The sequence below is a fragment of the Neovison vison genome, chromosome 12 (genome assembly GCF_020171115.1).
Source record: "Neovison vison isolate M4711 chromosome 12, ASM_NN_V1, whole genome shotgun sequence".
Taxonomy (NCBI): Eukaryota; Metazoa; Chordata; class Mammalia; order Carnivora; family Mustelidae; genus Neogale; species Neogale vison.
The window spans coordinates 21,037,757-21,163,927 of NC_058102.1; the positions used below are offsets into that span (position 1 = coordinate 21,037,757).

Genomic DNA, 126,171 nt, shown 5'->3' on the forward strand with positions numbered 1-126,171 from the left:
TGTGGTAAAGGAACTTGATGTGTAGCCAAAGGTGCCCCAGACAAAAAGTCTCCAAAGAGGGCTTAATTTCATTCACAATTTCAAAGAGAAATGGACTGGTAACTCAATTTTTTTCGCCTCTTCCATAAATATTCCTCCAAAATGAGATTTTAAATGTTGGGCAGGGGTTAGATATTGTTCTCTGACAAGTACTGGGGGCCCAGGCAGCGTATAATCACTGGTGCTGGAAGAGAAAGATGATATCCCTTCTTAAAGTAGAGCAGCCTAACAAGGATATTGCTCTAGGGGGAGGCCTTCCCCCTTTCCACAAAAGTGATCTTCAGAGTACCTACTGTTAGAAACAAGATTTTCTTAAAAACATGTTTGGATCTGTTTCAACACTTGAACAAATGTATAATCATGCCACCTCCATACAGCAGGAATGCTATTGATTTAGCTTGAAAAATTTTTTAAAAGCATATACCAAAAAACCCCAACTTTATCTGGGTTTAAAGTCCTACACACTCTGTATGCTTCTAGTGTGGCCCTGAAAATGCCCTGTATTGGACTTTTGTTTCATTATTGCATTTAGAAAAACTGGCAAACTTCAGGACAGAGACTTAGAAGAGACCCATATGAATGTTGATTCCTACCTTCAAACTTTAGACATTAAAGTCTCAGTCTCAACTTACTTATATGGAAGTCCAAACACTGACTTTCCTAGCAACCAAGGCCACCTACAAAGGAACACAAGAAGATGGAAAATGCAAAAATTTGGAACTGCATCAAATATGTATAAAGTAGCTAAACCGTATCTCTACTATGAGCACATTTCAAAGAACTTTTAGGAAATCAAGTTTTAATATAGGCTAGGTATATATAATCAACCCCATTATCCCTTTTGTTAGTAGCATAAATATATATCGTATGACCCCATTTTAAAATGGCCTAGTAACAACATAGTTGTCAAATCACCAAATTGTATACATTAAACTAATGTAACATTGTGTCAACTTTATAGTTCAATAAAAAATTAATAATATTTTAAAATTATAAAATAAAATGGCATAGTAGATTCAGGAGTTTATCAGTGAGGTTGAGGCCAGGTAACTCAATGGGGAAATTCAAATAAAGTAATTATTATCTAGAAGGTGGTAAACTAATTAAAGGGATAAAAGAGAACTCTAACCTTAGAGTACAGAAGTAGCAATTGCAGAAATAAGCAGGTACTTCTAGGCTGAGAGAAAGTGAAAAAAAATTAAGGAACTGAATCCAGCTGCCTGATGGAATGGCTGAGTTGTCAGGGAAGCAGCCCACTGGAGCTGCTCCAAAGGAACAGTAAGGTTGGGAGAGCCTCACCAGCTGGAACTCACCAGCTGTCTGGGGCTGCTGAGCTCCTATGGTTAATTAAAATAGAGAACTGGAACCCAGAAGAGACATTCTTCTTGCTGCTCCTGCTTTTCAGAGCCACTTTAGGACCCTCTATAATGAAGCCTAACGTTCTGCCAAGCTGTCCAAAGAGACAAGTTTATAGGGTCCAGCTGCAGCATCACAAAGCTGGGCAGAAAAGGATGCGTTCGGAGCTGGGAAAGAGTTAAGTTGGTAAGTGCCATGGTTCACTCTCATGGCTACTCAGCTTCTTTCTGTATACACCTACACTATGTAATAGATTGCTACTAGCAACATGTGGCTACTGAGTACCTGAGTTCAGTGTAAAATATACACCATAAAATAAACACCAGGGCTCAAAGACTAGGTACAAAACAAAATGTAAAGTATCTCATTAAATTTTATATCAATTCTATGTTGAAATACTTTGGCTTTATTTACTTAAAACATGTTATTACAATTAATTTCACCTACTTTTGCTTTTTAATGAGATTACTACAATATTTTAAGTTATGTACATGGCTTGCACCGCAGATAGTTAAATACTTTCTTGAGTGGCTGGAGAAACTTGGCTGCTTTGGACAGAAAAAGTTTCTAATATCCACCAAGCTCCATTTTGATGAAATGTTTTTTCTCACTGTACCCCCACCTCCGCCAAGGTTATGTGTTTTAATTCTGCTACATGTCTGGGTACTGCAAGGAGCACTAACCTGGCTCCCCCAGACCTCCTCACCCACAATTCAGAGAAGCAGAGAAGCTGATTTTGACCACAAACTTTGTTTTGTTGTCCCCCTCTCCTTCCTCAATGCCAATTTTTTCCACATAAATATAGAGAGAATCAAATGAGTACTGAACACATCATTGCGACACAGAATAGTCTCAACAAAAGCAATTCCAGAAGAATTCGTAAAATAAGGGATATAAAGCATGCAACATGGTAGACTATCAGATTGCAAATTAGGAAAAAAAAATCTAGCTTCTATTCCTGGCTCTAATCTCCTTGCGTGAGGCCATATAAGTATGGTCCTCTATTTCTACATCTCCTTGGAAAAAGGGCTGAATCATACCAACTTTATTCAAATTACATCATGAAATTCTTTTAGAGATTATAAAGATGTGTGTGTGTGTGTGTGTGTGTGTGTGTGTGTGTTTTAATGAACAGGATAGAATAAAAAAATCAGAATATACCACATGTATTAAAGACATTTTCTTAAACTTTTACTGGTTTGCAACATAAGATATATGACTTACTGAGTGTCAGTTACAGCTTGAAAGCCACCAACGTAGATGATTTCTTCAAATCCTCTATAGTTTAAATTCTTACCGATTCAACTTGCTCAAAAATTATTTCAAGACCAGTAAATCACGAAGCATAAAATCACAACTTAATATGGAGATTTTTATCAAAGCTAAAATTTATTTGGTGCATACTCTGTTCTATCAGATATTTTCACATATACCTTTTCTTTTAATCTTGTAAAAGCAACCATATGAGGTATTTTACAGGCCAAAAAAATAACAAAAAACTACTTCCTCAACTTGTTCTTGAAAAGAAGAGTTATAAGCATTCCAAAATAAAAACAAAAACAAACAAAAAACAGCCAAGTACACAGTCCATTTCCATCTCCTTTTATACATCTTCTCACACATTTTAGCATTAGGAGACTAAGAAACCAACTCAAATAAAGGGAATCCTTCTGGTCATTTTTGTCTACAGGTACTTTTTAAGCCACCAACTTTCTACTCTAAGTACCTTAAGGGCTTAAATGCTGTCAATATCTGAAATAATTTTAAAGTGATCTAATATTTTGAAAAAATTGTTCCCATAGAAATACAAGCCTAAAAAGGGCACTATATTTTTTCAGATGTTATTTATTTATTTATTTACTTACTTACTTACTTACTTACTTACTTATTTCAAGTAAGCTGTATGCCCACTGTGGGGTTCGAACTCACGACCCTGAGATCAAGAGTCGCATACTCTACTGAGTCAGCCTGGCACCCCTCAGATGTAATTTCTCAACAGGCAATGGTACCAGTTCAACTGATGGAAAAGATTTAAACATCTTCAAGAAAACAGAAGAAGTGTAGGGAAAAATTTCTAAAAACGTAGCACCATTACTTCAATGAATTAGCAAATTTCAAGACATGAAAATTACCTAAGAATTATGTATTTTTTCAAATAATCTATCTTTATATTGAGAAGTTCAACTTGTATGTTGTTATATTCAGCTTTCCTTCTAATTAGGAGCTCAACACTGACATCAAGTTATTTTACAAAATAAAAAGCAATTTCCTAACAGTGACTACTAATGTGTTACTAAGGAAATTCTTCAACATTTGGCATTTATTCCAAATGCAAACTTTTCTCAAGAGAAATACTAATAATTGTGTTACAAACAAGACAGATAACCTGGTCAAGGTGTGAATGTATTTCACAAAAAACATGTGCTCTAGTGCTCGCTTCGGCAGCACATATACTAAAAAAAAAAAACATGTGCTCTTCCTAATGCCTTTCATTTCTTGTATAAATTTCTTCAACATTCTTCTGAATCTTTTTTCTAAAACCATATAATAACAAAGTACAGGTCATACAGAAACCAGATGTAAAGCTGACCTTTTATTTTTTTTTAAAGTATCCCCTTACTGAATAATGCCAGCAATATTATCACAAAATTACATTTTATAATCAAGTAATGTATACTCAATGTATATTTTTAGTGTGTGTGTGTGTGTGTGTATCAATATATATATGTATCAATGACACACTAAAGCTCCTATGATTTATTTTAAAGGATTGCTGGTTTTGGAGAATTAAAAGCCACAAACTCTATGGCAGCAACTATAATGCATATATAGTTCTCTGAAAGATCATTTTTAAATTATTACATAATGGTGAAATATAATTTAAACAAAATACAAATAACATTTACAGCATAAGGCTTTGTGGTTGAACAATCAGCACATCAAAGAAAAGTATCAGAGAAAGGCTTTAAAAAATAAAGCATGTTTCCTGTTAGAGAAGAATTTTGTCTTTCTTTCCTAAAAATGGCTAACTGTGCACATAAAAACGCAAACAAAAGGTTCCTAAAATTTCTAGAAAACAATTAAACTTCAGTTGCAGTAATTGATGAGGTCAGACTTTACCATGATGACTTGAAAATTAATCTGTTGGTAGCGAGAAGATACAACTGCTCATTTTTAGAGAAGTAAAGTTTATTACATTTGAAACAATACAGCAGAAATCTCAAAAGTTTACTCATTAAATATAGTTTCTTACAAATATCCTTTTGAAAATGCAATTCATATATGCTGCAACCTCAGAAGTTTGAATTCAAAATGAAATATGAAGGCAAGAGTCAGGGAAATCACGTCAGAGGGCTTTGTCAAGTATCTGTACAAATCAGTACATATTCTTCTGTCTGTGATATAGTAGGAAAGAAAGTGATTCTAAATATATCCAAGTAAATGCAGAAAAATACATTACTATTTGAGGCAGACCATGCTAAAACATAATTTACAATGATTAGTTTGCATTTAAGATGGTTAATAATGCCTTCAGTTTGAACCAATGAAATCAACATTAAGTAAAATTTTGCGATATTCGCTCAGTGTTTTGTATTGAACATTAGTTAATCTGAGAAGTAAATAAGATTGGAAAGAGCAAGCCACCAGATCCTTTTCGTTAGGTTCATCATTATCTCACTCAGTCATACTAAATGCAAACAAATCAATAGAGCATCAAGATTTTTCATTAAAATGAAGACAAATGACTTGTGAAGGCAGACTGTGTACCATGTAGTATTTAACATATGGATCTTGCATTAACCATCAACTCAATTTTTTAAATAAAACAAGATTTACAAGCTAAAATAAACATTTGATTAAAAAATTCTGCTATTCAAGATACTCAGGTGTCTTTTTTCTCTTTGAGATTGGTAAGGATTGGGTCTTTTAAAAACTTGAAGAGGAGGTGGTAAGAGGAAAAAAAAATCCTCAATGCTTTTAAAAACTCAGCTGTTAAGAAGTCCATACAACTACTATGCTGGCGTGGAAACAAGGTGTTTTCTGTCACAGAACCATCCACTTCCCCATAGAAGTAGTTCCTCCAAGCCAACTATATAAAGATGTAAATCAGCTCACCCATGATTAAAATTGAAGTAATTCTTCAAAAATAGAGCAAGACACCTCACCCAAAAAGATCTTTTAAGTCATTGCTAGCTGAACTGCTATTAGTCATAGTAGTTGGCGGCTGTGCAAAGTTCTGCGGGTTAAAGAAAGGATTAGCCTGCACACCAAAGGCAGATTGTCCTATCATATTCATCTGTGTTCCTATTACTGAACTGCCCATACCTGGAGACCCCTGTGGTGGTACAAATTGATTAAGCCACTGATTTGGTTTCTGTTGTGACAACTGGTTCATGCTAACTTTGGGTTTTTGAGGGCCAAAGAGATTATTAAGAGCAGACATATCTGTGGGTCTTTGTTGAGTCGGCTTTGCACCAGCAGGAGGAACACTCACAGCACTGAAGTTTGGCAAAGTGGCAGGTGTTCCCAGTGTCATCTTGGTGACTCCAGGTGTGCTTGGACTACCGAATAAGTTCTGGTTTGTATTAACCGGCATGCTGAATCCTGAAGTCTGAAAGCCCATGTTAGCATTTAAGCCGTTGGTCAAATTTCTCTTGGTATTATCGATTGGTGTAGAAAACATCATGCCAAGGCCCATGGAAGGAACAGAAGTGAAGGTACTTGAAGCAGAAATTTTAGGGGTACTAACAGAAAGGCTGGTCAAAGATGACATGTTATCCATCAATGTATCTGTCAAGTCCTTAGTCTGAAAAATACGAGGGAATTACTTTATCTCCAAGATTTCTAAATTAATTAGAGTCAATAAATGACAAGTTAAAATTAAGCTCAACAGTCTATACCAAGTTAGCAAACCACAGCCTACAGGCCAAGTCCAGCCAGCCACATATTTTTATACGGTTTTTACAGATGAACACTGAATTGAACATGAACACTGAACAAGAAACCAAACTATAATCAACTTGATGACAGGGAACACTACATTTAAATTCCAATTAAATAATATGCTGGCCTCTCCCACTGCTCCCCAAAATAGAAATATGTTCTTCTCTCATTGGTATATCTATATTGCAATAAGGATACTCTATTACTTTTATATTTTGAATTATATCACAATTTTGTGGAAATTTGTTTTCTCTATTCTCATAAAAGTACCTAGAAAATAGTTTTTATTTTGCCTCTTGCCCCACAAATATTTTCCTCAGAAGAATCATCTTAGTGATCAGGAGATAACAAAAAATAATTTAAAGATCACTTTTAAGATAAAGTTATTTCTGCAGCCAGTAAGAGTATAAACTCTCTACAGGCAGGAACTTAGATAGAACAGTGCCTGAAACATAACAGGAAATAAATACTGGTTAGGACATATAGGCAAGTATTCCTAAATCAAGTTACAGACAGACCTGACTATAACTGAAAAGCCAAAAATTAAAAATTACTTTTTTGCTCAAAAATACATAAATGCATAAAATAATATTCCTGACCATTTCAAGGTGAACAGAGTTACTTAATACTATTAAATCTAGTATTTTTTAAGAAACCCTCTTATTCATGTAACTTTCTCTTTATTGGTAACAATCACTATCATAAAACATTGTATCTTAGGCCATTGAGGAATTGTTGGAAAATCCTTTCTGTCCATACTTCTTAGAAACTCCATTATTGAAGTATTCTTTGAAATATATTTTTATACAGACACTAGTAGGTAGAATAAGTTATATACTTACTTCTTCAGTACAGTATGCTTGAAGTCATGCAAAAGTATAACCTGAAATTAAGTATGCTTGAAATTGTGCAAAAGGAATGAATTCTGACCTGTTTGACTGGAGCAACAGGTGTGTGTACTTGGGGTTTCAGAGGCTGCTGGCTTTTCAACTTCTGTGCCTGCTCCTGTTCTTTTGCTAATTTTTGTTTTTCTTCAAGAGTAAGAGACGCCTCAAAATGAAACAAAATAATGTATCAACTGGCAACTTGGTAATTTCACTTGTAAAACAGAAAATGTCTTTTTTTGTAAAGTATGTCTTGATATGTTTGACAATACCAAGTAGTTTGCAAGCTACTCTTGCACTGATGATTGCCACAGGTAAATTATATTTTGAATTATTATAAGATTCAACTTTAGGTAGGAACAAATCTCTGTTAAAATACTTCTTTCCAGTGTAAAAACAGTTATTATTATTATTTTTTTAATTTTTTATGTTTTATAAACATATATTTTTATCCCCAGGGGTACAGGTCTGTGAATTGCCAGGTTTACACACTTCACAGCACTCACCAAAGCACATACCCTCCCCGATGTCCATAATCCCATCCCCCTTCTCCGAACTCCCCTCCCCCCAGCAACCCTCAGTTTGTTTTGTGAGATTGAGTCACTTATGGTTTGTCTCCCTCCCAATCCCATCTAAAACAGTTATTATTTTAATACCATTCATCAGTTTGACCTTTTTCCAGACAAGAGGAATATCATTTAGTGGTTTTATTTTATAAAATTGGGAGACTCTTGTTCAACTCTAATCTTTCTTCAAAAATATTTTAGGAACTAAACAAAAAGCTAAGGAAAACATAAAGAGCTTCTTTCACTGCTAATTTCTGAATCAAATTTGACATTTATCTTTTTCTTTTATCAACCTTGCTAAACTATAAGCTCACAGTGTGTTCTTACAATTTTGTAAAACCAATGCCCAGTAGCTTTGCACATATAGGTTCTAGTATTTGTCAAATGAACAGAAGAAAAGTTGCCCCCCTGCAGAAATTCAAACTCGACATATTTATTATAATGAATACTAACCAGTACTTCAACTACAACGTATCATTTTATAATTCATCACTGAAAATCAGAAGCAGAGAAGAAACACACTTCTTTATCAAGAAGCGTGACTGGCAAAGTGCAGTAGAAAGGACAAAGAAGGCAGGCAATCTAGAAATATTACCACATGGGAGGCTGTATAATAAAGGAAGTTAAAATTCTCAAGCCTGTTTATTCTCAATGTGAGTCAGGTCATGTTTCCATGATAATTTTTAAACTTCTTAAGGATTATTAAAGCATGCTTCCTGTTAAAATGCTAAACAGTAGTTTTTCCCAACAAAAATCTGTAGTTTACAAGAAGTCCTATAATATAAATCAGTGCATTATAAGAACAAGTAAAGAAACTTACTCTTTTATGCTTATTCTGTAACCCATCCTCTTTACTTTCTGATTCACTGCCAGTCAGAAAGTCTGCTCCAATGTTGTTAAAGACTTTGTCAATCTGCTGAAAAAGAAAAATGTCAACCATTGAATGACATCAAAAAACTGTGATTTTACTACTTAAAAAGCAAAAGCCCCTCAGATGAAGCACACTGTCAAACTCTTTTTACAAAAATTAAAGTGATCTAAATAAACTACCTTGTGACCCAGCAATTGCATTACTAGGTATTTATCCAAGGAATATAAAAATACTGATTCAAAGGGGCATATGCACCTCAATGTTTATAGCAGCACTATCAACAGTAGCCAAATTATGGAAAGAGCCCAGATGTCCATCAACTGATGAATGGATAAACAGGTGGTATATTTGTACAATGGAATATTGCTCAGCCATCAAAAAAAAAAAGAAATCTTGCCATTTGTGATGACGTGGATGCATAAACATCATATCTCTGATCATTTCAATGTGAACAGAGTTACTTAGTATTATTAAACCTAGTATTTTTTAAGAAACCCTCCTGTTCATATAACTTCCTCTTTATTGGTAACAGTCACTATCATAAAACATTATACCTTAGTCAGGCTATTGAGGAGTTGTTGGAAAATTCTTTCTGCCTATACTTCTTGGAAACTGCATTACTGAAGTATTAGAAACATAATGCTAAGTGAAATAAGTCAGAGAAAGACAAATACCGTATGTTTTCACGCGTATGTGGAACTTACAAAACAAAACAAATGAATATAGGGGAAGGGAAAGAAAAACAAAATAAGTAAAAACAGAGGGAGACAAACCAAAAGAGGCTCTTAACTACAGAGAATAAACAGGGTTGCTGGAGGGGAGTGGGGAGAGGTTAAATGGGTGATGGGAACTAAGGAGTGCACTTGATCTCATACGAACTGGGTGTTGATATACAACTGATGAATCACTAAAATTTACTCCAGAAACCAGTGTCATACTATACGTTAACTTGAATTTTTTTTTTCATTAACTTGAATTTAAATAAAATCTTAGAAGTAAATAGATAAATAAATAATCTAAATATCTTACCTGAGACCCAACATTTGTAACCTTGGTCTCCTCAGAAGCATTCATTTGATTTCCTATATCCAAAGATCTGCAGGAAAGTTGAATTATGACAAAGCAATAAAAAGAAATGCTTATTTTTGAAATACTCATACTAAAAACAGTTCATCCCTATGGGGGATAACTGTTTACCTTATATATATATATATATATATATATATATATATATATAGTAAAATTATTTACTATAATTAATGTCTGCTTGCTCCAATAAAGTAACATTGCATATACCAGTCTTTTTTTTTTTAATTCCATATTTGGTATTTACTGGAGAATTCACTTAGTGTGTCATAAAACTAAGAAAGCATGATTCTTACTGTCAGAGAGCTTATAGCTCACTGAGAGACAAGGTATGAAATGAGGAACTTGATGTGATTAAATTCAGAATCTGATTTTCACAATAAAGGCTATAATCACTATGATGAACTAGATCTAGGCCTTGAAAAATAGGTAAGATTTAGATGGGAAAAAGAAAAAAAAAGTTCACTTATGCCTCAAGTATAAATATTAGATATTAAATTTTTCTTATAAATTTTTAAACATTATTTATCCGGTTCTTATGTTAATAATCCATCAAACAACATAAATATATACATCACAGAATATTAGAACATACAAAGGGCTATTTCATGTCATTCTACACCTGGTATATTTATTTCCATTAGCCTTTATCTTACACTGGGGCAGAAGCTAAAAAATTTCTATCTGGGAATCTTGCTCATAATTGGTATCAACTTGACTGATGTTCTGGTATCTTTTTTTTTTTTTTTTTTAAGAGGGAGAGGGAGAGAGGGAGAGAGGGAGTGAGAGAAAGAAAGAGGAGAGGCAGAGGGAGGAGGAGAATCTTAAGCAGGCTCCACACCCAGCACAGGCCAGATGTGTGGCTCAATTTCACAACCTTGAGATCATGACCTAAGCCTAAATCAAGAATCAGACGCTTAACCAACTAAGCCACCCACATGCCCCTGATGTCTCTTTTCACTGATATCTTTTGGCTCAGGATTAAACAGACATCCTAAAATCATGTGTTTTTCTTTGGCAAACAAATACAGTGGAGATTTCATTTTAGTAAACTGGAGTTTACTAAACTGGAGTAAACTAACTTTAGTAAACAAGTTTACTAAACTGGAGTTTAATAAACTCCAGTAATTTTCACCTTTCCCTTCTTCCTTTGAATATTAGTATTTTGCAATTAACTTAGATAATTCTCCCTAAAAAAAAAAAAATTAGATGATGTGGTATTAAAATATGAAATGAATGCCCTATAAATGTTTCTAGAATCAGGAAAAACAAAAAGGGAGAAATCAAAACACCAGGTTTCACAGATTTGAAAAATATTTGTAAGTGGTGCTCTTAGTGATCACCCTGAATTTACACCTCTAGTAGCTAATGCTACCATAACAAGAGACTCTCAGAAACAGAATTTTCCTTATGTATAGAAAATGCTAAGATTGTATCATATTACACTTTTATACTCAGAAATGACATTTGATTCTCCATAAGAGTCTATTTTACACAGTTCAAGTTAACATAAAGGAAAATTTTTAAATGCTTTACATGTAAACAAATTGAAATCTATCAGTTTTTCACTACGCAGAACAAACTGATGGTCACCAGAGGGAAGATGGGTGGAGGGATAGGTGGAAATAGGTCAAGGGGCTCAATGATGAACACAGAGTCATGATGTATAAAATTGTTAAATCTCTATATTGTACACCTGAAACTATCTGTTAATGATACTGGAATTAAAATAATAAACTTAAAGTAAAAAAAAAAATCCATTTTTCTAGTCCTTATTCCAGAAAATCAGTCATGAAGTAACCTTAATCTCACTCTGGGGCCATGTACAATCCATATGCAACCTACTTACTTCTGCTGCTCTTGCATTATATGAAGTTGTTCCAGTTTAGTCTTATGTTCAGACTCCAATCTGTTAAGCATCTCTTTTATGACGGAAATGAAAGAATTGAACTGGTACAATAAGAAATTGATACAGTTATAATGTTTCAAATTAGCAACAAATGTAATCTAATAAAATAATTCAACAAGTTAACCATAATACTCTCTATTTTTACCAGAATATGACCCACTCACAGCAGTGATGCCACAAGAATAGTATATTTAAACTCAGCATATCACAGCAAACTTTTATAGTATTTCTGTATGATGGTGATAAAGTTGATGAGGATTTCAAGTTCCAGAAATTGTGTCTCAATTAGTTTTATAGCCCAAGTTCTCTAAGAGCTATTATTCAGCAGTCTTACAAATTTTCCCCCAGCAGTCATTACATATTGATTTTCCTATAATAGTCTAAAATTGACCATCTGAATTTGTACATATCTGGAAACAACCCATTTAATTATGCATAACAAAGTCAGTTTATTCAGACTGTTATAAAAATGACATATTTGGCTAAAATAAATCTGTTTTCTAAAGTTAGTAGAAATAGTAAATGTATATGTTTTAACTTTCAAATAATTATAGTTCCTAAAGTGTATCTAATACTATGTCATAATGTAGTTTAAGCTTTGGTTAAATGATGATTCTTAGGTACCTCAGATCACCATAAACTATTTAACAATACCATATATTACAGGAAGAATCTAGAAACTGCTTTCTTTCCCTCCTAAATCTTTTTGTACTGGGTGCTTATATAACTCTTCATAGTAGGTTTATTAGTATTTCTATTCCTTGGGGTACGTGGGTGGCTCAGTTGGTTAAGGGTCTGCCTTTGGCTCAGGTCATGATCCCAGGATCCTGGTATCAAGCCCCGCGTCAGGCTCCCTGCTTGGTGGGAACCTGCCTCTCCTTCTCCCTCTGCTGCTCCCCCTGCTTGTGTTCTCTGTCAAATAAATAAGTAAAATCTTCAAAAAAAAAAAAAAATTCTATTCCTTAAATGAGGAAACTGTGGTTCTGGGAAAGAGAAAGCAACTTAGTAAGAGATACTAAATAACATATGGGAGCATGAGAATTCACTTAAGTCTGTCTCCAGAGCTTGTGCTCATTTGTACTTGACACTGCTTCTCACCATGATGCTCAGTCAGCCCTTGTCTTACCACGAGAGTAACAAAACACATTATTTCCTTAGCAGTTTACCAGGATGGACACTCTGATTAGTTTTTTGGTGTTTTGTTTTGTTTTTTAACTTTGTAATGAAGTGTAACAAACTAACAGAAAAGTATACAAAGATAAGCACATGATAAAAAAAACAAATGAGTTTTGGTCAGATGTAGAAAAAGAACACTGGCAGCACCCCATAAGCTTCCTTGTGACCCCTTCTAGTTACTTCCCACCCTCTTATCCTACAAGTAAACACGAGCCTGACTTCTGGCAGTGTCGTTTTGACTATTTTTATACTTTATATAAATGGAATCATTTGGTAGATCTTCTTTGTCTGCTTTCACTTGCTCAGCATTCTGTTTGGGAGATTCATCCATATGAATGTAGTTGGTTACATATAGTTGAATGTAGTTGGTTCAGAAGAATTAACACAGTGGGCCTGGACTGCTATCTTTGAAAAGGCCTGATTGCGAGGTTGACTGTTGGCTGGTGTCCAGGAACTCAGATTTTAGGAGTTCCCACCATTAACTAATGAAAGTGACTCACTAAGTTGTACAAAGACCATTTTATGCTAGCTTTCCTTCTGGAAGTCTGGAATTTGGGTACATGTCAGGCAGATAGAGCTACAACACTTCACATATACTATCACAACGCATTACCAGGGAGAGTAAATATAGATAGATAGATAGATAGATAGATATAGATAAATATTTTTTTGGGGGGGGGGGAGTAAATATATTGAGATGACTCTGGAAACCTGCAGTTGGTTTCCTCCAGAGTGCTCCAGCCTTCTTCCTTTGCTGATTTTGTTTTATACCCTTTCACCATAAAAAATCATAGCCATGAATACAACTATAGGCTGAGGCCTGTGACTCCTACTGAATCACTGAATCTGGAGGTGGTCTTTGGAACATTGACCAACACAAGCTGTATTATGTTTTGATTGCTACTTAGTATTTCCTGTTTTATAGTCAAATGCAAAAAAAATGTACTTTCTTAAATCAAGTTACCTTTTTCCATAATGCAAAATATCCTTAGATTATAATCAGAACTGACAGAAGAGGCAGTCTTAAATTAGGAACCCTCTCCATGAAGTGAATAGCAGACCACACCCATGTTAACTATTGGAAAATACCAAAATATAAGAATCAAAATATTTCTGTTGATAAAAACAGACCCTTAAAAAAATCAACCATAAAGCTGAAGAAAACTAACACCACATTCCAAATGAAATTATATAGTATGAAATAAGCATTTGGGAATATTTAAAAACATTCTAAATGACCAAAAGTTGGACTTAGGCCTATTATCATCATATTTTTCCCCAATATTCACTGTTTCCCTTTTTGCCAATTGTAACCTCAATCCTGCCACCCAAGATATGAAGAAATTTATCAAGCCAATTATCAAGCCAAAAATTGAAATTTAGGGACACAAACTCTCAGAGGTTTACCCCATTACTTCATTTTGTTTTGTTTTTTTAAGATTTTATTTATTTATTTGACAGAGAGAGATCACAAGTAGACAGAGAGGCAGGCAGAGAGAGAGGAAAGCAGGCTTCTTGCTGAGCAGAGAGCCGGATGTGGGACTTGATCCCAGGACCCTGAGATCATGACCTGAGCCGAAGGCAGCGGCTTAACCCACTGAGCCACCCAGGCGCCCTACCCTACTACTTCAAATGAAATTTGGGTCTGATTAATTTTATAAATTTCTCTAACTCCAAAACTCCATTCACTCAGCACTCTCCGCTAAGGCCGAAAGCTTTCCTGCTTAACTCCCAGCTTCCTGCTTCCTTAATTCCTCTAATTTATTTTCAGTATTTAATTCCCAATCTTGCCTGCCTATCCATTTCTGACACTCTCTGGTAAATAGTAACCAATTCTCGGTCTTTTTTCCATTTTACTCCATTAAACACCAGTTCTACAGTGAACAAATGATTTGTCATTACTCTAACTCAAATTTTCTCTCAGTTCAATAAATATTTTTGACTTTTAGCACTGCACTAAGTGCTGGGGCTATAATAAAGTATAAGATAAAATAACCAGCCTTCTGGGAAAGGCAGACATGCAAGTACATACCTGTGATAACTACAGTGGCAGAGCTATACAGAGAGGTAACTGTATAATAATCTTTGACCACATTACCTCTTTGAGCAAATGTTACCACATCTTAAAATCTCAAATACCTAAACCAGTACACCAGAAACTAACACTGTATGTTAACTATACTGGCATTAAAATAAAAAACACATCATCAACAACAAAAAAACAAATACCTAAATCAGAGAGCAATTTGAAGTCTACCTATACTAGTCTCAATTTATCTCTCTCCCATTACTTCCCTACTGTATTATAGGTATCTCTCAGTCAAACTGGATTATTCATTTCCTATGGCAGATAGACTCTAAACTCGTTCCCAATTATCTCCTCATTCTGCCGCTCAGGGCTTTGTGTAACTCCCTGTTTTTGAGAGTAAGTAGGAGCTGGGACTTGCTGGTAACCAACAGAATTCAGCAAAGGTAATGGATGTCATTTCCTTGATCACACTATAGGATGTTGTAACTTCCATCTTTTTAGCAGATTCTCTTTCCCACTTTGATGAAACAAGCTGCCATGCTGGAAGGCCCATGAAGCAAAGAACTGACAGGGCATCTAGCTAATAGCTAGGAACTGAGGCCCTCAGTCCAACAGCTTAAAAGGAACTGAATCCTGCCAAAAACTATGTAATATATTTATATATTTAATGCCAAGAAAACAGTAAGCTGGATAAACTGAATAAAGCACAAAACTATTCTTACCTGATTAAGATTAAGATTATTTTCAATACTCAGGGGAATCAGATGAGGCAATACTTTTCCAGCCAACTGCTCTTTGGTGATTCCCAGCTTCTTATGAGTGAAAGTACATTTGTAAATACCTGATAGAAAAGAATGAGACAAATTTCACAGTTCAATACCACAAGTTAAGAGACATTAGGAAAATACTGTATCTACATGAACTATCTCAATAATTAATATAATTACACATTTCTCCTTGTCAGTGCCTCGAAGGATGTTCTTACATATGGATCAGAATGATTTCAGCTTTATCACCAGTTTAGATTTAAATACCATGACATATTTATCCTGAATTCTTTTGCCTTAAGAGCACATTTAATATCAGAATAACATTAAAAGCCTATCATACCACAGGAGTAAGGTTACAGAATGACCCTCTATCCTGAAATTACCTGAATATATAGTTCAGACTTCTCACTCAAGCTTGAGACATCTATTTCACAAGTGAGTAAGGATAGGTCTTATACCTTTATTCACTTCTTCAACTAATCAGACTTAACATGCTTGAAATTTTATAATTTAATTCAACTCCACACAATCCTTCCCTACAGTCTCACCTATTTACTCAAAAACTTTAAGACCCTGCTTATTACACTTATTCTACAAAGCCTTCATTTGGTAAACTGAGCACATTTGTTTCTCATTCTCTAAATGCTTTTGTTGTTGTGTTTTGTATATAATCCATACCCTCAGAACAAACCATATCCTATAATTTTGCTGTTAATGTATACTTCACTTATATACTCAAAGAGTGACTTTATCGAACACCTACTAAATGTTTATTCACTAGGTACTTATTTGCTATGCTCATTACTTCTGCCTTCCCATTTTATCACTGATTTCTCATAAGACTCCCATAATGATGCATTTTATCCTCATTTGGTAGATGAAGTAACTTTTCAAAGTCACTGCAGGAACTGACACAACCAGGACTGGAGCTAGAGATCTTTCCACTGCGCCAAAGTCCTTCTCAAGAAAACAAATTTCTTTGAGCGGAGAAGTTTCATACCATATCCCATGCCTACACAGGTCCACAATAAATTATTTGCTAACCATTCCTACAAATATTTACTGAGGACTTTCTGTAGACCAGGCACAACAGTAGTTGTTAAAAATACACAGCTGAATAATTTGATTTTTCTTCAAAATTAACAAACTTTAAATTTAGTAAAATGTAAACTCGTTCATGTTTTTGTGATTCTACAATTATGTCTGTTTCCATGAGTATAGTAGCACCTCAGAATTTCCAGACTATAACTAATAGTAAATAATTTCTACTGTCAAAGCTATAACTATAGTGAACAATTTCAGAGTTTCTTGACAGAGTAATTTGTCATTATGCTAATGGAATAGAATGTGCCGTAAGGCTAATATGCTTCATAAACCCATCACTTAATAGTGAAACATACTGGCTAAGATTTGAACATATATAAATCAAAAACCAGCTCTACCATTTATCAGTTGTGTTATCTTGGATAACTTATTTAAACTCTGGGCCTCAATTTCCTTACCATAAAACAGAAATAACAGTACCTATCTGACTGGAATTTGGAGAGGACAAAATGAGATAATGCAGAAAAAATATTCAGCATAGCACCTAATACAAACTGGGTCCCAAGTAACCATCAAGTATTACTATTAAGACTGGTTATTGGCATTTTAAGCAGCTTTGTTTGCCTTTCTTATTTGGTATCATTTCACAGAGGAAACTACATATGATCATGGTATTTGTGAAGCTAGGATTTCCAAATGTCTAATTCTTTTGTAAATGTCAAGGAAGACCACAGTTTTTGCTAAAATTAACAAAAAGGAAAGTGATATCATGATATTTATCCCACCATTCCTCAATTACTGAATGCAATATACCTAAAAAAGGATACAAAGGTTTTGGAAGATTCATTTGCATGACTATAAAACAATAAAGTACCATCAAATAACATTAAGTTTTCAGCTACCTAAAATTCCCATGAGGACTGCGGGTTCCTTGGATGGAATTTGTTGTAAGAAGGGCAGGATATCATCAAGTACAAACCACTTATCCAAGTATTCCAAAATCTTTCCTAAGCACACTAATGAATTTACACGAACCTATTAAAAGAGGTAAATTGCATTAGTCATTTAAAGTCTTTGCAATCTAGAACAAAACGTTTAACTCTAAATTTAATCTTCATATAGATATGTTAAAATCTCAAGAATAAAAGTAGGTTTAAAAGCTCTCCTCCTTTAATAATATAGGAAATCCACATATTTACTAACTCCCCTGGACTTGTTTCAGTAAGAATTTATGATTGCTTTACCAGGACACTAGTTAGCTAAAAGCAAGAAATGACTTCAATTTTTGTATCCTTCTAAATAAAGTGATTAGGATTTGACGAGATCGGGCGCGTTCAGGGTGGTATGGCCGTAGACAAGTGATTAGGATTTGAGAAGCTTTACTATATATGTGTTTACTAACAATAATTCTTTGGGGACATCTGAATTATGAAAAGGACTACATTCTCCTAGCTTCTAGTACTTTCCTCTAACTCAAGGTTAATTCATTCTTAAATCAAATATTTCAACATCATGTAAAAACTATTTATATTTTACCCTACATAAAGTTTTCTATTTCTAAATATATCTTTAACACCAATAACTAGAACCTGATACTTAGTACTTTTATCAAAATTCTATCTATATTTGCTTGACAACTTTGATAAGCATGTCACACCCTATTTTTTTAGCTTGAGTATGTTAAGATAGAATACCTTCAGAAAAAAGGCAAAGCAAAAAAATACAGCATACTGTTACATACAAAAAACTGATGGTTGCCAAATGGAAGGTGGGTAGAGGGCTGGGTGAAATAAAGGGGATTAAGAGTATACTTATCATGATAAGCCCTGAGGAAGGTATAGAATTGTTCAATTATTATATTATACACCTGATACTAATATAACATGATAAGTTAATTATATTTCAATTTTTAAAAAAAGAATATTTTGGTCAGGATCCTATCAATAGAACTGCAGAAAATTTAAAAAATTTTTTTAAAAACACACTAAGAGGGGCGCCTGAGTGGCTCAGTTGGTTGGACGACTGCCTTCGGCTCAGGGCGTGATCCTGGAGTCCCGGGATCGAGTCCCGCATCAGGCTCCCAGCTCCATGGGGAGTCTGCTTCGCTCTCTGACCTTCTCCTCGCTCGTGCTCTCTCTCACTGTCTCTCTCTCTCAAATAAATAAATAAAATCTTTAAAGAAAAAAAAAACACACTAAGAAAAGCAGAAAATAATTTAGTTGGTTAAAAAAAAGCACCATATTTCTCTAAGATAGAAAATTTTTTCTGAAAAAAAGGTATAATTTTTTTTCTGAAATTCAAACATAAATTATAGTACAAATTTAAAAAAGATACCTAATTAATTTGCTTTTAGAATCAGTGTAATAAAAGGAATTGCTACATTTTTTATATGTGTATATATGTGTGTCAAGAGAAGCTAGAAATACTAGTTTAATTTTATTTTTATTTTTAATATAAAATATTAGTCATGTAAGTCATGAAGAAATAGAACTCTTGGAGCATCTTACCTACCTCTGTGTAGAATTTATTTCTCTTTATTTTCAGGAAACAGTATTAAATACAATTCTAACTCAAAACTCATGTTTCACTAATTTCCCAGTTAGAATTCTTTAACCTTAGAGGTCTACGAATATGAACGAAATTCAGAATTCAGATTTGCTCCTCTGAAGACACGAGCACTGTACATGTATAAAATGCAAATCCATTCCAGAGTTACTGTTCTAAATATTCATTATAACTCTTTGTAATCATGTCTTTAACGGCTCAGTTGGCTTCTTAAAAAGAGATATAAACATTCCCAGGCATTAATACAGACCATTTAAGTATCAATGCTTCCCATCTCACCTTGCATACTTAGAACTAAACCAGAACATGTACTTTTACAAAATGTATGCTAAAATAAATCCACGCTGCCATAAAATACAGTGTGCCTTATATGATTTTTATTTTCTTTTTTTTTCTAAAGATTTTATTTTTTATTTTACTTTGAGTAATCTCTACACCCAATGTGGGGCTTAAACTTACAAGTCCCAAGATCAAGAGTCACATGCTCTACAACCAAGCCAACCAGGAGCCTGCAGATTTTTAAAGGACATGTTGAAAATGAAATTTTTAGCTGAATATTACTACCATCTATTTTTAAAATTCAATCATAAAATTTAGAAAACTTCAGAGAAAAGAAGTGAATTTCAAATCTTTTTAATATTTATGAAGAAAAAGACTCAAAGGGGTAAGTTAACTTGCCCAATGGCACAAGATAGTTAGTAGTAGAGTCAATAAAAACTTGGGTTTTTTTACTTCATTTCATACTGTTCATCTTGGTAAACAATGATTTTTTTTCCATTTTGATGTTGCTTTCCATCTCAGTGCTTTTATACCAAATATATAAATAAATATATAAATAAAACCCATGACCTAAAATGGATTGGATCACTATAAGGCAAAATCATGTCATTTAAATCAGCTTAAGCTACAAATGCTTGTATTTATTTAAATTTACATTTTACCTAATAAAGGTGGAAGAGGTCTTCAAAGAACTATACTTACAAATTTAATAACATGACCATTAGCAAACATTAATATAAAGAACTTATCAGATGAACGAAGGACATCTCTCCATCTTTTCTAAAGCTGCTATTTGAAGAGAATATTCAATGTTACTTCCATAAAGAACTATCTGTGGGATCAATTCTTATGATCTACTGTTAGAGAAAAGGTTGGGAATAAATATTTCTCCCAATACAAGATAATGAGAACTGTTATTTACTGCTATTTACTACATCCTTGACTACCAACAGTGTTATAATTCTGAATTCAAAGGCTTCAGCTGACTTTGGCCTAGATTCTTGAGTACAACTACCCCCTCCCACCTTGTGTTCTTATTAATGTATTTTACTGTACCCTAATTTTTTTTTGAAAGTAGGCAAGTAAGTGGTAGGTACAAAAATACAGATAACTAAAAGTAAAGGCAGTTTATGAAAGGAAGTTGTTCAAAAGTTTTTAGACTTTAACAACAAGTTAAACTCATGATTATTTTAAAACTACCAACAAAATTGTGAATTAAAGCATAAAAGTCTTAAGAAAGAAAAATTACTCAAATTTTCTCTTGAAGCACTAAAATTAAAGGACAGGAATAAGGCCAGGGATATAATACTACAAAATTATGTATGAGGGAAAACTACAACTATTGATCACTTTTATAGCACTGTATGCAGGCCACCTATAGCCAAGATGAAATATATAAACAAACTATAAAAGGGTTATTTAACAATAAGAAAATAATTTAAAACAATGAGAAGTTAAAGAAAAGCAAAAATTAATATGTAATTACTTACAGCAAGGGAAGATGTTTGTAGACATGCATTTTTAATTCTTGGTATCAAAGCATTTTTCATGGATGGATAGTCTATAAGATTTGCAAAGGTTGGAATGATGTTTAAACAGAGTTCCTATTAAGAAAATACATGGATTCAATCAAGATTCTCTTGACTTTTCTCCCACATATTAAAGAATGTTTTACATTTGCATGGCTAATTTGTCACACAGTTTGAAAAAAACTTTTATGTATATTGTATCATTTGCTCCTTTCAACAATTATTTGAAAGCAGAATATTTATCACTAGTTTTCAATTTCACAGATGAAAAAACAGACTCAAAAGACCTTCCTCAAAATCATACAAGGTCATATGACCTAGCATATGGTAACAACATTCCTCGGTCTCATACCTAAATTTCTTTCCCTCACAACACAATTCATCATTTATTATTTAAGAATAGGAACACCTAAGTTTTGCTTTCTTTCACAATGAGGGAAAATCAAGTACAAAGTGACATCAAACTATTCGTCTTAAATAAGGAATTTCTTAGCTGTTACATAAACCCTTAAGACAGAATATGAACATTTTATTTAATATATTTTAAAAGATTGTTTAGTAATACTAGGGAGAAAATGCAGTAAGATACTATCACATAATCCCAACTTTTAAAATGTGTAGGTACACGTGTCTGTCTATAAGCTCAAGGGAAAAAACATAAGGACAGATCTGGAAATGTTAAGTCTGGGCATCTCTGAGAGAGGATTTTAATTTTCTTTATATTTTTAAGTACTTCCAAATTCTGAAACTTCCAAATTCTGAAGTATAACTCATAGAAACAGGAAAAAGTTATTTAAAACATTGTTAACTAATGCTGGCCATAATGTAAATGATTTTAACTGGGAACTCTGAATGAGGCTAACAGAGGAAAAAGGGCAATGACTAAGGAAAAGGGAACTAAATGAGTTAAAGAAAAGAAAAAGAAATGGCTTGAAAACTAACTGGCTGAAGAACATACATCTCAGATACCTTTAAAGGGCAGAATGATCCTTGTAGCAAAGCACAGAAGGGATTACTAAAGAAAATGGAGGCATAAATGTGTATCAGGGAAGAAGTTAAACAAATCTGGTATACTTAAAGACATTCATTTGTAGCTAGAAAATAGAAATGAATTAACCAGTAAGAATCTGTTATCAGAATAATGGCCACATATTTTATTTGCTTTATTCCCAGATTTCTAAAAGACATATATGAGTTATATGTTTATATCCACTCAGAACTATAATAAATAAGTGGGTGACGTGCCTCGAGGATAAGAAGTACAAGCTACATTCAAGGGGCCATTTTCTACAGATGGGAGAGAACAGGCAAGGGTGAATAGCTCGTGGGATACTGTACTCCCGTTACCAGAGGGTGCCTTCATAGGGAAGGTCAGCCTTTAATTCAAGAGAGTGAGCATGCATACACATTGTACTGTGTAACCTAGCAGTGAGTTACAAAGAGGCAAATCTTAAATTATGTCTAAATCATATAGGTGAAGGAGGGGAGGAAGAGCTTTTCCTGAAAAGGAAATACAGTGAAGAACATAAAAACAGGAGATTGAAACAACCCAAAACTCAAGGAAATACAGTGAAGAACCTAAGAACAGGAGACTGAAACAACCCAAAACTCAAGGAAATCATTAACTCATTCTCAGGAACTTCTGCCTCTTAGTTATACTTTATAACTGGTAGCAGAGAGGGAAGAATAAGCATAGCTTCTATGTTTAATTTTAAAGCTAAAAATTTTTTAAGTTGGTTTACATACATATTTCTGTTCATGCCTCTAAGCATCCTAACTTTTGTAAACCATCTTCTACTTTTCCAGGTATTTTTCTAAATTCTTTAGCCTCTTAAATATTTCTAATCCAACTTCACTTTAAAATATCACTCCAAAAATGAATTTCGGAAGTTACCTTCCAGTGTTCTACCTGCATGAAACTTCAAAAGATTTTTGTTTCTTGCTCTTGCTCTAATACTCTCCCAAAGCTTAAACAGTCTTTTAACTTTATCAGACTCTACCAAGCAAAGCACATACTAATTAACTGGACTGGTGACTAAAGACTTATATAGAATGATACAAGAAATGCTGGTTTGTAAAATTCAGCAAAGTTGCACAGGTCAATCTGAATTAAATGTTAACTACTTCAATAAATATTCATTGACTGATAATTACTGGCTAAATGAAGTCCCTTAGGAAGAAAAATGGGCTTTCATGTCACTCAACTTTTCTTCTCCTTCCTAATCTCAGTGACTATAAAACCAGGCTGGTACACAGGGCCTGTGGGAATGTTTTAAGAAGCTATAATTCACAACTCCTTTGGAAAGGGCTAAAAAGTAGAAGTAAGTACACCCTCCCCAATTGTCCTCTGTCATTTGGACGAAGGCAGCAAATGCTCACCTTTAAGAAGTTATGACCTTATAAGGACAAAATTTAACATCAACTTCACAACTTTGAATAAACAAATGAACTTAGACAAAGACTGAAATGAGCCAAAAACGTAACCTCATACATGTGGGATTAGGTTCACATCACTTATTTTTAAGTAATCTCTACACCCAATGAGACTCAAACTCAACCCTGTTATCAAAAGTCACATGCTCTACTGACTGAGCCAGCCAGGCACCCCCAATATTAGGTTCACATAAGGAAAAAGAAGGTTTTGGTCAGTAACTTCTAAATATTAAAATTTTAGGGATGCCTGGGTGGTTCAGTTAGTTAAGCTTCTGCCTTGGGCTCAGGTCATGATCCCGGGATCCTGGGATTGAGTCACACACTGGGCTCCTTGTGGAGCGCCTGCTTCTCCCTCTGCCTGCGTCTCCCTCTGCCTGCCACTCCCCCAGCTTGTGCTCTCTCTCTCCCTCTGACATATAAATAAATAAAATCTTTTAAAAAAATTAAAATTCTGTTTTTCTTTACTAGAATTTCTATACTGGTAAATAAACTTTAAATATAAAACCATTAAGCAGTGTAATGATCTTAATATAAGTACTTATTTTTTCCAAAGTAAAAAAAAAAATCAAAAAAATAAATTACACTTTTAACAGTGATCCAAAAATTTTTTCCAGACAGTTCTGTAGAACCAAACTTTTTTTTTTTTGTAAAGATTTTATTTATTTATTTGACAGAGAGAAATCACAAGTAGATGGAGAGGCAGGCAGAGAGAGAGGAAGGGAAGCAGGCTCCCTGCTGAGCAGAGAGCCCGATGCGGGACTCGATCCCAGGACCCTAAGATCATGACCTGAGCCGAAGGCAGTGGCTTAACCCACTGAGCCACCCAGGCACCCCTAGAACCAAACTTTTAATAGCAAAGCTAAAGAACTAGAAGTTTGGCATAATACACGATACTTTAACATCATCTTTGTGACAAACAAGCAGGACTACAAATGTTAGGAATGGTCACACTAAATTACTGCCTGGTTTTCTATCTACTTGCTCCACAAATTAACTTCAATGTAGAAGGAACACTTAGAAGACTGAGTTATCAACCATGAAAGAAAATTATGAGTATGGGAGTACCTATTTAATATTTTCATAAGAAAAAGGCACATGTATCTTTGACATTTTTATTCCTATGTTAGTTACTCATTCAGGAAGAAGATATACTGACCCAAACGACAATAAATCAAATTTTCCAGAATAGAACATCTTTCATTGTATTTCATTAATACAGGCATTTGTCAATTGATTCTTTAAACTAGTTGGGAGCAGATACATTTTAGTAACAGTACACAATCCAATTCAATGGATTAATATATATCACTACTGAGTTTTACAGAAAAGATTTTACAACTCAACCCCAAAATTGTACTTCTTTCTTTTGCTTTAAAAACAAAACAAAAAATAAATCAAAATCATTATTAAAGAAAAAAAATCAAATATTATACCTGGATCTGAATGGAAGGAGCCTCTAGTGCTCTGTAAACCATTGGTAGGACACTATTCTTTATCTCATCAGGAGGAGTTTTGGTTAGTAGCAAATCCATTTTTTGTAAAAAAATTAACAAAATCTATGTAAGAAAAGAGGAACAATGTATTAAAGTCTAGAATCTTTAAAAGATTTCACTTATGACAAAATTTAAAATATCTTCAAAAAAGTAAGTTCTACATTTTGACACTCACCATGTTGCTAGCCTGAAGGCATGGAAGACAAAAACATACAAATCAAGTTTCTTACATTTCCACAAGCACACTATTTAATATCTGCTCTCAGTATAAATATTTAAATGAAGACTAATTTCCTAACTCTCACACATCTTCAATAATACATCACTCACCCATAACTACCACTATCTGGAATCTACTTAATTGGAAAAAAAAAAAAAAGCCTGAAAACAGCAAAGTCAAATATCCCAAAGCAGTAAATTCACTTGGCTTCTAAGTTTAAGAGTAGAAGAAAAGGTACAAAAATGAAAGAGACTCCATTCCCCTATGATCCTTTGTTGTGTTTCTTAAATTCCACATATGAGTGAAACCATACAATAACTTCATTTAAATGACTTATTTTGCTCAGCACAATACCCTCCAGTTCCATCCATGTCACTGCAAATGGTAAAATTTCGTCTCTTTGATAGCCAAGTAGTTCTCCACTACACACACACACAGACACACACACACACACACACACACACACCCCCATTCATCTGTTGATGGATATCTGCGCTCTTTCCATAGTTCGGCTATTGTGGACATTGCTGCTATAAACACTGGAGTGCAGGTGCCCCTTCGGATCATGTTTGTATCCTTCAGGTAAATACCTCGTAGTGCAACTGTTGGGTCGTAGGGTAGTTCTATTTTTAACTTTTTGAGGACCTCCATACTGTTTTCCAGAGTGGCTGTACTACCCTGCATTCCCACCAACAGTGTAGGAGGGTTCTCAGAGAGGGAGACAAACTCTAAGACTATTAACTCTAGGACACAAACTGAGGGTTGCTGGAGGGGAGGTGGGTAGGGGAATGGGGTAACTGGGTGATGTGCATTGAAGAGGGAATTTGATGGAAGGAGCACTAGGTGTTATGTGCAACTGATGAATAACTGAACTAATGATATACTATAGGTTAATTAATAGAACTTAAATAAGATTTTTTTTTAAGAATTGAAAGGAACTGTCATGAAAATTTCTAGAAAGAACATTTTCAATTGTCCCAGATCATTTTCTCACCTAGCTACAACACATACCTACAATTATAAGGAACAAACTGTCCCTTCTATTCATGCAGAATACTGAGTGAACATGTGGCTCCATCACTTTGCCTCCTAACATCTTGACCATGTTTGGGAAACTCTGTTTCAAAGCCTATAGTTCCCTTACCTGCCCTTTCCTAGCCACAGGAATTCTTGCCTTATCACCACAGACTTCCTTTTGTTCCTCTCCTTTCAAAGAAAGAACCACGAATAGCCTGTCATAAAACCATTATAACAAGTAGTTGATGGTTTACTAATACGCTACTGCCATGTAGTGGCTGAAACATGTAATATTTACTATGTACCTAGAAATTTCATTTAATCTCAACAACCCTTCTTGTTTTAGAAATGAGCAAACAGAGGCTTTAAGAGAGTAATGACTTGTCCAAATCGTGCTCCTAGTAAAGATGAAGATCAGGTTCAAATCCAGTCTTAAACCTAAGACTACCTTGATTCTCAAATAAATATTACACTAGAGTCTACATAAGAAACTAATTACATTTTCGCTTACAATACACACACATATTATTTCTCTGGTGCTATAATCACTTCCCCTCTTTTGGTGAAACTATTTATTACCAGGAAAATAAAAGAGAAACAACTGGCATAAACTACCTACAAATTAAAGACCCTAAATAACAAAACAAACAAAAAAAGCAAATAGACGAAAGTGCAGGAGAAAAAGAAATAGTCTTCCCAAACCTGTAACTTTTAGTAAGGCCAATAAGAATGGTATACCACATGCCAAATCTCATTACAATTTATTTTCTGAGATGGTAAATTATGGAGAGCCATACACATTTACTTGCAAAGTTTAATTACAATTTTAGGAATGGTTCACTTCAAATATATGCAAAATAGTTTCTGACTAATGGAAAAGAAGTCTCCAGCACTTACCTTAATTTTTAAAAAGCCAAATATCCATTCCTTTCATTTTCAATGATAGTCATCATTGACTAACATCATTAAATAACAGCAGATAAATAGAAAAGAGTATCTATAGACATACCTGGATTGGCTCCTGCTGTTTAAAGACAGGGCCAAGTTCAGGTAGAATTAATTTGACATATTCTTCTTTGGTGCATTCTTCGGCAATCAGTAGAACATTAGGCAAAACAAAAGGTACCATGTCAGGGTTTACAAATTCTGAAGTCAAACAAGGCAAAATTCTCTGCACAATGACACGCTGAAAGGCAAAAATGTTTTCATAGAACTAAATTTAACTTCACATCTTTAGTATTATATTGAAGTTACAGTCTTAAACCTCCAGTCCCTTTGGGGAAGATGACCATATAATTTATGGTTGAAACTGGACATTGTTGAGAGTAAAATGGGGTGCTCCGACTAACTATGTCAGCACAAAAGAAATAACTTGGGAATGTTACAGATAAAAGGGGACATATGGTCACCACTCCTTTAGGAAACCTTCTCTCATTAGTCTTCACTAGTATGTCTCTCCTCTTCATTACTTATGATTCATACCAAACAACTTAAACACTGTTCTGTATTGTTAACTCTATCTGCACATACTCTGAGTCTTGGAGAGCAAGAATATTTTGATTCCTTTTTTTTATCTACATAGCATCTAAGTAAAGGGCTAGACAAACAGTGCATAATCAATGAGTATCTGACAGATTAAACACTGGAGATATTTTTGTAACCAGGAATCACCAGTTTTCCAACCACAGACTTCTAAGGCATTCACCACCATTTTTTATACTAGAATATGCTCATGATATAATAAGTCAGAAAAGGTAACTTAAAGGCATAGGAGAGGCTACCGACAATACAGATGCACTGCTTAATTGCTGGTGAGGCAATGATCTCCACAATGACAGCTTATGGACTTCTCTTCTGACATTTAATGTCCAGGTACTATCTTTGCATAGGTAGTACTCTTCTAATTTTCTTATCTATCTAATTTATTAAATTATTTTTGGGCCCTGAGAAAAAGGTCCACTAAACTTTCAGGTTCAGTCTGCAGCCTTCCATAGACATTTATGCACCTAAAGCAAAAATTACATTTATTTCTCTGGAAGAGTTACTATAGTAAATCCTGATTATAATAAAAAGTGATCAACAACAAACCTTGGGCAGTTTTGGGAGGACTTTTGGCAGTCCTTTGAAAAACTGTGATTTCTGAAGATTATCTCTTTGGAATAAGGTATCAAAATACTGCAGCGTTACTGCACCAACATCATCAAAGAAGGGAATCTAAAAACAGGAAATAAAATTATTTTGATAACTATTAAAGTACTTCTCATACCTGAAACTGCTATAATATAGTAAAACAAATATTCAAAAACATTTAGCAAAATGCTAAAGATCACTTAATAATTCTAATTATAAAAATAAAAATAAGGAAGTAATAACCAAATTGCTTCTCAAGTTTAAATTTTCAGTCACTACTTGTAAGTTAGCTGGACAGTAACATTTTCTTTACCTAACTAGTAAATACTGAAAGATTAAGTAAAATATCTTGAAGGCCTAAAGAGTACTATTCATCTATTAAAATCCATAGTTACATGAGTAAATTAGAGGCTCATAAATTCTTGTGTCCAAAATTTCTATACCTACATGACTATTAAGACTCTGATTATTTAAAATCTTAATTTTATTTATATCAGAGCAGTTATATACCTAAATTATTTAACTGCTTAAAATTAAAAGAAGTTGAATATTTAACATTCTTAAAGATAAAGATGCTATCTGGGGACTCTATCTGGCTAAATCTTGCTTCAGAAGCACTTAATTTACTTTAACTCATTGTCCCTCTACCTGAGGCAGGAATTCATGTGTACTCACCTTTGTCATTTGATCTGCATCTGGTCTTACAGTTGGAGTGACATTTAAGAGTAGTTTTACATGTTCACGGACTTCCTCAGGTATATTTGAAAGTGAACTAGATCCTAAACGACTCAACTATTTAAAAGAGTGATAATATTAAATATGAATATAAAATATGGAAGAACATAATACATTTATAGTCAATAGTCTATTTTTAATAACTTTTTGAAATTCACTCAAAAATATGTTACAGTGAACAAACTGCTAATTCTGTGGCAAGATAACCAAAACACTTATCCTCAATACCTGAATTGTTTATTTTACTGAAACAAATGCCCAGCATTTTAGATCATATTTTAGTAGTAAATAAAAGCCACAATTAAAGCTGTGGTAACAAACATTAATTACATTATTTACAAAATTACTTTTGTTAAGCTGATTTTATGTAAACTTAAAATATGAGACATCATCTTATTTTAGAGAATTTTCTGAACTTGTTTTTTTAAATCAAAGAAACATTTAATACTTTCAATGCAAGCAATTTTATATATATATACATATATATATATATATATGTATATATATAATGGCAAATTACCTGATCCAACTGCCTACTAAAACTCTTGTAAATATCTTGCTTGTTAACTTCAAATATGGGTTTCCCTTTATTAAATACAGCATACATGACAGTTCCTAGTGAGTACATATCACTGGCTGCTTCACAGCTCACAGAAAGTATGTATTCAGGAGCCAAATATTCAGGATTTGGAAGACACAATGATGGTAAATTCGGGTCCCATTCTTTACAAGGAAACTTAGGCTATAAAAGACAGAAAAAAGATTATATAGATTAAATACGTCAAATTAAACCAAAAAACACTATCAAGCAGTAGCAACCTAGTTTTAAATTCATACTCAGTCATGGAAGTAAAAATATCATCACCACCTTCAATCTTAAAATTTTCAAATTCTCAAATCTGGAAAGGGCACTAAACAAACAGAGATATGAATAAGAACTCTTGCAACCTGGGTGTCTGGGTGGATCAGTAAATTGAGCATCTGACTCTTGATTTCGGCGCAGGTCGTGATCTCAGGGTCCTGAGATCAAGCCCTGCAATGGGCTCTGTGCTGACTATGGAGCCTCTTGGGACTGATTCTCTTCCTCTGCCTGTGCCCCTCTGCTCACTCACTCACTCTCAAAATAAATAATTTTTTTTTTATAAAAAGAACTTTTGAAACCTTTGGATTATTGGAGTTCTCTCCCAGAAGACAAATTATCACCATTAAGATTCAGTATGAATATGAAAAGGTATAGCCTATGTTCTATGATACATAGGCTTCAAGTTTTATGGATCCAGATTATTATTTGAAACCTTGTTCTTTCACTAACTAGCTGTGTGATTTAGTTAACAGGTTCAAAAGGTTGTTATAAAATTAAACAAATGTACAGAAAAAAATGGATCTAACACAGTATCTGACCCATTCTATACCAAACCAATACTAATTCTTTCTCCTTCCTTTAAAAGTTATTTACTTAAATTACAAATCTATTTTAAGGTCAAATCATGGTGCCTTTAACAACTACATACATATATTAAAACTAGAAATATTGCATTATTTTCCCAAGTATAAATAGCCAGAGATATCATAATCACTATGTAATAGGTGCTTTAGAACCAGAGAGAACAGGTTCAAATTCTAGCTCTACCACTTAACCACCTGCCTATACTTAGGTACATTATTTTATTCTATGAGCCTAACTTACCCATCTATATTACTCCCATATCTCATGGATTGTGGTGAGGATTAAATAAGTAAATACATTAAAAAGTGCTTTGTTAGAAAAGTACTTCAGTAAATGTTAGTTCTTATTATCACTGCTACTGTAGTTATCATGCTCCCTAAAGATTTTGTGGTCCAATGTTGGGAAAACACTGCTAGAGATTCACATTGTTAGTGTATTTGATATCAGGAGGGAAAAAGCCTACTTAACCCAATAGTTCTCAAATTTGTTTAACTCTAGCATCCTTTAATCAAGTAATACTACTGTGGAATTAACTAGCTAAAGAATACTGTTAGGTAAAATGAACATTAGAAATTTTCTGTAAGGGGGGCCTGGGTGGCTCAGTGGGTTAAGCCGCTGCCTTAGGCTCGGGTAATGATCTCAGGGTCCTGGGATCGAGTCCCATATCGGGTTCTCTGCTCAGCAGGGAGCCTGCTTTCCTCTCTCTCTCTCTGCCTGCCTCTCTACCAACTTGTAATCTCTCTCTGTGTCAAATAAATAAATAAAATCTTTAAAAAAAAAAAAAAAAGAAAGAAATTTTCTGTAAGGCTGCACATTTAAACATACATTGTACCAGGTGGCCTATTTTGACACATTTATGAGACTTGCAAATTCTCTAGTCCATTCCGGATGCATCACAAATTTCCACAGCCTTAAAAATATTAGAAGACTAAGGCCCCTGGGTGGCTCAATCAGTAGAGCATGCAACTCTTGATCTCAGTGTTGTGAGTCTGATCCCCACCTTGACTGTAGAGATTACTTAAAATCTTAAAAAAAAAAACAAAAAACGAAAGACTTAAAACCTTCATTACCTCTTGCTCAGAAGGATTGGTTGATGATAAACAAAAATCAAAGCCCATTATCTTCCAGGCTCCACTTTTATTCAAAATTATATTTTCAGGTGTAATATTTCCATGGACCATTTTCACACTGCTATGTAAAAATGACAATCCTTCAGAAACCTGTAATTGGGGGGAAAAAAGACTTTTACATTAAATAAAACTCCTTTCAATTACAATAATAAAATGTCTCTAAAATCATAATCGCTACTTCTTACAACAAAAGATTTTTTTTTCCAATTTATTTATTTTCAGAAAAACAGTATTCATTATTTTTTCACCACACCCAGTGCTCCATGCAAGCTGTGCCCTCTATAATACCCACCACCTGGTACCCCAAAAGATTTTTTTATATGTCAGGGAAAAATTAAATTTCATCATAAATGCAAAAGAGTAGATATTTTCAGTTGCTACAAGGATCTAAGCTTTAGTGGGAAAAACCCAGTTATAAAACCAAAATACAATTCTTTATTAAAGTTTCTTTCCAAAGGCAGATAAGCAAAATCAAAGATACTTTATTTATTTTTTTTTTTTTTAAAGATTTTTATTTATTCATTTGACAGAGAGAGATCACAAGTAGACGGAGAGGCAGGCAGAGAGAGAGAGAGGGAAGCAGGCTCCCTGCCGAGCAGAGAGCCCGATGCGGGACTCGATCCCAGGACCCTGAGATCATGACCTGAGCTGAAGGCAGCGGCTTAACCCACTGAGCCACCCAGGCGCCCAAAGATACTTTAAAACCATTTTTCTATCCAAATTTATTTAGTCTCTGTGTTTGAAATGTGAAGGCATCTTCAGTTCCCAAGTTACAGATAGTAAGTATCAAGGGACTCCTTGTCACACTCTTGCCACTATTGTTCAACATAGTACTAGAAGGCCAGCGTCAGCAATCAGACAAAAAAAAGAGAAAGAAATAAAAGGTATTCAAACTGGCAAAGAAGTCAAATTCTCTATTTGCAGATGACATGATACTTTATGTGGAAAACCCAAAAGACTCTGCCCCCAAATTACTAGAACTCATAAATCATAAAGCAATTCAGTAATGTGGCAGGATACAAAATCAATGCACAGAAATCAGTTGCTTCCTTATACACTAACAATGAAAATGGAGAAAGGGAAATTAAAGAATCGATTCCATTTACAATAGCATCAAAAACCAAAAGATAGCTTGGAATAAACCTAATCAAAGATGTAAAGGATCTATATTCTAGAATTTAGAGAACACTTACGAAAGAAACTGAAGATGACACAAAAAGATGGAAAAACATTCCACACTCATGAATTAGAATACGCATTATTAAAATGTCTATGCTACCCAGAGCAATCTATATTTTCAACACCATGCTGATCAAAATACCAATGATATTTTTCAAAAAGCTGGAACAAACAATCCTAAAATTTGTATGGAACCTAAAAGACCCCAAGTCGCCAAGGAAATGTTGAAAAAGAAAGAGCTGGGGGCAACACACTGCCTGATTTCAAGCTCTATTACAAAACCATAATCACCAAGACAGCATATATTGGCACAAAACAGACACACAGATCAGTTAAACAGAATAGAGAACCCAAAAGTGGATCCTCAACTCTGTGGTCAACTAATCTTTGACAAAGCAGGAAAGAATATCCAATGGAGAAAAGACAATCTCTTCAACAAATGATGCTGGGAAAATTGGACAGTCATATGCAGAAGAATGAAACTGAACCATTTCCTTACACCACACACAAAAATAGACTCTGAATGAACAGAAGACCTAAATGTGTGATAGGGATCCATCAAAATCCTAGAGGACAAAACCTTGCTGACCTCGGCCACAGCAATTTCCTGCTAGACACGTCTCCAAAGGCAACAGAAACAAAGGCAAAAATGAACTTTTGGGACTTCATCAAGATAAAAAGCTTCTGGGGACGCCTGGGTGGCTCAGTTGGTTGGACGAATGCCTTCGGCTCAGGTCGTGATCCTGGAGTCCCAGGATCGAGTCCCACATCAGGCTCCCAGCTCCATGGGGAGTCTTCTTCGCTCTCTGACCTTCTCCTCGCTCATGCTCTCTCTCACTGTCTCTCTCTCTCAAATAAATAAATAAAATCTTTAAAAAAAAAAAAAAAAGATAAAAAGCTTCTGTACCGCAAAGGAAACCATCAACAAAACAAAGAGGCAACCCACAGAATGAGAGAAGATATTTGCGAATGACACTATAGATAAAGGGCTGGTATCCAAGTTCTATAAAGACCTTCTCAAACTTAACAACAAAAAAAAACAAATAATCAAGCCAAAGTTTATTGTATGTGAATTAACAGCTTAACAAAGCTGTTGAAAAACAATAGATAAAATTATCTCTGTCCGCAATGGAACTAAGAATCTACTGTATAAATTTACTCTATAGAGCTGAAGATATTTTGGTAGGCAGGGAAAGGAAAATCAGAAAAAGTGGACATAGGGCGCTGGGTGGCTCAGTGAGTTAAAGCCTCTGCCTTCAGCTCAGGTCGTGATCTCAAGGTCCTGGGATGGAGGCTGCACTGGGCTCTCTGCTCAGTGAGGAGGCTGCTCCACCCCTCTCCCTGCCCTCTCTCCCTTCCTCTCTGCCTACTTGTGATCTCTGTCTGTCAAATAAATTTAAAAAAAAAAAATCTTAAAGAAAAATCTTAAAGAAAAAAAAGAGAAAAATTGGACATATATGAAAAAGTCTAACAAGATCTCTTGATACCTATTAAATAATTTCCTTAAAGATGTAATTTTTATTTTTTATTAAATACATTAGTATTTCAACTTAATATTTTATTTATGAAATGCATTCACTCAAAGAACTCGAAAGGGAACCAACCCATCAACCAGTAAGTACCCTTCTACAAAGGTTATCAATGTTATGTTTCATAAATTTAAAATATAATTTAAACCTAACAATAAACTGTAGAAAAACTGCAGAGCATAGAAATAATTTTTAAATTATTGAGAGGATCCAAAGGTTTACATAAAACAGTTGATATTGCTAATAAGTTTTAAACAGCCAAAAACAATTTTGAAGGATAAAACTCTTTTCACATGGTAAATAAAAATACATACCTGTAGCAAACCATATTTAGTTTCTACATCATAAAGGTTATAATCCTTAATGTCTGGAGGTACAGGGGAAGGTAGATTTTCCCAGTTACCTAAAACATTGGCTAAGCTGGCAAAAACTGGCTCTGTACAAAACGCTAAGCAATCCCTGTTTTAAAAAAGAAAGAGTTATTTACCATCATTTTTTTTCCACATTATCAAAATCAAATATACATAAAATATTCATAGTCAACAAAAAGGTAGACTTAGATTTGTTTTCAGCATCAATGTAACATTTAAACCACCATTTTCAGAATGTACTCAAAGGAACCTACAGATTTCCCAGACCCCTCTAGAGCAAGAGGAGTCAGAAAGAGGCACAGAGCACAGCACTAGGTAACTAACTACTTCAATCAGAGCAGTTTTGCTTTACCCTTTTTTAAATATAATTTTAAAAGGTGTCACAGCTTTTATATTTTTAAATTACTGCTCTTTGATGTATAAGAATATTGAGAAATTCAGAAAATGTTAGATACCAACATTGAGTAGGCTTTACTCATAAAGAGCTCAGGCTTTGAAGACAAATTCCCAACTTCAAGTCCCAGCATCCCTATTCCCTGACTAGGTGAGTCGGACACCTTGGCTCTGAGCCTCACTTTGCCCATTTGTAAAATGGTGATAAAAAACCACCCTGAAGGGTAACTGTGAACATCAAAGGAGATAATGAATGTAAGGTACACAGCAGAGTCACTAGCATGGAAACTTAATAAATATTTACTGCTGCTATTATTATTACCAAGTGTTTGAGATTCAAGTCCTAACATTTTATGCTTTGGGCTTATTTAGGCTCTGGCAATGAACGACATACAAGGTACTATGGTAACAAAGCTAGGCCAACACTCTGCACCTGGACTGTAACTGTTTAATGGCAGGTACACCTTTTGCTGTTTCATCTGTCCACCACCTTGAACCCAGTTTTCAAATGAAAGCATATGCAGAAGCTTAATATACATGAAAGATTAAGACAGAGCTGCTTAGGCTGAGGGAGAGTTATTACACCTGCTCAGTCATCAACAAAGTTGCTACCTTGTTCTTTACTCCCTCACCAAGCTCATAAACACAGTGGACAACCAGGTTTCCATTTGCTGAACTGTACTGGAGGAAAACTGATCAAATACTCTGAAGTCTTTTCTACAGTACTCTGTAATTCCCAAGACTCATGTATTTGAGCTACTCCTATATTTTTCCTCTCTGTACTAATCCCAGCATCATCCTTGGCCACATCACTATCCATATTATTACTCCTCCAGCTGGAAGCCCTCTTATCTTTCATGAATATTCACTCCCATCACCATTACAGTCACATACCAGAAGGGCTATATCCTCTTCTCAAGAACCACTTCCTCAACCACAGCTACTTACTAGCCATTATCTCCCACCCCTTTACTACCTCCACCAAATCTAGCTCCCCAACACCTTATTAACAAAATTGCAAGTATTCAGTCCTGACCATATGTATTTAATTCCTTTTTCTCCCAACTATCACAATAAACATCACCCTAATTATCCTTTGCCAAGCAAACCCCTACTAACCCTGTAATAACCACTATAAGTTTTTTTACTCTCTTGCTTATGTCATAAGCACAAGGAAAGAATAGAAAGTCCATGCCTTTTTAAATTCACAGTGTTAAGTCACATAGTATATTTTAACCTTGCTCTTTTTTTTCAACATTCAAGAGCATTCTTTTATAGTCCTCTTCCTAGCTCCTCATTCCATGGCCCCCCTTTACCCACTACTCACCTATTATCCACTTTCTACTTAAAAAAAGCATAAAGTTCGGGCGCCTGGGTGGCTCAGTGGGTTAAGCCGCTGCCTTCGGCTCAGGTCATGATCTCGGGGTCCTGGGATCGAGTCCCGCATTGGGCTCTCTGCTCAGCAGGGAGCCTGCTTCCTCCTCCTTCTCTCTCTACCTGCCTCTCTGCCTACTTGTAATCTTTCTCTGTCAAATAAATAAATAAAATCTTTAAAAAAAAAAAAAAGCATAAAGTTCATCTAACATGAATGACCTCATTTATGAGGTCACCTCAGCATATTAGTGATTAAACTATCATCCTCTAATTTCCTTTGAGTTCCTCCTCTGGGACTTTATTCACATAATGAAGTTTTCTCTGCTAGTCTTCTTTGTATCTATTTTCTAGCCTCCAAACCACCATCCAACTACTGATATTATTAAGATCAGTAACAACAAGCTCTCACTAGTCAAATGTAATGAACTCTTCTCAGTCCTTATTTTCTTTTTCCTCAGTGGTCCTCAGTGTTAGTGGGTCCCTTCTCCTCCTTTAGCTTCCATGCCATTCAGCTGCCTATTCTTCGTCTGCCACATAACAGTGATTGCTGGTTTCTTTCCGACTCTTCTTTTCCCTCTACATTCAAGTTCTTCTGCAGTACTCTGTTCTTTCGACTCATGCTCTTGCAAAACTCTTATTTTCATGGTTTTGATTACTGCCTTCATGTTACCCTCAATACGCATCACCAACTCTGACCTTTCAGAGTAGGTGGATGACTTTACTACAGCACATATCTTTTGGAGAATTCCAGTGTTATTTCTACCTTATTAACTCATTAAAAACTGGAAGTCATTTTTTCCTTCCCTATAGTTGTCCTACTTCTATTAATTTTATAAGTTTACAACTTAATAATGAAAATGCCTTAAAGTAATATTTGAATTGTCTCTCTTAATGATTGCCAATAAATCCCTAGTTCTATAATATTTAAATTACTATAAAAGAAGTTGTAGGGACAGCTTCTCCCCTCAAGAGACTTGAAAAGTAATAAGGAAATATAAGACACATTGATACAAGTTAAAATAACAAAGATGGGTAGGATTCTGATAGGTGACATTGTAGACACTGAAAGAAAACACTGCAGAGGAAACAGCATTGTTTGAAAAGCTCAGAACAAGTGTAGCAAACAAAACGTATCCACTTTGGGGCAGAGTTCACAATAATGAATGTTACAGAAGAGTCAACAACTATACTCTTCTTTTGGGTTTATTCATGAAAAGAAGAACAATAAAAATATTAACATCATAAAAGATTTATGGTCATATTTCTGAGTAGGAACACCATGATATACTAGAATAAAAAAAAATGGGCTCAGAAATCAAGGTGCCATAACTATGTGACTTAAGTAATGTCTCTGACCCTTAGTTCTCCCATGTAATTGTGAGAACTGAGTTAATGAAATGAGTTAAGCAAATGTAAAGTATTTAATACAGTTTTCACAGTAATTTTTTTTTTCTTTTAGGTTGAAAGAAAGTAACTTGTGCTCTTGAGGGAGAAGGTAAGTGACAGTGGGTTACTGAAGATTTCAAAATAAGAATTATACAGAAATCCGATATATAAGAAGAATAAAAGCATACTGGCTGAAGGAAAATTCTAAGAATTTTTCACTGCCAGTATGCTCCACAGACAGAACTTAAACATACAATTATAAAATATTTGTTCAACAAGTCTTTTATGTAAGTCTTTATAAAAACTTACCTGGATTCTTCTAAAGGATGCTGGACAGTAAGAAGTCGAGGGTGTCGTAGTCGAGTTAACTGCTGGACTCCTCGTTTTAGAGAATCAATGATTTGATCCTTTTCAAATTTTTGATATTTGTCAATCAGCTTTTTATCAAAGACAAAAACAGCCACTTCCTAATGAAAGAATTGTGCATCTAATTTTAATCAAAATATACAAGAGTAAGAAAATTTTATTCAAGTGTCACAACAATCTACCACTAAAATCTAATGTTATGGAAATTATAGCACCATTGTAATACTTTTCTGATATCAAAAAGTTGGTTTCTTCATGATTAGTAAATCTAAATATTTTTAAAAGTATGAGACCTGGAGCCCTATCTAAGAAGAACATAGGAAAATCTCCGTCTTTGAACTCTGATACACACAAGGTGTATATAATGTGCCATACCCTGTGTAGCAATCTATTTAACCAGAATTCAAATAAAAGTTAAAATGTTTAAAAATTCAAAATGTGGGCGCCTGGGTGGCTCAGTGGGTTAAGCCGCTGCCTTCGGCTCAGGTCATGGTCTCAGGGTCCTGGGATCGAGTCCTGCATCGGGCTCTCTGCTCAGCATGGAGCCTGCTTCCCTCTCTCTCTCTCTGCCTGCCTCTCCGACTACTTGTGATTTCTCTCTGTCAAATAAATAAATAAAATCTTTAAAAAATAAAATAAAATAAAATAAAAATTCAAAATGTTATTCATAATGATAATGCTGGATAACCTGATAACCCTACCCTACAAAATCTTGAATCATTTTTTGAACGAAAAGTTAACACATATCACTTGTGTCAAGGAGTGCCTATTTATACAAAAGCCCATGTTGTAAGCAACTTCTAGATATGAATAACCTATACTCACTCTTTCCTTCCAGCCTATCCCTCTCTTATTATGGGCAGTAACTGGTAATGAATGGTACCAGTAACAGAAGCTGCTCTCCCACTGTTCTTTTTTAAGAATCATTCACACTTACTTATCAAAGCACACATCCTCCTTACTATCTACTTCCTTACATTTTCTCAGTTACCCAAGGAAAAATAGTTCCTGTCCAGTTACCCAATCTTAATAAATCAATCAAAAAACAGCTGCACAGATAGTTGATGTATGTGGAACACATCAGTGATGCTAGATTTCCATCATAAATGGAAAGAAAAATGATAAAGCTGGAAGCAAAATTTACAAAGAATCAATGCTAGCCTTTCAAACTTCCTTGAAAGATTTTGAATGACTTTTTATGAAAGTATGAATTTTATAAAAGTATGTTTCAAAGGCCTCTAATTCAAACCTACTACTACTCAACTATCAATATCCAAGACAGTATTTTTCCACTTTCTCGTTCTCTTATTATTTCTGTGCTACATTAGGATTGTTTTTCACAAGTTAGTCTGGCTACCTAATTACCTAACAGAGATTCACTGCAGAATCCCAAACCAATACATTTCTCAAACACAACCTGTTTGAAGTTGGAGCTCCTTATATGTATATAAGTAAGTTAAGGATTTTAGAGGATTAAGTCTCTGAAAAGTGAAAGATAACAAAGGGACTAGTTAATAACTCAACTTGAACATCCCATTTCCAAATCATTTGTAAAATTTTAAGGAATCATTTCATTCCTCATAGCAATCCTACAAGATAAATTATGACCTTAATACAGAGATGAGGATACTGTGGAAAAGGTATATGTATTATCTAAAATCCCACAACTGGTGAGATCAAGATTCAAATACAATCATTTTAACTCTGAGGACCACAGGCTTAGCCAATACCCATGCTGTCTCCCCAGAAATAATACAGGGACAATAAATACAGAGGACACCAGTAAAACATAATATATGTCTTCAGGAAAATAATCATTGAGAGATTTAAATAACATCCATGTATAAATATATCATCTTAGCTGCTTTTTTTTTTTCATAATCTTAGCTCTTTTGATCATCTATGTGACACAGGACTATCAAGAGCTAAGAGTGTTATGTAATATTATTTTGAACTATAAAACAAAGACCTAGAAGTTCAAGTTCCTATCGCACTATTAAAGCTCACAATCTTATTTTAGTAAGCATTCTGCTACAACACATTTTATATATGCATCTAATTTAAATGTGTTTATTTTTTCAAGATGTTTTGAGTCCTTAAAAAAAAAAATCACATGAAATGGTTTTTGAGCTCTTGCAATTTCACCACTCTTAAGGAAAAACACTATAGCTCATAAAGAAAAAGAAACAATATAAAATTCTCTCTCTCAGATATTTATTTATTATTTTAAGTCACAGATAAAAGATTTCTACATAGATCAGATTATCAACCATCTTAAAAAGACTTTTCTTTGTTGCAGTTTAATTAAAATTAACCAATTTCAACAAAGTTGTGACTAACCTCAGACCTCATAATGACTTCCTAAAAACTCTTAGCCTGTGCCTCAAAACAGACTATCATCTCTTATTTTTTTTTTTTAGATTTTATTTATTTATTGGACAGAGATCACAAGTAGGCAGAGAGGCAGGCAGAGAGAGAGAGAGAGAGGAGAGAAAGCAGGCTCCCTGCTGAGCAGAGAGCCCAACTCGGGGCTCGATCCCAGGATCCTGGGATCATGACCTGAGCCGAAGGCAGAGGCTTTAACCCACTGAGCCGCCCAGGCGCCCCAGACTATCATGTTTTTTTTGTTTTTTTTTTTTTTCTCAACATTCCCCAGCACTCTGAAGCTTGGGCTTTTGTTCAGACTTCTATTTCTTTTTTTTTTTTTTTTTAAGATTTTATTTTATTTATTTGAGAGAGATTTATTGAGAGAGATCACAAGCAGGCAGAGAGGCAGGCAGAGAGGCAGGCAGAGAGAGAGGAGGAAGCAGGCTCCCCGCTGAGCAGAGAGCCTGATGCGGGGCTCGATCTCAGGACTCGGAGTTCATGACCTGAGCCGAAGGCAGCGGCTTAACCCGCTGAGCCACCCAGGCGCCCCCCAGACTATCATCTTTTAATTTATGTTTTCCTTCTACTACTTCACTACCCACTGTTAACACATATCACTTGTGTAAAAGTCCTGACCCCATATATATTATAAGCTTTTTAAAAAAAAGAAACCATAACCCCTACTAACCACTGCCAAAAAAAAAAAAAAGAAAGAAAGAAAGAAACCATGACTTAAGTGTCTCTGTATCCATTATAGGATCTATACCTAGACAACATTCAGATGTTTATTGCCTAGTGGTCAATTTAAAAAAAAGCAGTTACTGGAAGCTTTCCATTATCATCCTGAATTAAAACCTTTTTTGATTCTTTTTATGAAGATTTTCAAATATACAGAAAAGCTGAGGTAGTGCAATTACCCAAAATATCTTGCACTTAAGAGTCAACTGTGAATTCTAATTAAATTTGAAGCCTCTTATTTACACAAAAATTACTAAAACAAAATGCAAGAGTATTTGGCACCCTATTTTTCTTTTATTCACTTCATAGTCTTTAAAACACATTGGCAAAAAAAAAGTTATCTAATAAAAAGTATGTTTTCTCAATAACCTATCTTTAAATAAAAATAGCTATAAAATAAATTCTTCTAAAAACTAATACTTGTCAAAATGGAGACTACCTTTTGATACAAGTCTAATTTATAACTTTTTAAAGCTACTTTGCTTACTACAAAGTTGAACTCTCGCTGAAAACAAAACAGTCTAAGTAATAAAAATCTAAGTAGATATATACCAATATGTCTGGGATTCCCTAATAGTAATCATAACCTTCACTAACCTATCACTAACCTAACCACCAGGAATGGTTTCTGAGATACAAATATTCTCCAGAAACTCTATTTTATAGACTTTTCATGACTGATAATGATGAATGCAAACCATCACACTCTTCATTTTTCAGGTGATTTCCGGGCGAAGTTCCTTTTTTAAAACAATAAAAACAAAATCTAAATTTTTATTTAGATTAAGTTTAGAAGACTGAAAGGTAATAAGATATACCCCTTAAAATTATTAAAGATAATCTATGATCATTATTGACCTAAAAAACTTGACTAACACATTCAGCTTTGCATAATGGTTTCTTTTATTTAAAACTGTTATTATACTTTTCATAATAATTTAATCATGCCTTTGCCTACACAGTATCAGTAAGCCTCACCCATGAATACTGGCATTTGGATAACATAATGTAGCTTTTGCAGTAAGGAAGGGACATGTCCAAGACTACATCTGGTAGAGTGGCTATAATAATGAATATCAGTTATTTATTATATAAATTTAAAAATCAATCTTCATTATCCTCATAGGAACAGCCATTTAACTAGGGGTGTTTTAAAGCTTATGCAGTAGTTAGGGTAAAAGAAACAGGCCAACATATGTGACTTTTAAGCCAAAATAACTAAAGCTGCCCTATTTATGGGGGGTGGGGAGTCTATTCTAAATCTAGATTAAAAAAATAATCATAAATATGGGACACTAACTAGAAGACTACTAATAAATGTTAAGTTAAATTCATTTTGGGGGCGCCTGGGTGGCTCAGTGGGTTAAGCCTCTGCCTTCGGCTCCAGTCATGATCCCAGGAAGCCTCTGCCTTTGGCTCCGGTCATGATTCCAGGGTCCTGGGATTGAGCCCCACATCAGGCTCTCTGCTCAATGGAGAGCCTGCTTCCCTCTCTCTCTCTGCCTGCCTCTCTGCCTACTTGTGATCTCTCTCCCTCTGTCAAATAAATAAATAAAATCTTTTTTCAAAAAATTCATTTTGAAGAGTAGTCACCTGGCAACAGAATCTTCTGTCAAGATAAACAGAAATACTTAATATAATAAATAAATGTTCAAATAGTAAACAAACCCACACATACACTCTTTGTTTTTTTAAATCTTCCCCCAAAATAAATCTATTAACTTGACATAATAGAGTTGAAAGACATTTCAAAATGTAGAATTATTCTTCTACTCTAAAGGAAATAAAAGGTAGGTATACAGGTGGGACAGAAACTCTATTTATGTACTGCTTTTCTTACAAATTATTTAAACACATTAGCAGTCTTGATAGTTACAATATTCCTATCTAACAGATAAGGTGATCATACTTCAATTTTTAAAGGATATATACACAAAGCAACCATTTCTCACTTATGATTAATATAGATAGATAGATAGTTTGGCCAAAAATTTCCATTTCATGGCTTGTTTAAATTAAGTATAATTTAAAAATTAGAAAAGCTAATGAAATCCAATTAAGGACGTTTATCTCAGAAATCTCTCTAAAGTAAATATTTTACAATGGAAATAAGAATATGCTGAAAAGAATACCTATGTTTAGATACCTTTTAATCCTAAACATACTACTCTGTAGAAAGACTAAGTCAGTTATAAAGCTCTAACAGAAACACAGCAGTATAAATTCTATGTCCAGCAATTAATTACCTACCAGACATTATAAAAGCTTAGGAGGTAGAGGAGTAAGGAATAATTCACTGAATTTTCAAAAATTAAACAGACCCTGAGATCGTGCCATTTGCAACAACATGGATGGACCTAGCAAGTACCACGGCAAGGGAAGTAAGTCAGACAGGGAAAGACAAATACCATACGATTTTACTTATAGGCGGAATCTAAAAAAAAAACAAAACAAATGAATAAACAAACATAAAACAGAAACAGACCCAAAAATACAGAACAAACTGACTGGTTGGAGAGATGGGCAAATTGGGTAAAGGGGAGTGGGAGATATAGTCTTCCAGTTATGGAATGAATAAATCAAGGGATAAAAGGTACAGCACAGGGAATATAGTCAATGGCGTAACAGCATTGTGTGGTGACAAAAGATTAAAATAACAACATTTGTGGTGACCATAGCAAGATGTAGGAGACTTGTCAAACCACTATGTAGCAAACCTGAAACTAATCTAACATTGTGCGTGTCAACTAGAGTTCAATAAAAAATTAAAAATAAGTAAAAGGAGACCCTCTGCTCAGAATGCCTAAAAAAAAAAAAAAAAAAAAAAGACTATAAAAAGGGTTGGCATAAATGTGAAAAACTGTAACTGCTGATGGAAGTATACATTCATACAACCACTCTGGAAAAACTGGCACTGAACAAATATAAACACTATTACCTAAGCAACTCCATGTCTAGATAATGTGTCATATATGCCAATATATGTGCCATATATGCCAATGGCACGTACAGTAATATTCATACCAGTACCCCATATTTCAATGAAAAGAAAAACTATGTTCAGCAACACAGATGTATCCCATGAACATACATTTAAGGAAAAGGAACCAAACACAGCAACACATACTATGATTTCATTTAAACGAAGTTCAAAAACAAACAGGGAACACATACACAAAAAAACAAACAAACATACAAACAAACTAAGGTTCAAAAGCAGGAAAAATTACTCTAAAGTGTCAAAGGACGGGATAGTAGTTACCACCGGAGAGAAAGTTGGGAGAGGTAATGACTATGAAAAAGCATGATGACTATTAGCAATGTTTCCTTAATCTGGATGTTGGTCACTGGTGTACTCAGGGTGAACATTCCTCAACCTATGCACTATTCTACACATTCTTAAAAATATGTTTATATTTAAAAAACTAAATAGACAATTTTTATTCCCTAAATGTCATCCCGAAATGTCTTATAACATCTCTACTGAAATTCTAAAAAGAGTAATAGTTAGGAACCAAGAGCTGCTTCTAAATGAACACTCAAAAGGGAAACTAAATAATACATAAGCCTAAATAGTAGCTTCAAATGCTTATAGGCTATAATTAATGATCTATCCATTTCAACATGTTTATATGTTTTAAGTTTACCCAAATAATAACTTTTGAAAATCTTCATTTTGTATACAAAACTGGCCTAAACACCCTATTTAACTATTAAAAAAAAATCAACTTTAAACTTCTCTTGAAGGCTTGGAAATTCTTAATTGTACTTTCATAAATTACTCATTAGGAGATGTTTCTTTAAAGAATGTCTTTCAAAAAAAAAACAACAGAAATTGGTTTTTGGAAGCATAAACCCAGAATAATAACAATACAGATATCCAAACAGATACAATGATGTTACCAGGCACACAAATAAATTTTTATTTACCAATTTTTTTTATCTTGCTACATTTCAGGTTTCATAAATATGCACTTTTTTCATCTGTCTGTAGGTGTTTTTATTACTACTCCACTCCCCTAAGAGGCTTTCAAACATTTACATTAAAAAGGCAAAAGTTGTACATGATCTGAAAATTATAATTCATCATGTACTACCATGAACTTGAAATAACCCTAGCAAAAAAGTACACAGAGAGACAGGTCCTAACGTTAAGTCCCTAGCCTGATGTTACCTCAAAGTCAAATTTAAGAGCATATAAAATGCTATAAACATAAATGCAATCAAGTACACTGTATGCTATATCAAGAAAGACTGAGAGGGCTAGGAAAAATGCCCTCCCTCAGTGTCCCTTTACGCAAGGGGGAAAAAAAGGACCAAAAAGAATATCCTTTTCCCACTTTTCCTCTGGTTTCTCTAAGGTCAGTATTGTCCTACTGAACTTTCGGTGATGATCAAAAGTTCTATATGTGCATTGTCCAGTATGGTAATACTAGTCACATAGAGCTAAGGAACCTAGAATTGGTGACTAGTGCACCTACGGAAATGAATTTAATTTTAACTAATTTAAATAGGCATATGTAGCTTGTGGTTACTACAGTGGATAGCACAGTTCTACATTACCTACTTTCCCTAATTTCCTTTTATTAAAAAATGAGATAATGGAAAAAGAATTAAAACTACAAATAAGGGAGAAATTAAAATGAGGCTTCAATGCCAAGGTGGTTAAAGACTTAGCTATTCCTCAAGGAATCAGCCAGTAGTCCAGAGAGGATAGTCAGGTCAGACACCTTGGGTTTGAAAAAAGCAAAGAAAGAAGATTCAGAACTGTATCCACAGAGAGCACGGATATATTACAAAACTATCATGTTCCACAAAGCAATAAATTTGGGGGGAAAATATAGTAGTTTCCTAAGAGAACCCAATTCTGCATTCAGCAGTTGAGAAATGGTGGGTTATTGTGCAATATCTAATCAATTACCTATTATTTATGCCTGGTTTTCACATTCTATAAACAGCAACAAAGGCTTCGACATTATCAGAGAATTTCTGCATATGGACTTCTCATATAAACACAAATAACTAGAACTCTTTTGGCTAAGCCCAAAGACACTATTATGTTATATCCTTAATAAATAATGCAAAATTTAGTACATTTGGTTCTTTCATTTTCCTGTTATATAATTGATTATAAAAGTTAATGTTAGAGGTTGGTCATTTATATAACTTCATGGCCTCATTAATGGCTTTTTAAGTATTCAATATTTAAGAAATCACTTATTTTTCAAGCTCTTGATGAATTGAGAGAGAAAACAATGTTCAAAATGACAAATCAATCAGCATTTAAAATAAAGATTGGCTCTGGACTTAAAGACTTCCAACGAAATGACAATAAAAACAAGATTTACAGGTCAGGTACAAACCACATACCAGCAATCTATCACAAGACCAAGATTCCTACTTCATAAAAGAATAACCAAAGCCAATTCAATCTTTAATATACTTGTTGTTTGGGAAATAAGCTGACTTTGGAAAAGTCACAAGTAATAGATATCCATAACTGTATGACTAGGACAGAGTCACTAGAAAATATGTGTAATTAATCCCAAACATTTTATAATCTGTATGTTTCACTTATAGAGAAATAAAAGTACTTTTGGAAACAGTGATTTTTCTTTTTAAAAAACACTATTTCTACAGAGGTTTTAAACCTGGAGGTTTTTCAGTTCTTAACAATTCCAACAGCAAATGGTTAGTAAAATTTAACACTAACAATCCTCCACATTTCTAAGAACCATCTGTTGGTCTCTTACATCAAATTAAAAAAATAAAATAAAAATACAATTCATTCAAATGACTCTACTGAAAGAACAGTTAGTTCTGAAATAACTTTGAAATCAATATATTGTAAAACACATTATTATTCCACAAATGTACTCCCTTCTGATAATTAAAACTAAAAAGAATGTTACAGAAGTCTATTTTCCAGAAGGCTATAAAACAAAGTAAGAATGCACTAAATAAGAGTGTATTTAATGTTGGAAAAATTTAATGGAGTATTTTGCCAATAACTTATTGACAAATTTGAAAAGGAACACAATATTTATTCTAAAAGAAACACTTCACTAAAAATCTAACATGTGGGATGTGCGCATGGCACAGTCATTTAAGTGTCTGCCTTCAGCTCAGGTCATGATCCCAGGGTCCTGGGATCGAGTCCCACGTTAGGTTCCCTGCTCGGTGGGGAGCCTGCTTCTCCCTCTGCCTGCTGTTCCCCCTGCTTGCGCACTCTCCCTCTCTCTTTCTCTGACAAATAAATGAATAAAATCTTTAAAAAGAGAAAATTTTTAAAAATTAAAAAAATACAAATCTAATACGCTTCTTTGCTCAACAGACACATTAATTTTATTAAGTAAGCAAAATTAAATTACAAGATAGGATGATACAGCAAACAAGTTATTTGTAACCAGGAGATTCAGGGCATGTTTAAAAGCATTTATTTTTTTATGACTTCATTAGATAGAAATGAGAAGAACCCATTACTTTTGGCATTTCTCTAACATAAAAATGCATTATGGTACTTTATTAGCATGTGTGTTTTTGTCAAATGGACTGTGAATCGAAACTTACCTGTTTTGTTGACTTTTTTGTGCCATTGAAAATTTTCCAAGCTAGCCCATTGCCACCACTGGCAATGTGTCGACCAACATCAAATTCTCTAGTGACAGGATTTCCCATTACAGCACTAGTGACATCAGCTGTTACTTTTGTAACAGTACTCTTCAACTTATTAAGCATCGACTCCATGGCTGCAATACTGAGTAGCTGTAATTACCTAGAAACACAGGGGGGACAGGGAAGCACTGATCATTTGTTTTTACTTGTTTAGGCACTTAACATTCCTTATTTAGTCTGAAAAACTTAATATACCCCAAACAGTGAACAAAACAGTCCTATATAGATAAAAGCTACATGTTGGTTTTGTCTTCAAAGAACCCAACACACCTAAGTCCAAATTTAGATCTAGGAACCAAACTGTTTTTTTCAACCTCAATTATTACAAACCAGGAAAAAACACATTCCCACTTGACACTGACATGAATGTTGTTCAACTATATAACATGGACCCTCAACATTTTAGTGGTGTACAGGGTCTAAATCTTTCCTCACGCTGAAAACAACCATATAAAACCTGAAAGGAGCAGGATGCCTGGGTGGCTCAGTAGGTTAAGCATCTGCCTTTGGCTCAGATCATGATCCCAGGGTCCTGGGATCAAATCCCACATTGGGCTCCTTGCTTGGCAGGAGCCTGCTTCTCCCTCTGCCTGCTTGAGCAGGCACACACGCTCTCTCTCTCTCTGACAAATAAATAAAATTTTATTTAAAAAAAAAAACAACCCTGAAAGGAGCTAATGCTATACTCAACAATAAATTTATATTTTATAAATTTTTTACTCACTAGTAAAGAAATTAATAGTGAATTGATTGACAGCACCTGGCTGGCTTAGAAGAGTATGTCACTCTTGGTCTTGGGGTCCTGAATTCGAGCCCCATGTTGGGTGTAAAGATTAACTTTAAAAAAAATGAATAAACTTTAAAAAAATAAAATATTAATAACAAATAAATAAAATAGTTAACATTGAACTATGAAATCACTTGACAGTATCTTCCAAAAGAAAAGCACTGGTGGCAAAAGAACAGTAAAACATGCACAAGCAACACGTAATAAAATATGTTTAAAATTTACACACTTCTAGGGGTGCCTGAGTGGCTCAGTGAGTTAAGCCTCTGCCTTGGGCTCAGGTCATGATCTCAGGGTCCTGGGATCAAGCCCCGCATCGGGCTCTCAGCTCAGCGGGGAACCTGCTTTCTCTTCTCCCTTTGCCTGACTCTCTGCCTACTTGTGATCTCTCTCTCTCTGTCAAATAAATAAACAAAATCTTTAAAAAAAAATTTACACACTCTGGTCATGATGCAGAAACAAAGAATGAAATTTATCCTCTGCCCTTGAACAACTAGAAGCTGGACAAATATATGAAACAAATGGTTTCAGACACTGAACAGACAGCATAGGCATATAATCCTAGTGAGAAAGCAAACAAGGTGAACCCTAGGATTACCCCAGCTTTCTGCCTTGAGGTACACTGCAAATCAGAGAAGAGAGCAGAATTCCAAGCAGCAGTCTAGCTGAGTTAAAGAGCTGAACAGATGGGGCACCTGGGTGGCTCAGAGGGTTAAGCCTCTGCCTTCAGCTCAGGTCATGGTCTCATGGTCCTGGGATTGAGCCCCGCATTGGGCTCTCTGCTCAGCAGGGAGCCTGCTTCCCCACAACCTTGCCTGCCTCTCAGCCTACTTGTGATCTCTCTCTCTGTGTTAAATAAATAAAAATCTTTAAAAAAAAAAGAGCTGAACAGACAAATTGGAATTCAAGGATGCAGAGGTGGCTAAGAATTCCGGGATCAAATTTCAAGAAGAAGAGGGAAAAATCAGGGAAAGAGAGAGAGAGAGAAAGAACTATGCTGAAAATGAGCTCCAGAAATTTGCACAGAAATCTGATGCTTTGTTGAACACTAAGATGCCCATACATTGCATGAAACTCAACCAGGTCATCAAGGACCAACTAGAGAGCTATTAACTGAATGTTCAAGTTCACACTGGGCTGAAAATCACTTAACTTCTCACAAGCTAGACTAGAGAGTCCTCATTGATCACTAAAAACATTCAGCAGAAACCCCACAAGGACCATGCCATAGTAATAGAATAAACTGTTCTTAGAGTAAAATGTACTCTAAAGCTGCCCTAACAAACTAAAAGCAAGCCTCAAATCATCAAACTAATCATAAATTACTTAACTGCCTACCAGAAAGAAACCCAGTATTTAAAAAATCAGATATTTAACAATATAACATTCACAATGTTCAGCATGCAGTCAATAATTACTAGACATGCCAAGAAACAAGAACAAGTATTCATAATCAAGACCAAAATCAATCAGTAAATACTCCAAAATTATAGATTATGGACATTAAAGACATTAAAAAGCTATCATATATCTAAGTATTTCAAGGAAAGCATGAACATAATAAAAGAAAATGGAATACCTCAAAATTCCAGAGATGAAAAATAAAAAGCTCAAATAAAAAATTCAGAGGAGGGGGCGCATATGTGGCTCAGTGGGTTAAGCCTCTGCCTTCAGCTTGGGTCATGATCTCAGGGTCCTGGGATCGAGCCCTGTGTTGGGCTCTCCTCGGTGGGGAGCCTGCTTCCCCCTCTCTCTCCCTCTGCCTGCCTCCCTGCCTACCTGTGATCTCTGTCTGTCGAATAAATAAAATCTTTAAAAAAAAATTCAGAGGATATCATTAACAAATTAGACAAAGCAGGGAAAAAAATTAGTAAAATCATGAGGCACCTGGGTGAATCAGTTGGTCAAGTGTCCAACTCACTCAGGTCATGAGTTCAAGCTGCATGTTAAGCTCCATGCTGGGCATGGAGTCTACTTAAAGAAAAAAAAATTGGTAAAACCTGAAGATAGAATAAAAGACTAGGAGGAAGAAAATGAGCAAAGTCTCGGCAAACTTTGGGACAATATCTCAGTCTAAAATATGTAAATGAATCCCAGAAATGAGAAGAAAAAGGAAGAAACAATATTTGAAAAAATAATGGCTAAGTATTCCTGAGTTTGATGAGAACTATGCAAGATGTCAAGAAAATTGATGAGCCACAAGCAGGATAGACATAAAGAAAACCATATTTAGATATGTCATACCAAGTAGCTGAAAGTCAGTGATAAAAAGAAAAATCTTAAAAGCAGGTAGGGAAAACAGAAAAATCATACATAAAGGAAAAAAACATGAGAATTTCCACAGACGTCTCATCAGGAACTATACAAGTCAGGCAAATGAATGGAGGTCTCTAAAGTACTAAAACAAAAACAAAACAAAAAACAATCAAAACTTATCAACCTTGAAATCTATGAGCCATGGGAAAAAAAACTTTCAAAAAGAAATGTAATGGGTGCCTGGGTGGCTCAGTTGGTTAAGCTTAAGTATGCGCCTTCACTCAAGTCATGATCCCAGGGTCTTGAAATGGGGAGCCCTATATTGGGCTCCCTGCTCAGTGGGGAACCTGCTTCTCCCTCTCCCTCTACAGCTCCCCCTGCTTGTGCTCTCCATGCTCTCTCTCTGTCAAATAAATATTTTAAAATAATAAATTAATAAAATTAATTTATATTAATAACATATTTATATATCTATATATTATATATTTATATATTTAATATATAATAATATATGTAATTATAATAATTAAAAATAATTAATAATAAATTAAAATTAATAAAAATAATAAAATAAGGGGTGCCTGGGTGGCTCGGTGGGCTAAAACTTCTGCCTTTGGCTCAGATCATGATCCCGGGGTCCTGGGATCAAGCCTCGCATCGGGTTCTCTGCTCTGCGGGGAGCCTGCTTCTTCCTCTCTGCCTGCCTCTCTGCCTACTTATGATCTCTGTCTGTCAAATAAATAAATAAAATCTTTAAAAAATAATAAAATAAATGTGAAATACTTTTTCAGGAAAACAAAATCTAACAGAATTTGTTGTCAACAGATATTCACTGCAAGAGATATCAAAAGAAGTCCTTCAAACAGAAGGATAAAGATATCAGATGATAATGTGAATCCACAAAAAGAATGGGGAACACTAGAAATAAAAATTATGTGGGTATATATTAAAAAAAACACTCATGTTGTCTTTAAAAGATCATTTCAAACGAAAATATATTGATATATGAAGTAGTAAAAAATATGACAAACCAAGGACAGGAGAGGGGAAATGAAGTATATGTTTGAAAGATTCTTATATGTTAGGTAGAATAATATCACTTGAAAATAGATTATAGCAAATTAAAGACATAATAAATCCTAGACTAGTAAGTAAAATAAAAGAGATACAACTAAAAGGTCAATAATGGAAATAAAATGGAATCCTAAAGTAAAATTAATACAGAAAGTAGGAAAAGAGGAAGAAAGGAACAAAGAATAATTGTGACAAGTAGAAAATAGCAAGATAGCAGACTTAAATCCAACCCAATAAATAATTACATTAAGTACAAATGATTTAAAATTCCAATTAAAAGGCAGAGATTGTCAAACTAGATTAAAAAGCAAACCCCAATTATATGCTGCTTTCAAGAAATCCACTTTAAACCCACTTTACAAGATGACCTAAAACTAAAAGAATGTGAAAATACATCAAGCTAGAGTGGCCATATTCATAACAAACAGAAAAGGCAACATTTCATAATAACAAAGATGTTAATTCATTAAGAAAACAAAATCTTAAATGTGTACATACTGAATAAGAGCTTTAAAATAAATACAATAAAAAAATGACTGAAAGAAACAGACAAATCTACAATTATAGTTGGAGACTTCAAGGATCCTCTCTCAGTAACAGGTGGACACAGGCTGAGTAGACAAAAAAAATCCATAAGGATACATAAAACCTGAACATTAGCAAACAACATGACCCAAAACACCCCCTTGACAACAGCACAATCCATTTTGTTTTCATGTGTACATGCAACAATCAGTAAGACTGACTATGTCCTTCTGGCCCATAAAACAAATCTCAAAATATTTAAAATTACTTTAATACAAAACAAGTTCTTGGACCACAATGAAATCAAACTAGAAACCAGTAACAGAGAAATATCTAGAAAAAAATGCAAATATTTGGAAATTAAACACTTTTCAATAACCCAACAGCTAAAATAAATAAATGACAGAAAAATTTTAAATACTTTGAGGTGACTGAAAATGAAATACTGAGGTGCCTGGGTGGCTCAGTTAGTTAGCGGCTGCCTTCCTCTCAGGAACATGATTCTGGGATCCTAGGATCGAGTCCCTTTTCAGGCTCCCTGCTCAGCAGAAAGCTCGCTTCTCTCTCTCTCTTTCTCTCTCTCTCTCTCTGCCTGCTGCTCTGCTTACTTGCACTCTCTTTCTTTGTCTCTGTCAAATAAATAAATGAAATCTCTAAAAAAGAAAAAAGAAAATGAAGTAACTGTGGGATGTAGGTAAAGCAGTGATTAGTGGGAATTGTACAGCTTTAAAGATTTATAATATATGTGTGTGTATATACATATATATAAAAATGAAAGGGGGAAATGCCAAAATCAGTGGTCTCACCTTCCATCTTAGGAAGCTAGGAGGAAAGAAAAAAAAGAAAAGAAAAGAAAATTATATGCAAAATAAGTAGGAAAAAGTAAATAAAAAGTAGAACTCAAAGAAACAGACTGAATATAATGTAAAACTCTATTTAGTAGAGAAATGAAAAAGAAAAATCAATGATGCCAAAACCTGTGTTTTGTTTTGTTTTTTAAAGATAAGCCTCTAGCCAAATTAAGGAAAAATTTAAAAGACACAAATGGTCAATATCAGAAATAGAGGAAACTCTACAGACTTTAATCCTATTTAAATCTCATAGATTTTAGGGGTGTCTGGGTGGCTCAGTGGGTTGGGCCTCTGCCTTCAGCTTGGGTCATGATCTCAAGGTCCTGGGGTAGGCCCACACTGGGCTCCATGCTCAGCAGGGAGCCTGCTTCCACCTCTCTCTCAGCCTGCCACTCTGCCTACTTGTGATCTTCCTCTCTGTCAAATAAATAAATACGTAAAATCTTTAAAAATAAATAAATAAATCTCATAGATTTTAAATAATAAGGTATACTATAAATGACCTTATGCCAATTAATTCAACAACTTGAATGAAATGGAAAAAATCCTTGAAAGCCAAAACTACCAAAAATGACTCAAGAAGGAACAGAAAATCAGAGAAGTCCTATAAAAAAGAAATCCAATTCATAATTACAAACTTTACCACAAAATAAAACTCCAGGTTCAAATGGCTTCACTGTTGAATTCTAACAAACATTTAAGGAAGAAATAATAATCAGGTCGGTACAAGCTTTTCCAGAACACAGAAGAGAACACTCCCTATGTCATGTTACATAGTCATTATTGCCCTGACACCAACAAAAAATGACACAAAGGAAAAATGCAATATCCTTCATCAACATGTAAAAAACCTTAACAAAATACTAAGTACATCAAATCTAATAAATCCAACCCAATGATCAAGAGGGACTTATCTCAGGAATGCAAGGTTGATTTAATACTCAAAAACAAATTCATGTAATTTGCCATATTAATTGAATAATGGAGGAGGGACATACAATTATCTCAACAGAAGCAGAAAAATTTTTTCACAAAATCAATACCCATTCACAATAAAAACTCTCAGCAAACTAAGAACAGAAAGAAACCTCCTCAGGGAAGTTGGCTCGCTAGTCCATCAAACATGTGACTCTTAATCTGAGGCTGTGAGTTCAAGCCCCACATTCAACACGGAGCCTACAACGAAGGAAGGAGGGAATGAAGAAAGGGAAGGAGGGAGGGAGGAAAGAGAGAGAGGGAGGGAGGGAGAGAGGAAGAAAGAGGGAGGGAAGGGAGGGAGGGAAGGAAGAAAGAGGGAAGGGAAGGGAAGGGAAGAACTTCCTCAACTTGATCAATGGAATCTTTGAATACCTACAGCTAATATATTTAAAATTAAAAAAAAAAAAATTGAACGCTTTTTCCCTATGTTTGGGAACAAAGTAAAAATATCTACTTTTATACTTAAATATTCTAATGGAGGTCCTAGCCAAAGCAATTAAGAAAATAAAATTAAAGATTTTCAGATCATGTACACAGAAAGGCAGAAGAAATCTACAAAAAAAAAAAAACTATTGGGGGCGCCTGGGTGGTTCAGTTGGTTGAGCAGCTGCCTTTGGCTCAGGTCATGATCCTGGACTTCCAGGATTGAGTCCCGCATCGGGTTCCCAGCTCCTTGGGGAGTCTGCTTCTCTCTCTGACCTTCTCCTCTCTCATGTTCTCTCTCACTCATTAAAAAAAAAAAAAAAAAAAAAAACAACTATTGGAACTAGTATGAGTTTAGTATTACAGAATATAAGAATGGAAAAATGGCTATTTTGAGATACTAGAAACAAACACTGGAACTTCAAAAATACTATTTCAAGGACATGAAATACCTATGGATACATTTAACAAGATATACAAGACTTGTACAATGAAAACAAAAAATTGCTGAGAAAAACGAATAAAGACTTAAAAAGAAAGACTGTGTTCATGAAATGGAAGACTCAATATTGTTAAGATACCAAGTTCCCCACTGATCTATGGACTCAATACAATCCAAACAGAATCCCAGAGGCTTTTATAGAAATTGACAAGCTGATCTAAAATATTACTCTGTGAGAAGGTTTCCACAGACTTTACTCGATTGTGAAGGGTCCATGGCACAAAGAGGTCTAAAACCCTCTCATTCTTCAAATCTTCCACTTCCATGTTTACTCCTTACTAACAATGATTTGTCTGACAAAGTCTGTGTCCTACAAATCTTCCTTAACCAACAATTTCCTCCTAATTTTTTCCTGCTTGACCACAGAAAAGTGTTTTTCTCAGCTATCACAATCTTCTTATATGGCATTTCCCTGGATATAAAAAACTTTGAATTGGGGAGATGCAATTCAAGAATGCATTAAAACTGAAAGTCTCTTAGGGTGCCTGGGTGGCTCAGTGGGTTAAGCCTCTGCCTTCGGCTCAGGTTAGGGTTAGGGTTAGGGAGCCCAAGTTGGGCTCTCTGCTCAGCGGGGAGCCCGCTTCCCCCTCTTTCTCTCTGCCTACTTGTGATCTCTGCCAAAAAGAAAAACAAAACAAAAACCTGAAAGTCTCTTAAAAATAAAGCAAAAAGGGGGTGCCTGGGTGGCTCAGTTAGGTGTCTGCCTTCAGCATGAGTCACTCCTGAGATCAAGCCCTACATCCACAGACTTCTTGCTCAGGAGGGAGCCTGCTTCTCCCTCTGCCTGCCATGCCTGCCACTCCCCCTGCTTGTGTTCTTTGGCCCTCTCTCTGTCAAATAAATAAATAAAACCTTAATAAATAAATAAATAAAGCAAAAAGAAATTTGAAAAAAAGTGCTGATGAATGGATAAGGAAGATGTGGTCCATATACACTATGGAGTATTATGCCTCTACCAGAAAGGATGAATACCCAACTTTTGTAGCAACATGGACGGGACTGGAAGAGATTATGTTGAGTGAAATAAGTCAAGCAGAGAGAGTCAATTATCATATGGTTTCACTTATTTGTGGAGCATAACAAATATCATGGAGGACAAGGGGTGTTAGAGAGGAGGAGTTGGGGTAAATTGGAAGGGGAGGTGAATCACAAGAGACTATGGACTCTGTAAAACAATCTGAGGGGTCTGAAGTGGTGGGGAGGTGGGAGGTAGGGGTACCAGGTGGTGGGTATTATAGAGGGCATGGATTGCATGGAGCACTGGGTGTGGTGAAAAAATAATGAATACTGTTTTTCTGAAAATAAATAAATTGAAAAAATTAAAAAAAAAAAAAAAGTACTGAAAGAGGCTGTACTTTATTTCCTCCAGGCCAGATACTAACAGCAAGACCCCATGCCTTATTGATCACAGAATTTACAATTAAGAAATATCAGAAAGGATGAATACCCAATTTTTGTAGCAACATGGATGGGACTGGAAGAGATTATGCTGAGTGAAAAAAGTCAAGCAGAGAGAGTCAATTATCATATGGTTTCACTTATTTGTGGAGCATAACAAATAACATGGAAGAAAAGGGGAGATGGGGCGCCTGGGTGGCTCAGTGGGTTAAGCCGCTGCCTTGGGCTCAGGTCATGATCTCAGGGTCCTGGGATCGAGTCCCGCATCGGGCTCTCTGCTCAGCAGGGAGCCTGCTTCCCTCTCTCTCTCTGCCTGCCTCTCCGTCTACTTGTGATTTCTCTCTGTCAAATAAATAAATAAAATCTTTAAAAAAAAAAAAAAGGGGAGATGGAGAGGAGAAGGTAGTTGAGGGAAATTGGAAGGGGAGGTGAAACATGAGAGACTATGGACTCTGAAAAACAATCTGAGGGTTTTGAAGGGGCAGGGGGTGGGAAGTTGGGCGAACCAGGTGGTGGGTATTGGAGAGGGCACGGATTGCATGGAGCACTGAGTGTGGTGCAAAAACAATGAATATTGTAATACTGAAAAGAAATTAAAAATTAAAAAAAAAGAAATAAAATAGCTGTCATCTGGATGTATAAAAACAAGTTAATTTCACTATTCAATAAGCAAAAACTCCAAAGTTTTGATAAAAGTAAAATAATCACAATATGCAACAACCTAGAAATTAAATCCTTTGTAACTAATAAAACTCTTGAGGAAAACTTTCAGATACCATCAACTTAAAAACATGCAAAGGAGTACATTGTTTTTCAAAATTATTTAGAGAACACACAAGCAAAAATATTTGGAAGGCCATTGGCCTAAGGCAGCACTAGTTTGTATTCAATTTTCTATGTTAATTAAATTATATTTATGTAAATATGACCTACTTTCTTCTATGAAAGATTTTAACTGTCTGTAAACAGAAAGAGACTCTCTTTCCCTTTTTAATTTAATGCTGCATTTCTGTGAGCAGTTAGAAAATGTTACTATTGGCATTGTGAAAATATTTATTGCTATGCCAAGTTGTTCTCTATGAACATCTGCTGCTGATTTTGATGGGGGAGGTGAAGGGACATAAAAACCTTATTTAAAACCTACATATCCATTCCTCTAATTCTGCCTGAGTAGCTACATATTATATGCCATGTACTAGTTACACATTGGGAATACAGATGTAAATGGAAACACTTCTGCTCTTTAGGGACTTAATCTGTAGCCAGTGGACTCAGATTGGCAAAGACCTACAGCAATTAACAGAGAGGTACATACCATGCTACAGTAAGGGATAAAAGACCATGATGTGATTTGAAAACTACAAATAGCTCAGTATGAAAGCAAAGGATAATTTCAGAGATAATATTCAAATTTGAGAAGCTCTTCCATCATTCATCAGAGCCAAGAGTAGCATACACATGGTAGGAAAAGACATGGAAAGTCACCTGGTAAATTATTTAATATTTATTGAGTACCCACCGTGTACCTGACACTATATAAGAAACTGTGGGAGAAAGAAGGAAAAATAAGCCAGGAAAGATCTTACCATCAAAGGGGCAAGAAACAGAGAAGTAAACCAACCATAGCATTAGCCCACAGTGATAAAATCTACAAAATATAGATACAAAGTCTTATAGGAGCAACAACAACAACAACAAAAACCAGGAACAGAGGGAAGAAGGTGTTAGCAAAACATTAACGCTAGAGATGTCTCTAAAGGTGAATAGGAATGAACTAGACAAAGAATGAGAGTAGTACAGAAGTAAAGATAAAGTAAAAACAAAGCAGTTCCAATAAAAGCTGAGGAAACAGGGAAATATGGGAAAAGAAACAGAAAAGCCAGATCACCAAGAGCAATTAGTAGTAAGCAATCGAGCCATAAACAACAGAAGGTTTTCAAGCATGAGTAAGATCAATCACTCTAACAAGAAGAATGAAAGATATACCAAGAGTGGAAGCAGGGAATATGGCAAGACTGAAGAGAACATCAATATGTAGTTCAGGGATGATATATATATCATATATATCTATACATATATAGAGATCATGATGTATGATATATCATATACATCATAATAATATATCATTATGATATATACAGATATATATCACATATATAATTAAAAATGTATACAAAAAAAGAAGACAAAAGAAAGGACACTTAGAAATATAGGCAGGGGAGACAGGGAAGAGACGGTGGGATGAGGGGGTATTTCAAAGGTGTTACGTGGATATTTATTTTATAATTACACGTTAAACTTTGCTATGTACTTTTATGTACTATATGTTAAATTTTAAACAAATTTTAACAGAAGGAGAGGTTGCTCAAGTAAGGTAATAGTAAGGAAGGAAAAGAAAGGAAAAAGTAAGAAACAAGTATGAGTTAAAACTAAGAGAACTTAGTGACCAGTTAGAAAAAGGATAGGAACAAAACTAGGAATCCCTATGAGGTCTCCCATTTCAGAGTCTAGGTTTTAGGAGAAAATTCAATTTTGGACATGTTGAAGTTGAGTTGTCTGAATGACATTCACATAGAGATACACCTGATAGGTTTTTAGATATACAGGCCAAAAACTTAGGAAAAAAAGTCTTGATTGAAGACAAAACTTTGGGTACCATGAGCTTATAAACAGTACAGCAGTTAAGGCTATAACCTTGAAAAAGATTAGCCAAGAGGACCCAAGAATATCATGAGAGTATCAGAAGGCTAAAGACAGATGAACTGAAAAAAACGTTTAAAAGAAGACCTGAACTTAAATAAGATTTTGAATTAGCAACATCCCTTTGACAGGTAAGAAACCTAAAGTTCAATACCCTTTCTTAATATGACAGCTTTTCAAATTTTCACTTGATTGTTGAAGAAAAAAGCTCATCTTTTCCAAAGACAAAGTTCCAAATGACAGAAATGTCCATTCATTTAAGACGTTTCACCTTGTACACCATTTAGTAGAATTCACTTCAAATTCAATCATCTTTCCCTCCTAAATCTCAGTCAAAATAAGATTTGGGACAACTTAATTATGATTCCAAGACTATATCTCTCTACCACCTGGCTCAGGCATCACTCGGTTTTTGATAGAACCAGAAGGTAAATCTGATGCAATACTAGATTTTCTATGTACCTTCCAGAAGATGGGTTGACTATTAAAGCACCTGATGAAAGGAATTAGCAATTCCTTCATTTCTGCCTACTCATAAATCTAGAGATAGCAGGAATATAATTGGTAAAATTAGATTTATGCTAAAAAAAATTCCTGCATTTTCAAGTAACACAACTTATTTACTTCCCCAAGAATAAAATACTAAAAAGTAGAATTAGCTTGCATTTATGTATTTGTTGTGGAATTACTGTAATGCAGATAAATTAGTTACAGTAATTACATGTCTTTATGTATTGTGGAAATACTGTAATGCAAATAAAATAGTTACTATAATTACAATAATTACAACTATAATGAAATTATATTTAGTACTTGTTAGTCTCATGGCACCTAGCAGAAACTAGTCTTTCAATAAGCACAAAATAATACACACTGACCACTCATGAACAATGCAAATAAATACCAATGAACTCAAAACATTATGTTTTATTTCTTAAAGAGGCACAAGTATCTGAAATTTCTTCGTATGTAAATGGCTGTAAAAGTCACTTATACAGTGACTTATATAGCTAAGTATTCATAAAGTGAAATTTTGTGATTCAAAATAAGAATTACATTAATGTGACACAAATACTTTTGGTAAAGTGATTGATAAAATTTGGGGAAACTGTCGCACCTTACACTCCCATATGCAGTGCTTATCTATTTATGTCTAAAGTAAAATGATTCTGAGATATATTCTTGAAATACATTTTTTCTCTTGTGAGGGCACTCAGAGATTACTATAAGCTTTAAAAAGATACAGTTGTCAAAAAAATGGTGAACAGGGGCGCCTGTGTGGCTCAATGGGTTAAGCCTCTGCCTTCGGCTCGGGTCGTGATCCCAGGGTCCTGGAATTGAGTCCCACATCAGGCTCTCTGCTTAGTGGGGAGCCTGCTTCCCCCCTCCCCCTCTGCCTGCCTCTCTGCCTACTTGTGATCTCTCTCTGTCAAATAAAAAATAAAATCTTTAAAAAAAAATGGTGAACGGTATTCTTGGCCTTTCCATCATGTTTAATCTTATTCAGAAAACATAGATTACACCAGCCGAGTACAATCATTCTCTTTACAACTACAAAAAGTATCTAATAATTATCAGTTGAGCTAGAACAGATTACTTACAGGATACACCGGATTTAAGAAAAACATAAAATACTAAAGAGTCTTAGGAACAAACAGTGACGCACACATGTGTTCAACAAACTACTGGTTACCTACCACTTGGAAAGCACCATACTGGATGCAGTAGGAGAAACAAGAAGTAAAACATTCCATCACTATTAAGACCATTGTCCCATAAGACTTAAAAGACAGCATGAGAAATTGAACATATGTTCAAATATCGAACTAGTAATGTGAACAATAAGATCTGAGAAAAGATCACATCCAACTCTTTTGAAGGCACTTCAAGCCCACGTGCTTAGTGTAGTTTTTACTATAGGAACTCAATCAGATTCTTAAAATTACCATAATTTATAAAAAGCAGCAGCATTGGGGCGGTATCTCACTATTCAGCCCCTTCAGCTGGAGAAGGGGGAGAAGGAATAACTGGGTAGGAAATGAGACTGACCACCAAACTCATTTTCTTAGGTCTACAATTCTTCCTTGATTTAAGAACATACAAAATCTGAAACAAAGTGAAGTAAAATATGTGAAAACTGGAACTCATAAAGCACTGAACTGTTGTCTAAGGCAATGGTTTTCAAACACTGATGAACATCTAAATACATCTAATAACATCCAAATGACTGGCTAATTTGATAATCACATGGATGACTACCTACTACCTCAAACCTTTGGAATCAGAATCTATAAAAAGCAGTCAGGGCATTTGTATTTTGAGCAGCTCCCCAGTTGTTCTGATGCAGAGTGTGAGAATTAAATGTTATGTGATTAAGTACATGATCGTCAGTGGCAAGGAAACCTGAGTTCAAATGCCTTTTCTAATACTTAACTAGCACTGGGACCACCAACTACCTCCCTAACACTATTTCTAATCCATAATAAGTGGGACAGGCCACTCAAATATATCAAGTGGTTGTCTGGAGGACTAAAGATGACGACACATAAAATGCTTAATGTAACTCCTAGCACATTTAGTAAGCACTGAACGAATTCATTCATTTAACAAACATTTATTTAGCACTTACAGAGTATCATGAAAAATATTTCATTAATTTATTAAGTATTAATAAATATGGCAACTCTGCAATGGTGTCATGGGAACAGAATTATGGGAATCTATCCTATTCAAGAAAGCCTTCCCCGAACTGAGCTGAATAGGCAGTAGTAACTGGATCAAGAGGAAAGAAGTGCATTTCCAGGCAGAGAAGTATCATAGCCAAAAGGCACATCCTTGAAGCGGAACAGAAAGAACAGAGTGACTGGGGAAGAAAGGAATGCCAGAACTCATTGTGGAGATCAGGCTGGAAAGGTAACCAGGGACCCAAACAGGTTGTTAAGAATGCTAGTTTCTCTTAAAAACAATAAAAAATCATTGAAGGGCTTTACACATGAAGACAATGTGATCAGATCTGCATTTTGAAAAAAAATCATTGAAGGGCTTTACACATGAAGACAATGTGATCAGATCTGCATTTTGAAAAAGTCACTGAATCTGGTGTGGAAAACTACGGATCTGGCCACAAAAATGCAGGTAGGCCATAATTAGGAAGCTGGTTATACTTCAGAAGAGAGATGATGATGGCTGGAACTAGAGTACTAGTAGTGGAAATGAAGAGTGGACATAATTACGAGGCCAAATTAATAAACATCAAGAAAAATTCATAGGAGTCATGCAAGACAGGAAGATGTCACACTTCTACTATAGAAAGGGATGGTGAAGCTAGTCACTTGAGTTAAACACAATACGAGGATTGTTAGTGTTGGGGGGAGATAATAAATTTCAAACATGAGTAGGGTAGTTATTCCCAATTATTGGGTCGAATTGTTCAGAAGTATGCTATTGTATAGAAGTACAATGCATCTGTTTTTACTGGGTGTTTCTGGATCTCAGGGACAAAAGAATAGGTCTTGGCATGTGTGTAAAGTGGATCTGAACAGAATGAAGATCCTTACCTTCCATTAGGTTCCTTTCCTTTACACAATCTTCCAAAAGCATCTTTTATGACTAATTTAATATTGTCTCAAGAATTCTATTTATACATTCAGCTAATAAGCCATTTTTAAGCTTTAACATGAGTATTTATATTAAAGAATAAGACAAGAAGCCGAATGAGTACCTGACTCTCAAGCCATTACCAGAACATGATCGGTTTCAAAGTGACAGGCAGGTTTGAAGCATTCTCGTTAAACTATGTTAATTTACCAGAATGGATAGAGGTGGGAACGCTACTTAGAAAACTTACTATTCACAGAATCCAATTTGTTTAAAAAAAAAAAAAGAAAGAAAGAAAAAATCATCATACAAATAATGCCTGATTTTGACCTACGAACAAATTAGTTTGCACTTACGAACAAATTAGTTTGCACTTACAAGTTTAAGTCACTACTGACATGGCACTTTTAAGTCGCTCGAGTCCAGTTCCACGGAAGACTGTTATAGGGGTTGACCTACGAGTAGTGGTCTCCTTAATTAGTGATCAGAGGTGTGTATTCAATCGGATCCCAAGAAGTTTCGCAAGCTTTATCGATCTAAACCTTCCTCCACCCTTTCTCTCCCGCTTAGGAAAAAAAGGGCGCAGGAGCCACTGAGGGGGGTGTTAGTCTTCACCAAACACCTGCCCCACCCACCTCACACACAATAACCTTCCGTTCCAGAACTACAGCTACTGTCTGAAAAGGACGCCTGGCGGTAGGGCGCTCGCCGTTCGTAACCCAGGTAATCAGGTGCAGACCTCAGAACTGACTGGAGCTGTTTCACCCGGGCGCGGGGTAGTGACCAATTTCCCAAAAGGGACCAAGATCGCCACCGCGGAAACCCGAGCTCCAGGCCTAAGAGAGGGGCTCTCCTCCCGCAGATGACTCCGGCCCTGGTCTCCCGTCGCCTCCAGGCCTCTTCGCGGGACTTGGGCCTCTCGGATCTGCTCCCCGGAGCTCGCCGCCCCCCCAGCCCGGCTTGGCGAGGGCGCCCACCGTCCCGGCCCGCACCCCGCAGGCCCGTCACCAGGCAACAGTCACCAGCTCTAGGGCCTTGGGAAGGCCTACCCTGGGCGCGGGTCCTTCCCTATTCCCTCCTCGCTAGCCTTAAGAGCCCAGGAGGGAATGTGGCAGGTGAAGGAGATCGCCCGGTGCCCGTGGGCGGTCACTCACCTCTTCCCCTCTTTCCCCGGAGGGGCGGTGCTGGGGCTCGTTTCCCCCGCCCCCCCCCAAACGCTTCCTGGCGGCTCCGGTTCAGCCTCAGAGTGTGGCCGCGGCCGCCGACTTACTCCATAGCCTCCTCCACCGGTGCGGCCTCAAAGGCTGAAGCCGGAGGAGGGAAGGGGGAGGGGAGGGGAGGGACTGGGGAAGAAGAGTACGGGAGGGGGAAGAAGAACGAAAGACCGGCCGGCCAGGGCATGACGTCACTTCCGACAGATTGGGAAGGGGCGGAACCCAGGGGACTATAAGCCCCGCCCCAACCCTGTACTCAGGGGCGGGTTTATAAGCCGGGGGAGGAGCCGGAGCGCGAGCTAGTGGCGGTTCTTTCGACCCTGCGCTTCCGTAGCCTTGTCAGCTGGAGCGGGGTTCCCGGGACATGACCGAGCGGGCGGAGTTTCGTGAGCCCTAGCGGCCCCTTCTGTCGGAAAAGGAAGACAGAGAGCCCTATAGATCGTAACCAAATGCGTACTGAAGGGAAGGGCAGCTGAGAGGAGCGGGTGGTTTGGACCTGACTCCTGAGGGCCGTCCGTTTCCCAGCCCACCTGCCCTCTCTGGTCCTGGGTGAAGAATCACTATGCTTTTTCTCGAGCTACTCTCCCTGGGTTGTCCAGGGAAGCAGTGCTTCACAGACATTAATATGCACACGAATCATCGGAAGACTTTGTTAAAATGCAGTTTGGATTCAGGAATAGGTTCTGATACTCTGCATTTCTAGTAAGTGCCCAGATGACGCCAACGCTGCCACAGGTCCAGCAGGCTTTACTTAGAACAACAAGGGTTAAAGTACAAGGTGGCAAGCTTGAGAACTATGTCCTTAACCCAGCCTGCTTGTTTAATGATGAAGGTTAGAGAGACAGATGGTCGACCCTTGTCTGCACCCATCACAGCTTTTCCCACCCCGCTCCGCCCTACCCTCTTACCTAGTCGCCCATCACGCCTTCATCCGTCTAATTGCTCGCTTTTCACTCCTTACCCTCTACCCCTTACTCCTGTCTCCACAGTACCCACAGGGTATTGGGCTACTATTTCAAGGATAAACAGATGGACAGTTTCTGTAACGGAAGACATTTGAAGGTGATGGGGCTTTTATTTCTGTCATTTTGTCATAAACATCAGACTATTATGGAAAATTGGGCATCTTGTTTCCAGTCAAAGAAGGAGAGAGCTTTAATTCTTGGATTCTAACATAAGACCTAGAAACAGCAGTCTAGATGTTTCAACTTTTTCCCTTATTCTTAAAATTGTTTAATTAAAAATTCACTGAGGTAAAGAAGAAATGAGGAGTGACTCCTTAATGTATGGCTTTCTTTTTGAAGTGATGAAATGATCTGAAATTAAATAATAGTGATGGTTGCACAACTTTGTGAATGTACTAAAAAACCATTGAATTCTACATTTTAAAAGGGTGAATTCCAGGGTGACTGGTTGTTAGAGCAGGTAACTCTTGATCATGGGGTCGTGAATTCACACGCCCCACCTTGGGCATAAAGCCTACTAAAAAAATAATAATTTAGGGACACCTGGGTGGCTCAGTTGGTTAAGCAGCTGCCTTCAGCTCAGGTCATGATCCCAGCATCCTGGGATCGAGTCCCACATCAGGCTCCTTACTTGGCAAAGAGCCTGCTTCTCCCTCTGCCTGCCACTCTGTCTGCCTGTGCTCACTCTCGCTCCTCTCTCTGACAAATAAATAAATAAAATCTTTTTTAAAATAAATAAATAATATAATAATAATAATAATAATTTAAAAATAGGGATCTCATGGTGGCTCAATTGGTTAAGCAGCTGCCTTCAGCTCACGTCATGACCCTAGCGCCCTGGGATCCAGCCCCATTTGGGCTCCTTGCTCTGCGAGAGCCTGCTTCTCTCTCTCCCCACTGCCCATACTCTCTCACTCCCTCTCCCTCTCTCTCTCTCTCTCAAATAAATAAAATCTTTAAAAGAAATAATCTAAAAAACAAAGATAAATTTGTGATATGTGAATTATATATATCTCAATGAAAAAGCTTTACTGTCTCCAATTAATTGAAAAATGTATGTATGTATATTATTTAAAAGTTCACAAATATATATAAAAAGTGAACACAAAGTTTAATTGCTTGAAGGTTAGTCTTCTAGACCTTTCTATTTATCTATTTTTATTTTTTATTTAATTATTTATTTATTTGACAGAGAGATATCACAAGTAGGCAGTGAGGGAGGCAGAGAGAGAGGAAGGGAAGCAGGCCCCCTGCTGAGCAGAGAGCCGGATGCAGGACTCCATCCTAGGACCCTGAGATCATGACCTGAGCCTAAGGCAGCGGCTTAACCCACTGAGCCACCCAGGCCCCCCGAGACCTTTCTATTTATTTACATATATTTGTGTGTAATTCAGCAATTCATTTTCATGTAACTAAGATGATGGTACACACATTTTCTACCTGCTTTCATTTTTGTTTCGTTTTTCCTACCTAATGAAATCCTTCCACACTCTAAATTTCATTCTTCCAAATTAGCTGTTTAATATTCCACAGAAAGCTATGACATAATTTATGTAAATATAACCCAGGTTTATTGTTTTCAGGTTTTCATTATTCCTCAAAAAAAATTTTTTTACAGAACAACTGGCAGATAAATGGATTCATTTTGTCCAGCTTCTTGGCCTAGATCTCTTTCATGAAGAGCTTGCCATTGGTCAAGAAAGGCAAAATGAAGAAAGAAAAAGCAAAGAGCATCATGAAGCCACAACTCTAATAATCAGGACTCTAATGTGTGTGTGCAATTCTTTTAAATATGCCCTAAAATAATATTCTTCAAGACTAAGTGTAGCTAGCAGTTAATCATGAAACACTAAGGGTATAAAAATTCACACAATAATATATTCCATACCATTGAAGCAAGTTCCTGGGTTTACTCTGTTTTTTATTGGCAGACATGGTGCAGTCTTAGTAAATAGATTATGGTTTACATAAGATAGGAGGAAAAGAAAAGAGGTGCTGGCAGCAGATATGCCCTATAAAAGCATAAGGTTGTCAAAACTGGGAAGCTTACATATTTTTGAGTATTCTAAATTTGTAAGAAACATGTTTAATTTTTTTTCTTTTCAGGATGCTCTGGTCCTTTTCAAACTACTCAGCTATGGGATGGTATTATTCACTCCCATCAGACACAGGTGGAAATGAAAAGGAGACATCATTTATGAACATACAAACACTGTTTTACTGGTTTTGTTCCTGTTGATGTAGTATTAAGTCATCTTATGCAAAATATGTGCCTAAGTAGTATAATGACACCTCTCTTCTTAAAGGAGTTTGTCTTTGCATATTCTAATGAATCATAAAGTATTTGAACCAGTAGGAATGAAGCTATTGAAAAATGAAAAGGAATTAGAATTTGAAAATTCAAACAGTAGTCTCTACAGATCTCTAGGCAATAAATCATCTTATATTTTTTGCAAAAGAAGAAAAGGATTCTGCGAATGGGTTAACTGATGAAATAAAAGTGAAGGAATCTTTAAGGTTAGAATCAGCCAATATACTGTAATATATTATGTTTAGACTCTGACAGAACTGACTTTGATGAGCTCAGCTTAAACATCATGCTTTCAGATTTATTCAGAAGCCAATTAAAAAAAAGCCACGTGAAAATTAATCCATGTCTGTGTTTGCTCTAAAACCGCTATGGAAGACATTACCACATATTTTTTTCAGAATTACAAGGAAATTTTGTATCTTCTTTGATGAGTTATAAGCTTTATAATTTTGAAAAGTGACTTAGCCAAAGTAAAAAGAGCCACGATTATCTGGAAACTAAGAGTAAAAATTTTCTATTACATTATAGTAATCATGTTAACTTTAGAATTAGTATATTTTATTTATTTACAATCCTAAATTTGTTCTCTCTTGGTGACATTCTATTATCTAACAAATTTATTACTGGCGTTTTTTTATTGTAAGCTCCCTGAAATCCATTGTGGAAATAGGGAGGGTCTAAATAACTTTTAATAAGTTAAAATGTATATTTGAAATTCTGATCCCACATATAATATATAGAATAGAATAGAGAATAGAATAGAATAGAATAGAAAAGTCCACATATTCTTTCTTAACAGACCGGGAAATGAAATGATTTCAAATCCTCTAGCACAAGAGATTGGTGAGGAAAGAATAAAGGGACTTATTCATACAATGAGTGGGAATATGGCTTTACCTTCAAATATTGTACTTGACAAAACTGTTCTTTCACTTTCAAAAAAAGGTAATTTCAGTTTTCATTATTTTTTCCAGAACTTTGTAGGGAAGAGCTGATTTTTTAATTACCTTATTTTTTAGAACAGTTTTAGGTTCACAAAAAAATTGAGTGGAAAATAGAGTCCCCATGTATCCCCTGCCCCCATAGGTATCAACATCCTGTACCAAAGTGATATATTTGTTACAATCTGTGAACCTATTTTGATACATCATTATCATCCAAACCCTATAGTTTACATTAATGTTCACTCTTTGTGTTATATATTATATATTACAAATGTGTAATGACATGTACCCACCATTATAGAATCACACAGAATGGTTTCATTGCCCTAAAATTCCTCTCTGCTTCACCTATTCATTTTTCCCTTCCCCATAACTGCTGGTAACCAACGTTACTGTCTCCAAGAATTGACTTTTCAAATATGATAAAAGTAGTGTGTTTGGTGTATTGATTCTCTACTCCTTTATTAGAGTTTCCTTCTACATAGCAATTAGACAAGACAGGTGAGCCAACATAGATTCAGTAACATTTATTTTTTTACAATGACTGTGATTAACTGAAGTGTTGAATCCATACTACCAGAAAAAATGACATGTTGACTCACTACCAGTCCTCACTATGTATAATCCAAGACCATCTTCTACAAGCATATCCTTTTTCCATTGTATAAACCCTTCCCAAACATCTCCCTACCCTTTACCTTTCAGGACAAACTAAGCAACCTGTTACTACACTTTATTTACTTCATCTACTTGTGGTTTTCTCCTTATGTTGCCACTAAAGGTGGAAAAAAGAGCCCCATACCCAAGGCAGTTAAGAGGAATGCATACGTAATTCATTAATGGTTACATCTTTTATTGCATTTGGTCAAATCATTACAGAAGCAAGATGAGAGGCACCATGGAGGAACAAAATATAACAATAATTAAGAGAAGTGTCGTAAGGGAAAGACGAGGTGCCCAAAAGGGGGGCAATAAAAGAGAAGTGGGACTAAAAGAGAACTCTGAGGAAGACTAATGGACACTCAGAGGAAGAGGAGCCAAGCAAAAGTGATTCTTATCTACTACACATGAAAAAGAAGTTGTCCCATCATTTCCCCCTTTAAGATGTAGGGTATCTCTAGAAATTCCTAACTAAGGATGGCTATAATTTATCAGTAAATATGTCAATTAAAAAATAGTTTCCAATTATCGGGTCTTACCCTTGCTAAGCAATCTGTTATGCATTTTGTATGTATGATTAACAATAGGTCTCTAAAGTAAGGATTAAAACTTCCATTTTATACTTGAGGAAACTGAGACTCAGAAGGATAAATAAATACATAAAACATAGTAGGAAAGGAAAGCTGGCATTCTGATGTACTTTTAAAATGTTGTTATTGAATGTGAAACATTCAAATAGTCCTACATGTTTTATTAACAAAAACTAGTAGTTCCCTACCCTTCTCTTCTCACTCATTTCCTCCTCCCCAGAGACATCCATCTACAACTTGTATCTCTTATATCTAAATAGCATGCTTATAATGCCATCTCATGATCTTTTGTTTTAGATACATCTATTAATTTCCTACAGAGGAGAATGGGGTTCTAGATCTCTCCCCTCCCTGATATCTTATTTCCCAAACGTCTTATTTTTTTTATTAAGGTTTTATTTATTTTAAAATAAATAGAAAAAGAGAACAAGTGGTGGGAAGGGCAGGCGGAAAGGGAGAGAATCTCAAGCAGATTTGGCACTAAGTGTAGAGCCCACTCAATCCCACGACTCTGAGGTCACAACCTGAGCCAAAACCAAGAGTCAGACGCTCAACCAACTGAGCCACCCAGTGCCCCCCACAAAATACTTTAAATGGTACATATGCTTTTTATACTCTTTTACGCATGATAGAATTAACAGAAAATGTTAGATGAAATTAAGAAGAATATATACAGATTAAATACTACTGCATTTAGCCAGAAATTTTAAACATTAAGTCACAAAAGAATAAACTATTAAGCTTCTTTTTAAAGAAAAAAGAGAGTTTTTATGTTAAAACAAAAATCATCCAAGTCTGGGAACCCCTGCTTTAGTTTAGACTGATAATTTTATAGATAAGGGAACTCTAGTCTTAGAAAACTAGATAATTTGTCAAACTTCCACATTTAACAAATGGCCTCAGATTCAGACATAGATTTCCATACTTTTATCAGTGTTTTATCATTATTGTTGCAGCAAAGTGTTGTTAACTTATGACATGAGAATGATTGAAATTTATTTGGTGTATGATTGCTCTTTGCTCCAAGTGAATGTGTCAGCCTTCGGAACAGAGAAACACAAAAATTATTTTAGTTGTTCTTTCTAACAAAAGCATAGTTTTCAATGGAGTTTTTCATAGGTTACTAAGAAATCTCTTTTATCTTCAAAAGCCTTTTAAATCTAGCAGTTCGGGGGGTTCTCCGGTTTTTGTCTCTGTAAAAAGGTTTGCAAAAGAGAACTAACTTGAAAATTCACTGACTGCTCACGTATTTAATGCAAAAAAAATTTCACTTGCTTAGAAGAAAAATGTCCAAACCAAAATTTTCTGGAGAAAGGACATTTGGAAGTTTCTCCCATTGCTAACAAATCAGGCATGAATGAGTTTTTTCTGTTGTTATCCACTGAAATCTGATTTTTTTTCGTTATCTTCTAGCATAAAACAACCCCAGCAGACATATTAACAGACATAAAATTAGGAATAAAACAATACAGGCACTAGCTGATTTTATAAAATTAAATAATTAGCTGGCCAACAAGACAATTTAAGCCACTTTCTCTTTGACAAAACACGGCTGGTTAGAGGTTCAGGCTGGCTCAGCTGGTAGAGCACATGACCCTATTTTTTTTTTTAATGTTCCAAGTTTTTATTTAAATTCTAATTAATTAACATGTAGTATATTAGTTTCAGAGAAGAATTTGGTGTTTCAACACTTACATGTAACACCCAGTGCTCACAACAAGTGCCCTCCTTAACATCCATTACACATTTAGCCCATACCCCACCCACCTTCCCTCCAGGAATCCTCAGTTTGTTCTCTGTAGTTAAGAATCTCTCTTATGATTTACCTCTCTCTCTTTTTTCTTTCCCTCATGTTCATCTGTTTTGTTTCTTAAATTTCACATATGAGTGAAACCATATGGTATATGTCTTTCTCTGACTCATCTCACTTAGCATAGTACTTTTAGCTCCATCCACACTGTTGCAAATGGCAAGATTTCATTCTTTTGATGGCTGAGTACTATTCCATTACATATATATACCACCTCTTCTTTATCCATTCATTGGTCAATGTACATTTGGGCTTTTTCCATAATCTGACTATTGTTGATGAGAATATGTGATTCTTGGGGCCTCTGGGTGGCTCAGTTGGTTAAGCATCTGCCTTCAGCTCAGGTCATGATCCTGGGGTCTTTGGATGGAGCCCCCTCCCCCAATTGTGTACCCTGCTCAGTGGGAAGTCTGCTTCTCTCTCCCTTTGACCTTCCCCCTGCCCCACCTCCGCTCCTGTTCTCACTCCCCCCCCTCAAATGAATAAATAAAAAACCTAAATAAATAAATCTTTTGATCTTGGGTTTGTAAGTTCAAGCTCCATGTTGAGTATAGAACATACCAAAAAAAAAAAAGGCTGGTTAAAGGTGTGCAATTGGCAGCACACCTATATAAATTTCATCCAAGAAATAGAAATATTAGTTCCTCTATTTTTGAGAAAAGCCATTTCTTAATTTCCAAATAACTAAAAAACTACTTCAGTTGAGTTGAGACTCTGCTAGCAGTGGTAAAGCAGGTGATCACTGCAGGCTTCATTGCAAATTTGCATTTGTTTAGCACGAAGAGTTAAGGTGCACCTTTGCTGAGACTTGTTTGCGTTTTACAGTTACTTGGTTTTTTACTAATAATATCACGACTAATATTTCAAAAATATATGTGTGTGTTGTTTTAGAAATGTTAGGGTGCAGAATACAACCTCTCCCTCATTTCTGTGGGGTAGGTCTCAGAAATGTCGATACCAGCTAGAGCAACTCCATTGTTAATATGTTTTACTTGACTTACTTGAATATGTTTGGACAAAGGTTTCCTCAGTAAAAACAAAGTTTGCATCCTACTGAACACACTGTACTCCTGCTACCAAAACATTTGCACACTTACTGAAATTGCCTGTTTACTTACTTGTCTTTATTCCCACTAGAGTGTGAAGTACTTAGGGACAGTCCTTTTCTTGTTCGTCATTGTATCCCCATTGAAGGGCACAGCACCTAGCTGTTGGTAGGTGTAAACATTTAATGAATAAATAACGCCAAGTACAGTCTCCTCACTGAATATTTTATATATATATATATATATATATATATATATGCACATATGATATGTGTATATAATCTATCCTAAACACTGGATAGATTATAATACTGGAGCACTTGGGTGGCTCAGTTGGTTAAACGTCTGCCTTCAGCTCAGGTCATGATCTCAGGGTCCTGGCATTGAGTCCCACATCAGACTCCCTGTTTACTGGGGAATCTGCTTCTCCCTCTCCCTCTGTCCCTTCTCCTGCTCATGTTCTCTTCCTCTCTCGAGTGCGTGCACTCTCAAATAAATGAAATATTTTTTTTAAAAAGGATTAAAATTGCAATACTAACACATCTTGCACTGTTTCTCTTCTTCTCTGCTCAGTTTCTTTCCATAAAACTTAATCACTAACAAACACACTACATATTTCACTTCTTGTTTGTTTGTTTCTCTGTTTATTGTCTCCCATCCTCCTCCCCTAGAATATAAGCTCTGTTAAGGCAAGGATTTTTGCCTGTTTGGGTTACCATTATATATTTGGCACCAAGAACAGTGCCAAGAACAAACTAGGTCTCAATAAATATTTGTTGAATAAGTTAATGTTCTGCCTTGATGCTGCTGCAGAATACTCTTTTTTCCAGTTTTGGACTTATTTATAATATATCTACTTGTATTTCTCAGTGATTTCATAAAATTTGCCTTTGCCCATTTCATATGTGGCTATGTCAGCCTCCTTATTTAGGACATGGCTGCTGAAAGTCCACTAGTTTTTATATATTTTTTTCTAACACCTGTTCAGTGCCATGCCAAAAGATTAGTACTAACAAATGTGGACTAATTGATTAGAGGCTATTTATGTATACCAATTCTTCACTAAAAGACTGCTAATTTGATTTCTTTTTGGTCATTAACTCAAAGGTCGCAAAGTGAGATGCCTTTAGGAGCCAGACAGATCAGAGATCAAGGGAGTACTTAATTATCGATCATGTAGAGATACATACACCATTGTTTTGCTTGAATTGTATGGCCCTCTCAGGCTATTTTTCCTTTTCCCACTTAACACAGAGATAGAAATATCTGCAGAGAAAACTACAGCAAAACCAATAGAATCAAGAAAATAAAATATCTGCAGGGAAAACTACAGCAAAACCAATAGTATCAAGAAAATGGTAACTGAGACCCTGCCATACTGTTTGGGGTACAACAGAGTGGTAAGGTTTATGGTTAACTGGAAATGACATGCCAACCCAAAGAGAGTATCCAATAATTCATACCAACTGTCTGTGGTTAGGCATTTGAATTCAAGCCCAGTGTTTATGAGATCTTGTGATTTTTTTTTACAGGGAAGCTTGAAACCCAGAATTTTACAAGAAATCTGTCATTTTTATACAAGTTAATTTTTTTTAAAGATTTTATTTATTTATTTGACAGAGAGAGCTCACAAGTAGACGGAGAGGCAGGCAGAGAGACAGAGAGAGACAGAGAGGGAAGCAGGCCCTCTGCTGAGCAGAGAGCCCGATGTGGGACTTGATCCCAGGACCCTGAGATCATGACCTGAGCTGAAGGCAGCGGCCTAACCCACTGAGCCACCCAGGCACCCTATACAAGTTAATTTTATTCAAACTACTTTGTAACCAAACAACCCATAGCTATGGTCCAAATTTAATGCATAAGCTACCAGGTTGGGAGCTCTGCAAGAGATTTACAATAGCTACTACTTTTATAATTTTGTTTGACTTAAAGGAAAAACAATACATTAATTATGATCTCATGATTAGGATAATGAAAAATTTCATTAACTCTTAAAAGAAATGACCAAAAACCCAAGGTAAGATTAACCTAATACTGTATTTTAATTTAAAAGTAAGAAATACAGTTATCTGTGCCACTTGAATAAAATTATAATTAGTAATCTTATATTCTCTCAGATCTGTACATTAACTCTTAAGCTTGAGTAGCAGTTTTTTATATTTGGAATTGACCTATTGTTGGCTTTCAAAACTAGGTCAGGAGCATCTGGGTAGCTCAGTCAGTTAAGCAGCCAACTCTTGATCTCAGGGTTATGAGTTCAAGCCCCATGTTTGGCTCCATGCTGGGCATGCAGCCTACTTAAGAAAAATATAAATGAGGTGCGCCTGGATGTCTCAGTCATTAAGCATCTACCTTCATCTCAGGTCATGATCCCAGAGTGCTGGATCAAGCCCCACTCTGCTTGGCAGGAGGCCTGCTTCTCCCTCTCCCACTCCCCCGATTGTGTTCCCTCTCTCACTGTGTCTTTCAAAATTAGTCTCTTTAGATTTGGTTAAATATAAGCTAGACTTAATTATATTTTATCAGTTTTTAGGTAGTTAATGGAAATGTTAACTATCTATTTGTTTTTGTTTTTAACTCTGGGGTTGACAACTGGTTTATTAATGCATCATTTAAATGTCTGGATACTTTCCTGACCAGTTATAGTTACAGTTAATCAGCAGTTAGTACCAAAAGGAAAGACAAGACTGAGTATGCAGAAGATACTCTTTTTTTTTTTTTTAAAGATTTTATTTATTCATTTGACAGAGCGAGATCACAAGCAGGCAGAGAGGCAGGCAAAGAGAGAGGGAAGCAGGCTCCCCGCCGAGCAGATACTCTTTGATGTCATAATAAAATACTATAATCAAGAGAGAGATTGCCTATTAACTGATGAGTATTCTGATATTCAATCAGGAATTATTGAACTTTTAGGTAAAAGAAGATATTTAAACCTTAGTTTTTTTGTATAATAATTTTTTTTTAGATTTTTTAAAATTTATTTGACAAAGAGCGATCACAAGTAGGCAGAGAGGCAGGCAGAGACAGAGGGGAAAGCAGGCTCTCTGCTGAGCAGAGAGCCCGACATGGGGCTCGATCCCAGGACCCTGAGACCATGACCCGAACTGAAGGCAGTGGCTTAACCCACTGAGCCACCCAGGCACCCCTGTACAATAATATTTTAAAAGATTTTATTTATTTATTTTATAAAGAGAGAGAGCAGGGGTGCGGAAAGGAACAGAGGGAGAGGGACGACATGCTCAGTCTTAGGACCCTGAAATCAAGAGTCAGACCCTTAACTGACTGCACCACCCAGTTACCCCTAAAATATTTTTAAAGATACAAGTTTCATGGGGCCCCTGGTTGGCTCAGTCGGTAATGCATATGAATCTTGATCTCAAGTTCATAAGTTCAAGCCCTACATTGGATATAAAGCTTACTTTAAAAAATAGCAGAACATTTAATAAACTGAGTATTACATTTTAATATTTTTCTTCAGTGGTGTCAAAGTACTTGATGGAAGTCTTTTTTCACATCACTAATGTTACCTGCCATGTAAATTGTACTATCAAATGTAACTAATGTAGTATAGGACATTAGATCTAAGGTAACTATATCACAGGGGCATTGTAAGAAACATACTTTAATATAGTATAGCATTAGAGATCTGAGGTATCTGGAAATATTAATTTCTGATGTATTAAATCAGATCTTTTGGCGATCTTTTACAAAAATAAAAACTGAGTGACAAACATTATGTCACTTTTTTAGCTATGTAGGTAGCCATATAATTTCTTGTTAAAAATAAAATACTATTTGATAATGATGGATGTAATTATGCTTGCCATATAGAATTATAAAGATTTATTCATTTTTTATTAGAGAGAGAGTGTGGGGGGGGGGGGGGGGGGAGGGGGGGAGAGTGGGTGGGGAGAGGGAAAGACTCTCAAGCAGACTTCTCGCCTAGCTGGAGTTGGGCAGGAGGCTTGATCCCATGACCCATGAGATCATGACCTGAGCCAAAACCAAGAGTCGGTCCCTCAATGGACTAAGCCACCCAGGCACCCTATAGAATTATAAAAATAGTTTCCTGTGTGTTTGAAATATTTCACCATAAAACCTTCTTCCTGTAAAAAAGAATCCACAAACCAAATACAGCATCATAGCCTTATAACTGACTACCAAGTATTACAATCTTCATTTTTTTGTAACCCATGTTACAGAAAATGGGAAAAGAATAGAAACACTTGAAACAGCATAACTGTATCTAAGATTGTTACTGCGCAATGTTAGAGAAGAATCATGAGGGCTACTTACCTTTATAACTCTTGTATCAGAACCTAACACCCACAAGTTACAAAAACAGGGAAAAATTTTCAATAACTGTTTTAACAATTTTCTGGTTTTTTGTAAAAAAAAAGCATTTAAGCTAAGGTTAATCTTTCTGTTTACAGTATGATAACAAAACAGTGATTTGCTTTGTCAAATCAAAGCAGTTTTGCAAATGAGATCATTAATGAAAGTATGGACAGGGGTTGCCTGGGTGGCTCAGTCATTAAGCGTCTGTCTTCAGCTCAGGTCATGATCCCAGGGTCCTGGAATCGAGCCCCACATGGGCCTCCCTGCTCAGTGGGAAGCCTGTTTCTCCCTCTCCCACTCCCCCTGCTTGTATTCCCTCTCTTGATGTCTCTCTCTCTCTGTCAAATAAATAAAATCTTTAAAAAAAAAAAAAAAGTATGGACAGAACAACAAGTCTGGTTTTTACTGGATTATCACTCTGAGCTATTCAAGGTATCTCTGGCATTTTGCCTGGGCTCATTTATTACTAAACTATTTGTGTCCAGCAAAAAGGTAAATCATTCACTTAATAAATAATTTACTGAGTACGTGTAATGTGCAAAGTTTGAAGGGATGCTGTTTCCCCATATCCACTAAAAAGAAGAAGCAGACTTAAAACAATGTCAATATTTACAAGTATATTGATACATTTCTTCAACCCATTTCTGGTGCATTACTAAGTGCCAGGCACTGTTACAGCGGTTAGAATACATCAGCATACAAAACACAATGATGCAGGCCCTTGAGGAGTTTATATCCAAGCAAAAGACAGCAGACAATAAAAAAATACACATCATATAAATTATATGCATAAATCATCAAGTCGTGTAGTTTGATGGAAGGCAATACATGGAATACTTGCAATATAAAGGGGAAAAATCTGGTTAAGGGGATTTAGGGTACTAGAGTGAGGGAGCGCGGGAGCTTACAGTATTAAGGTGCCAAGATTAGCCTCATTAAGAAAGTGAGAGTTGAGGGGCGCCTGGGTGGCTCAGTGAAGCCTCTGCCTTCAGCTCAGGTCATGATCCTAGGGTCTTGGGATTGAGCCCCGCATTGGGCTGTCTGCTCAGCAGGGAGCCTGCTTCCTCCTCTCTCTCTGCCTACTTCTCTGTGATCTCCGTCTGTCAAATAAATAAATAAAATCTTAAAAAGAAAGAAAGAAAGAAAGAAAGAAAGAGTTGAGCAAAGCCTGGAAGGGGGAGAGAGATTCAGCGAAATGGCTGTGAGGTCTGTGTAGGATAGAGGTCTTGGGCAGAGAGAAAACTTCTCTCTCCTAGTTGGAGAATGCTTCTCTCGCCACACCCAGAGATTATGCTTCCTAGTGCAGAGGACCTAGGGGTGATGCATGCGTGGATGCTGAGGAACAGTAAGAAGTGGTGAGCAGAGGGGAAAGGAGTAGGAGATAAAGTCAGAGAAGTTGGGGGCCATTGTAAGCCATTGGAGAAACTTTGTTTCTGCTTGGAATAAAATGGGGAATCACTGGAGGGCTTGGGAACAGTACCAGTAGCCTGATTTGACTGACATTTATAAAGATAATCCCATCTTTTTTTTTTAAGATTTTATTTATTTATTTGACAGACAGAGATCACAAGTACGCAGAGAGGCGGGCAGAGAGAGAGGAGGAAGCAGGCTCCCCGCTGTGCAGAGAGCCCAATGCAGGGCTCAATCCCAGGACCAGGACCCTGGGACCATGAGTCGAGCCAAAGGCAGAGGCTTTAACCCACTGAGCCACCCAGGCATCCTGATAATCCTGTCTTTTGTGTTGAGAATGGGTTGTACAGGGGCAAGAGTAGAAGTGGGACCATCTTTTTTGAAGGCTCTTGTACTAATCTGGACAAGAGATATGGTGACTTGAAGAAAAAGAGTAGCAATAGAGTTAGTAAGATAGGGTCAGATTCTTGATATATTTTGAAATATCTTAGAAAAAGATTGTCTTTTAACCTCACTCTATATTTTAGTACCAGGCAGTGGCATTTTTAGCATTATTTCTCTTAAAGCCTCTACAAAGAATTGTTCCTTCTTCAATTTCTTGTTTTAAAAAAATTCTGATGTCACAAGAAACACATTTGCTCAAATTTTGTAGCAGTTCTGTCAGCCTTAACTAAAGCTTCGTTTTCATTATTTCAGAGAAAAAGATGGTTTTAAGTATATATAATAGAAGCAGTCCCCCATTTATGAATTTTGTTGTTTTGTTTTAAGTAAATGCTATGCCCAGTGTGGGGCTTGAACTCATGACCCTGAAATCAAGAATCACATGCTTTACTGACGAGCCAGCTGGGTGCCCCACCGCCACTTGTGAATGTAGAATGAAATATATTCTTCTTAAGTCAGTTGTTATTCTGCACCTAGTTTTTCATCAAAATAATAATAATAATAATAAAGGGAGCTTGGGGCCAAGTTTACATAAATCTTTACTTCTACAGTCACTAAACCAAAATTCATGTGTATGATTTACTTGTAAAATAGTCCCCAGATTCCAAGTAGGAATTACGATGAACATCTCCCCTGCCCTCCCCTTCCTTACCACTTAACTTCTGCACATTCTTCTTTCTCACCCTGCCTCCTCCTCTAGGTAAATAAATTATCTTTTCTACCTATGGCCGAAAAGTTACCCTGTCCTGTCAGAACTAGCGGTGTCATAGAGAAACTCACTGGTTCAAATTTTGTAACAAGCCACAAAAGAACTTGACAAGGGGGTGGGATTCAATAAATGAGGGATGAGGGGACGCTTCTGGAAACCTGGGATAGAGTATTTCAGGGAGGCTGAGATTTGGCTATTTATGATAGGGCCTAAGCATTTCCCTGTTACAGGGTTTACCTACGCTGTCTACAAGCCTGTCTGGAACATTTTTCTCCCAAACCTTATGGCTTATTCCTTCACATCTGTGAAGGCCTCTGTTTAAAATGTTATCATCTCAGAAACACAGAAAGCTTCCCTAAGATAGCTACCCATCTGCTTCCTTCTAACCTCTTACTCTGCTTTATGCTTTTTTTTTTTTTTTTTTTTTTAATTTATTTGAGAGAGAGAGACAGTGAGACAGAGCATGAGCGAGGAGAAGGTCAGAGAGCGAAGCAGACTCCCCATGGAGCTGGGAGCCTGATGTGGGACTCGATCCCGCGACTCCAGGATCACGCCCTGAGCCGAAGGCAGTCGTCCAACCAACTGCGCCACCCAGGCGTCCCATGCTTTATGCTTTCTTAATGGCACTTAATTAAATGCCTGAAATTATATTATGTGTTTGCTGATTTTTTAAAAATTGTTCTTCTCTCCCAAGAGAACATAAATTTCATGAGTTCAGAAACTTTTCTTTTTTTTACTTCAGAAGTTTGGTTTGTTTATTCATCACCGAGGACAATTGTCTGGAACATAGCAATCACTCACTAAATTTTCACTGAAACACAGAATGAATTAATGGGGACAGCTCCATGACTGAAAATTGGCAGTACATTTGAAGCTAATGGAAATATATCCCAGGGTCCAGGATAAAAGAGCTGCGTGGGGTGCCTCCCATAACAATATTAGCTGATGGATTATTTACCCCAGATACATATAGTAATCTGGGATTACTTTTGTGTAACCCAAACTGGAAAGGAATATTTATCATTTTTTAAGAGAATAAAATTGTAATATATTTAAAAGCAACCATTTATATATGGACCATGTAATTACAATGTAAGATTATTTAGACCACTGTTTTTATGGAAATACAAATTTTCGTTATTATAGGAGAGCATTACACTAAGGATTGGTTAGCCTAGTTTCAGTTAAAGTACATACATGAGAGTAGAAAATAGAATATGAAGAATTCTAAAAAAGTTTCAAGTATTTATACCCTCTATAATTCAGAGACCTTCTGCTACCCGCCCCCTCTCTCCATCTGCAACCCTCTTCCTCTACTCATTGGTCAAAAATTTTGAGAGGGTTCTCTTATGTTGGATTCCTGGCTAGAAAAAAAATTCATATTAAATATTTGAAAATACCTGTTTTTATGTTGGATAAAACACAAGAACTGTTTTATGTTGGATCTGGTTGTAAGAAACTTAAGAAGTTTCTATGTGGAGAAGATCCAGATGCCATACCAGATATTGATTCAGATTTGTTCCTTCGTCATCATTAAGAGACTATTATAGCCAAGTAAGTTGGAAAGGAGCCAAGGGAGAGTGTGTAATAAATATATAATAAAAGATAGTTATATGAAGGTAATTTTTTTTTAATCTACAGTGCAAGTTCTTCTGTAGTTCTTTTTTTTTTTTTAAAGATTTTATTTATTTATTTGGCAGACAGAGATCACAAGTAGGCAGAGAGGCAGTGGGGGCGGCGGGGGGGGGAGAAGCAGGCTCCCTGCAGAGCAGAGAGCCCATGCCAGGCTTGATCCCAGGACTCTGGGATCATGACCTGAGCTGAAGGCAGAGGCTTTAACCCACTGAGCCACCCAGGTCCCCCTGTAGTTCTTCCTGAAAGCTCTTTGTCTGATTACCCTTAATCTAAAAAGGTGAAAATTTTCTCTCTCAATGCTGCTTCCAAGTCTCACCTCCCCTTCTATTACCTACCCGCCTGTTTCCTTGCTTCTATGCTCTCTCTCTCATCTCTTTTTCTGACTGTCTCAGATTCTTTCTCATATGTGTCATTCTCTCTCACCCCTTTCCTTCTCTTTTCTAAGAAATGACCTAGTTTTATAGAGGAACCTGACCTTCCCAGTTGAATAAATGCCATGAATTGCTTCACTTGATGACTTGTGGCAATTGATCTCATTCTTTAGTTTAGATTTTCTTTAAACTATCAAATATTTTCAGTAGTAATTTCCTAAGATTGTCATGTGAGAGGCAAAATAGCATAATAGATCTAACTGTGGGTCCTGGGGCCAAATTACCCAGGCAGGTGGCTTAATCTCCTTGTGCTTCATCTTCCTCATTTACAAAATAGGAATAAGAATGGCATCTACCCCACTGGGTAATTATTAAATATGTAACATTTATACTCAATACTAATATCATAAATTTAAAAATATTACAAATATTTAAATTGTATAATTATTTAAATATTAAATACTATTACTACATTTACTATTACTTGATACTAATATTGAGCACTACTATGTGTCAGACACTGTGCTGAAAACTGACATAGGTTTATGAAATTATTTCTTCTATACAATATTTTTTGTAGGCATTACTACTATCCTATTTTATAGGTGAGGTAATTGAAGCGTTAGAGAGAAGTTAATTAACTTGGCCAACTAGAAAAGTAGGTAATGTTGTTTTCCTTAAAAAAAGTTTCTAAGGCATTACTAATTTTTAGAAAAAGCATTCATACAGTGGGACATAAATTTATTTCCCTGACTTACTTGAAACTTCTCAGCTAATAGATTTTTTTCTCATTCCTTTCTTTAAACACAGGGCATACGGCAAAGTGTATGTTGCCACATGTATCCTGTCTGTTGGATGCAGTTAAACAGCAATGCTAATAAAGTATTCTGAAGTTAGCATCTGGAATCTTTTTGGATTAATTCAATCATATCTTACTAAACTTCATTTGGCTGCCACTACTACAGTAGCTTTTTACATTCAATTTCTCATTACTTTTGGCTTTCGAGAAAAGTGGAGGAGTTGCAGGCATTTAATATTTATTTCTGTTCAATAACATGCTTTAAAGAGAGATAATGAATATGAGTCCTTGCACAGGGCTATGTGCGGCAAGCATTTAGAAAGTGAAAAATGATCTCATAATATTTCCCCCTAAATAGCTTAGTTCTTTTGTCTCTTTGTGAAGTTTATTCCTTATTGAATAAGATTAGATTGTATCATTATATAATTAAATTGAAAAAAATTTAAGATTTTATTTATTTATTTGTCAGAGAGAGAGAGAGAGTACAAGTAGGGGGAATGACAGAGAAGCAGACTTCCTGCTGAGCAGGGAGCCCAACATGGGGCTCGATCCCAGGACCCTGGGATCATGACCCAAGCCAAAGGCAGATGCTTAGCAACTGAGCCACCCAGGTACCCCTAGGGAGATGATTGAATCCAGTTTGGCCTTTTGACTTAAGATATGTGTGAGACATCCTGGTCGAGCTTTTCAGTAGGGAGGCCGGATTCACACCATTGAAGCTCAGCAGGGAGATAGGAGCTAAAACTAAATATCTGGGAGCACATGGAAATTGAGGTCATTTGGAGTACATTGAGTAAAATAGGAGTTCCAAGAATAAAACATTAAGGAACACCAATAGTCAAGGGGCGAGTAACGAGGAACCTACGAATGAGACAGAGAAACAATGTGAGGAGGGAACTGAGTAAAGTCAGACCCATAAAGCCAAGGAGATGTAGCATTTTAAAGAGGAGGACTCTGTGTGGCAGATCAGGACAGCAACGACTCTCTGGAGCCGATTCGTGAAAGTGGATTCAGCAGTGTGACAAAAACCAGGTTGCAGTGGGATGAAAGGGAATGAATGGGGAATGAATGGATAAAGAAATTAGGAGTGGGTGTATGATAAGGGTGTACGAAAAGTGAGCGATAGTTGGGGTGATGCTGAGTCAAGCCAGAGGCTCCAGCATACTGATCCACTGAGAGGAGAGCAGAGGACATGCTCAAGGACATGTCCGTCCTCAAGGGCACAGACCAAGGGTTTGCCTGGCACAGAAGGAGGGATATTGGAATAAAGACGACAGTGTGTGTGGATGTAAATAAATGGGGAGGGTCGAGGTAGAACGTTGAGAGAGATTGCAAGAGATGCACTCGTTTTCCTTGACAAACTAGGAAGAAGAGATGCTGTCTGAGGAGTTGGACCAATGAATGGATCCTGGGAGAAGAGAAATAGACTGTCAGGTGAATGGGAAAAGCAGCTGAGAAAGGACAAGTAAATGTTGATGAGGAATTTTGAGCACCTGGATGCTGCAGATTGTAAATGTGAATGGTGCCAGTTTGTACAGTACGATTTTGTCAGCAGCCCTTACTTACTCGAATGCCAGAGTGGAAAAGGTGGATTCAAGCACTGATGACGAGCTGAGATGCTGCTCATCAGCTGTTGCAGGATAGAAGCATATGCGTTCGTTCATGAGAAAGTGGTTCCGTTTTGTATCTAACTCAGGAAAGGAAAGAAGAGGTGATGGACAAAAAAAGGTGGCCCGTGAGGATTTGATGTTCTGAGATTGAGAAGAGTGCTGACAGCTCCTAAGCCAGTATATCATAGCGGAAAAGACTCCAGGCCCTGGGAGGGCACAGTCCTTGTTTCAGATCCTAGCTCAGCCGCTTGTTAGCCATGTGGTCCAAGCTTTTGTTCGTCAGTAAGGTAGGGCTGATACTAATAATACCTACACACCTAGACCTGAGGTTACTGAAGACTTAATGAGGGAAAAGTACAATAAGTTTGGCACATGGTATGCACTATGTGAAGCCACTACTCTATTGTTATATGAAGGATGTAGATTCTGGATAGAAGTTGGGTCCACGTGTTTAAATTTTCAAAGACAGTATAATTCCAGGGTATCACCATAGGTGTGTTTAAGTAAAAGCCATTTTAGTGACGATAGAGAAAAACCCTGAAATTGATGGCCTTCAGGATTTCAAAGGTTACTCTGATTAAGAACTTCTTTCATATGTGGGGGCTAAGGCATCTTCAATTGTAGATGAGCATCAGGAGTCGCTTAGTTGACTGTACGTGCTAAGACAGCTCACAGAACAGTGAAAAAAGCACTGCTCGTGTTCACGAAATTATTTGTGTTTTGAACATGCCTCTGATGAGGTTCATGACATGCCACCCTAAAATATGACATTTGGCATATTGAATACTTTAAGCTGAAAGAGTCTGAAAACATGGCAGAAGCAGGAAAGCCACCCTGACCTTCTCCCTCCTTGCTCATCACTCGCCTTCCCTGATAAAAGCCATAAAACAGGGCCACCTGGGTGGCTCAGTGAGTTAAAGCCTCTGCCTTCGGCTCAGGTCATGATCTCAGGGTCCTGGGATCAAGCCCCACATCCAGCTTTCCACTCAGCAGGGAGCCTGCTTCCCCCTCTCTCTCTGCCTGCCTCTCTGCCTACTTGTGATCTCTGTCAGACAAATAAATAAATAAATAAATAAATAAGTCTTTAAAAATGAATAAATAAATAAAAGCCATAAAACAGTCTTGTTAGAAGTGCCCTCCTTACATTCAAGGTAAGGAGGTTCTTTACCTCTGAAAACAAAGGGACACAAGAAGAGTCGGAACAAACAGGCCTTGCTTAGTTTTCCCCAGTTTATTACAATTACCTGGTACTCAGCCTATTGTATTCTTCTACAACTGTCTACTGGTCATCAAACCTAGCATAAAAGTATGAGGACTGTTTCTTTGAGTTTTCATTTCCTTATGAAGGTTCCAGTGGCAAACAAAACTTAATCTGTATGCTTTTCTCCTCTTAATCTGTCTTTACACACTTTACTTTTGAGACCCAGCCTGAAACCCTAAGAGGGTCAAGGAAAACTTTTTCCTCCAATATACTTCCAACTTATTAACCACAACAATTAAATCCCTTGTGTATTTGTCTTAAAACTAGGATAGGAGTTCCTTGCTTCTCCTACTTCATGGAGACATTTTGAAGATCAAATGAATAATGTATGTAAAATAAGATAGTACCCATTTTGCTATGGAGCGCTTTGTAAAGAAGCAGTTTTATTACTCTGAGGCAAAGAAAATATGAGCAAAAGTAATATCATCCACCATATTCTGGAAAAAAATAAGTCCAGCATGAGGCCAGTTTGGATATATACATTTCAGGTGGTGGTTGTTGTTGTTTTTTCTTACTTGCTTTTTCAACTTTTCTTTTTTTTTTTAAGACTTCACATTTTGCCAACACTTAACAAGGAGTTTGGAGAAAAAAGGAAAGGACAGTTCAGTGTCTTCACCAGCTGGCTCTTCAAATCAATAGTAACCTCAACATGTCTTTGAAACAACAACAAAAAAGAGAAATTAATTAAGGAATTTCAAAACACCTTCCAGAAGCTTTACATTAACACTTCTTGGGGGCAAGAAACTACCATTTGTAAATACAAGCAATTCTCTGGTGATTTTCTCAAACGGCTATACTTAGACTTCAGAGACAATGTAGCCTGAAGATTGTTTGATTATCCTTAAAATATGTTAAAGAAGGTGGACAAAAGGTACACATTTCCACTTACATAAGTCATGGAGATATAATATACAGCATGATGATTATAGTTAATAATACTGTATTGCATATTTGAGAGTTGCTGAGAGAGTATACCTTTAAAAAGTTAAGAAAGTTTTTAACTTCACAAAGGAATACAAATTAAGTTCATGTATGCTGATTCACTTAATCATGCCATTAAAAGTACTTACTAAATGTGCTATTATCGGGGATCCGGTACAGTTAATTCTGTTAAAAAAATATCTTCCCACAGAAAAGGAACATTTTAATTCATTTGTTCTCTGAAGTAAGCATGCACTTTCCTTTGTATGTATTATTGTTAAGTTACTTTCTTAGGCTACTGTGAATTGTGTAAACAGAGTAAGATTTTTTAAAGTAGAATATTTTAAAAGTCACAAATCTAAAATTCTTTGATATCTAAAACCATGATTTTGGCTTCTCTAAAATCTTCATCACCCCAGAGAGTATTTTATGGGTTTCTTCTTCCCTCCTGGTTTTCTTCTTCTTCTCTCCCTACCCCCCTACCTCCTCCTCCCCTCCTGTCTTCTCCCTCTCTCTCTGTTTTTAAGTTGGTTAGGTCACTTTGTGACATCATTTTTTCAATGCCATATAGGTTGTGGATTAAATCCTTGTTGAAAGTTACACAGCAATACATTCTTTTGTGGTCTTAACTTGCGCTTTGATCAGAAAAGAATGTATCATAAGTACTTGAAAAAAATATATATTGGGTCTTCTTCCTGCCTTGTCTTTGGCGTTTTTGTTCGTAGAGCGGCCAATAGCAAGATGTCTTCAGGAAATGCCAAAATTGGGCATCCTGCCCCCAACTTCAAAGCCACGGCTGTTATGCCAGATGGCCAGTTCAAAGACCTCAGCCTATCTGACTACAAAGGAAAATGTGTTGTGTTCTTCTTTTACCCTCTTGACTTCACCTTTGTGTGTCCCACGGAGATCATTGCTTTCAGTGACAGGGCAGAAGAATTTAAGAAACTCAACTGTCAAGTGATTGGTGCTTCTGTGGATTCTCATTTCTGTCACCTGGCATGGATCAACACACCCAAGAAACCAGGAGGACTGGGACCCATGAACATTCCCTTGGTATCAGACCCCAAGCGTACCATTGCTGAGGACTATGGAGTCTTAAAGGCTGATGAAGGCATCTCGTTCAGGGGCCTCTTTATCATTGATGATAAAGGCATCCTTAGGCAGATCACTGTAAATATCCTACCTGTTGGCCGCTCTGTGGATGATACTCTGCGACTGGTTCAGGCCTTCCAGTTTACCGACAAGCTTGGGGAAGTGTGCCCCGCTGGCTGGAAGCCTGGCAGTGATACCATCAAGCCTGACGTCCAGAAGAGCAAAGAGTATTTCTCTAAGCAGAAGTGAGCCCCAGGCCATTTTAGGGCTGGGCTGTAGTGGGTGGCCATGAAAACAAAATCTCTTTTGTACTATTGTTATGCTTAAAACACAAGACTTTAGACTTTGTGCAGATGTGGTATGGGATGGGACAGGCCTTTCCTGCAGGGGTTGGGGAGTCCAGCCTTTCTTCTCTGGAGAGAATGGCCTGAACTGTGTTACAGGGCAGGCCAACTGTAATGTACAGTAGTAGGGCAACACTTTTGATCTTCTGTTGTTTCTATTAAACTTGAACTGAGAAAATATATATATATATATTGAAGTAATGTCATCTTTTTTTGTTGTTCAAAAACTGATAGTTTCTTGAAATTGAATCCTTAGAGTCAAAGTTCTCAACTAAGAGTGTGAAAAGGTTTCAGAGGGCTGAAATACAATGCACTTTCTAAAATCATGTGCAATTTTTTGTGTGTATATGTGCTTATGGTGTTTTTCTAGGAAGTAATCCACAGCATCACCAGATTCTCAAAGGGTATTATGATCTAAGCACATTAAGAACCACCGAATTAGAGAATCAACACTATTGATTCCTTCTTCAGAGAATATACTAAAAGCCTTTATTGATGTATATTTATTTTCAAAATTTTGCTTTTACTTTGTGAATAAGCCATCATTCTCAATGTTCAGATATTATGCTAAAATAAAGGTATTCGCTGGATGAATTCTGAGTTCCTGTCCACTTAAAACAAAACAGAAAACAAAGTAAAATAATTTTATGATACTAGAAGATATAATTACCCTAATCTGTGGGTCTTTTGAGATGAGGAGGACATTGATATATCTCCAGTAGGAGACCTGAAAGGGTGATTCTAAGATTTTTTTTTTTTTTGACAGAGATCACAGGTAGGCAGAGAAGCAGGCAGAGAGAGAGGAGGAAACAGGCTCCCCCACTGGGTTTGACCCCCAGGACCCTGGGATCATGACCTGAGCCAAAGGCAGAGACTTTAACTCACTGAGCCACCCAGTCGCCCTTGAAAGGGTAGTTCTAAGGGGATCAGGAAAACACTGAAAACATGCAGCCAAATATTCTTTAGTGGAAGGGGTGCAGGGGAGAGTCTCCTTATTAGGAGAATCAGGTTGGGGGATTGCTCAATATCACTGTGAAAGGCTAGAACTTTGAGGATGCATGAAGGATATGACCATGTCTTTGAATCTGCTGCTGAGGAGATTACAAACAATCTTAAGGAAACATCATCCTTCTGAGCCTTTTTTTTTTTTTTAATTTCTAGAGTAAAAATGTACATGCATAGATTTGTATTTCTAAGATTGGACCAGAAATATCAAAGATACAAAGGCAAGTGTGTGGTATGGCAGGTAACACCAGGATATGGGCCCTGGTGTCAAGAATGCCTTTCAGTCTTGAACATTCTTTATGTATATAAAGAATTAATATTTATTTAATACTTGACTTCAGAAGGGAGTTCAGAAGGGAAAATGTTAGCAAGTAAGCTCCCTAGATTTAGGTGAAATCCAACTTAGAATTGGTAGAATTACTAGTTGTTCAGCAATGCTTGAAATATTTTACTATTGTATAAAGTGAATGACAATTTCTTATAACACTCTCCAATAAAGCTTACTTTGGCCAACAAATACACTATTATTCAATTGAACTTGTTTACGAAGAAAAGTTGACTTCTACTGAATAGTTTTTGGAGGTTCTGAGGCATGAATTCCTACCCAACAGTTCCGCTCCACCTAGTGACAGCTCCACAAATTACAGTCACCCTGCTTTAGAATTCCCAAGGGTATTATCATTCATATTTAAATTAAACATTTTTCCTTTTTGAGAGAGGATTTATAAAGATTTCCCCCCCTCTATAAAGTCCAGCTCCAACCATCGAAAACATTACCTCCTGTTAGAATATTCAGTAAATTTCTATGAAAATTAACAGCCTGGGCGCCTGGGTGGCTCAGTGGGTTAAGCCGCTGCCTTCGGCTCGGGTCATGATCTCGGGGTCCTGGGATCGAGTCCCGCATCGGGCTCTCTGCTCAGCAGGGAGCCTGCTTTCTCCTCTCTCTCTCTGCCTGCCTCTCTGCCTACTTATGATCTCTCTCTGTCAAGTAAAAAAAAAAAAAAATCTTTGAAAATTAACAGCCTGATTCATTAGTGCTTGGGATTCTGCTTAAACTTCTTATGCACATTCTCAGGTACTACCCAGGTAAATGAAAGATTTTTTTTTTTTTTTTTTTTTGAGGTGCCTGGGTGGCTCAGTAGGTTAAGCATCCATCTCTTGGTTTTGATTCAGGTCATGATCTCAGTGTTGTGAGATGGAGGCCCACCCTGGGCTTCATACTGCTGAACCTGGAGCCTGCTTGGGATTCTCTCCCTCTCCCTCTCCCCCTCCCCTACTCCCTCTCTCTTAGAAAAATAATTTCTAACTCAAAGAAATAAATGTTGATACAAAACTTTTCTCACAACTTATATACATAAAGAATGTTCAAGACTGAAAGGCATTCTTGAGACCTTTTCCTCCGGCATTTTCTTCCTTCCCTGTACTCTCTACAAGTGTTTTTGGAAGTGTTTTTAGTATGCAATTGCTTATGGGCTAGAAAGACCTTTGACCATAAAAATCTAAAAAGTTAGCATTGTAACCCCAGCTCTTGTCACTTGACTCTGCCAGTTATATTAGACAACTCTTTCGTTGCCTGATTTATTCAATTCATGAGTATAGTAATTCATTATTGATTATTCAGTATTGATGAATTCAGTAATTCATCAATAATTGATCTGTGCCAGCACTCTGTTTCTGGCTGGGACCAGCCATACCACATGCAACCACCTGCAAACCAGGTTTGAAGTTTTTTCTCTGGTATTAGATAACCTCCATAAGGTCACAGATGTGGGGTGAGGGAAGGTAAACCGTGTGTGCAGTAAAAGTGCTCTAAGCCTGAGCTCATAGAATTTTCTTGTCCAGCCTGAGTCCAGTCTCGTAAATAGCACTTCCCCTTGACACTGATGTGCTGCTGTGCATGCCTAACCTGCAGCAGGGAAGCAAAATGATCCCAGCAGCAGGACCAAGAAGAATCTTTCTTGCTCAATTTGCATGAACATATGGGTGCTAATAGTTTGACGAGAGGATCAGATATTTGAAAACTACAAGAAACCTGGGAACTAGAAACTTTAGGAAAGACATACATGGATGGGTGGCTCACAATAGTCTCCAGGAATGAGGATATTTATGTTTTATATAGGGAAGTCTCTTAGTATCAGGTCGACAACATAGTCTATATTGTGAATATTGGCTAGCTTCTTGCCCCGGCCATCCTAGTGCTTGCTCAATTTACACCCTGGGAAAATTTCCTCAGCTTCTTTTTAGTCTTTAGTAGTGTCCATTCTGCTATTCAACCCATCATTTAAGGGTAAGTAATCATATTTTTAAATTTCTAGGATCTGTTATAGTAATCTGTTGTGATAGATGCATTTGCCTCATTAGTCTTTGAGAGAATAATACTTTTAAGTTTATTTTCTTCCCTTAGGGATTCATTCTCGTTGCTGGATTTGGTGTACTTCTTGTGGTGTTTTAAGTATCCCTCAAATGTTTAAAGGTTTGGTTGTCCTTTCTTTTCCCCCCTCTTTTACAAATTCCTGTTTACCTGTTGAATCTAAGTTCAAGTTATGGTGTCTTTCCTCAGTAGAAGCACCTATGTTGCTAAGTCCCTAGGGTACTGCTCTGTCAGAATTCTAATGATGTCTGAGCTCTTATCTTTAGCCTGAGATCAGTGTTCTCTTTAAGATTTTTTTTTTTTTTACTTTGTTGGTCTTTAGTGGATATAAAACTATTTTAGATTCTTTCCCTGTCCAATCCTTGCATTTCAGTTCTTTCTGCTGAGCCTGAATTCCAAGAAAGAGCATAGGGTTCAGCTGTTTCCAATTCATTCTCTTAACGGCTTGCCCATGATCTCCAGTTCTCTGTATTTGTCCTAAGATTAAAATATCTCTGGAATTGTTACATATTTAGTAGTTTTCTCCTGCCCTGATCTGGGACATGGGTTTTGTTCTTGATTCTCCAAAAATATAATCTCATTTATTTTTCATCTTTTACAAATTCTTCCACTTTTGTTCATCAATAGCACCCTTTGTGTTTCCTAGAGTCACTAAAGGAATTACTCTTCTATGAAAATATAGTGTGAACTATTTCACATACACAGTATAGATTCTACTACAGTGAACACCCATGTGCACACTACCCAGCTTCAGAAATAACATATCACAAATAGCACTGAAGTGTTCCCTGTATATTCCTCCCTGATCTCATTTGCTTTCTTCCCTTCTCCACTAGAAATGGTTAAAGGGGTTTGGGACATGAAGTAGGTGAACATGATCGGTTTGCTATGCCAAGTCAAACACCACTGAATTAAACATTTCAAAACCAAGACAGAAAAGTGTTTGAGAGGACTGTTCTTAATTAATCATGGATATAAATCCTAATTCTACTGTCTGAGGGGTATACGATGCATGGCCAACACTGGAACATGTTATTTCCATGCACGCAATTTACAATAAAAAATTATGAACTCTAGAGGCACCTGGGTGGCTCAGTTGGTTAAGTGTCTGCCTTCGGCTCAGGTCATGATCCCAGGGTCCAGGGATCAAGCCCTGTATCATGCTCTCTGCTCAGCAGAGGGCCTGCTTCTCCCTCTGCCTCTCACCCCCATGCTCGCTCTCTTCTTCCCTCTCTCTTTCTCTCAAATAAATAAAATCTTTAATTAAAAAAAAAAAACTATGAATGCCAATGTGGCTAAGTTCTCACCCCACTTTTAGTGAATTTTAAATTAGGAATTTATGGATTTTATCAGTATCTTTCCAAAATAATTGATATCTTTAATGTATCACTTAAATGTTATTATTTAGAACTAACGGTAAATGTTCTCTTTGAAACCAACTTACTATATAATGTTAAAATCTCTAGCAATGAAGTTTCTAAATTAGATAGGTATGGAATTGGATGGGAGCTTTGATTGTCTAGGGATAGAGGATTAAGAATTATGTTCATTAATTTCGGAAATGAATTTTTAGTGTCTCAAAGATGACCACGATGAGATGCACATTGCATACAGAAATTAGTTTACTATAGTAAGCATGTGAACACACACATCAGTCTCAGCAAGACTTCAAGGCCAGGGCATGTTTTGGGAATGCAGCTTTGAGGAATGCGTGTTCAAGGAAAAACACCTGGTTGGTGATGAATAAGTATTCTGCCTGTCCAACATGAGATCTTGACAAGTCAAGGAAAGTCCTTTAAATGGGGATTTACCCTTTTACGTCCAACCACACCATCTTGAAATTCTAACTGAATGGCTGCAAAACCTCATTTTGTGCTAACAGCACTGTCTTGCTACACCGTCCGCAGAGTATATGCTAGTAATTGGGTAACATACAAACACTCAATTTGCAACTTCCAGCCTAAGTCTAGGAAGGACTGACCAGGTCCTAACCCAACAAAACCTAAGTATAATTGTAGTTGACAGCTCTTTCACTCTGATCAGCATCTGTCTCTTTACCTTAATTTTCCTTTGGGAAATGACTATCTTAGTAGTGCTTTTGCTCTATCTTAGTAGTGCTGTCAAAGTCCCTGAAGGCATGGGGTAAATGTATGATCCTAACTAGGATGAAGAAACTGGTAGGAATTTGGTTCATGAACATAATAACATTAAGACAGAAAATAGAGAAGCTGAGATATTTGATGGCAGGGCTCTAAAAGGATTGTTTCTCAATTTCTGTAACCTAGATTCCTAAGGTTATCCTGGCTTTTTTATATTTCCTAAGGCTGTTGGTCCAGTTTCTTTTTTTTTTTTAATTTTACAAATCACTGTCCTACTGATAAGTTTTGTTTTGCTTAGGACAACCCAAATGAGTTTCTACAGTTTGTAAACAGAGAAGCATACCTGCTCTATTCATTAATGTCATTGCCAGCTCTTTCCTTAAATTGGAAATCTGTAGCTTTTAACACCTGACTATGTCTACTGTGAATTATATGAGTTTTTTTTGGTACCCCATATGAGTTTTTAAAACAAACCATTAACATTTGTTTCAAGAGTTTTTGACCAACCCTGAGTTAACATCTAATTTCTTTTCAACCTAAAAAATGGTACAGTCTTTTTATGAATAAAATAATACATTTCTGCCAACATAGTACTGATCAAAAAAGCACTTTAATAAATTGGCTTTCATTTCCACCCTTTCCAACTTACTTTAAATAAAAAATAAATGCAAAACACAAATAAGATTTGTCTTCCCAAATTTAGTATGTATAAACAAAAATGACAATTTTTAGATAAAATACTCAGTTTTAAAAGAGAAATCATATCAGCCAGGAAATACTTTAGCCAATCCCTCTCTAGTCATAGCCACACAAAAGAATCTTCCAAGGAAAACTGACCAGTGAGACAGTTACACTTATGCTCTCAGCTATAAAGAATTAAATTTAAAACGCATTTTCTTTCATCTTCTAATGAAACATAACCTATTCTCAGGAACAGGGTGAGCACTGTTATGGTAGCCTAACTCCTAAATGAAAGTATGAGCTGAGATACAGTTTACTGTAATAACGTAGCTAAGAAACCTTTGAAAATTAGCCAAGGATCAAAGTATTTACATAAGTTCAAGATCTTATCTTAGGATGAAAGGTAACCTACTTTAAAAAGAACATTGAAATTAAACCTTTCAATTACAACCAGTCAAAACTTTAATTCAGAATGTTTCTTAAATATCAAATTTCTCTTCACAGACGCTATGTCCATTTTCTTCATAATCTTCTCTTGTTACTACCATATCTTCAAAATCGTCATTCTCTGATATCAATTTTCCACCTTCCCAGGCATAAGTAATAGGGCTAAAAATAAAGTTAAAATAAGTGAACTGAGATGATTTTACAGAACTGAAATGCCAGAAAACATTCATTAGTAACTAAAATGTGGCAATCTCTACTGAACCTAATTTAACAGAAAAATCACTTAAAGGGTGAAAATAAGCATAAGCTTCATAGGAATAAGGTAAACTCAGAAAGAACAGAACCTTGGTCACCAGTATAACAAAGTATTCTTTTTTTCCCCGTGCCCTGAATTTATAGACCCTCTACTTCTAATAAAAAACAGAATATGAAAAAAAAAAAAAAACCCAGAATATGAAAGGTCAAAAATGCATAAAGGAAAAACAGTCATAACTAGATCTATATTCTGTATGTGACAAATATATGTCATCTATTTTGCCCAACAACCCATGAAACAACTATTCTCTCATTTCACAGATTTGGAAAATGAGGTTCAGAGAGGTTAAGTGGGAGACTACATTTTAACCCAGAACTATTTTCAGTCTGTGCCTTTGCTGCTATACTGTTACATTTAGTAAATGAAACATTTACAGGGTAGGACACAGACAGTAAAATATAAAAACGCATAAAATATTTAGTTTGTTTTTTTTCAACGAGGTTATACTTTGTGTTATGACTCAATTCTATTTCTACTGTTCCTCTCCCCCAAATCAGTTTAAAATATGAAAAATGATGGAAAGTTAATAAATGTTTTATTATATTCATTTTATTGCCTAATCTTTAAATATGTATTTACTTACATACATATATAAAACAGATGTACAATAAAGATTTGATGAATAAAAGAATAAAGACTATTTCTGTGGATCCCTTGGCCTTATGCATGACTTGCATTTCAAGTGCAGGACAAAAAGCATATGAGGGTGAAAAAGAAAAAAAAGTGTGGGGAATAAAGAAACGAGGAGGAAAAATAATAATAAAATAAATACTGACCAGTGAGACAGTTACACTGGATAAAAATCCAGTATGCTTCATATTCTATAAAGTATATGAACATTAAGGCTGATAAAAATCACTCCAATATCCAACAATTATTTATCCTTTAAACTGATAGCTATAAATTAAGTAAGCAGATACAGACCTTTAATTCATTGCTATTGATTTAGAAACTTCTGCTTTAAAACAAAACTCTAGGGGTGCCTGTGTGGCTCAGTGGGTTAAAGCCTCTGCGTTCGGCTCAGATCATGATCTCAGGGTGCTGGGATCGAGCCCCACATTGGGCTCTCTGCTTCGCAGGGAGCCTGCTTCCTCCTCTCTCTCTCTCTCTCTGCCTGCCTCTCTGCCTACTTGTGATCTCTGTCAAATGAATAAATAAAATCTTAAAAAAAAATAAAACAAAACTCTAAAATTAAGAGTCAGGTATATGGGGGGCACCTCGGTGGCTCATTTGGTTAAGACTCTGACTCGATTTTGGCTCAGGTCATGATCTCAGGATCATGGGATGGAGCCATGCATCAGGCTCTGTGCTAGGCATGGAGCCTGCTTAAGATTCTCCCTCTCCTTCTGCCCCTTCCTGCAACTCCCCTTGCTCTCTCTCTCTCTCTCTTTTAACAAAAAATCAGATAGGGGCGCCTGGGTGGCTCAGTGGGTTAAGTCTCTGCCTTCGGCTCAGGTCATGATCTCAGGGTCCTGGGATCGAGCCCCGCATCGGGCTCTCTGCTCAGCGGGGAGCCTGCTTGCTCCTCTCTCTCTCTGCCTGCCTGCCTGCTTGTGATCTCTCTCTTTCAAATAAATAAATAAAATATTTTTAAAAAATAAATAAAATAAAATAAAAAATTTTAAAAAATCAGATATATGGGGTCCTATTTGCAATTCCGTCACTTAAGACTGGGACTGCGGTGAGACGGTATTACTTACACACATATTTGGTAAGAGACATGTATTTGTTCCCAACTCAAAATAAAAGAGAACTAGGTTTTAGCCTTGTCATTGCTATTAACTTCCTACAAGGCCTTTGCCAAGTCATGAGACCTTGTTTGTTTATTTATAAAGTAAAAACGCTGAACAGGATGTGGCTCCGCTAAGGTCCTTCCCCAGGAACTACACACAGCATATTAGCATCAAGCTGCCATAGCCCACTGAAATGTAAGGTTTATTCTTCTAATTTTTGAGAAAGGGAAAATGAGGATTTCAAAGGTGAAATCAACCTGCTAGAATGAGGCTTTAAGCTCAAGTCTACCTATTGACCATTTTAGCTTCAAAATGACTTGCATGTTTTATCTCTGTATCAGCCAACACTTACTTTTCAGGCAGCACAACTGAAACATCATAATCTGTTGGAGTGAGACATCGAACTTCTGAGTAAACCCGATCTCTAAATCCTGGGAAAAGGGAATTTCCTCCTGTCAAAACAATGTTCTTAAAAAAATGCGGCTGCATTTCTTTAAGAGGAAAAAAAGAAGAAGAAAAGGCTTCAGAAAACCTATTTACTTATCTTTCCAGAAGGATAGATAGGAGGGCTCAGGCAAGAGCAAACAGTTACAGTTACTGGTTGGGAAACCATGTAATTTTTTAATAAGCACAACAACTATTTATAATTTATAAGATTTTATAATGAAGTTAAAGTTTACACAAATTGACCCATTAAACAAGTGAAATATGACCTTATAGATCTTTAAAAGAAAGGCTAAGGTGAAGAGTTTGAACTACTGACTGCTTATACACAGATGTAAGCTAATACATAATACATTCTAGCAGCAGACATTTGGTAATGATGCTCTTTCTTCCCTAAAATGGAGGAAGTCTTTCTGCAGGCTGAGACTGTGAACTAGGGTAAAATTTAAAAGGAAGGCCTTCAAGGCATTTTAACTTAGAAGCCCAAACTTGCATTTTATCTCACAGAGACAGACCTACTTACTATGCAACATTTACACCTGATGGTGAAAAACACTCATGATGCATAATAATAAAGGATCTGTGTTCTACACTCATTAAAATTACATGATGGCAAACCTTATTAGGTGCCATATGGTTAGCTGGGATTAAAAGCCACCATGGGGAAATCTATGAGGAATTAATAAATAATGGCCACCCCACCTAATGCTTCTGTTCACAAAACAGGCACACGGTTCCCTTACATCGACACTGAGTCTCATGACATTAAAGCAGTGTAGTATAAAATGCTGTATAACACTACCTGTAACTTTATATAAAACATGAAATTAATGAGACACTAACACGAAAAGAGTTGTAAGATAACATTAAGAAGATGATGGCATTATGTGATCATCTTTTTTTTTTTTAAATGGGAGGAAAGGACATTGCAGGGGCTAGATTTTTTTCTAATGCCTGGACCATTCCTTACGAACTAGAAAGACACTTTCAAGATATAAAAGTACTCTCTAAGACCCTAGAAAATTACTTAGATGAATCCTGCTTCAGGAGAACCCACACACCACTGAGAAGCACCAGACTTGAGCCTCATTAAAATTAACTTCCTGTACATTAGTTCAAATAAAACTGAAAGGACAAACCAGTCCCATCAATAGCTAAAAACCGTCACTTTGTTAAATTATAAATTTCTATTCTGTGTAAATTTGAGTTAAATTAAAACTTTTCTAAAACAGATACAACACTTTAGTAGTCATAAAGAGATTAATGTCTTCAAGTTTTAGCAGACAATTTTCCCTGTAACAAATTTCTAATCTAGGACCAATAAAGAATTATTCAAGTGCACTATGGGATCTCTGTAAATAAAACAGGCTTGCCACTTGCCTGTAATTACTTAGGGAATTCAGATAATTTCTCTATTGTTCATAGAGCTTATGATTTTTTTTTAGAAATATCATTATCATTCAATACTTTATTTACGTACCTTCAGGTAAGTTCTGAATTGAATAGACGATAGCTTCTGGAATACCCATTTCTTGAATTCCTATATCAGAAGGATTAAAAAGTATTTCTGGAACAGCAAATCTCTCATTAGCCAGACGAAGAATTTGTTCCCCAGATTTGTATTTTCCACTTAACACCATCTCTTCCCTTGGCTTAAAGAAAAATAAGATTAAAAAGTTTAAGCTACATTATCTAGTCTATATGACTAGTAACATTTAGTAACATGTTATTACTAATATATTACCATGTTCTTGGAAATTTCAGGATTCTCAAAAGTTAGAAAAACCTGGCCCTCTCTGTTGCCTAAACCACATAAAAAATAATTGCTTACTTTAATGTAACTATTCCCCAAAAGATGATCTGGCCATATTCCTTACATTTAAAACAGAAAGAAGGGCGCCTGGGTGGCTCAGTTGTTATGCATTTGCCTTTGGCTTGGGTCATGATCCTGGGATCCTGGGATCCATCCCCGCATTGCGGACCCGGCTCCATGGGAAGCCTACTTCTCCTTCTCCCACTCCCCCTGTTTGTGTTCCCTCTCTCTGTCAAATAAATAAATAAAATCTTTTTAAAAAATTAAAAAAATGAAACAGGAAGAAAAGGAGAATAGGGAATTTCTTTCTTTCTTTCTTTCTTTTTTAAAGGTTTTATTTATTTATTTGACAGAGATCACAAGTAGGTAGAGAGAGAGAGAGGAGGAAGCAGGCTCCTGCTGAGCAGAGAGCCCGATGCGGGGCTTGATCCCAGAACCCTGTGATCATGACCAGAGCCGAAGGCAGAGGCTTTAACCCGCTGAGCCACCCAGGCGCCCCGAGGAGAGGGAATTTCTTAACCTGCCTATAATAATAGGCCAACTTCAGTTCCTAGAGAACAAAGAATATACTCTAAAAAAACATTTAGTATATCTTACATCTACTTCCACTCTCCTATGTATGCATGTATGTATATATGTATGTATTTTTAAGTAAGCTCTACCTCCAACATGAGGTTTGAACTCATGATCCTGAGATCGTAAGTTGCATACTCTTATAGACTGAGCCAGCCAGGCACTCCCACTCTCCTGTCCTATATATTTATTGGACGGTGTAGCTGTATTACATCAAGGGATTCCCAGGCAACCCCTCTGGGTACCCTCCCTCCTTGGGAGCTCTATATTATCATTTTGCTATCACTCAATGAAACTTGCTTTGCTGCCCCCTCCAAAAAAAATATTTCCCCTTCCCCTTGTACAAAAAAAACTAAATATCTAAATTCATTTATTCAATTTTCAGAAATCAATTTTGAAATCCATGGACTTCATCAATCAAATTTTCTTGTTATTTATTTTCTGCTGAGCTGTGTTCTTGAAGGGGCCAGAAAAAATAATCTTCTACAACATTCTGCAACATTAAAATAATGGTCCTTCCAATTTTACTAAGAATCATCAGCTCTTCTAGGTTCAGTTATAGATATTCATTTGCAATTATACACACATGGCATAACCCAATCTTTTATATAAATAAAAAAACTTAAAATATATGAAAATATTAATAATTAGTAAAGAGTAATATATTTAAAGATTATAGATCCCTTAATGTAATCAGTCATCCTTTCTCTGCCCAGATTTTTTCTTCCTCAAAGAGGCTTTTTCTGACTTCCAAATGAAAGGTCCCTCCTTTATTCTCCACTATCACTCTATATTATCCTTCATAATTTACACCATCACATATCTACCATCTAGCACATAATGAGTATTCAATAAACTCTTGAATAACAGTATACAAGTCAACCATGTGCCATTTATTGTATTCAGCATTTTATATACATTATCCCATTGAACACTCACATAATCCTGTGAGGTAGGCATATTTTCCTTTTATTAATGATGTAATTAGGTTTGGCAAGGATATATGATTTGCTAGAGATCATTCATCTAATAACTAAAAGCACATACAATATATTCTTTCCACTACATTGCCTTAACCTGGATATAATTCTGAATTCTATCATTTGGAATTTAGAAATTCCAAGTTTAAAACACTATTCTTAAGAATATCCAAAAATTAGAGGCACCTGGGTGGCTCAGTGGGTTAAGTCTCTGCCTTCGGCTCAGGTCATGATCTCAGGGTCCTGGGATCGAGCCCTGCATCAGGCTCTCTGCTCAGCAGGGAGTCTGCTTCCCCCCCCCTCTGCCTACTTGTGATAGCTCTCTCTGTGTGTCAAATAAATAAATAAAATCTTTTAAAAAAAGGATATCCAAAAATTACACAATTTTCTTAATACTTTAGGAAGAAAAAGGAAACTCAAATTACTTTTTACCCAACACACTACTGTTACAGTAGTAAAGAGGAAAGTATCCTCTCAGAGTAGTCTTCCTTCTCAAGCAGAAAGGAAGTGTCTCCTACAGATTTATAAATTCACTTAAAAGTGATACTGGCTTGAGTTTAAGGGATATCACTCATTTTGTCAACACTCAAAATAAGCTGAAAAAGACACAGACTTGGGAGAAATTCAGCTGACAAAACATTAATGATAATGTAGTCCATTACACAGATTTTACAGAAGAGAATCATGTGATTATCCCAGACTCAAATATCTAAACCAGTGGAAAGAGCCAGAACTAGAAATTTCTTGTTGAATGTTGGCTCCAAAACCGTCAATAAGTAATGTGGAACTACAAGTAGTTTCTGTTTTAAAAGTTTAACTCCAGGGCGCCTGGGTGGCTCAGTGGGTTAAGCCGCTGCCTTCGGCTCAGGTCATGATCTCAGGGTCCTGGGATCAAGTCCCGCATCGGGCTCTCTGCTCAGCAGGGAGCCTGCTTCCCTCTCTCTCTCTCTGCCTGCCTCTCCATCTACTTGTGATTTCTCTCTGTCAAATAAATAAATAAAATCTTTTAAAACAAAAAACAAAAAAAGTTTAACTCCAAAAAACATTTTTTTTAGACATGGACAAAAGGACTTTATAAGGGCTGCTGAGAATTGCTATTTTAGTCAATGTAGGCCATGATTACTACACAGTCTCATAAATTTTGTTCTGATACTGTAAAAAAATGATCAATTTAAATTACAATGGCTCTGCAGAAACTACTACTGTAATCATTAATCATGAGCCAGATTTTCCCAATTTAAGTCAATCAAGTACGTTACATTTCAGTAGGTATCCCCTTTCTTTTTTTTTTTTTTTTAAAGATTTTATTTATTTATTTGAGAGAGAGAGAGACAGTGAGAGAGAGCACGAGCGAGGAGAAGGTCAGAGAGCGAAGCAGACTCCCCATGGAGCTGGGAGCCTGATGTGGGACTCGATCCCGGGACTCCAGGATCACGCCCTGAGCCGAAGGCAGTCGTCCAACCAACTGCGCCACCCAGGCGTCCCAGGTATCCCCTTTCTGATAAGAGATAAAATTGGAATTTGTATCAGTTGTAATCAGTAACAATATTATAGAGATTATTACTGTTACTGTTGTTATCATAAATACTAGAAAATGAAGGCTGTATCTTTTCCCAATTTTAAAATATTCTTGAATAAACTATCAAAGTACAAGTTTTAACAATATCCTAAGTATAAGGGCTCTTAAATAATTATAATTTTTTTCATTTTATGCAGTTATTGTTTTTCTAATTTCATAGTTTTCTAATTTCATCAGAGTTGTTGCATATCAGGCAAAAATGAAGGTGATTAAGTAATAAATATAAAATAACACATTTTACGATTAATCCTAACATAGACTTGGGGCACCTGGGTGTCTCAGTGGGTTAAAGCCTCTGCCTTCAGCTCAGGTCATGATCCCAGGGTCCTGGGATCGAGTCCCACATCGGGCTCTCTGCTCATTGGGGAGCCTCCTCCCCCATCTCTCTGCCTGCCTCTCTGCCTACTTGTGATCTCTGTCTGTCAAATAAATAAATAAACTCTTAAAAAAAATCCTAACATAGACAAATTATTTCTAAAGCTTAAGATTACTAAGATATACACATAATTTTGTTTGTATTTTGGTCTTTTTTTTTCAATTTACACATGATTTAACATGAATAGGCAGTTCTTGAACATGGGTTTGAACTACATGGGTCCACTTATATACAGATTTTTTTTTTTATAATACAGTACTATAAATGTATTTTCTTTTTCTTATGACTTTCCCAATAACATTTTTTTCCTCTAGCTTACTTTATTGCAAGAATATAGTATATAATGCATATAACATACAAAATACATGTTAATCAACTTTATGTTGTCAGTAATGCTTCTGGTCATCAGTAGGCTAGTAGTAAAGTTTTTTGTGGGAGCAGAAGGTGTCAAGGTATATGCAGATTTTCAATTGCATTGGGAGGGGGATGTTGGTTGGCATCCCTAACCCCTACATTGTTTGAGGTCAACGATACTGTGAAAAAATTATAAATTTTAACATTAGTCAAATAAGGAAAAATTAAACTATTTATTTTTGAATTAAAAACTCAATGTAACATTCCACTGTCTGGCAAAAGTCCAGGCCAACTGAATCTGTCCACTCAACTGATAACAAGGAGTCTAAACTGAGTTAATGAAGCTTAGCCTATAACCAGTACTAATACAAGCCAAAGACCAATAAAAGAGCTGCAAATAATAATATGTGGCATCTGCATTTTTTCTCCAAAGATGATAAGCAAAGCAACTGTCACTTGGAGGAATAACCACATCCCTACTGGCTCACTATGTAAGGTACAGGTTTGAGAAAACAGGGATTATACTTTGGCAAGGAGAAAACTGGCTGCATTTAGTCCAGTAAACTAATACAGGGCAGGAGAGAACTACATTAAAAAAAATTGTTTTTTCAAGAAAAAAAAGTTTTTCCCAGACTTAGCTGAAAGTGCAATTATCTGAAATAGATTTTTTTCTAAGATTTTATTTGTTCACTTGATAGAGATAGAGATTACAAGTAGGCAGAGTGGCAGGCAGAAGGAGAGGGAGAGGGAGAAGCAGGCTCCCTGCTGAGCAGAGAGCCCAATTCCAGGACCCTATAATCATGACCAGAGCCGAAAGCAGACACCCAACCAACTGGAAGAGATTTTTAAGAATAAGTTTTCAAACAAGGATATCCAGGAACAGGAACTGAGAACATAGATATAGATTACTTTTCAAGTGCCCTGGGTGATTCTAAATCAGCAGGTTTGGAGAAATTGGGAATCACTGAGAATTTACTGAGGATGAGCTCATCCCTGTGAAATACAGATTACTTTACCACCATTAACTCTATAAAATGCTGTAATATAAAATATAAATATAATAAAATATAAAATATCCAGAAGGTATTTTATATAACTGGAGTGTTTTAATGATATATGAAGATGGGGCTGTCTATGTATTTACAGTTTTCGTCGTCCCCAAGGAAAAAAGTATACTTTTGATATCCTAAAGAGGACTTGGGCTTCCAATTCATGAAAAGGCAACCTGATCTCATAACCTATCCCAACTCCCACTTTCGAAACCCAACCTAGGTCCTTCCACAAACATCTGTCTCTAAGAACATTATAGAGTGATTTCAATTTTATGAGCCCTCTTCAGAATTCTGATTTGTATTTCACCTCAATAATATGCCCCCAATTTTTTTTTTAAATTTCAGGCATATAAAGAAGTACAGTTAATAGAAATATAAAATTAAAGAAGTACAAAACCCATATATCCATCAACTAATTTGATACTTTATAAATTTACACTCTTATTTTTAATTTGGTGTTATTACTCACATACAGTTTTATACTTTTACTTCATACTTAAATTACATACTTCATAAATTACTCCACACAGCCTGAAAATGTACATATCTTCCTAAAAATCGCCTAAAGACACCATCATGTCTTAGATGTTTTAGACAGAAACGTGTTTTTGAGATGTATACATAACTATCATGTAGCTCCACTTAATTTTCACTACTGTTTATCTTATAATACAAATACATCAAAATTTATTTATTTTCGTCCAAGAGTGGATATTTGGGCTCTTCTTAATTTTTCACTCTTTTAAAGTATACTACAATAAATGGTAACCTAAATATTTCCTTATGGAAGCATGCTTAAATTTCTGACCAAAGATTTTTAACTTCCCAATACTCCTCCACAAAGTCAGCTAAAAGGCCAATCTTTGCATTTACCCAAACAGAAGTGATACTTCACCTGAGCCAATCAAAGGTAAGGAGAAATAATTTTAACATCCAAGATGAACTACTTTTCAACACTTTGAAAGTACACCAGATTTTCCCCTTTTAAACTACAATTTGATCATATCAGACGGAACAAGTAAAATTCAGCCATGTCAGCTATTTTGATGACCTTCACAAAGCAAATAAACAACTCTGAAATGGATTTAAACTAATTCTTAAGAAAATAGAAAAGGATTAACTAGAATATAAATAACGATATGATTTATCTCCAGATTCTTCCCATGTGCTATCATTCAGCTGATGGTTCTTTCTCTAAATAACTTTATTTATTTTTTTTTTTTAAAGATTTTTTTATTTATTTACTTGACAGACAGAGATCACAAATAGGCAGAGAGGCAGGCAGAGAGAGAGAGGAGGAAGCAGGCTCCCTGCTGAGCAGAGAGCCCGATGCGGGACTTGATCCCAGGACCCTGAGATCATGACCTGAGCCGAAGGCAGCGGCTTAACCCACTGAGCCACCCAGGCGCCCCCCTCTAAATAACTTTATTAATGAGGTATTAATCATTTATACATTTGTGTCTGGAGAAACAAAGAGCAGAAAAGCAGTTCTCAACAACTTTGTAAGACTCTACCAAATCCAGCTAGATGTTTTTCTTGTCCTTTTAAAAGATTTTCTTTACTTATTTGCCAGAGAGACACAGCAAGAGAGGGAACACAAGCAGGGGACGTGGGCGGTGGGGAGATGGGTGGAGAAGCAGGCTTTCCAGCTGAGCAGGGAGCCTGACATGGGGCTCGATCCTAGAACCCCAGGATCAGGACTGAGCCGAAGGCAGATTATTAACAACCGAGCCACCCAGGTGCCCCCAGCTAGATGTTTTTCAAATCTGACTAAGGTGGTCACATCAAGCAATGTCATTAAGGAGTTTAAAAATTACCTTACAAAAGCCCTTTTTAATTGTACTGAAGTCAGGTAAAACATAATCTATCATTACTGTATTTTCTTCTCCTTTCAACCTGGAAAACAGAATAGAGACTTGTGAAATAATTAACTTTGTGTAACATTACCCAAGAATCAACTTTCTAATTCTTAGATTACTATTATACATACTTTGCAATATCCATATCTCTATAAAAATCCTGAGACACATAGCACACATCTTCTTTCACTTGATTAATCACATGTGTTTCATCCATAACATGTAGCTGCCTAAACAGAAATAAAAAACTGTAAAATGTGAAATGGAAAAATGTAAGGATAATTTATAATTACTTAAAATATTTTTGCTGGAATTAAATCTTTGGGTAACTCACTTTTTAAAATATTAAATTTTTGAATGTGTAAAATATTTTCAACTTTATAGAATAATCACATTTCTATTATATTTAAACTCCACATTATTCCTCTGAGAGCAGATATTAGTCCAGTTTGCAGAAAGAAACTGAAAATAAAGGCTTTAAATATGGTAACATTTATTAGAGAGCAAACTTTTTCCTTCTCCAACCATTCTGAATGGAATCTTGCTAAAATAACTTAACCCTCTCACTTTCTTTTCTTATCATAGTAGTGAGTTAGCACGTAGTAACTGACACATAGTAGATGTTTAATAAATATTTGATAACTGGACCCAAGAAACAGAGGCTTAATGAAGAAAACAAAGATGCTTTTAAAAACAAAACTGAAGAAAACACAAACAAGTGGATAGTCCATGCTCATGGCTTAGAACAATTAATGTTATTAAAATGTCCATACTACCCAATTCAATCCATAGATTCAATATGATCCCTATTAAAATGCTAATAGTATTTTTCAGAGAACTAGGGCAAATAATCCTAAAATTTATATGGAACAACGAAAGACCCTGAATAGCCATAGCAATCTTGAAAAAGAACAAAGCTGGAAGTATCATAATCCCAGATTTCAAGATATACTACAAAGCAATAGTAATCAAAACAGTATGGTAACTAGCAGAAGAACAGACACATAGATCAATGGAACAGCACAGAGCCCAGAAATAAACCCATGCTTATATTAATCTATGGCTAATATAGTCTCTTCAATGAAGGATGCTGGGAAAACTCACTCCATCTACTAAAACAAACTCAAAATGGACTAAAGACCTAAATGTGAGTTCTGAAACCATAAAACTTAAAGAAAATATAAGCAGTAATCTTTTGGACATTGGCTTTAGCAACATTTTTCTAAATATGTTTCCTCACACAAAGGAAATGAAAGTGAAAATAAACTATTGGGAATATACTGAAACAAAAGTCACAGAGTGAAGGAAACCATTAACAAAATGAAAAGATAACCTACTGAATGGGAGAAGATATTTATAAATGATACATCTGAAGTGATTTATCGGATAAGGGCTTAATATCTAAAATACATAAAGAAATTTTGGAACCCAACACTAAAAAAACAAATAATCTGATTAAAATGGGCAGACACCTGAATATAGACATTTTACCAAAGACAACATACAGATAGCCAGCAGATACAGGAAAAGATGCTCAATATCACTATCAGGCAAATGCAAATCAAAACAATGAGATTATCACCTCATACCTGTCAGAATGACTAGTGTCAAAAAGATAAGTTACAAGGGTTGAAACAACATAGAAAAAGAGAAACTCATGCACTGTTGGTGGGAATGCAAACTGGTGTATCTACTCTGGAAAACAGTATAGAGGTTCCTCAAAAAATTAAAAATAGAAATATCATACAATCCAGTAATTCCACTACTGGGTATTTATCCCCTCAAAACAAAAACACTAATTTGAAAAACTATATATACCCCTGTTTATTGCAGTATTAGTTATAATAGCCAAAATATGGAAGCAACTCAAGTGTCCAATGATAGGTTAATGAATAAAGAAAATGTGGTATGTACACACACACAGAGAGACACACACACACACACATAATGGAATACCAAGGAGCCATAAAAGAGAATGAGATCATGCCATCTGTGATAATATGGATGAACCTAAAAGGTTTTATGCAAAATGAAGGAAGTCAGAGAAAGACAAATACCATAAAATTTCACTTATATATGGAATCTAAAGAATAAAACAAAGCAAAAACAGACCCATACATACAGATAACTGGTGGCTGCTGGAGGAGAGAGGGTAGGGGGATGGGCAGAATAGGTGAAGGGGAATGGGAGGTATAGGCTTCCAGTTACAGAATGAATAAGTCACAGGGATGAAAGGTACAGCATAGGGAATATAGTTAATGTACTGTGTAATGGTATTCTATGGTAACAGATGGTAGTTACATTTATAGAAAGTACAGCATAGCATTGTCAAATTCCTAGTCCTACACCTGAAACTAATGTAACATTGTGTAAACTATACTTCAATAAAAATCATAAAAAAGATAACAAAAATATGAAATTATTTGAATATTTATCTCTACACATATATACTACAAATACTTTTTGTTTTAGACTCAACATCATCTCCATTTTATGCTATTGTTCTTTTAAAATATGGTTATTTACTACTCTATAATATTTATTAGAGGGACCTATTAAAATGTATTTATTAATGTTCCTAGTGCTGGAAGTTTAAATCAGGGAGGAAAGATATTTGTATGTTTATAAACGTGGACTTTGGCTTTGTTGTTTTTTGTTTTATTTTAGGTAGGCTCTATGCCCAACATAGGGCTTGAACTCATGAGCCTGAGATCAAGAGTCACATACTCTACCAACTGAGCCAGCCAGGTGCCCCAAAGACTTTGGCTGAATCACAACTTGGCAACCAAGTTACTTTACCTCTTTGGGATTCAATCTCTTCAACTCTAAAAAGGTAATAACAATAAGATCACCGACTTAATACATCTGTAAGAAGTAAATGACTCTAATTATACATGTAAAGTGTTTAGCATAGTCCTTATACTCAATAAGTAAAAGACATTATTATTGCTTCCTTTTTGCTTTTTGTTATCTCCATACACAGCATAGTCTACCTTAAGATTCACTATTGCACCAATGAGAAGAAAAGATGATAATTAAACTATAACAATTCTAAGGTACCAACAACTGGAAGATCCATCCCAACTAGAGATGTGAGAAAAGTGTAACTCAAAACTGATGCAATACAGGTATTTTTATCTGTATCTCTGATTATCTCATTATTTATTCATACTGTAGGACACAGAACTTGAAATACTGTTTGTATCTTGGTGTACTGCCAAACTGTTTACCAGAAAAGTTATTTCAAGTTATGCTATAATCATTAACAGCCAGCATCACTATCTGCAGCATCTTCTTTTTTGTTTTTAGAACATCATGTTTTGAAAAAATTCTATTAATTCAAGTTCTAAAAGTTGTGGCATTTTAATTTGTATTTTTCTACAAGGAAGTGCCATGAAAAAGAGAAATTCTTATTTAACTCATATCTCCCAACCTCCTAAATAAATGCTCAATAAATGTTTTAACTGAATTTGTAATTACTTCAGATACTTACCATTTTTTATGTCTGAGAATTATCCATTTATATCCTTTGACTGTATGTAATTCTAATGATTATCTATCTGTGCCACAGACCATTTGTTTTCTGAGAATCATCTAGTAGCCATTTTATACCAAGGTAGTGCTTTTCTTAAGGACTGGTAAGAGCCCTTAATATATTAAAGATAACAACCCAGTGTCATATTTATTTCAAGTTTATTTCTCAGGTTTCTATTTATATTAGTTTTGTTTACAAATGCTTGAAATCAGTGGTTTTCCAGACCAAAAGAAGACAAAGAGGGATTAGAGTGCTGATAACATTCTGCCTGAGCTGTGTTCTAGTTACTTGGGTATATTCAGTTTTTAAAAATTCACTGAGTTACACATTCGAGGTTTGTAAACTTTTCCGGATGTATGTTTTACCTCAATAAACTGTTTATTTTTTCTTTAAAGTGGTATGTGGAGGGGGGGTACCTGGGTGCCTCAGTCAGTTGAACATCTGACTCTTGGTTTTGGCTCAGGTCATGATCTCAGGGTCGTAACATCAAGCCTCACGTTGGGCTCTGTGTTCAGCACAAAGTCTGCTTGAGATTCTCTAACTCTCCTTCTCCCTCTGCATCTCCCCACTGTTCCTGCTCTCTCTCTCTCTCTCTCTCAAACAGCTTATTAAATAAATAAAATTTTATTTATTTATTTATTTGAGAGAAAGAGAGAATGAGTAGATGGGAGAGGCAGAGGGAGAGGGAAAAGCAGGCTCCCAGCTGAGCAGAGAGCCCAATATGGGGCTCTATCCTAGGGTCCTAGGATCATAACCTGAGTCAAAGGCAAACTTAAAAAACAGCCACCCAGGCACCCCTAAATAAATAAAATCTTTAAAAAAAAAAAAGATATAGGAAAATTATATTCTTTATTATTTCTTCGACTATTTTTTTATCACTTGTCAGCCTTTTGGCTAAGATCAAGTCTATTTCTTTTACTATTTTTATTCTTAACAACTCAAATATTTTCCTGTTGTGGCTTTATTTTTATATTTAAATCTTAAACCCATTTGGATATTAGTGTATGAGCCAAAGGAAAATTTTTCTCCCAAAAGCCAACTTTCCCTGTATCCTTTCCTGAGTAACCAACAGTATGTATTACTTTTTCTTTTACAGTGTTTGATTCAGGATTAACTATTCAGTCTCTCTGATCTATCGTTTAATTCTCATCTAAGTATCACTTTATTACAATTTTAAAATGCTTTATCATCTATTGATAAAGTCTTCCTTTCACTATTCTTCTTTCCCATAACTATATCTTTTTAACTTTTTATTTTTATTTTTTTAGAGAGACAAAGAGAGCACAAGTGTGGGGGGGGCAATGGGAGAGGGAGACAGAGAATCTTAAGCAGTCTGCATGCTCAGCATGGAGCCCACCACAGGGCTCAGATCATGACCTGAGCTGCAATCAAGAGTCGGACACACTTAACCGACTGAGCCACCCAGCTGCCTCTCCCAAATACTATTTCTAAGTATTCTTGCCAGACTGTTTTTTTCAAATTGAACTTCAACAGACTTTTCTTTTTAAAATACATGAACTTGGGCACCTGGGTGGCTCAGGGGGTTAAGCCTCTGCTGTCAGCTCAGGTCATGATCTCAGGGTCCTGGGATCAAGTCCCGCATCGGGCTCTCTGCTCGGCAGGGAGCCTGCTTCCTCCTCTCTCTCTCTCTGCCTGCCTCTCTGCCTACTTGTGATCTCTCTCTGTCAAGTTAAAAAAAAAATTATTAAAAAAAATAAAATGCATGAACATTTTTCAGTCATGAAAGGAAGGAGGAATGATTTAATACACAGGTCATGGACTCAAAACTGTGTAGTTCTGGTTAACGACCTCATCTGTCTCAACTTTCTGTGCCTTTCAAATTTGTTGCTTCTAATCTGATGAGGATAAGGGAACTAAATATCTAAATCTTTTGAAATGGAGCCCAATTCTGTTTGGTTCTACAATAAATAACATTCACATAACCTTAACACCGTATATGCCATTTATGAACCCTCCATTTTTAGAATTAATATATAAGCAAGGCAAGAAGACTTAACTATAGTAAAAAATCATATGTAAGTGTTACCTCAATAATTAAGAAGAAATGGTATAGCATTGTTTAATGAAAAAAGTCACTGTCTAAAGATTACATACTATAAGATTCTGTTACTTGAAATGACAAAACTATAGAAGTGGAAAACAAATTAGAGATTGCCAGGGGTGAGGGACATGGTGGGGAAGCAAATATAAAGGGGTAGCACAAAGGAGTTCCTTTGGAGAGATGGAACAGTTCTACATCTTGACTGTGGTGATATTTACATGATCTATACATGGGATAAATACACACAAATGCATGTAAAAAATGGTGAAAACTGGAAACAATACTGTGTGTCAATTTTATCATTTGATACTATATTAGTTATATATTAATAAGATTACACAGGGCTCTATGTACTATTCTACAACTTCCTGAGGCTGTAATTATTTCAAAATAAAAAGTTTTTTACAAATGTGCTAGAGCTGCGTAGGTTGGATTAGGGGAGTAGGTCTCTCTTAGGGGTAATGAAAATGTTCTAAAAATGTTCTAATACATTAAAACCCACTGAGAACATACACTTTAAATGGGTGAATTGTGGGGTGCCTGGGTGGCTCAGTGGGCTAAAGCCTCTGCCTTCGGCTCAGGTCATGAGCCTAGGGTCCTGGGATCAAACCCCGCATTGGGCTCTCTGCTAGGCAGGGAGCCTGCTTCCCCCTCTCTCTCTGCCTGCCTCTCTGCCTACTTGTGATCTGTCTGTCAAATAAATAAATAAAATCTTTTTTTTTTTTTAAAGGGTGAATTGTGTGGATATGTATCATAGCTCAATAAGGCGTCTAAAAAATAATGGTACCTCTGACAGAAGAAAGAAGGAAAACATGGGAGGAAATGCAGAAAGAAATGCAGATTCACTTATTTTCTCATATGACATAGAGGGGAGCTAAGAGATATTGAAGGTGTCATACAAACCAAAATTATTGTCGTGAGAAATTGAGATTTAAGAATTCTATTTATAAAACAAAAAAGTACCACTTAAGTTTTTAAACAAAATAAAATAAAAAATAATACCATGAATAAAATTTAGGAAAGGGAGAAGAGTTAGAATGTGGTAGTACAATAATTCCACATCTTTTAATGATGGATAGTCAGCTAATATTGGTTAATTCAACAAGCAGAATTATTAGTACATTATTAACGCTCACAGAGACTAAAAATATAAGAGATAAATACAGTTAAAAGACCATACTTTGTGGGGAATGCAACTGACATGAGACAGAAAAAGGAAATAGAGATTTATTTTCCTTAAATACATTTGTTTTATAATGTGTAACATTTATAACTTCTTATAAATTCTATAATTTTAAAATATTAAACTCCCGGGGCACCTAGGTGGCTCAGTGGGTTGAAGCCTCTGCCTTTGGCTCAGGTCATGATCCCAGGGTTCTGGGATCGAGTCCCGCATCGGGCTCTCTGCTCAGCAGGGAGCCTGCTTCCTCCTCTCTCTCTGCCTGCCTCTGTGCCTACTTGCGATCTCTATCTGTCAAATAAATAAATAAAATCTTTTAAAAATAAGTAAATAAATAAAATTTTCCTAGAATTTGGAAACATCCAAATTTTGATGGACAGCATTTCATGTGCTAGAACGCTTTTTTTCTCTCTCTCTTTTCAATGAGCTGTACACCCACTGTGCAGCTTGGACTCATCACCCAGAAATCAGGAGTTGCATGCTCCTCTTCTGAGCTAGCCAGATGCCCCACTAGAAAGCCTTTCAATTTGAACATCATTTGTATTTATGTATGTGATATAGTTTTTAAAGCAATAATATAGGGGGCGCCTGGGTGGCTCAGTGGGTTAAAGCCTCTGCCTTTGGCTTAGGTCATGATCCCGGATTCCTGGGATCGAGCCCCGCATCGGGCTCTGCACTTCTCGGGGAGCCTGCTTCCTCCTCTCTCTCTGCCTACTTGTGATCTCTGTCTGTCAAATAAATAAATAAAATCTTTTAAAAAAATAAATAGGGGCGCCTGGGTGGCTCAGTGGGTTAAGCCGCTGCCTTCGGCTCAGGTCATGATCTCAGGGTCCTGGGATCGAGTCCCGCATCGGGCTCTCTGCTCAGCAGGGAGCCTGCTTCCTCCTCTCTCTCTGCCTGCCTCTCTGCCTACTTGTGATCTCTGTCTGTCAAATAAATAAATAAAATCTTTAAAAAAAAAAAATAAAAAAATAAAAAAATAAAAAATAAAAAAATAAATAAAATAAAGCAATAATATAGAATTGTCACCTGAAGTTACAACTAACGGTTAAAGAATAATTTTAAATTACTTTAAAAAGTTCATTACCAGCAGCCACGAGCCCCTCCCCCACCACCCCACCACCAAAAATCAAGTAAGTATTACCGGTAAGAGATGATCTCCTTTAGATGATTGGTTAGGAGTTTTCCTCCCACATTTATCCTAAAAAGGGAGAATTCAAATTCGGTTCAGTTTATCACACCTTTCATTTAGTTTTAACCTAAGAAAAACATGAAAATTGAATACAACTCACCGAATAATTGCTTCTTTTTTCTTTTTACTTCTACAGTAAGGAACTATATGTGTAAAGGAATATCCACTATCTACAATGATACAGCATAATTCAGAAGGATTATCTCGAAAATACCTATGGGCACTGAGAGCACCAGCTATTTAGAAAAAGATAAAAAAAAAACTGCATTAAATAAAAGCATACTTAATTTAAAGCAATAAAGAGAAGCAACAAATTAAGACAAGCACAAAAACAAAAACTTTCCTTTATTTCTATATGCTAATTTAAAACAATATTCCTAATTGTCACAAACTCTCTACAGCATTTAAACTACAACATCACATTTTTGTGGTAAATGTGGATAAAAAAATTTTTTGATCAACTTTTAAAGGTAAATAGTCATGACTTAATTATTTTAACATCATAACTTAATTATGAGCATTTATTACCTGCTGGGCACTATTCTCAAAACCCCAGCACAGAGAAGTTAAGCAATATACCCAATGTCATACAATTAGTAACAGAGCCAAGATTCAAACCTAAGCAGTGTGATTCTAGAGCAAGGTTTCTCAACCTCAAAACTACTGACATTTGGCGCCAGGTAATTCCTTGTTGCTGGAGGCTTTCCTGTTCACTTTAAGATGTTTAGCAACATCTATATCCTCTACCCACTAGATGCCAACAGCACCCTCTCAGTTGTGACAACCAAAAATGTCTCCAGACATTGCCAAATGTCCCCAAAGAGCAAAATCATCCTTGAAGAACACTGTTCTAGAGACTGTGCTGTTAAGCATTATAGCACAATATCACTCACATATATTTAAATACTTTCATTATACTGTCACTTAATGTAATTTTAGCCTTTCATAAACTTACTTCTAGATGCTATTTTTCAGACTCTTTTTCCATATATTGGCAGGCTAAGCTATTAACATTATTTCAATCAATAATAATAATGACAGCAAACACATCAGTGGCAGAAAAGGTAACTACCTCAGAAACAATAATCTTTTAGAAATTAAAAATATATGGCTAGTGGGGCACCTGGCTGGTTCAGTCAGTATAGCATGTGACTCAGGGTTGTAAGTTTGAGCCCCACGTTGGACATAGAGGTCATTTAAAAAAAAAAAAAAAATGTGGCTAGTAACTTCATTAGGGAGAAAATAGTGTGCTAGTAAAAAGATGAAGTGAGAAAAATCTGATTAGATAATCTCTAAAAGTCCATCTAGTTTTTAAATTCCATGTTTTATTTTCTTTAAATCTAAAGGAATATCACCCAATATTCTTGTATTCTAAGTGTTTCTCTTTACCCGATTCATATCCATATTCCCATTACTTAACTGTAATGAAAAGTTTAACTCACCATTTACTCTTAAGACTGCTTGGAACTGATATTCTTCAAATAGGATTTCATTCATTGATTCTTGAATTGAAGTGAAGTTAAAGTATGGTTCTGTAATAATAATATTGGTATCTAAAAAATCAACCTATGAGAGAAAAATTTCCACAAGTTTTATAATTTTGTAGTTATAAATACTCGTTTTACATATATAAACAAACATATTAAATTCTTACAATAATCCTAGATGGCAAGTCTTATTACTAAATCCATTTAATTGGCAAACTGAGGTATAAAAGAGGTGAATAAGTTATCAAGGTTCATTTAACTAATTAGGGACATAGCTAGGATTTGAACCCAGAAGTCTGATTACAGAACTCATGCACTTTATTATTTAATTTTAACTCTTTTAATGGTAGCACTGATAAAATGGTACTGTCAAATTGTTTGAAGATCAGTATGCAAATGTAATGAACAATATTAACTACAAGCATTAGGTATTTTGTTTTCAAAGTTAAAAGGCCAGAAGCTTTAGCATATTTACTGTTTATATAATTCTCTCCCACACTCTTAAGAAGTATTAAAAACAGAGTATTTGCTCACTATACCTAAAGTTATACTACAGACAGTAAAAGCACAAAATCCTCACATAAAAGTCACAATTCAGATATGTAGACCAAAATATTTTATTGTGAAAATAAAAATGAGATAGTGAATTTGTCTAATAATAGTAGACATGTAGACAATCTTGAGTTTCATACAGACTCTTGTAACCTCAAATTCCACTTCAATTCATTTATACTTAATTAACATTTAAAAAATCAAAACTAAGAACAGTGTATTAGCGACTTAAATGTATACTAGAAACATATTCAAAAGTTAAAGCTAGATACCTCAATTACCTTCAACCCCAATCCCAGACTCACTCTCTGGAATCTGCCCTTGGCTTTTCCTGATACTGCCTTATCTCTCATCTGAAATAATCCCACTGCCTTCTCAATGCCCTCTATGCCTCGGTTTTCTTTTCATTCTGAACCGTCTTCTGTACTGCTAGCAAATATTTTTCTAAATCAGAAATCTGATCATCCTCCTCAGATGCATTTCTCACCACAGAAGTCCTCCCTTCCATGACTTGACATTGCTTATGAAATAATGTCCATACATTTGCAATCTCATCCCTCCTTCCACCCACCTTCAATGTGTGCTGGTAAATGTTCAACAGCCAGATCTCCAGGCGGGGAATAAAAGTCCTGATCTGTACTGCTTACCACTTTCTGTGTTATAAATACTGTCACAGTGGCTGATTTCCAGCTCTCCTGAAGTCACCAAACTCTGAACGCAGAGTTGGGAGGAGATGCATTGGTTCTCATGAACCGGTATGAGCCAACCTTCAGCATAAGACTATTCATTAAAAATTCTGAGTCTATTCACTTTCACACCATGCACTCTTCCCTAACAGATTTTAGCACAAATAATCTCAAGCATGTATTACTTTTCATATACATGTGTATTTTGGCAGTATATATAACTTTTATAGAAGTTAAAAATATGACTGATATAAATACACAGTGAACATGTGCAACAGATCTATTTAAGTCATATTAAGGCGTAAACTAGCTTTATATCCTATCCTGTTGGTTCTTACATTAACATGAGTTCATAACTCTCATTGCTGTAATTTTTCATTTGCATAAGACATGGAAATAGAAATTTGAATACATACTCTAATTTGTTACCTGATACATTTCTTTTCCAAAAAGGTAATCCCACACTTGTCTTTGAACATCCCAATTCACCAAGTAGCCCTAAAAAAATTCTTGTATAAATTATCACAAATATTTGAATAATTTTTAAAATCATATTAATATATTCTAAACCACTAACTTATCTTTATGGTTACTTTCACTATTCAAACATTCTTTTTTTTTTTTTTTTAAAGATTTTATTTATTTATTTGACAGACAGAGATCACAAGTAGGCAGAGAGGCAGGCAGAGAGAGAGAGGGGAGGAAGCAGGCTCCCTGCTGAGCAGAGAGCCCGATGCGGGACTCGATCCCAGGACCCTGAGATCATGACCCGAGCCGAAGGCAGCGGCTTAACCGACTGAGCCACCCAGGCGCCCCACTATTCAAACATTCTTAAAGGAGATGCTACTCCACACGTTTTTTAAATGTGTTCATCTCATTTAGCCGTAACATAAGTAAAATTCAGTACCCACAATCAGTAACTAAGTCATGGCCATTTATTGTTAACAAGACAATTTAATTTCAATTTTTGGTTTTAATAAGATCTTATTTAAAATTTAAATAACTTTTTCTCAGAGATCTAAAAATATTTCCATATATACAAAATCTTAATTATAAATTTAAAAATTGTCTTTACATTTAAGTCTATGTTGTTAGAAATGACATATAATTGAATTACCTTCTGAAAAGGAAGGATGTAAAAGAGTCCAGAAGGGTCCTTTATTTCATCTATCTGGTTAGCAGTAAAAGTTTTAAGACGTGCTGTTTTTGATCTGAACTGACAGTTAGGAATTACCCTATAAAAAAAGAAATAAAACAATTATTCCCTAAATACTCACTTCCAAAAAATACAATTACTTTACCACCCTGCTCCATGACAAAAAATACCTACAATCAGTGTTTCTCATTTTGTCTTTGAATAATCAAAAAATGTTTTTTGGGGGGCGCCTGGGTGGCTCACTGGGTTAAAGCCTCTGCTTTCAGCTCAGGTCATGATCCCAGGGTCCTGGGATAGAGCCCTACATCGGGGTCTCTGATCAGCAGGGATCCTGCTTCCCCCTCTCTCTCTGCCTTCCTCTCTGCCTAGTTGTGATCTTTGTCTGTGAAACAAATAAATAAAATCTTAAAAAAAATTTTTTTTAAAGTTCTAACATGCACTAGCCTCTACACTGGACCCTTTATCTTTCTCAAGTAATCCTTAAGAAATCCTTCCAGATGGGTATTGATCCTGCCACCACACAGATGACAGAGCTTAGGTAAAGTTTCTGCTCTTTCTGGCTTTAATGTGGAAATCTTTTTTTTTTTTTTTAAGATTTATTTATTTTTTTGAGAGAGAGCACAAGCACACAGAGGGAAAGGGGAGGGAGAGGCAGACTCTCAGGGAGAGGCAGGTCTTGGTCCTGATCCCAGGACCCCGGGCTCATGACTGAGCTGAAGACAGATGCTTAACTGACTCAGCCACCCAGGCTCAGTGTGGAAATCTTAATACCACTCTGGTAAAGGATTTACAGGTTCAAAATTCTTGCCATTAAAACTAAGTCTCTAGGATTCCAAAGATTTTTAATTAGCAAGATGCCAGCTCCCCTCTGAGTGCAGAGCCCAAACAGGCTCAATCCCAGACTCTGACAACATGACCTGAGCCGAAATTAAGAGTCTGATGCTGAACGCACTGAGCCGTCTAGGCCACGGGAGGACATGATTTTTAAAAACTGCACTGTAGCCAATCTTATGGTTATATGATAATTTTAGTCAATTTTCTATTCTTGATTATTCAGTTTGCTTTCCATTTTTTAAACCATATACAATGTCTATAATATAAAGCATCCTGTATTCGCTCTTATCAAACACTTCGAACTTACTGTGTCAAAGGATAAAAACAATGATACACACTCCCAAAACATTTTCTAAAAGACTAACAATTTACATTCCTATGCGGTTTGATTGTTCGCTTTGAAAAAGAAAAAAAAAAAAAGGAGAAAGGGGGGGAGTCTTCTGTAAACAGACGAAAACATCTCTTCTTCTTTACATATACATATATGACATATCTATTTTATGAATGCCATTGTAGTAATCCTGTTAAATCAACTCTAATAACGAGGTCAGCTAATGAGCACTATGAAGGGCTTCGATTCGAAGCCTTCAACGTCTGCAATCAGTAAGACAACTGTTTTTAAACTTTGTAAGGGGAGGTCACAGAACCCACTGAGGATGTGATGAAAGCTTCAAGAATATGTATATACATATAAACGTCCATGATTCCTGAGGGTTCACGAACTGTGTGCGCAACCCTCCCGCAGGATGGGCTTCTTTAGAAGCCTATTTCCCTGAGCTATTTCCTGTTACGCACGAGAGAACGTGGGAAACGCCAAGTCCCACTTCCGGGGCCGCGTAGCCTAAACGCACACCAAAATAGCAGTTCAAAGCACCCCACTCAGCAAGCTCCAACCAGAGCATCCCTCTGGCGCAGGTTAGGGCGACGTAGGAGCATTTGCAGTTTACTGTGATCCCGAGATGAAGCGTAGTTTCTCTTGTCCTAAGGACGGAGGGAACACTTACGACACATTTTCATGGCTGTAACCGATTTTGGCATTGTAGGCTCCGTTATCCAGCACTAAGGTCGTCATTTTAACGAGAACCAAACAGCAGCCGCTTTCTGCACCTGACCCTTCGGCTCCCTCTTTTTCCGGTACTCTATGGTTTGCAGGGCGGAGCGTAAGGGCGCTTCCGGTCTCCCTTAGCAACCGAGGACGCCGGAAGCCGGAGACGGCCTTCCCTCCCTGGGGCTCAGGTGGTTTGTGCTGTTCTCAACCTACCCCTTTTAAGTCGGGGCGAGATCCAACAAAAGAGGGACTGGCTCAGCGCTTTTTCACCCCTGGCACTGCGTATCTGTCCTCTACTTCGCATATTGACTTGGTCCTATAAGTTTATTCTAAACCCCGTGGTGAGCCTATAGCTTTGTGCCTGTGTTTGTATTTTCGAGTAGTATTCTCAGTGATATTTCCCAAGGAATAAAGTGCAAAACCATACACAGCATGGAACTGGATAAGAAGTCTCTTCAGCCTCATTCCCGCCAATGCCCATTCGACTGTAGGGCCCAACCACTCTTAAATTACAATTATGGTATTCTGTCAACAGCCTTGCTTCTCTGCTCATTCATATTATTCCCCTGCCTACTTGTTCTTCATAACACCGCTCCGTCATTCCTATCTACAAGGATCTCTTGACATCTCACATCTTGACATCTGTTCTCGCTCTTTTTTTTTTTTTAAGATTTTATTTATTTATTTGACAGAGAGAGATCACAAGTAGACGGACAGGCAGGCAGAGAAAAAGAGAGAGAGGGAAGCAGGCTCCCTGCCGAGCAGAGAGCCTGATGCGGGACTCGATCCCAGGACCCTGAGATCATGACCTGAGCCGAAGGCAGCGGCTTAACCCACTGAGCCACCCAGGCGCCCTTGACATCTATTCTCACTCTTAAAATTAAGTGCTCCTATGTGTTCTTGTAATGCCCCCGGCTAACTCCTCTATATAATAACGAATAGGAGAATTAATTTTGTATTACCATCCAGACTCCAACTCAAAATGGCTGTGATGAAGATAAGAATGGTGCTTAATACCTGCGAGTAAACTTTCTAAGACATTTATACATATATTATCTAACTTAATCTTTACATTTATGAACTATTATTGAAATCAAAGAGATAGTGATTAATAGTGCAGTCTCTTCATTCAAACTTCTGGGCCAAATGCTGGCTCTTACTAGATGCTGTAGACAGGCTAATCCCTCTATGCTTTAGTTTCCTCATCTGAAAAATAGAGTAATATTAATAACACTCCCATGCAGAATTGTTTTATGAAGAGTAAATGATAAAAGTCAAGTACCTGGTAGTAGTAATCATTATCATCATCATTTTCATCTTTTCATCATGCAATCATTCTCCCTTTCTTTTTCTTTTTTAAGATTTTATTTAAGTAATCTTTACACCCAAGGTGAGGCTGGAACTCACAACCGCAAGATGGAGAGTCCCATGTTCCACCAACTGAGCCAGCCAGGTTCCCATATATAATCAGACTTTTAACTTGCATAGACAGCAAACTCCTTGAAGTCAGGCACTCTATTCCATTGGTGTCTATATCCTTTGTATTAAAAAGTCGTTAAATGTTCAAAGTTAATTATGTCCAATTTTAGTCATTGCATTTTCTCTAATTTATTTTTAAATGTATAAAATCTCTTACTATGGGCATGTTTTATAAAACTTAGATTATAGAACTGCCACCATTTCTGTTCGTCTCTCATCTTTCTTAAAAAGAAATGTGTTTCTTTTAAAATGTGTTTCTTTCTGGTCATCAGCCCTTTGTCATTTAAGCTTCTCTTTTTGCTTTCCTCAACATTTACATGCTCCTTGATCAAGATGATTTTTTGCTCTTGGTTTCAGTTGTCATTAAACAATGATAAAACCTAAAGCAGAATTTCCACACCCAAGTGTAATCTGAATATTTTCAGCCAGATATCCTAAGATAACTTCAATAGCAACAAATCTAAAACTGAATTTTTTCTCCAAAATTGTTTGTTTCACCTAATTACTTATCTATATTAATGGTATCCCAAGTCCCAAGTTAAATACCTCAATTACTTTCAACCCCAATCCCTGACTTACTCTTTGGAATCTGCCCTTGGCCTTCCCTCTCTACACATTGCCTTATCTCTCACCTGAAACAATGCCATTGCCTTCTCAATGCCCTTTCTGGCTCTGTTCTCTTCTCATTCTTATCTGTCTTCTTTATTGCTGGCACAATTATCAGCAAGTATTTTTCTAAATAAGAAATAATGTCCATATATTTGCAATCTTACATATTACAGTGTGTGCTGATAAATGTTCAGCAACTAGATCTCTGGTGGGGGGTGAACCCTGATTTGTATGGCTTACCACTTTCTGTGTTATAAATACTGTCACAATGGCTGGTTTCCAGCTATCCTGAAGTTACTAAACTCTGAATGCTGAGCTGGGAATAGATTCACGTAATTGGTTCTCATGAGCCAGTATGAGCCAACTTTCAGCACAAGACTATTCAGTAAAAATTCTCAATCTAGTCACTTTCACACCATGTACTCTTTCCTAACAGATTTTAGCACAAGTCATCTAAAGCATGTATTACTTTTGTTAAAATACAATTCAGTTGAGTAAATTTGAAGATTTAATTGGTTTTCCTTAAAGAATTATGACTTTTCTGAAGATTCATAAACCAGTAAGTATCTAATCTAGCAGCTAGAGGGGAACTCCAAGGAGAGGTGTTGTACAAAAATGGAAGGTTTTTATAAGAAGAAGGGTGGCACAAGAAGTTATTTGCAAAGAAAAAGAAAGGATATTTTCAGACAAGATCAGTTTCCCTGAAGGGGAAGGGCATGAAGTCCTATTAGTGGATTACCTCATGTTCCTTTTGGGGGAATGGAGAGGGCTCTTGTGACAGATTACTTCATTGGTGCTGAAGAGAAAACTCCTGACTAAGGGGTTAAGACTATATTTCTGAGGGAGGTTGAAACTTTAATTAGGTTAGTTATTAAGTATCAGCTTTGTGACATGACCTAGCATAAATGACTTCACTTGGGGCTGATGGTTTTTTTTTCCTAACACTTTTCATATACATGTATATTTTAGCAATGTGTAATTGTCATGTGAAACTGGGTTTGTCTCTTCATAGGTGTTGAGCCGAAAGACACAATTAAGCTAAAACATTAGGAAAAGGAAACATTTCACTTACAAGTGAAGGAGAACACCAGGAATCTTTCCCAAAGCAGAGTCTCTGAACAAAATTGGGGAATTTATAAGCTAAGGGTATAAGTATATCCATGAATGGGTTTTTGAATGTGGAATATTGCATGGAATTGGAGCAAAAGTTATTTTAAGGTTATAAACATTAATTTTAAGATTTCCATGTCAAAATGGGAAAGGCAGCAGGGGTCAGCATCATCAATTCTCTGGCTCTAGTTGGTCTGTGTCCAGGTGCTCAAAGGAGCTTAGATTGTGTAAAGATAACTCAAGTGTATGGATCAAGTCAATCTTCACTTTTCCAATTTTTTTTAATTTTAATTTTTTTTAAGGGAGCATGTGCAGGAAGGAGTAGAGGGAGAGGGGGAGAATCTCGAGCAGACTCCCTGCTGAGAACAGAGACTGATGCAGGGCTTTATCTCAGTCTCTTGAGATTATGACCTGAGACAAAATTAGGAGTTGGACACTTAATTGACTGAGCCACCCAGGTGTTCCTGGTTTTTTATTTTTTAATTTTTATTTATTTATTTGAGAGAAAGAGAGAATCAGTCTTCACTTTTGAATATGATTAGGCTATCTCCTAGACTAATAGTGGCTATTTGTTCTCACATTTTTTCATAAGATGACTGGAGGCCTAAAGTAATCTTCCTTCCTTCCTTCCTGTCTGCCTTCCTTCCTTCCTTCTTTCCTTATATGTGGATGTCAGTTCGGGGCTTGAATTCAAGACCCTGAGATCAAGACCTGAGCTGAGATCACGAGCCAGATGCTTAACTGACTGAGCCACCCTAGGGGTGGCTGAGCCACCTTAGGTGCCCCCTAAAATGACTTTTCCTATGTGAAGGATGTTGTCTTTTTCCAGGGACACTTAACTCCTTCTGCTTCTATAATTTTTAAAAGAATTAAAAATAGGACTTTGCTGTAAGTACACAATAAACATGCAGCAGATTATTTAAGTTATATTAATGAGTGAACTTGCTCTATATCCTATTTTGTTGGCTTTTGCATTAATTCGAGTTGGTAAATCTTTGGTGTACATTGATTATATATCTTATGACAGTCATGTTTTTAACTTTTTGGAAATTATACTTTGATAAATAGCAATTAAGAAAAATGTAAAGGGGCACCTGGTTGGCTTAGTTGGTTAAGCAACTAACTTTGGCTCAGGTCATGATCTCAGGGTCCTGGGACTGAGCCCTGTGTCAGGCTTCCTGCTCAGCTGGGAGTCTGCTTGGCCCTCTCTCTTTGCCCCCCATGCTCTCTCTCTCTCAAATAAGTAAATAAAATCTTTTAAAAAATATAAATTAATTGGGCGCCTGGGTGGCTCAGTAGGTTAAGCCTCTGCCTTCGGCTCAGGTCATGATTTCAGGGTTCTGGGATCAAGTCCCACATCAGGCTCTCTGCTCAGCAGGGAGCCTGCTTCCCCCTCTCTGCCTGTCTTGCTGTCTACTTGTGTTCTCTCCCTCTCTCTGTCAAACAAATAAATAAAATCTTTAAAATAGGTATATATATAAATTAATTTAAACACTGATTTTATAGTGGCTTTGACATACGTTCCCTCAAACCAGGGAGAGAAAAATTGAAAGTGTATTTTCTCAGGGTGCCTGGGTGGCTCAGTGGGTAAGGCTCTGCCTTCAGCTCAAGTCATGATCCCAGGGTCTTGGGATTGTGCCCTGCATCGGGCTCTCTGCTCAGTGGGGAGCCTGCTTCTCCCTCTCTCTCTGTCTGTCTCTTTGCCTACTTGTGATCTCACTGTCAAATAAATAAATAAATAAATAATTTTAAAAAAAGGAAAATGTATTTTCTCAATAAAAAGATATTGGTAAACACCAATAAAAACTCAGTAAAAACCACAGGCTCAGCTTAGAGTGAGTTGCCCGCAGGAAACCAAACTTAATTGCCGTTTCAACCTCCCTAGGTGTGGAATTTTAAGCCATTGAGCCTAGAATTTTCTGATCTGCACCAATGAGGTGATCTATCCACATGGTCCCTCCTCATCCCAGGCCACACCTCCCTCCCCACAAGGAAGATAATCCACCTAATAGGACTCCTGGCCTTTCCCTCCTAAAAGGAGATAACCTTTTCCTTTGCCCGAAACAATCTTTTCTCTCCTTTTCTTTTCTAGCTAATAACTTCCTGTAAATTCCTTCCTGTAAATACTTGATGTTTTGTACAATTCCTATCTTGGAAGCTCCTCTGTACTTGCTATGTGGGATGATCCCCAATTCATGAATTGCTTAAAGCCAATTAAATTCTCAGATTTGTTCAGTTGAATTTTTCTTTTAAACTACACTACAGGGGTACCTGGGTGACTCAGTGGGTTAAGCCTCTGCTTTCAGTTCAGGTCATGATCTCAGGGTCCTGGGATTGAGCTCCGCATCGGGCTCTCTGCTCAGCGGGGAGCCTGCTTCCCCCTCTCTCTCTGCCTGCCTCTTTGCCTAGTTGTGACCTCGCTCTCTCTAATAAATAAAATCTTAAAAAAAATAAACTACACTACAGCTATAATTATTGTTATGAGATTCTTTAATACTTACTACTACTTTGAAAAGGAATCCGTATTTTGTTCTAGCCACAACATCAGGCACCTGACATTTATAAGCCATGAACTTTGCCAATTCTACCTGCCCTGAAACATCTCCTTCTGGATAGTGAATTAGTAATAATAGTTTCCATGCTATTGTGTCTGGCACTCTCTTAGGTACTCTCTTAAGTACTCATAAGTACTTATTTAACCTTCATTAGCTTGGTTAATCCTCACAACAACCATCATGGAGGCTGAGAGATTCCATACTTTATGATCATATAGCTAAAAACCTGCAGAGCTAGGTATATCCAAATCTTGGACTTCAAGGTCAGTTCTAGTAACACATTAAGCTGATTAAGTCTCATTTTTGAAATAACATCTCCACTGTAAATCTGTCTTTGACTTAAGGTAAAATGAATCATTCCTTTCTTTGTGTTAAATTTGCTTCTGTTTTCAACAATACTAATGATTATCATAGCATTTATTAAGAGCACTTTGTTGAAAACTTTGTATGCACAATCTCACTGAGACCTCACAAAATTCTGAGTTATAAACCATTAATATTATCTCCAATAGATGAGGTACCTGAGGCTGACAGATTAAATAACTTGCCCAAGTTTACACAGCTACAAATGGCTGAGGTAGCATACGGCATAGCTCAAGGTCTTGACACTAAGAGTCTACCTTCCTTTCTAGGCTGTTAACTCCTTGAGGACAGAACAGGTTTTTTTTTTCATTTGTTCGTTTTTGTTTAGGCAACCCTAGATATTTGAATAGTGCCTAGTTTATAGGGCATGAAGAATGGTGATTGGTCAAAACACTATCAACTTTCCTTTCTATAAAAGAGGCCAAGTTGTTGGACTATATCTGAACTGCCTTCTCTCCCCCATCCATAACCACATTCTTCCTGATACATCCCTCAGAGGCAGTGTAATTTCTTTTCCTTCTTTAGACATCATTGGGTGATCATTTTCACCTCTGAAATTGTTGGTTTGGAGCTGGGTGAGGTGGAGGTTCATAGCTGTAATACTTCTATTTCAAGAATTTCCTTCCTTTTTATAGAAACTTTCAAGTGAAATTTTACATTTTTATTTCCTTAGCTACAACAGCCTAGAGAAGTGGGTAAAGAATACAGTATTAACCTATTTTATAGGCTAAAACTAAGGGCATTATTTTCTCCAGGTTAATACAGCTAGAATACAGTACAGCCAGGACTTGAGCTTAGAACCTAATTCCCCAGGTCCTCTTAAGTACACGTTGTCAACTTTCACTTCCTTAGCATTGGAATCACCAGAGGAAACACTGATTCGTAACATGGGGTTGGGAAGCAGTTACAGCTTAGAAAAGGAGAAGAAACTGAGGCAAGAATATGAAAAAAGCTGAGGTAGGGAACGAAGCAAGCAGGGAAGTTTGTTCACCAAATTCTGAAAAACGAAGAACAAGTAGAGAGCGCACTCAGTAATGGAGACCGGAACA

The 126,171-nt window shown here is 36.2% G+C and overlaps 4 protein-coding genes across 7 annotated transcripts; 2 read left to right on the plus strand and 2 right to left on the minus strand.

The window, feature by feature from the left end:
- Positions 1 to 2,765: 2,765 nt before the first annotated feature.
- Positions 2,766 to 64,495, minus strand: SCYL2 (SCY1 like pseudokinase 2). 3 transcript variants are annotated; one of them, XM_044229156.1, is made up of 19 exons: positions 64,276 to 64,495; positions 47,926 to 48,130; positions 38,194 to 38,351; positions 34,675 to 34,819; positions 31,593 to 31,742; positions 29,596 to 29,817; positions 29,016 to 29,132; positions 28,299 to 28,424; positions 27,220 to 27,396; positions 25,149 to 25,160; positions 24,914 to 25,036; positions 21,009 to 21,122; positions 17,577 to 17,709; positions 15,583 to 15,701; positions 11,596 to 11,696; positions 9,690 to 9,756; positions 8,610 to 8,702; positions 7,270 to 7,389; positions 2,766 to 6,202 (listed from the first exon to the last, which is right to left on the minus strand). In XM_044229156.1, exons 2-19 carry the CDS (start codon positions 48,100 to 48,102, stop codon positions 5,558 to 5,560), a joined length of 2,799 nt encoding a protein of 932 aa, XP_044085091.1. In that variant the 5' UTR covers positions 48,103 to 48,130; positions 64,276 to 64,495; the 3' UTR covers positions 2,766 to 5,557. The 3 variants fall into 3 exon arrangements, with proteins under 3 accessions (XP_044085091.1, XP_044085090.1, XP_044085092.1); XM_044229155.1 differs by having other exon boundaries at positions 8,610 to 8,705; positions 64,276 to 64,494; XM_044229157.1 differs by lacking the exon at positions 25,149 to 25,160 and having other exon boundaries at positions 8,610 to 8,705; positions 64,276 to 64,493.
- On the plus strand, positions 63,984 to 77,148 carry DEPDC4 (DEP domain containing 4). The gene is given in 11 exon segments (XM_044226325.1): positions 63,984 to 64,508; positions 64,596 to 64,761; positions 67,609 to 67,781; positions 68,282 to 68,286; positions 68,411 to 68,556; positions 73,769 to 73,776; positions 75,195 to 75,295; positions 75,297 to 75,327; positions 75,433 to 75,574; positions 76,864 to 77,002; positions 77,091 to 77,148. Coding segments are annotated over 11 exon segments (1,494 nt in total).
- A 9,687-nt stretch (positions 77,149 to 86,835) lies between these two features.
- LOC122891614 (peroxiredoxin-1-like) lies at positions 86,836 to 87,770 on the plus strand. The gene has a single exon (XM_044227403.1). The coding sequence runs from the start codon at positions 86,898 to 86,900 to the stop codon at positions 87,495 to 87,497; it is 600 nt and encodes a 199-aa protein (XP_044083338.1). The 5' UTR covers positions 86,836 to 86,897; the 3' UTR covers positions 87,498 to 87,770.
- Positions 87,771 to 93,658: 5,888 nt separating this feature from the next.
- Positions 93,659 to 119,084, minus strand: ACTR6 (actin related protein 6). 2 transcript variants are annotated; one of them, XM_044227402.1, is made up of 11 exons: positions 118,963 to 119,084; positions 117,086 to 117,203; positions 116,398 to 116,466; positions 114,686 to 114,809; positions 113,344 to 113,479; positions 113,196 to 113,252; positions 105,406 to 105,504; positions 105,233 to 105,311; positions 98,169 to 98,340; positions 96,597 to 96,675; positions 93,659 to 94,357 (listed from the first exon to the last, which is right to left on the minus strand). In XM_044227402.1, exons 1-11 carry the CDS (start codon positions 119,028 to 119,030, stop codon positions 94,228 to 94,230), a joined length of 1,131 nt encoding a protein of 376 aa, XP_044083337.1. In that variant the 5' UTR covers positions 119,031 to 119,084; the 3' UTR covers positions 93,659 to 94,227. The 2 variants fall into 2 exon arrangements, with proteins under 2 accessions (XP_044083337.1, XP_044083336.1); XM_044227401.1 differs by having other exon boundaries at positions 96,597 to 96,735.
- Between the last annotated feature and the right edge of the window lie 7,087 nt (positions 119,085 to 126,171).

Excerpts from the sequence above, each read along its gene's own strand:
- SCYL2 (XM_044229155.1), bottom strand. The coding sequence starts at position 48,102 with ATGGAGTCGATGCTTAATAAGTTGAAGAGTACTGTTACAAAAGTAACA. Across the intron at positions 29,818-31,592 it reads CCAATCCTTCTGAGCAAGAG|CCTAAGTTTCCTTGTAAAGA; the intron begins GTAATGAAGGTT and ends TGTCTTTTATAG. Across the intron at positions 28,425-29,015 it reads ATGCAGATCAAATGACAAAG|ATTCCCTTCTTTGATGATGT; the intron begins GTGAGTACACAT and ends TCCTGTTTTTAG.
- LOC122891614 (XM_044227403.1), top strand. The coding sequence starts at position 86,898 with ATGTCTTCAGGAAATGCCAAAATTGGGCATCCTGCCCCCAACTTCAAA.
- ACTR6 (XM_044227401.1), bottom strand. The coding sequence starts at position 119,030 with ATGACGACCTTAGTGCTGGATAACGGAGCCTACAATGCCAAAATCGGT. Across the intron at positions 105,312-105,405 it reads AGAGATATGGATATTGCAAA|GTTGAAAGGAGAAGAAAATA; the intron begins GTATGTATAATA and ends TCTGTTTTCCAG. Across the intron at positions 96,736-98,168 it reads AATTCAGAACTTACCTGAAG|AAATGCAGCCGCATTTTTTT; the intron begins GTACGTAAATAA and ends TTCCTCTTAAAG.